The 132,519-nt window shown below is 43.4% G+C and overlaps 1 protein-coding gene and 1 long non-coding RNA gene across 4 annotated transcripts; one reads left to right on the top strand and one right to left on the bottom strand.

Moving 5' to 3' along the window:
- Positions 1-22,928: 22,928 nt before the first annotated feature.
- On the bottom strand, positions 22,929-123,102 carry LOC306917427. 3 transcript variants are annotated; one of them, XR_013789169.1, is made up of 4 exons: positions 122,819-123,102; positions 118,702-118,846; positions 44,936-45,025; positions 22,929-22,973 (listed from the first exon to the last, which is right to left on the bottom strand). It is a non-coding gene; the product is annotated as an uncharacterized lncRNA (long non-coding RNA). The 3 variants fall into 3 exon arrangements; XR_013789170.1 differs by lacking the exon at positions 22,929-22,973 and adding an exon at positions 40,400-40,556; XR_013789171.1 differs by lacking the exons at positions 22,929-22,973; positions 44,936-45,025 and adding an exon at positions 89,276-89,351.
- On the top strand, positions 34,435-34,800 carry LOC306917141 (mitochondrial pyruvate carrier 1-like; the record flags this gene model as incomplete). The annotated part of the gene is made up of 1 exon (XM_079495275.1): positions 34,435-34,800. One exon carries the CDS (start codon positions 34,435-34,437, stop codon positions 34,798-34,800), a length of 366 nt encoding a protein of 121 aa, XP_079351401.1.
- Positions 123,103-132,519: the final 9,417 nt, after the last annotated feature.

Genomic DNA, 132,519 nt, shown 5'->3' with positions numbered 1-132,519 from the left:
AAAACATTCAATGTATTGATGGTGTGTAGGCTATAGGAGTCCAGTTTGTTCTTGACAATTCCAGTCAGTAACATGACATACGATTTAGTAGATCATAATAACACTTGTAATGTTAGAGGTACAGTATAGGCATTGTTACTATTGCTGCTTTATTGTATGTTTATTTTTTATATTCAATTCAATTCAATTCCATACTAACCACTTACCATACTTTGTATTGTGTGACCACTTTGGATCCATTGAGTGAGTAAATCTGTGGGGAGGAGGGATGGTGGAGGACAGTATGTTAAACTGTGACTGGTGGAGAGATGGTTCTATTGTTCTCTTAGTCAATCATTCAAAGCAGTTAGTGGCTCTCTGGTATAAGAAGACTTGGTCTGTGTCATTTATCCACAACTCCTCCAGGATCAATTCGCATTGGATTTCACACAAACATGCAAGACATGTAAATTAATTAACACCTGTGACCACTTTGGATCCATTGAGTGAGTAAATCTGTGGGGAGGAGGGAGGGTGGAGGACAGTATGTTAAACTGTGACTGGTGGAGAGATGGTTCTATTGTTCTCTTAGTCAATCATTCAAAGAAGTTAGTGGCTCTCTGGTATAAGAAGACTTGGTCTGTGTCATTTCTCCACAACTCCTCCAGGATCATTTCTGATCACATCTGACTGTGGACTGCAGACTTCAGGTGAAGATGAACTCTCTCGAACCCACCAGGGACATTTCTGCTGAACAGGAGGAACCCAAAGACCTTGGTATGTTACTTAACCTCCCTTTTCACTCACATTGTTCTGTTTTTATTCCCTCAATATTCTCAATAGTAATTGTATTAATAGCCATTAGCTATTATCAGTAGCTTTGCTGTAGATCATTTGTGTTTTGCAGGATTAAGGATTAAGTAATCACTTAACTCCTATATTGTAGTCATGCTAAGGTTAAGGCCATTGTTAGTTAGCTACCTGGCAGGGATTTGTCGCACAACAATTACTTTTAGTCTACTTATCAACAATCTTTTGTATTTATTCCAATCCAGTGTTGCATTATCATTCTGACTGCCCAGAGGTGAATGAACAAAGACGCTTGACAAAGAAAAAACTCCATTGCTGTGATCAGTGTGGAAAACACTTCCCTAACATGTCCAGCCTTAAAAAACACCAGAGAATTCACACTGGAGAAAAACCCTATGGATGTGATCAATGTGGACAACACTTCTCTACAATGTCCAGCCTTAAAGCACACCAGAGAATTCATACTGGGGAGAAACCCTATGGATGTGATCAGTGTGGACAACACTTCTCTCATTTGACCAACCTTAAAACACACCAGAAAATTCACACTGGAGAGAAACCCTATGGATGTGATCAGTGTGGACAACACTTCTCTCTAATGTCCAGCCTTAAAAGCCACCAGAGAATTCACACTGGAGAGAAACCCTATGGATGTGATCAGTGTGGACAACACTTCTCTGAAATGTCCAGCCTTAAAAAACACCAGAGAATTCACACTGGAGAAAAACCCTATGGATGTGATCAATGTGGACAACACTTCTCTACAATGTCCATCCTTAAAAGACACCAAATAATTCACACTGGAGAGAAACCGTATGGATGTGATCAGTGTGGACAACACTTCTCTCTAATGTCCAGTCTTAAAAGACACCATAGAATCCACACTGGAGAGAAACCCTATGGATGTGATCAGTGTGGACAACACTTCTCTCAAATGTCCAGCCTTAAAACACACCAGAGAATTCACACTGGAGAGAAACCCTATGGATGTGATCAGTGTGGACAACACTTCTCTCAAATGTCCAGCCTTAAAACACACCAGAGAATTCACACTGGAGAGAAACCCTATGGATGTGATCAGTGTGGACAGCACTTCTCCCAATTGGCCCACCTTAAAACACACCAGAAAATTCACACTGGAGAGAAACCCTATGGATGTGATCAGTGTGGACAACACTTCTCTCTAATGTCCAGCCTTAAAATACACCATAGAATCCACACTGGAGAGAAACCCTATGGATGTGATCAGTGTGGACAACACTTCTCTCAAATGTCCAGCCTTAAAACACACCAGAAAATTCACACTGGAGAGAAACCCTAGTGTTTATATTATGACAAGAGCTTAGCGCATCCACTGTTGTAGTGTTGTACGATGATATTTTTTTGTTTTACATTTTTAATTACAAGTAAGCTGGTATACTGTTTAAACGACCTGTTCTTTTTTGTGATATTTCTTATTCACTGGGTCTTTCAGATATTTTTTTAGAGAAATTATTAACACCGAAAAGTATGGTGCAGTCGACTTTTTGTTAGAGCCTCTTTTTTTCACCCATTGCATCAATATATCTACATTATTTCTGACGGTCATGATTTATTTCTGCTTCATTACATCTGATGCTACATATTTCATTTTTATGATACTGCTGTTATACTGTATACTGAACATGTCACACCAACATTATGCTGTAGATAGAAATAAAAGTCTCGATATTCAATTTCATTCTCAATCTTATTCTTTGTTTTACATTTGACCTGCAGATCTTCTGTAAATTAGATTTAGATTAACTTTGTTTCATAGGTTGGTTCACACTTGTTCACACACACAAATTGTATTTTTAGACCACACTGACACTTGGTAGGTAATAATAAACTTTAGACCACTAGAGAACATAAGATTTGTAAAAGAAAAAACGAAACCAGAATTTCAAAAAGTGAAGATGGCTCGCCACAGAATTTCGAAAAGTGATGACGGCTCGCCCATAGTGTGGACAGCTCGCCCCACAGCGTGGATATCTCGCCCCAACGCACGGATATCTCGCCCGTGTTTATTTCATGTTTATTTTACCTTATTTATCATATTAGAACATTGTTTGTTAAAGGAGAACATTTAAAGTTATGCATGGATAATGAATGGCTTACTCCCCTCCATTGTTCTGGAAATTCCATTCCAAGTACAGTACTTGAAATTATATGCACTCATGTTTACATAAGTACAGTACTTGAAATTATATGCACTCATGTTTACATAATGTTATCCAGTAACATTCGTTTTTGCATGTCATGGTATGGAGTTGCTTATTTCATTGTTTAGCTGGGGACCTGGAGCCTGTGAAATCTTTCACAGACTTACAGTGCCACCAACAGGTGGATTTTTGAAAATGACTCAAATCATGAAGGCAATTTACGTGGAATATTTCACAGACTTTCATACTAGTCTACTACTACTAGCCATATGCACTCATGTTTATGTTGCATGTCATGGTAGGCCTACCTGCAATTTTGTTGTTGTACTAATATACATAATAATAATAACAACAACATAATAATATAGGCCTACCTGCAATTTTGCATTTATTTCAGCAGGTGGCACTAAAGTTATTGTTGCTTCCCACTTACATAGAATTGTATTATTTATTTCAGCAGGTGGCACTAAAGTTCTTGTTGCTTCCCACTTACATAAAATTGCCTGCCTGACACCTTTGATGATGGGCCATTTAGATTTACTATATCCCATAGCTGGCCCCTTTTAGACTTATAGCATAATGTACAGATAATAGCCTACAATACATTTCAATGTATTTCAATACATTTCAATGTATTTCAATGTATTTCAATGTATTTCAATGTATTTCAATGTATTTCAATGTATTTCAATGTATTTGTAATAGCCTACTCACAGTATTAAGGTGAAACAACAAGTTGTTTACAAGTTGAAATGTATTTCAAAGCTTAGTGTCTGCCTTTGTTTTGAGTGGAGGGTGGAGGGGCTCGTTAGCACGCCCGACTCATATAGGCCTACTGTTATCATGTCTCACCTGCACCTGAACGACAGTCGTTGAGGTAAAAAAGGGTGGAGCTTAGATTTTCTTTCCTTGGGCCCCCTCCACTCTCACTATAACTAGACACATACCCCCCCCCCCCTCTCTCTCTGTTTAAAAGTACAGGAAAAATCTCAAAGTACATGTACAAATATAGTACAGGTAAAAATCTCTCTCTCTCTCTGTTTAAAAGTAGGCTACTATTGTGAATCAGTGGACCATGACAGCTTAAACACAACTCTTCTTTACTTTCAAAACTCAGAGTCAATAATAAGGCAAAGCAACATCATCACACATCATGTTGTATGTCAAGACTGAAGTAGTCGATCCCAGACAATCCCCCCAATCAACGGCGTCAACTTTGGGAGTGCCTGAGGGCTTGGGCACCCACTGAAAAAAGAATAAGCCAAATAGCACCCGCTGAAGATCCCCTCCCCCTGGTCATTTTGTCACGTAGGCACACACCTTTACGGTGTTCACAGAACAGGTATTCAAATGCTAATATGGTGGCTTTGTTCCAGTGACCGCACGGTTCATTCACACTTCGTCTCCTGCAACAACACTAACACAGGAGGGGAGGGGAGGGGAGGGGAGGGCAGGGCAGCAACACCGCCGGCCAATCTCCACACTGACTTGAGACTTGACAAACAGAGCCATCTCAGCCAAAATATCCCCAAACAATGTCCGGGGAACAGAACTGTTCCTTTTCCTCAGACTACTTTTACTTTAATTAAAAGGTAAGATGCAGTGGCTGTAATTGGGTCAAGGATCTTGTTGTACGAGATTGGTAATACATTGGTCAAATCATGACATTGTTTGACCATCTGGGGGAAATAAATAAATAAATCTGCGTCGTCGTCGTCCCACCTAGCTAAAGGTAAAATCCACCCGCCGCTTATGGCTGAAACAATTTAATTATTTACTGTTGATCATGCTGAAATGTTGAAACAAGATGCTGAAACAATTTAATTTGTTCGTTAATTGGTGTGAACTCGCGCACCACTGTATTTATTAGCAAACTGTAAATAAAGTACGCTGCGACGGGGGGGGTGGCTGGGGGGCGGGGCAGGGGGCACCCACTGCCGTTATAAGAACCTGCCGCCCCTGCCCCCAATCATCACAAACAACACAGGAATATGCAAAAGCGCAGCACAATCAAACAGCTGTCAGTGAGACATAAAAGCTACATGTAAAAAATCTCTCTCTCTCTTTGTTGGGGCGACTTCTCCGGACTTTTGGGCGAATTCTCCGGACTTTTGGGGGCGAATTCTCCGCGCGTTGGGGCGACCGCTCTTCCCGTTGAGCCGACTGATCTTCGCCGCTTTGGGCGAGTTGGAAAAGGGGCGAGCCGTCTCGTATTCATCCTAACTGCATAATCAAATTCAAATTGCCTAGTGTTTAAGTGGTAAATGTGTTTTGTAACTAAGCTAAAAAATAAGAAAAAAAATAAAGACAAAAAGATGGTAGAAAGATATAGTATACTATAGTATGTATAGAAAACACAAATAATGAGATGGAAACCACATCATAATCTCAGTATATTTACCTGGAAGCTGACTTTCTATGAAGTCTTAAGAGTGATAAAAAACATGGACTAATTTAAGTTAATTAAATGGAAGTGAGATTTCTTAACCCCATAAAGATGTGTTATAATAAATAAATGTCCACACTGTCCTGCTATAAGAGGCATTGCATGAAAAGTGTCATATAATAAAGTAAGTACAGTGGCATAAAAAACAGCATACTGTGTGACCATCCCCCTTCATTTCAAACACTACATGCAAATTAACCTTGCCCATGTGCTTGCATTTGTCTCATAGCTACTGCTAGGACTCTTGACTGGAAGTTGAAACCAGACTCCTGTAGGCTACACTCTGAGATAAATGAGGATTCCATTGTGTAACTGTAACTCATTGATGGATTGACTACTTTATTTGCAAGAAACAGTCTGCAAGAAACACGCACATAAAGTACAGTATGATATAAAGTGCTTTGGATAAAAGTGCTATATAAAAGCACAATTTACCATTTACCAAAATATGGCCTGTTTCCATTGAGGTCCTGTGTATTCAATTAATCAAAACATACAGCCCAGGAGTTCTGTACGGTTAGGAAATGTAACTCAGTTTCCACTTCATTTTGTGTGCAGTGGATGCATACTGTAGTGTAGTCTTCTCTAGGGAGATAGGACTGCATATGACGGCCTCTCTCAATTGCAAGACTGTGCTCACTGAGTCTGTATCCAGTCAAGTTTTGTCTTTGTTTTGGGTCTGTTTAGGGCCAGTTTACTTTCCTTTTGCATTTGGGTTGCTTCTTTCAAAGTAAATGGAACATGAAAACTAATGATACATTCAAAACAAACATTGTGTTAGGGTTCATAGTTGATTGATTTAATCCTTTATGAACAGTGTGCAGGGGAAAAAAAACACAGGAGAGCACAGTTTGAAGTGAATAAAATTCACCCTGGCTCCATTGTTTGGGACACAGCTAAAGGTGTTGGATGCACCGTGGGGGGTGGGGTAATATGAAATGTCTTGCCAGGAAACTGTGAAGCATTTCAGCTCGCATCTGTATTAAACTCCTGAACATCATTAAATATGAATTAAAATACTCTATATTCTCTTGCATCCAAAGTATACCTAAAGTATTACCGATACCGCAAATATTGTAATTTTACAGGCAAGCAGGCAGGCATTGATTGATTGATTGAAATATGTATTAACAGTTTGCAGAATTACAGTACATTTCAAGCACAAACTCAATACAAAGACTGTTAACTGTGAGTGGACGACCCAATTAAGCATTACACTTGTTTAAAAGAGGGTCCACCATGTTCAATTCATCAAAAGATGAATTGAAAGAAAGGCAGGCAGGCAGGCAGGCAGGCCGGCCGGCAGGCAGGCAGGCAGGCAGGCTGGCTGCCCTGACTATCTGTGTCACTATTTGTTAAATAGAGTAAATTTAATTAAATATCTATAAGGGTCCATTTGGATAACAACTATCCATTTAACTGGGGACCACCTGGAGCCCCTCAAGGATTTTACATTATTAGATTCCAGCCTTTGTTTATATTTTAATATATTTAAAGATTATAGCCCATTCAATATACCAATGTAAATAACTTTAAAGAGCTAATAAAAGCCATGCATTATTTTGTATTATGTGCAATTCCTGGGTGTTATATTTCATAGATTGTCCCTGCCTCAAAATGTCTTGATTTAAAGCATTCCTGCCTCATACTGACACAAAATGCCTGTGTCTGACCATTAGTTGCTCTCTGCTGCCATCTCCTGGTGACAGCGTGGAATAAAGTGGTACCACCAAAGACGTGGTGCCACGCGGTGCCAGGGAGGCACCACCAGTGACACTTTGGAGTGCTCACCACTGTACTATATTTATAAATTACCCTTTTCTTTGCGGTCTTCAAATCCTTTTCTGGCACATAATAATCTTTTATTTGACTCGCCAGCATTCAAAAGATAGTCCTTTAGTACAGGATTCAGGGGACAAATATTGTGTTCTTAGGACCCAAGCTCTAAAAGCATTGAGAAAGCAGTGGCAGTAAACTACTTAATATTGTAATAATCTCTCCGTCTCCCTCCCATGTTGTGATAGAAATAATGTATAAAAGCATCCAGGAAGACGTTCATTAGTATGAGTGACTTCACTTTCCATTTACTGCCCCCTTCCTCTCCATCCAAGGGAGAAGCATTGAATAGCGTGAAAAATTAACATATCGGTATTCTTAAGCCAGCTAGGCTTTGCCTCAAACAACTTCAGTTGAGTAACAGTTTGTTGAATGGTAATAATTATTCTGCCTGCTCGCACACAGGCACAGACAGTCACGCATACATTCGCACGCACGCACGCACGTGACGTTTGTATTACAATACTGTACCTGTGAGGACGCCGCGCGGCATTGAAAATAGCCGAAATAGCAGATCTACATGCAAGCTTGAAATGCATGTGTGTGTGTGTGTGTGTGACACCGCTAAGCATAATAATAACTAACAAATCAGGCATAACATTAACCTAACCCCTGAACCAAACGTTTAAATGTCTAATCCTAACTCTAACCCCAACCTGAAACATTTCCTAATTGTAAACCCGACTGCCCTAATCTTTATTTAAGCATAAAACAACCATTAATCTTGTGAGGATCAGGAAAATGCTCCTAACAATATTAATTTCTCTAATTCTACTATAGCGGTATACTTACCGTATGGGGACGTTTGGCCCTCACAAGCATAGTAATGTGTAAACACACACACACGCGCGCGCACGCACGCACACACGCACGCACGCACACACATACACAATCCTATCCTCTTACAAATGCAGAGGCGCACAGACCGGAGCATTCACACAGCCACTCTCATCCAGGCAATTTGACTCAGACAAAAGCTGCACTAACTACTAGTAATCCCCGTCTTCACTTATTTCCTCGTGTGCCACAGGAGGCACTTTCTTCTCTATTCCAAGTAGCAGCCACTTTAACGTGACTGTGTTTACAATGAATCACCCGCACCGTACAGTACCGCCGCTGTGGAAACATACGCGCATTAGTCTATTTCAAGCTCTGAAGGTGACAAAAGTTAACCACCCAACTCGACTTCTAGGAGGACAAAAAAATAACCCCAAAAAAACAAACGGACAAACATTGATAAAAGCCGGTGTTTAACACATCCTGATAATTATCTCGGGGGAAAATGGTAATATCCAAAGTACACACTACACGATATGATAATATGCTTCTGCAACAGTTCATATTTTCACAACACCCATTATTATTATTATGCTGATATATATCGCCTCGGGCAAACTCTGTGCGACGCCAGGTTTACTTTGCAACCGACGACGTAACTCGTCCTTATCCAACCTCGGGCGTAGCGCTGCGCGATAAAGCCTGCCCTCGGTAGATGCAGAGGTGAAGATTTGTTTCTAACACAGCCTTATTTGTTCACAAAGACAGGCAGATAATGGCGTTTGATCGGTCCCGCTGGGACCTCCCGAGGCAGCTGCCTCGTCCTGCCTCGTCATGCATTCCTTCCTGAAACAGTCGAAGGTCACCATGGTTGTTTTCCCAGTGTGTTTTGGTTCCAGATATATTATTATTCAAGGCCAGTGTTGTTTTCGTCGACTAAAACTATGAAAAAAAAAAGTTTATCGACTACCCTTTTCCACTGAAAACTAAGCTATGATGACTAAAACTATAGGACTAAATATACTGACAATTTTGTCAACAAATACAAACTAGACTAAAATGTTAGGAGGGGACTATAGTGGACAAGAGATCCAGTATAAGTCATTTTACACTTGGTTGCATGCTGAAAATAGCCGATCTACAAGCTCACAACGCGTCGCGCTGCGGCGTGTTGTGAGCTTGTAGATCGGCTATTTTCAGCAAGTGTAAAATCAGTCATTATGACGGCATCAAGGCCCGCCAAAATACATTTTAGTCGACTACATCAACTGTAGATTTAGTCGACTACATCAACTGTAGATTTAGTCGACTAAAATCTTATGACATTTAGTCGACTAAAACTAGACTAAACACTAAAACATTCCAGGTGACAAATTAAATGAAAGCTATTCAGGAGACTATGACTAAAACTAAACAGCTGCCAAAAACAACACTGTTCAAGGCACATATAGAACTTGCACAATGTATATTGTTTCTTTTACCGCATAGTCTATGTGAGTGGCCTTGGGAATCAATGGTTCCTGAACCACATATGACCCCATAGGTCAGGGGTTCCTGAACCACATGACCCCATAGGTCAGGGGCAGCTGGATTAAACCCCAAAGCTCCCAGTCTCAGGCCAGGGCAGACAGTCTGACCAAGCCCACTGAACTGTAATAGCCTGGCATGGCGCAGACTATGTCACAGCAAAAAAAAAAGTCTCACTTTGAATGTAGTGGGCTCTGATTGGTCACCCACTACAATGGGGTGAGCGAAATGTAATTCAAACTGATGATATCCCCGGGGATTTTTTATTTATTTTGTCCTGTGGCAGATTCGTTGGGTTTCCAGGCTAACTGAGCTGGTCCTATTCTATATCCGGTTGCTAATTATCCCCCTTTCATGTTCTATACACACCCCATTTCTGATAAAATATATTTTTACTTGTGTTAACAACATGAACGAGCGTCCGCTTTCAGTGAAGGTATTTGTAGTACGAAGTATAAAGGGTTTAAGTACAGTAAACCGCACTGCTGCTAAATGGTTTTACCCATACTTGCCTTGTCTTAAACATGTGCTATTGTCTTTTTTTTGCCCCTCATATGTCCAGCTTTGAGGGTTTGTGTAGGCCTAAACACAAACATTGAAGTCAAAAGTGTGTAAACACAAACATTGAAGACAAAGGGTGAGGATGCAAATTGTGATTGGCCGGAATGAGATGATGTATGATGACGTATGATGATAAGCGCGCCCCTTACTTCACACGTGTGATTTGTTTTTGAGGGGCGGCGCTAGCCCCTCCTATACACAGGTTTAATGTTTGTCTTTTAGTTCCATGTTTGTTTCGTAAACGCCATTGACAATGAAGGGAAAATGTACGTCATAATGTAACTCATTGTTGCGAACGCAGTGATTGCGAACGCAGTGAGCATTTACTATGAGACCCAGCAGATCCTGTCTGTCTGTCTGTCTGTGTCTGTCACGCTGTAACACCACCCGCCCGCCACCAGAGGGTGCAGCTGTATCACACACATGCACACACACACACACACACACACACACACACACACACACACACCTTAACTTATTAAAAAAAAACTTAACTTAAAAAAAAACTTAAAAAAAACCTTAAAAAGAAAACTTGAAGAAAAAACTTTAAAAAAAAATCTTAAAAATAAATAAATAAAAGAACAAAAAAAAAACCTTAAAGTATGTAATTTATTCTAATTGTTGTTATTGCAATTTATGAGCTGCGTTCGCTTCCCGCGTTCGCGCGTCTTACTTGTCATATTGTCTCTTTATTGTTAATGGCGTTTAATGTTTATGTTGGCACCGTTTGTTTTACGTCAAATCACCTAATCAACATGAGTTAGACTTTAATATACTAGCGCCCCTCACTTCACACGGGAGTGTGAAGTGTGTTTACATCCAATATTATTATGATCACTGCTTGTGCTTGTATGAGCGAGTGACAAATAAACTCTCTTCAATCTCCTGCTTACCCGCCTGAAGCCGCCCCTACTCTGGGGATGTCATAGTATAGGCGAACACTCCGCATAAATAGCTGATCTATTCTTGCTCACAACACATCACAATGTTGTGAGCTAGATAGGCTTTAATTCTCTTAATGAGGGGGGGAAAGGGAGGCAGTAATTTTTTTACCCCAGGGGGGGTCAACAATGTAAAGGGTTTAAATGGTTATACTCCAGTGTCTCTAATAAGCCGAGAGTTCTATGTGAAGTGACCGTGTTTGCTGGCCAAGTGTCATCCATGTTTGGCATAGTGAATTCCATATGTAGTGAGGTCGCTGGCGGTGGAACTTTAACTGTGCCAGTCATATGACGTACACGATATTGGCTAATGCAGCCAGATTGGCTAATGCTGTCCTTTTACCATTCCCCTCACCCAGGGCAAATAAAAGCTATATATGTGATAAATATGTGACTATTATTATTAGTTCAGTTGCCAGTTAAGGCAACAAAGAGAACAATGCTGTTTTAACTAATTACTGTCACTGTCTGTGTATGGGAGAGCAGGAGACAGTCTTTGCATGCACATGCATGCCTGCGTGTGCGCGAGCGTGTTCCTTACATAGGTTACATTTGGGACAAATTAAGTCTTGCACAAACCAGGTGATTGCAGTGGCACTAGGTTAGGGTTAGACACTAGGGAGGTACTGGGGAGGCACTGGGGGGGGGGGGCACTGGGGAGGCACTGTGGCGTCACTGGGGAGTCACTAGGGAGGCCCTGGGCAGACACTGGGGAGGTACTGGGGAGGCACTCACTGGGGGGACACTGGGCAGACAGAGTTGGGACAGCGGCTGCTTCATCGGCCTGTAGGAAGGACCTGGCTGGACTGGCTATAGGTCAAGCGAAAATGGAATCAATGTAAGCCAATGCAATTGACCCCCAAAGAGTGATAAGCAAGTATACGTGCGTGCCTGCCTGCCTGCATCCGTGTGTGGGTGTACTTGTATTACTATGCTTGTGAAGACCTATAATGTCCCCACAAGTAAAGTATAGGATTTGAGAAATGCACATTGTAAGGACCATTTTCCTAGCTGGTCCTCACAAGATACATTTGTGAGTTTGAATGTATATGGGTTGGGGTTTAGTAGAGGACCAGGCTAAGATATGTATGCACTTCATTTAGGAGAGAATATCTCGACAGACAGACAGACAGACAGACAGACAGACAGACAGACAGACAGACAGACAGACAGACAGACAGACAGACAGACAGACAGACAGACAGACAGACAGACAGACAGACAGACAGACAGACAGACAGACAGACAGACAATTCTAAAAGTTTTAGGAGCAAATTCCAGACGGTATAGCAGAGTGTGAGTCCATTAACTGGGGTGACTAGGATGTCTCCTGGTCCTCTGGGTTTCGCATGCCACAGTCCTTGGGGTGTGTAGAGTTCAGTTCAGGTGCATCATGTTGTCCTGCTATTTTAACCACCCTCTGTAGAGCCTTGCGGTGGTGTTTTGAGCCTTTATTGCCCTACTATATATACCAAACAGTGATATACAGCCAGTCAGTATATACCCAGCTCTATATGGCAGTGGTCCTCAAACATTTTCATGTCAAGGACCCCAACCAACATTAATATGTATAGAGGGTATGCGCATGCATGAAGTGAATGGCAGATAGAGTGGCAAAGTGAGTGACAAAGTGAATTTAATGTTGTTTAAAGTCATTTAATGCAATCAAATAGGACTTTTCTGTTTGGATGTATGGGCTGTCAAGGCCAGAAAGTAGTTATTTCCGCATAACTTCCGCGTATGATGATGATGTCACGCGCATAGTGCCTACCCTCTATTAGGTCATGGAAAAATGTTTCTAAATTATTCAATTGTTTTCAAAGATTTTCTAGATTAAACAAATAATAAGCTAAAATAACCAATGTACTAGGGTTGAAGTGGTTCGGGCTGATTAAAATGTAATGTAAAAGTATAGCATTCGATAGGTGCTACTCAGTGGAGCAGCTGTGTCAAATTGAAAACAAATTTGAGGACATTTCAACCATAGAAAACCTAGATACCTGCTGCAGTTCATTGGAGCGACCTGTATCGCAGGGAAGGCAGAAGTCAAGCCGAAGTGCACTCAAAGTGACTATACTGGCCAACCACAGCGCGTCTTTTTCTGGGACTTATGATTGTCTATGACCTGTATCTGTAATTTAACTGCTGTGCTGCCTCTGGTGCCTGCATTTCCGGGACCCCCCTGTGAGATAAATAAATGTCTATTCTATTTTATTCTATGTCAGGGCAATCGGACCACTAAAAGTGTGGCTAAAAAGTGCTACGTGGGAAACACATGTAATTTGCAGTCATTTGAAGTAGCCTATACTAAGCTGTTTTACGTTTTTATTAATCAATATCCTCATTAGTTATCAGTGTACTAACAGTAGATCAGCTGTTGAAATCACAGAGGGAACATTAATACTGTGATGTTTGTGTTATACAGGAGTGTGAATAAACGCACCCACGTCATAATTATGTTTTTTCTTTTTTTTCTGCCCCTTATTTTCTCTTCTCTCTGTCGAGTTATTTCAGGCTCGGTTCAGTGAAAATTATTCATGACCAAGGACAGGCTGTATATCTCACCATGGAAACTACAAGACAGCTGGAAATTAACCCATTTTGAGCGGGAACACCCTTGTGTTTTAACTATGCATTATTTTATACTTTAGCTATTGAAAAATAGCAGATCTACAAGCTCATGGCGCGGAAAAATCGTGAAAATGTGCCTCAGATCTTTGAATATATTTAACTCAAATCTTTGCTTCTGGGGAGGTCCCTGGAACAACATATTTTCAGATGGTATTACATATCATTTTTGGGGTCCTTGACATTAATTATTAATATGGATTATTATGTTTTTTCTTTTGGCTTTGCACTGGTGTTTATTGAGCTTTTATATGACTGTTTGTTCTCATTTAACCACATGAGCGTACCTGTCACCTTAAGTGAGTGATGTCATTTCTTGGTTTGCCCCGATAGGCTTACCTTTAGGCCAGACAGCCTACAAAAAGGATGCTTTCCCATTTGTGTTCATAAAGATAGCCTGATGAAGGCCGCATAGGCCGAAACGTTGCAGTTTCCCTAAAAAAAAGTTGGTCACTGCATTTGAAGACAGTGTGCGGGTGTTTGTTCCTTTTCATTTTTGGGGGTCCTTGACATGAAATATTGAGCACTGCTGATACAGAAACATAAGGTTTTTCAGAAAACTGTCGGGATTTTGAAGACATTTTTTTTAAATTTCGACGTCAGGCCTAAAGGGGTTAAAAAATCATCCCTGCCAGTGAAGACAGAGACGAGACCATAATGTCTTTCACAAACGGCAGCACAGATATAAAGATGAACCACTCGACCTCGGTCAAAGATTGCCTCAGATTCCTACCGGCTAATTGTCCATTTTAAAAAAAGAACAAAGAAGAAAAGAGAAAGGGGCTGCGGCTCTTGAACCGCTACCCAATTTTGAAGCTCAGACCATTGTTTGACGTCATACAGACAGTCTCAATGGATCATAACCACGTTTGACCTTGCCTGCCCAAAACCTGCATCTGGCTGGCTGGCCCGTAGCACTTATGTAGACTTAGACAGCATTTTATACAATACAGACTTATAGCATGTTACGTAGACAGCACTAGAATTGCATTTTATGTAAGTCATAATAATAATAATACATTTTATTTATAAGGCGCCTTTCAGGGCACTCAAGGTCGCCGTACAACAAGTTAAAAACAGTTGACACAAAACACAGTTAAAAGCAAAAGCAGACAATAAAGTATAGCTTGCACTGCAGCAGAAAACACAGATCAGGTGGGTTTGAAATGAGGTGATTGAGTCCATGTTTCTTATATCAGGGGGGAGGGAGTTCCAGAGGTGAGGGGCAGAGCGGCTGAAAGCTCTTGATCACGTTATAGTATAGTATGTATAGTTTATAGTTTCATTATATAGATATTCCACTGTTACGTTCTTAGCTTACGCACCGTTACGTTCTTAGCTTACGAATGTTTCATGATAACTACTTTTATGTATGTGATGTATTGCCATGCTTTTTGTTCTTGCTTATTGTACAGTAAGTCGCTCTGGATGAAGAGCGTCTGCTAAATGCCTAAATTGTAAATTGTTCCACTCTGCCCTTGCCGTTTGCACAGCAATGCATCGTGGAGCCCCAACAGCAGATAGAAAAATGACCTTGTGACGACCTTGTGAGCCACAGTTGGCCAGCTCCAATTTATTCGGGAGGGAAGTGCATCAGTGGAAAAAAAGTGGAGATGCAATCTCACCTCCCTCAACAACTTGCTGTCAAGTTCAGCCGCCCTACCTGCTCCAGTGGAGCTGCTCAGAGCTACGACTCCCTCCCTTGTAACCACTTGTACACACTCCCCGAGCCTGTTGATAAGAAGCAAGTGTGTGTCCTCAGTGGAACAAAGTAAATGTGCGGCCCTCGGTAGAACAAAGCCTGTACGTGTCCCCTGAATTTGCCCAACACATTCTCACTCTCAGCAGTCTCAAGTTGTACTGTATAGTGACTTAAGCACCCGTCGCATCACCTGTATGGTTGACATGACACCACACCCTTGTTACGTTGTTTGACGTTCCCGGTAGTTCCGGCAACTACAATTTAGAAGTACCGTTCTCAAGTACCGACTTGTAATAACTAGTAGGTTGACATGTCGAGTAAATAACATTGAAAACAAGTCTGCAGCCACTGTGAAAAGCGGACTTGGTGCCGTTGGAGTTGCATATCGACAGGCTTGCAAGCGTAAATGACCCTCATCAACATGCAACGTGACAGGAAAGCCCAATAATTGTCGCGTCAAATGAGTGCTGCATGGTCACTTGCCACAATGTTTAATGGTGTATTCAGAATAGGCAGTTGCCATGGTTATAACTTGAACATAAGTGACTGGAAAGTGAGTCATGAAAGTACTATCCGCTATCAACAGCCATTACAGTCATCATCAGTGGATCGATTGCTCTCATGCGCTAGGATACTACAAAGTGATCTCGACACCCCCTTGTGCACGCTGCACTTAATCTCACACGCCTAGAGCATTTTGCTGGCTTTTAACAAAAGCCGCACTTGCATGTGTTGAGTGCACTCTTGGCCAAAAGTGGGTAAATTTGGGTCCAGAGGACTTATGCTGTAAAGAAGAAGAAAAAAAAAATCCAACAAGGTCAAGTCACGTACTGTGTCGGAGCAGGCGAGAGCTGCTGACTCTACACACAGACAGCCAGTTCACCCCGTGCTGCATAATATAGTCTCCTTCACAATGGAGGAGGGGAGGGGGGAGGGGGGGGCATTGAAGCTTACACCTTCTGACTTGTGGAACACGTCTTCGGAGCGGCGCTGCATGTTAACACCACCGAGTGTCAGGAGTTTTGCAACCCAACATTCTCTTATCCTCGAACCACCCTCCGTGCCCTCCCTCACCCTGAAATAAAAACACCGTACGGAAAAGAGGGGAAAAAAATGCATAAAAATCCCCACTCAGTGCCATGGTTTGAGTCCACAAGGAGAGTGTTTATCTAAGACGACAGGTTGAAACGCTCCTGACAGGTAATTATGATATGCCGTTATCAAGCGCAGGCCAAGAAAGGGGGGCCCTGTTTTCTCCTAACCTGGCAATTCAGTGTCCTTCATGTCATGTGCTTCAGAGAGCAGAATTACAATGCTATGAGTCCCTGGGCTGCTGTCACAAGAAGGGAAGAACCAAGACTGGGCATCGGCAATATACTGCGGCTAAGCCCCCCCAGGGAACCCAATGTTTTATTGGTGGTTTTGACATGGTGAAATTGTTTCCTTTGTTCATTTTTAATCTGTATCAACACAAAACAATTCCCAAAAATTGAATTGAAAGGTACATTTCTAGAAGTGCCATGGAAGCTATAAGCCTGGTTTAAAAGTGGCCTTAGTTGTGTGTGTTTGAATTATCTGCCCGCCGGGCTGTAATTGACTCTTTTTCACTTGATTGGCTGGGTCAACTTGGCATTAAATCAGTTATTTATGTGCCCCCCAAAAACCTTTAATTAAAGCTGCTATTGATTTGGGATCTGTTTTTTTGACTTCGGGGTATAGCATTTAACAAACAGAGAAATGACTTCCACAGCCTTGGGCTTTTCAGCGCAATCGGACAGCTTTGTCACTTTTCTTTGTCATTTGGCAAATCACTCCACTTTCCACTATCCACTTTCAAGATCAATAATGACATGGTTGTTATTCTCATATTATTTTCTTATTTTTAGATCAATCGACGCCGGTTCTGCGAGGCCATGTAATTAAAGCACTGTTGAATGTTGCTCGATAATCCTCCCCAGAAAATCTCTTCAATACGACAAGAACAAAGGCTAGACAAGACTTTTGTAGCACACACACAAAACAAACATGCCATTACGGCCTCATAGTGTCAGCGGAGTGCTTTGTGCATGGCAGATTAATACCACTCTCTGCAAAGCTAAAGCGTTCAAGCCCAAAACGCAGACGGGAGTCTGGGACACAAAATCAATATTTCCCTGTCAACTAATATGACATGCCCATAGCCGCCATTTCCGTGGCCACTCACAGCTTTAAGTGGCTTGCTGTTGGTGCTCATCTTAACTGGTATCAAAGTCAAAGGCCGTTTTTACAGTCTTTGGTATATGACCCCGGCTGGGGATCGATTTTTGCAGTGGGCTTTGGTAAATGCCCCAGTCTTGAGAACCATTCATCTGTACTTTTTAGCTCATGCCAAGTTCATCTTTTCTCTAAAAGAGAATGACCCAGTCTGTAAAAGAGGTCCGATAGTCACGCTGGTAAAAACACCGGCATGCCATTAGGAGTACAAATAAATAATCTGTATATGGGTCAAATGAAGGATCAAATATTATCCAAATAAACACACGGAAATACATAATCTCCTTCGTCACCGTCTTTTTTTGCATTAACATTAGCCCACCTCTACGGAAGAGCACCTTGCTGGATTTTTTTTTTTGTCGATCCAAGGACTTACATAACTTATTAAAGCCATTTAAGCACATGCTCATTTCTACAGCGATTTACAAGGCGGAGTGTTTGTCAAACAACAACAGGGCAAGTGTCCAAGGACTTAACATGGACGGGGTGCACTTGGAGAACAAGGAAATGAGTAAACACTCCAATCATTTATCTAAATAATTGAGCAGACAGTGCACAAAGGCAGTATCAGCCCTATAGCATCCAGCACTGTCTTCCTTATTAGTAGAGGACCTGCTAAGCTACAGTATATGTACAGTATGCACCTCATTTAGGAGAGAATATCTCAAATGTTCTTGGCTAATATGACCCCAGGGAACAACTTGGGAAATTGTCTATCCTGGGCGATACCTGAAAATGACCACTGAAAAAGAAAACCCAGTGGAAAGTTACCAGGCTCTCAGCCTCACACTGAACTCAAAACCAAAAAACCCCTTCAAAATAAAAGTATGACACATGTTGCATGCAAATAATTACAAAGACAAAATACAGTGCCTTGGGTCATTTACAACGCCCCTTTGAAAATAACTGCTACTTCTTGCCAAGTCCTATCTAATTGGATAATGACTTCTATAAACTCACCAACATTGCAGCTGTATGAAAAGCTTTCTCTCTGCAAAAAGTGTTTGTTTCATAAAAAGCCACTGTAGAAATGTTATAAGCTACTTTTGTCAAGAAATTGTGATTGTGTTGGAGTTTGGAAGCGCTCGCTTTCAGTAAAGCAACGTCCTGCTGCCTCCTGCATTATGTGCACATTCAAAACAGGTGGTACCTGCGCACTACGCAGGGCCGTTGAGTGACATGATATCCAACAAGCGCTTCCAAACTTCTGATCAGTGTCTATTGGTCCTCAATAATGCACATTATAAAAGTATATAAAATATATGGTAGGCAGGTTTCTGAACTGTCCACAGCCCTACTCTGAGACACAGACAGGGTAGACAAAAATGCTACCATATCATCACGTGCATATAGAGGGTATGCGCATGCTTAAAGGGCAAAGCAACATGCAAAGTGAGTTTAACATTGTTTAACGTTGTTCAATGCAATCAAATAGGACTTTTCAGTTTGGATGTATGGGCTGTCAAGGCCAGAAAGTCGTTTTTTGCCACTCAGTAGGCGTTCCTGCATAACTTCCGGGTTTGATGATGTCACGCGCATACCCTCTACTAGAGGGTATGCGCTATAGAGTCTATAGTGTGGTGTGTGGACCAATTATATGAAGATAGGTAGATGGTGAAAGTCGTCCTAATGGTAAGTGAAAAAATCACACCCGTGTGAACTGAGTGGTGCAACTCCGTGTGGGGGTCCCCGGTGGGTCCCCGGAACTTCCAGAGACACAGGAACGCGCCCAGGGTGCCAGCCCGGTTCCGACGAGCCGCCCCGTGTCCGAAACGGTTGAGAAATGAGTTGAGAGTTACTGTGTGGGGGAATTAGCATTTAGCAGACACCTCTCCCCCTCTCTCTCCCCCCTCTCTCTGTAATTAGCAGGCACCAGTGCAACACTATCTCTCTCTGTTTCTAGCACAACAGCGCCACTTTTGCCCATACTGGTACTCTAAACATAGGGACAGGTATGTAGACATAGGGACAGGTACGTGGACATAGGGACATTTCTGTGCCTTGGAGTGGTCGCACCACTCGAAAATAAATAGCTGCTTTCTACCCGGAGCTAACTGGGAAACAAAAATATTGACGATAAATAACACTGGCCTCAATTGGTCGTCACACTCCCGGCAAGTCTCCAAGAGGCGTGTTCAAATGCCTCTTCATTTTACATTTACAATCCAGAGCTCTGGCTGACGCGCTGCACCTGAGCCATTTACAGCAAGGAACAAGCTTAAATTCGTAGATCATCCATATTGCAAGAAATCAATACCAAGGACTCCATGGGTGCTTCAAAAATGATTCAGTGACCCCTGAATATCAGATAAAAGGAAATGGAGGCATAGGAATTGGGTAGTATAGGACTTATTAAAAACGACGATATATCGAGACAAAAATATTGCTCTACGAAGCCAAAGTGTATTAATACTTTCAGCGCCATTGCCGACAATTAAAGTCAATTGAAGCCTAATTTTGATACTGACGCTTAACGCCATTGGCGACGGCCTACGGCAATTGCGCTTTTATGGCGCGTTCGATTGCTCGAGCCATAATGCTACTCACGTTAGCCGGTTAGCTAGCTGTGTTGTTAGCACAGCACTGGATCGCCCATCTTAAATCGTCGTCGCCATAATAATCCATTCTATCCATTTCTTTCAATCGCCTGTATCTCCTATTCCTTGTCCCAGATGGCATTTTGGTCAAAACAGCGTTTCTTTGACGGCACAGATATGATCTGGAGCTCTGCAGAGCTCCGGTCTGGCTTCAGATGGTAAACAAGGCCTGTCCGCTCCATGTAGTTTCCTAGGTTAAGACATACTGCTCATGGACCGGAAATGGCGGCTTTTCAAAATAAGAGCTCAAATTAAAAAAATGCTGGCATGAATTAGATCCTAATTTTTCAATAAATGATAGCGGCCTAAGTTTAATCGTGCACAGAAAAAACAAAAAGATATACGTCATATTGCAGTAATTGCATGATGTGAGATAATTATCCCCCAAAATCATAATGGCCGATTTGAGAGGTAGTTACAGTATACTGCACCAGGTTAGCCACTTAACCTTTCCTGATTCTATGCCCCACTTCCATCTACCTCTTCACTGAGATTTGTTTAATATATTTAAATTTCTGGGTAAATGTAGTAACCTAAATAATATTGACATATTGTAACACAATGTAGGTATAGGCAATGGTAGAATAAAGGGTGCTCTTCTGTGCTTCTGTATTGTAATAAATATATTTTTTTTCCCGCCTAAGGGACCACATTCTGAATGATTTAATCTTTGAATCAATACTCAATTGTCACACTACGGTATACAGCTGTGCAATCCTATATGACTCTTCTGTCATCATGCCTAGAGAAACACAGGTTACGCACGCACACGTACACACACATACACGTACACGTACACACACGTACACACACACACACACACACGTACACACACACACACACACACACACACACACACACACACACACACACACACACACACACACACACACACACACACACACACACACACACACACACACACACACACACACACACACACACACACACACACACACACACACACACGTGCATGCCACAAGCACAACCAGTGATGGAAGAAGTACTACATTTTTAAGTTAAAAAAATCGTCAATATCTTATTAAGTCTGTTACAGGTACAAGTTCGGTATTCAAAATACTGCTGCTGCTGCTACTACTAGGCTGCTGCTGCTGCTGCTACTGCTGCTGCTACTGCTACTACTACTAATAATAATAGCATCAAAATATGCTTAAAAGTACCAAAAGTAAAAGTACTCATTATGCAGAATGTCCCGTTTCACAAGTTTTCAAATGTATATAAAATGTAATTTTGAAGTAGACAGATGACAGATCATTTGGAGAACCTGGCATTGTATATTAAAGAAGTATTTTTAAATTCTCATTTATTCGTTTATTATTCTGACGTTTTGGGGGGCGAGGGACATGAACCCCCCGTCCCGCCCCCCCGTCCCCCCGTCCCCGTCCCCGTCCCCGTCCCCCCACATGGCATGTCACTGTCGGTGACACGCGATGATGAACCATTCACCAATCGATGCAGAGTACGTGGTAGAGTGACGTGTGTGTGCCGTCCTTGGTTCGTCCATTGTATCGCGACTGGCAACCCGTTTTATTTCCGTGTCCTTGCTTGACCTGCGGCTCGGCTTGGCTCAATAAAGTGACAATTTGTGTTCTGATTTAATATCAGACGGGCCCCTTGAGAGTGCTTTGCCCGCTCTGTGTACGGCATTTGTGGTTTGGAAAAGTACACACCGTAGCCTACTGCAGTGGTTCATGGTGTAGTAATTGTGCATACTTCATCATCATCATCATAATCATCATTATCATCATCATCATCATAATCATCATCATCATAATTCTATATCAGTGATTTCAACCCTTTTCATACCAAGGCCCATTACTTATTCGGCATTTGAGCCAAGGACCACCATTTGATGAGAGTTATAGCCTTGCAGACTACAAACTAGAGAATATTTTGTCATGGTTAACATTGATCAAGATAACAATTCTTCTACATTCTCTAATTGTGTATAGACTTCTTGTAAATTAAGTAAGCTGTAATGCAGATGTTTAACTCTTGAGAGCGTAACATGAACCCGTAAGGGCCGATTTTACTCCTATTTTAGAGCCGAATAAAAGTCGGTTCGGCTCTGTAGATCCTACAATGTTACGTCATTTGAGGTTCGGGGGGGGGGGGGGGGGGGTGGACGAGCCGAAATCATTTCGGCAATACAGCGCCGAAACAGAGGTAAAATAGGAGTATGAATCGGCCCTAAGGCTCCATTTGGTTTCGCTCTCAAGAGTTAAAGCTCTAAAAGGGTCCATTTGGTTACAAACTCTAAACCAATTAGCTGGGGACCACCTGGGACCCCCTCAAGGACCACTGGTGGTCACCGGACCACTGGTTGAAAACCACTGTTCTATATTTATAAACCATTTCATCTTGAAAACCTTAAAGTGGTAACACTTATGGTGCAGTTCATATTTTTTGGTGCACGTGTGATTTTGTTAGCCTGCATGGTTAACCACTCCCCCTTGAAATCCCATTGCATTTGAATGAGATGTTTTCAAGGCTGAGTGGTTAACCAGGCTATGGTTTTGTGAGCCCCTATTTATTCCCTCCTATTTATTTGCTCTGGCCTGGCTGCAGCAGCGGTCACACTGACTGACACCTGAATGAAACACAGCAACAACAATTAATGTTATTACCTTCAGCTGTGTTTACCTGTCAAAACGTCTGCTGTGAAAAGAAAAGGCTGCATTGCTCCACTGCAGGGGCTCACATTAGAAGATGCTGAGAGAGAGAGAGAGAGAGAGAGAGAGAGAGAGAGAGAGAGAGAGAGAGATTTTTTTAATGCATTTCTTCAACATGCAAGCTTTGCACGGAAGTTGCAAAAATAGCCGATGCAGTTGTTGCTATTTTTATCTCCACCAAGCTGAAGAGGTGGCGGAGACAGTTTTTAGTTTTTTTTCTTGCCCCTGTCTGTGTGTGTGTGAGCAGCTATTATCCGTCACTGCCGCTCCCACACCCCCCCCCCCCCCATGTTAGTGTTAGGTGGGTGTGATAGCAGTAAGCGAAACGTCTGGAAATGTAAAGTTAATTGAGCAAAAGGTGGAGAGTGGGTTTGGCATCCCGGAGAGAGAAAAACAAATCTTCTTCATTGGTCAGTGACAGTTCTCTCTCTTTCTCTGCGTGTGCGTGTGTGTGCACACGTGCGTGCGTGTGGTTGGCTGGAGTCATGCTCCAGCACCCTTTCAAAGGAGGTACCCCTCTCTTTCTCTCTCTCTCTATCTCAATAACACAACAATGTGAAAATACTCTGTTACAAATAAAGAGCATATATTCCAAAATGTACTTCAGGGATGACTTTCTTCATGTACATTTTTGTAATAAGACAAATCTACAAAGTAATCGTAGTAACTTACAATGTCAAAGTAGGCTGTACTTGAAACATACAGTATGTAAGCAAAAAAAGTAGCATTAGCAGAGTAGTCAATACTTAGTTTTTATAGTTACTTTCCACCACTGCATTTCTCCCCCTTTATTCCCTGTCCTTTATCTCCCACACAGACATCCACATATCTATCTGTCTGTCTGTATTTATCCAATTATCTCTCTCCCCCCTCTCTCTCGTCTCTCCCCCTCTGCAGCCAAGGTGAGTTCAGCCCTTCACAGCCCAGCGGGCTGCTAACATTTCCTGCCTATTAGGATGGCTAGCGACACGCACGCTAGCGACACGCACGCGCATGCGCACGCACACGCACACGCACACACACACACACACACACACACACACACACACACACACACACACACACACACACACAAGAACTTCGAAACTGCACCCACTCACATAGACGCATCCGATCCAGCACGTAAATGCACATAGACATACACGTATTTCCTATGCACACACTGACACTTTCACATCATACCCACCCATGCACATTGTGCACATTCCGCGCACGCACGCACACACACACACACACAGCAAGAACAATGTGTGTGACCCAGTGGAGGTTTTATGGTACACGGCTCTCATCCTGCCACATGTCTTTCTCCATTCCGGTTAACGCCACCAAGATCAGAGGCTCCCTGACAGCCTCTGGGCGTGTGCATGTGTGTGTGTGTGTGTTCGCGTCTACGTGCATGTGTGTTTGTCCTAGTATTAGGCTACTATTCTATACTTGTGAGGTTGGCCCACACAAGTATAGTAGATTTAAGAAATACATTGTTGAGGACAATTTTCCTGGTCCTCACCAGAGCATATTTTTACAGTTATCATGCTTACAAGTAAAAGATAGTTCGGCCTGGGCCATGGCTCAGTGGTCCAGGCACCTTGGCTGGTAATCCAGTCTGGCAGTGTGCCGCGGGTTCGACTCCCGATCCCGACGCCCTTTACTGCATGTCTTCCCCCCCATCTCTCTCCCCATTTCCTGTCAGCCTACTGTCTGTCCCTCCATCTATTATACAATTGAAAACATGTACGCAACCCAATACCCAAAGACACCAGCTACTACGCCACTGACACGCTGGGTGCCGAAGCCGAAGCAGGAGCAACACACACTGCAACAACACACTAACACGTCACAGACTTACCCTCCGCGTCGATCCACGGCTATCTCCTCATGTCGCGCCGCACGCCCACACTCAACACCACCCGCGTAAAAATTGTCATTGCACTGCCACTAAAGCCGGCTCCCGTCCAGACTCACAAACAATATCAATATCAATAATAAACACAAACACGCCACAAGCACCGACACCCCCGCCTAATTTGTTGCCACGTCTATGAAAACAAGCACAGAAAAAATGCCATTCAACACGCTACTTACACACACTACCACTCGCTTACAATACGCGGACCTGGCAACACTACATTCCCTCTCCCATTTGCTCAAAGCCCACCACGTGACCCACACACATACCCAGAGCCTTAGAAAAGACATGGCTCTGCAGTCTGCACATACCAAAAGAAGAAGAAGAATTACACACCGCACACACTGACTCTAACTTGGACAGTTCAAATCATGCAAACACGACCGCGTCGACACCTGCCGTGCTACAAGCGGGACGACCCGAGGCGCATATATGGATACGAACAACAAACAACACCAAACGCACGCGCTGCAACAACAAACAGCTACGTACAGTGTGTGTGTGTGTGCGCGCGCGGGGGGGGAATTTGGATCGCCGCGCGATGCAGCGCAAATTGCACTACACTACACAGGGCTCGACAGTGCAACTACGTACTCGCATTTGCGACATAAAATATCACCGTGCAAGTTGTACAATTCACTTTGTAGCACCGGTGCGACTACAGAATCCGATCTTTAAAGCTAAAAGTTGCGCAGTTTACATCCAAAACAATGTGTCACTCTCTCGGTTCTGCACCGCTGCTGGAGAAGTATAGCACTGTCGAAGGCAGCGCAACTAATCCCCCCCCCCCCCCACCCCACCCCAGCGAGGGAGGAGAGAGAAGAGAGCGAGAGAGAGAGAGTGGCAGTGGCAGCCAGCAGCGACGTAAGATGAGCCTGTGCATTTCACGCTTTTCACCCTATATAACTTGAACGCATAGGCAATCAAGTCACGACCATTAATTAATGACAGCTGTGTAGGGGTGACGATTGCGTGATGCTTATATGTACAGGATTCTATAGGTCACCACTTTTGGTGTGACACACACACGGCTCCTGTCTCTGTTTACAATGCGTTGTCAAGATTTTGGAGAAGACTGATAGTTCATCCTTTAGTAATTAGGCTGTGGAAGTATTCACACTAGGCTACTTTTGGATTTATTGGGATTGGCAATTTGGGGAAAGGAGGAGGAGGAGGTGATCAAGCTCCACAAGACCACATTGGTGGCTCAAGGCTGCATTTCTTTTCCTTTTTTTTCCTCTCGAGGGTGCATGGGATGATGTGACCCCCTCCAGCAGGCTAGGGAGCCCCGCTCAGGTTAGCGGAAAATGACCGCGGGGTGCGGGTTGCCAGGTTTTTTTATAAGTAAATTATTCAAAACAAAACAAATTAAATTACAAAACATATATATATAATAATATATTTGAATTTACGTCATATTTTGCGGAATTTTGACCTAATTTCTCTGTTCATTGTCAATGGCAAATATTGAGACGTGTGGGGACTAAAGCTGTATATAGGATAGGAGGGCCCTCAAACACATTATTTCATAACTTTTCATCGTGCTCCTAAAATAATTTGCGTGCTACTTGGAAAAATGCTAAGCGTCGAGCCCTGCTCACACACACTACAACACGCTTAAAACTCGCGGACCTGGCAACACTGCATCCTTCTTTCCCATTGGCTACTGTTGCTAATTTGTTGCCACGTCTATGAAAACAAGCACAGAAAAAATCTACACCTGGCGTGGAACAAACGGGACGAACCGAGGCGCATATATGGATAAGAACAACACCAACAACACTACACGCACACGCGCTGCAACACAAAACAGCTGCATACAACGCGTGTCACTGTGGACTTCTGTATCTGTGTACTTCTGTATCGCAACGCGGGGCAACGCAACTCTGGGATGAGCGGGCCGAAGGCCTGCGAAATTCTAGTAAAATATATAAAATAAAGGCGAAAGCCACAAAAAAAAACATTAAAAAAAAAAAATAACTTAGGCTGGCGTTAAGGTTAGGCATTTAAATGCTGGGTTTTTAGGGCTGGATCGAGGGATGGAGTCATGCGAAGTCACGCACCAGTGTTGCAAAGAGCCAAAACACCAGAGCTACAAGCTCACAAGCTCATAGCACAACACATTGTGAGCTTGTATAGATCGCCTATGTTCGGTGAGTGCACACTGCACACCGAAACTCACTAAAAGTGTAACTCAGGTTTTATGGGTAGGATTAAAAATGGCACACAAAAAAGGTAAACATGGTAATTGTCACGCTAACACATTAGTATAGTAATACAGGTGTGTGTGTGTGTGTGTGTGTGTGTGTGTGTGTGTGTGTGTGTGTGTGTGTGTGTGTGTGTGTGTGTGTGTGTGCATGCGTCATTACGATCCTGTCAACAGAGTGTGAAACTGTATTTGTTGGGCTCCATGTTTATTTCACACACATTTTGGTTCAGTGGTTAAAAGCCTCTTTAAATTACCGGTACTTTTATTTTTGCTTTGTTTTGAAAACACAGAGATGAAAATAAACTTGGGAAGTCCCAATTAGAGTGCAGGATCTGAGCTTATAATTTAAACGAGGCAGCTAGAGCTTCTCTGCCAGAAGGTTCTTTCTGTGATCATCGTTATCATGTCTGTCCAAAACTAGTTATCGACAGGCACTTTCATCTCCTAATAGTCTCTATTCTCCATCTGTGTTTAGTTTGCAAGAGTTCTCAGACAATAACACAAAAATATGACTACTTGAGGCGATTTCACAAACAGTAGCCGATCTACAATGTGATGCTTTGTGAGCTTGCAAGATTGGCTATTTATGCGGTTTGTTTGTTGTTTTGTTTTGTGTTTTCCGTTTTTCACCTGTAACGACTCGTAATAGGGAGTCGAGTATTATGTTTAATGGTTGCAGAAAGAAAGCAGTGTCCATCTAAAACCAAGATGAATAAAAAAAAAACACATTCAGAGGTGCACACAATATGAACAAAAGACCCCAATGTCAGAAGCAGAACCAGGCAGGCAAACTGATGCAGTCCAATATATTTATTAACATAAAACTCACAGTAAGGTGTAGCAGGACATACACAGTAACATTGACTTATAATTAATCTGACAAGGGAACACTGAACACAGGGAGGTTTAAATAGACTAGACACACAACTACAATCAACACTGGGATTGGCTGGGAGACTAACAGGACACAGGTGGAGAAAACTAGTAATCACAAGGAGGTGAGACAAGACAGGCAAACACCACTAGGCAGAACAGGAAACACTAGGGCAACACTACATAATAAAAGTATACAAAAGTATACATCAGATATCGTGACACCCAAGGAACCCCAAATGACGCCCTGGCTGGGACTGGGTACCTTCCACATCCAATGTTGGCACTGAGGACCACAAAGTGTAGGAGGAGTGTACTGTGCGGAGGAGACAGCGGTGTGTGTGCAGAGTTAAAGGTGGTGGTGGTGAGGTGGGAGAACAGCAGGAGGAGTGCATGAAGGAGGAGGAGGAGGAGGAGGAAGAGTGTGTTTGATGGAGTGTAGAGAAAAGTATAAAAGGACATTGTGTTTGCGTGTGTGAGGGGGGAGGGGGGTTTGGCTCGCCGCTCGCCTCTCGTGCATTTACACGACCGACGCTGCTACAGCAATTATTTTCACAACAGTGAGCTGCGTGCGTGCGTGCGTGCGCATGTACGTGCACACACGCACGCACGCACGCGCACATGCAGACACAAATATTATTCAATTCAATTATTGCTGTTGTCAGAGCAGGTGCAAAATAGAAAACGGAGTTGTGCAACTCCCAAACCACACATAAATAGAAGAATTTAAATCTGAGATACTGTGAGAGACAAACTAAATTAATTCTAAAATCACAAACTGTGTGTGTGTGTGTGTGCGTGCGTGCGTGCCACTGGGTCTAGCTCTACCCGTGGGTATGCTTATGTCACACCAGACTAAGCTGAGCTGCTCAGCAGCAGTGCACGGCTGATGCCTCACAGTGTTAGTGTTTTGTGTGCGTGACATGTGCGTGCAGTGCGCGCATACGTGTGTGTGTGTGTGTGTGTGTGTGTGCGTTGAAGTACTGACAGGCTTCACGGAACAGTCCCTTTGGCCTGAGTGAGTCACTCGGCTCCTCCAAGGTTTTCCACCTGGTCACTGGAGCAAACTTCTGATAAGACCTGACACCTGTCTGCTTCGATGGCCAGCAACAGCCCTCAGCACGCACGGCACACTTTTTGGCTGCTGTCGGGCAGAGACCTTGTTGTATCTCCATATTTCAACGTTCGCATAACAGTGTCATGCAAAGGCAGCGGAAATAGCTGATCCACAAGCTCATAATGCAGCACATTGTGAGCTATACAGGCTACAAATGGAACCGGTTAAACTAGGATTTGACACTGTTGTGGTCCGTTTCCCCCCCCCTAACCACAATGGTTAGGGGGGGATGCGACATATGATGCAATGCGACATATGATAGCATGCACAGAATAGTGTTTGTGTGGTTATATATGTACTGTATACAGTAGGAGTTCTCAGTGAGCCTGATTTGGTCTTAGTTGCAAAATCTCCCATACTGTACGTTTATACTTACAGTACAGTAAATACACTTAAAGGACGATTTGGTTTGATTTCCAACTCAACAATATATACCATAATAGAACTATTTACTGTACTTAAAAGAAAAATTGACTAACCACAATAAATTGATCCAGGGACCAGTAGGGTCACCCGTCGGCACACCCATTATTTGCCAATATTTGTCACAGATAAATATTTTTAATTTTTATTAATTACACTTCATCAGGGCTACAAGGTTAATAATACTAATAATGGATTTTTATTTATAGTGCACTTTACATTTGTGAAAATCTCAAATGCATAAAATAAAAGAAGGATCCTTTATGAGGTTACAGAGACCATATAGCTATTAGCTATAGAAATCTATAAAATGTCCGGTTTTGCCGTCTGCTATATGGAGCCGGCAACCGTTTTCAATCCTCTTGTCAGGACGACATTTTCTTAAAGAGGCATCTGGCTGGAAGCATGCGTGGCGTACCAAGAGTCTGGTGCGTTGCCAGTCTCTCTTATCACCCACGACAGGCTAGGGCGCTTTTTTGGCACTCGGCTTGAAGGGGGGCTTTCGATGGATAAGATACTGAAACCCATGCTACTCCCTGGGGCCAAACGTTGGGCCTGGCCATGATTAACCCTATACTGGTTTCATGCATGAATCCTACGTGTGTGTGCGTGCGTGCGTGCGTGCGTGCGTGCCGGAGTTAGTTGGGGTCGGGGGGGGTTCACATGCGGCCTAACGCATACGAACCTCAAACACTTCCTGGTGAAGCCCCACAACGCATCGATCAATCAAGGAGTGAGTTGGCGTCTGCAGCGCGTCAGGGTTACAGCGGAGTTACATCGGAGTTCCCCCGCGCTTTCCTCTCCCACATCCCTCCGCGGTTGCCAGCTAGGAGAGATCAATCAAGGCCCCGCCGCGTCGCATCGCTTCGGAAAGGGAAGGGGAAGTTGTGACCCTGCGGGAGGATGACAGTAAGCCGAGCGGACAGGTTCCAGCCTGACTCCACGTACTCTCCAGGTGAGGTGTGTGTGTGTGTGTGTGTGTGTGTGTGACTGTGTGTGTGTGTGTGTGTATGTGTGTGTGTGTGTGTCAGGTATTGGAGTGGGACTTCTGTGTGCATGTGGCATGTGCACACCTGCATGGGAGTGATAGATAGAGTGCGGGGGCTGGTTATGGGTGTGTGTCCGTGAGTACTTTCCTGTATACGGCTGGACGATTGGCTGGCTGTGTTTAGGTGTGTGCAGAGCCATAGAGTATTAGACAGAGTTACGCAAACTCCGTTCACTTCATGGGGCTTCAGTCCAATGGCGCCGATCTTCTACATAGACCTCTATTGGTTTGTCCCTATTTGAAGGCTTCAAATGGGGACAACCGGAAGTTTACGGAATGCATTGGAGTCTATGGGGCTCGCGCGAGTACATGAACCACGTGACCGTGCTGTTTTCTGCCCCCTCAATATCGCAACTCTCTTTATTAGATGGGTTTGTGCAACAGCATGGTGTAGTTAAGTATAAGGACCGGTGTGCATGTTATGTTTCTCTAAAATGAAATAACGATTATGATTCGATACATTATTATAATAACAATACCAGCCATACCCCGGGGATACACGACACAAACCAATTCAGGATTTGAGCAATTTTAGACTATGTGACAACCAGGTGACCAGTCTGGTGACCACCGGAGAGACGGGTGAGACAGTGAGGAGAAAGCCCAAAAACCTTCGGTGAGGCCTTTAGGAAGGCCATTCGAGCCGCAAGTGGAGCCTGCAGTACTACCGTTGCCCAGAGGTGGAGCCTGCAGAACCATTGCATCTCAAGAATCCACCACTCCTGAATGAAGTGTCTGGTGCTGGGAGTCTGGTGCAACGCACAGGTCCTAGCTGTACTCCTGGTGAGAGCAGGAGTGGACCTGGTGAGACGTAGGAGGGGCCCGGACTGGAGTCAACCCACAGAGCCTAGTCCCTCCATATGCCAGAATAGAACCTCTCAGTCCCGTCATAGTAGTTCCGGAGTGGTTCCAACGGATTGTGTGGCCCTGGTCTTTCCCTAGTGGGTCTGATCGAGGGTAGCTACTGGGACGTAAGTCGGGACTTGATCACCCCGGCTGGGTCACCCGAGTGAGGGGTATGATGTTCGTGAGACCCGAAACCCTGATGACCTTGGGATACATCACTGAGGATACGTCCCAGTTGCATCCATGCGATGTATTTTCGTTTTGTTTCGTTCTACATTTAACAAACTTTTTTTCAAAAGTAATTTTCAAAGACAAGGTGCTTTGCAAGTTTACGGACCACAGTCCCCGATGGAAGCCGTCTTCTCTGCGAGACGTGACAGATGTCAGCGTGGAGAGGTGCTTCTCCTCTCTGGGAGACAAAGACCTTCGCCTCTGAACACCAAACACCACATCCCTGTGGCCACGGCCGTCACCGCAATACCTTCTGAAAAGAGCTCTTTTTCGTATTTTAAGTAGATATGGTGCTATACAAAATGTGAAGGTTATAATGAATTGCATTTTTATAGTGCTTTTCCAAGTGCTCAAAGCGTTTTACAATGGTTCATTCATTCACACATTGGGAGGTGAAGCGGCGAACAGCCAGCATCCTCACTTCCCACATTCACACACTAATGGTGGCGAGCTCACACTGACTGACTCATTGGAGGCAAATAGGCAATGTAGGGTTCAGTGTCTTGCACAAGGACACTTCGAAGGACATGTGGACAGGAGGAGCCGGGATTCGAACCGCCGACCCAGCGATCATTGGACGACCTGCTCTACCTCCTGAGCCACAGCCGCCCTAAAATTCACATGAACCTGTCTACGACGCATCAACCGGCCAAGAGCAACATCTGTCACAGTTAGAATATTCATGAGTAAAGAATTCCCATGAAACTGATGAGCATCTGTGAAGGACATCACAAATGCCAGTGACGAGGACATGTTAACACAATAGCATGGGAGAGCGAGCAGCTTACTTCAGACATAATGTACTGACGTGAGAACAGCCGCTGTTTGCAGATCTCCATGGTCCCTAACCGCACACCCAGTGGCTGTAATGTTTAAATATTCGAGCAGGACATCATCTCCTGTTCATATATTCTATCATCATGGACATGGTCAGTGTTGACTACGTGGAAACTAAATGAAAACTAAGCTATGATGACTAAAACTAAGACTAAATATATTGACAATTTCGTCAACAAATAAAAACTAGACTAAAATGTTAGGAAGGGACTAGTGGACAAGAGACCCAGTATAAGTCATTATACACTTGGTTGCATGCTGAAAATAGCCGATCTACAAGCTCACAACGCGTCGCGGTGTGTGCTTGTAGATCTGCTATTTTCAGCAAGTGTAAAATCATCATTAGGAAGGCATCAAGACCCGCCAAAACACATTTTAGTCGACTAAATCAGCCGTAGATTAAAACTAGACTAACACTAAGACATTCCTGGTGACTAAAATGTGACTAAAACTAAAGGAAAACTATTCAAAAGACTATGACTAAAACTAAAATAAAAAATTGCTGCCAAAAACATCACTGATCATATGGTCAAATGTCATGTCATCAATAAAAATAGCACATTGTAGTTTCTTAAAAAACTGTGTGACTCTGCCTCGGATTGAGATTAGCTGTTTTTTGTGTGTCGGTTGTCTAATGTAGTCCTGGGCGCTACACTCCCCCTGCCAACCCGGGGGGAGAAATGGACTGACCTGCATGCTTCCTTCAATACATGCAGAGTCCAAGCCGCTTCTTTTCATCTGACATGTGGGAGTTTTCCCCGGTTGGACGTAGCGCATGGAGGGGAACACGTTATTCCTTTCCCCTCCATCAGGCGCCCTGGCTAGCCAGGGGGAGGCAGTATAGAGGGTATGCGCATGCTTAAAGTGAATGGCACATCGAGTGGCAAAGCGAGTGGCAAAGCAACATGCAAAGTGAGTTTAACATTGTTTAACGTTGTTTAATGCAATCAGATAGGACTTTTCTGTTTGGATATATGGGCTATCAAGGCCAGCAAGTAGTTTTTTGCCACTTGGTAGGCATTCCTGCATAACTTCCGGGTTTGATGATGATGTCACGCGCATACTCTCTATTGAGACCAGGATTACTGCATGTTTTTGTAAGGGTAACCTAGGACACGGGGAGAACAAACTCCACACAGAAAGGCCCTTTCGCCAACCCCACCTAGGGTATATGCGGACACTAATGACGCAGAGGAGAGAACACTTCAAAAGCTGCATTTGAAGGCTGATTACATCACAGCAGCGTGCCGAGACCTTTTCTGTAAGCTCCTTCAAGAGCACCCTTCAAATGCGGTCTACTTTCCCCCAATTTGAAGGCTGCATGTAATGCACCCTTCAGACTACTTTAGCCTGCACTTCCTAGAACACTTTTCACATCAACCAAAGGAGCAGCTATAATGGTGGAGGAAAAACACTCACAGCTGTAAATTAGAAGTTTTGATTACTGTGCTATATATACAATGGGACACAACTACAGTAGTACTGAATTAAGTTTGATGGCAAACATGATCTCACTGCTTTATCGTCATTGTCTGTGAACATTTTGTACATCCAAAACAGTTACTTTTTAGAACATGAAAGGAAAAAATCACACCTGTGTGAAGTGAGCGATGCCTTTTATCGTCTGATGATGATGCAGCGTGTGTGTGCGTGCGTGCGTGTGTGTGTGGGCGGGAACCCCTTTTGGTGTTTTAAACATTGTTATAATTTAGCCATTGAAAAATTGCAGATCTACAAGCTCATCCAAATGAGCGATCCAAATATGGATGTATTCCATTGCAGGCCAGGGACCCAAATATGGACATCTACACATCAGCAAGAAATGTATAAAAGGAACGGATCTAACCCTCACAACACAGCAGAGACAAAGACATAAACGTCTGAGAAGATACATACTCACACATGCCAACAGTCTCAAGTGTTTCACACAATAGTGTTCTAAGCCAACGCGATCGCTGCCACGGATATTCATCTCAACTCACTACGTTGTTCAACAGCCTATATATAAAACATGGCGGGGACTCTCGCGCGGAGAGCCGTCGATCACCTGAAGAGCAAAACATTCAGGGAGTATTTGACGAGCACACATTTCTGGGGTCCGGTAGCCAACTGGGGTCTTCCCGTGGCAGCCTTGGCCGACATGAAGAAGAGCCCCGAAATCATCAGTGGCAGAATGACCTTTGCCCTGAGCGCTTATTCGCTGCTCTTCATGCGCTTTGCCTACATGGTGCAGCCCCGCAATTGGCTGTTGTTTGCCTGCCATCTCACCAATGAGGCGGCACAGCTCACGCAGGGGAGTCGGCTAATCAGATACAACATGGAGAAGAGGATGGCAGCGGGGGCTCCTGCGGCGTCCATCCCCAACATAGACACCTAAACAAGTGCACCTAAACACATTGCGTGATCATCTTCAATGCTGGCTGTCGGCATCGGGTCTGCGGAACCCCCCCAGCGGTCCTTGAGGAGAGTTACGTATATCTCTAACTCTGACGGTGTGCACCTAGCCTGGCTAATAAGCCAGACCGAATCAGCCGTTGGCAAAAAGAATTGCCTGCCGGCGGATTACGGTCTGGAGAGGCTCAATTGTACGCCCATTTCCTACACCAGAGAACTGGTGTGGCCAATCGGGACACGGTATGCAATATGGGCGGGCTTTGGTACAGTGACGTTCAATGCTTGAGACCTTTGACTGACAGTAGCTCTGACCAATTGCGTCAAAGAGAAAATGTTTGAACCAGCCCCCCGGGAAACAAGATCCATACACAGCATCTCCAGACTCAAATACCACACGACAGTGTGATTTGAGTCTGGCTTATTAGCCAGGCTAGTGTGCACCCTCAGAGTTAAGGATTGGCCTACAGTGTAGACCGGCCCCAGAGATACACAAAATCTAATGAAATGGGGCTCTGCCCACAGCGCTTTAATGCATATTTAACTGGGGGTCCTTTGAAATTAAAAGAGGTTGAGCGGAAAATCTGCGGTCTAGTGGGTAGAGGGGAAGCTGTCTGATAGTCATCGCTTGGCTTCACTGGCCCTCCCAGTAATGAGTGTTGAAGTGTCCCTGATTTAACTTTTAAATGACCTGTCCGTCCCCCCCGGGGCACTCATCATGACCGTCTGAGCAGCCATCTGCTAGGTGAAACTTAAACAGCACAGCAACATCCCTGCATCTCTGACGTCATGTCATCTATGACATAATTAATAGGCTAACAAGGTTTCACTCTGATCTCATTTCTAATCTCTATTCCATTACTGAAAATATATATAACCCTAACCCAAGTGTCTAATTGGCCTGTATTCAGGGGATGTTTGACAGGTGCCGACCTATCAGCAGGGAGTGTTGGGTGGAAGGAGTACAGTATACTGTAGGTCGAAGGCTCTGTGAACTCTCAATGGGGGCTCCTCACTGGCAGTGGAGTCAGTCAGTAGGATAAAACAGCAGTGACCACAAACAAATGTGTATCAACATGTCACAAGTTTGTAAATCTGCTATTTTGTTGGCGAGTGATCCCCCGAAATAGGGAATATTGGGGTCAATGGTATTGGTAAGAAGGGAAGGAGTGGGAAAGGAAAATGACTGGAATAATCCTACTATAAATGCGCCACGTCTGCGTGCGTGTGTACGGTTGTAATGCACGTAACTCGAGAACCGTTTTCCCCAACGACTTCACATTCGACACACACGTTCCACACCCCCACAGGGAGTGCAGTGCCCGGTATTGAGTCGGTCGTACCCACGGTTCTCCAGAACCACCACAAAAGGCTCTGCTCAGGCTCTGCCAGTGGGCCTAATCAGCCTAAGTCCCCTCACCTGTGCAATTCCCAGCCTCTGCCTCAGCCACACCTGCAAATTGATTACTTAACTAGTACACTTTTCACAGTCGGTATGCACTCTTCAGGCACAGGCAGACAGATACAGAGATCTCCATATACAGTACTAGAATTTCGCGGGCCTTCGGCCCGCTCATCCCAGAGTTGCGTTGCCCCGCGTTGCGATACAGAAGTCCACAGATACAGAAGTCCACAGTGACACGCGTTTTATGCAGCTGTTTTGTGTTGCAGCGCGTGCGCGCGCGCGCGCGCGCGTGTAGTGTTGTTGTTCTTATCCATATATGCGCCTCGGTTCGTCCCGTTTGTTCCACGCCAGGTGTCGATGCAGTCGTTTGCGCAATTTGCGTGTTTGCATTATTTTAAGTGTGTAGGCATACCATATTCTGAATGAGCAAAAAGAGGACACATGCGCGCGTGCATGTGGATGTGGACATGCGCGTGCACGTCGTGCATGTGCATGTGTCGTGCGTGGGCGGTTCTGTTAAATTCAGATGTCAAAATAATCTGTAGCCTAACATTAAATTGATCAAATATGCTCTATATTAGTTATGTATTTTTTGAAAGCAGTGGCTCTCAAAGGTGTGATCCAGGGACCCTCATGGTTCCTTGAGGGGGTTCCAAATGGACCCATTATAGGTCTGTAACTCTGAGAGTGTACAAATGGAACCAAGTGGACCCTACAGGTGTGTAACTCTGAGAGTGTACAAATGGACTGTTTTATAACTTTTAACTCTGATACTGTACAAATGGAATCAAATGGGACTCTTATGGGTCCATTTGGTTTTACTGTCAGAGTTATGGGGGTCCTTGAAATTAAAAAGGTTGAGAACCTGTAAGCAATGGCGTATGTCTTGTAAAAAGAGAGACCAGCCTATTCTCCAAACCATCATATGTTATGCTTTGCTAGGTTGTACAAAATAATATTGGGTCAGTGTAATTTGCAGGAGTCACCGCGCGCACAGCTGCCTTGTCTGTGTTGACATGACATGGGCTTGCTGGACAGAACTTTTATTTGTGACAGACACATAGTTGCTTTGCAGACAATACAATCTGCTTCTCATTGGTCAGTCACAAAGCTAAGAAAACAATGTGAGAGAAAAGGTAAGGACTGGAAAGCGCTGTCTTTGTCTATCTCTCTTCCTACGTGAAGACGTGTGTGCTCTGTCTCTCTCTCGCTCTCTTCTCTCTCCTCCCTCTCTGGGGTGTGTGTGTGTGTGTGTGGGGGGGGGGGGGGAGTAGTTGCGCTGCCTTCGACAGTGCTATACTTCTCCAGCAGCGGTGCAGAACCGAGAGAGTGACACATTGTTGTGGATGTAAACGGCGCAACTTGTAGCTGTAAAGAAGTTTGGATTGTGTAGTCGCAGCGGTGCTACAAAGTGAATGTTACAACTCGCACGGTGATATTGTAAGTCGCAAATGCGAGTACGTAGTGGCACTGTCGAGCCCTGTGTAGTGTAGTGCCATTGTCGCGGCATCGCGAGGCGATCCAAATTCCCCCCCCGCGCACGCACGCACGCACGCACACACACACTGTACGTAGCTGTTTGTTGTTGCAGCGCGCGCGTGTGCGTGTAGTGTTGTTGTTGGTATCCATATATGCGCCTGGGTTTGTCCCGCTTGTACCACGCCAGGTGTCGACGCGGTCGTGTTAGCATTATGGTAAGTGTCCAAGTTAGAATCAGAGTGTGCGCTGTGTAGTTCTTCTTCTTCTACTTGGTTTTGGTATGTGTGTGTGTGGGTCACGTGGTGGGCTGTGAGCAAATGGGAGAGGGAATGTAGTGTTGCCAGGTCCGCGTATTGTAAGCGAGTGGTAGTGTGTGTAAGTAGCGTGTTGAATGGCATTTTTTCTGTGCTTGTTGTCATAGACGTGGCAACAAATTAGGCGGGGGTGTCGGTGCTTGTGGCGTGTTTGTGTTTATTATTGATATTGATATTGTTTGCGCGTGTGGACGGGAGGCGGCTTTAGTGGCAGTGCAATGACAATTTTTAGGCGGCTGGTGTTGAGTGTGGGCGTGCGGCGCGACATGAGGAGATAGGGAACGAAAGACGCGGAGGGTAAGTCTGTGACGTGTTAGTGTGTTGTTGCAGTGTGTGTTGCAGCGTGTTGCAGCGTGTCAGTGACGTAGTAGCTGGTGACTTTATTTTCCTGGTTTGGGCACACCTTTTGGGCACACCTTTTCAAATGTATAATAGATGGGCACAAAAGGGACACAGACAGATAGTTAAAACGGGAGCTATGACAAGTTGACAACGGGTATTATTAGGTTCCCAAGTTAACGTTCTCAAGTAGGCCGGTGGCCGACAGGCACGTACAGGTCTAGTCTTTAGTTGTGCCCAAGTGACGTAAATGAGCTAACAGAGAAGAACAGTTTTCTCTCCCTATATACAGTAGCCCACAAACAAACATAAAGACTTGACTTGCACAATTCTTAGACTAATACTCAGAAGAAAAGTCAGAGGCAGACAGGCAGGCAGATGAAGGTTTCGGAGTCCAGATTTATTTGCACAGAGTACAAAACAGCAGATCAACACCATGGACCAGCCGTCCTTCAGCCTCACGGCTTCAGGAGACTAACGCACATACAGATAGTCCTGACAGTTTATAAAGAAGCCGAATACACATGGAATGGCTCAAACAGACCCCTGGCTAGTTGCTGCTATCAGCGAGCCAGATCTATTTAGCATACGGCCCCCTGCAGCTGCCCCAACTGGTGTTTGTCAGAGCAGAAGTTAAATCTCTCATTTTTAGGAGAGACAACTAAATGTTATATTTTAGTTATTTTAGTTCCATAATACACCACAAAAAGCAAATACATTTCATGACCTCTCGCTCTCAAACTACAGTAAAGCGTGGCTGCTGCCAACACTTGGCCAGAGCCGTAGAAGAGCGGGGTGCTATGGGCTATAGTTCCAAACATTGGAACTATGCCATTGAGATAGAATGAGCACTTCCGCATTCCATTGTTACAATGGGAGTCAACACTAGTGTTGTCACTCTCATACAGGGTTGTTTTCGCCGACTAAAACTAAGACGAAAAATGTTCGTCGACTACCTTTTTCACTGACGAAAACTAAATGAAAACTAAGCTATGATGACTAAAACTAAGACTAAATATATTGACAATTTATTTTCAGCAAGTGTAAAATCAGTCATTATGGCGGCATCAAGGCCCGCCAAAATACATTTTAGTCGACTAAATCAACTGTAGATTTAGTAGACTAAAATCTTATGACATTTAGCCAACTAAAACTAGACCAACACAAACATTCCAGGTGAAAAATGTGACTAAAAGTAAATTAAAACTATTCAAGAGACTATGACTAAAACTAAAATCTAAATGTGCTGCCAAAAACAACACTGCTCTCGTACTAGATCACGCTGACTTGGGCTATGGACCAGAACTAGCCAATCAGGCACAAGCTGTCCATCCAGCTCTCTACACCACTAACCAATTGCACCGTTATGATTATTATTTTCATTTAACCTTTATTTAACCAGTAACAACACATTGAGACGACGGAGTCTCTTTTGCAAGTGTGAACTGGCCAAGAGGCAGAATACATAATTACACTTCAATGCTACATCGTACATGTCAAATTTACACAACAGCCAAATAATACATCCATGAAATACCTCCAGAAACCTATACAAAGTATACAACAAATCTCCAACAATGGTACACTAACAATGACCAGGCGCAAGACATTTCCGAGTAAATACACAATGTACATTTGAATACACACTGTACATTAAACAGAAAGAAATAATATATATGGGCCTGTGCAAAGGCCAGTACACATCCGAACATCAGGGACAAATTAGCCATTGGGCCAGTGGCCCAGGGGCCCTTGGCTCTCAGTACAGTGCAGTACTGGGTTTGACACCCCAAAAAGGGTGTCTGGGGCCCTTCATTGGCCATTGATTTAGTTAAATTTAGGTAAAAAAATTTGATAAAAACACGAAAATGTCGGGCGCACGCGTGCTATGGGGGCCCTGCAAGAATTACCGGCCCAGGGGCCCTGGTGGGGGTTCATCGGTCCCTGCCGAACATGTGCAGTTGTTGGACTGCATGTGCCTCCAAGATGATCCTTTTGAAACTTCTCAAAAGGAACTTTCAAGGCCAATTTTAGTCTGAGCTGCAGCAGCATTCCACGACCAGGGGCCAAAGATTTGAAGGCTGGCAGCTATACACACCGTAGCCAGGCATGGCTCCCGTACCGCTATAGCTACTGGTCACTCAGTCGTGCGGAATTGCCAACCCCTCAGAGTATGCCAAACCACCCAGTATAAGGCATTTATGCCTGACGTCAAAATAAATAAAAAAGTCTTCTGAAAGAATATATAATCAAAGATTTGTGCCGTATTTTCACGATTTCTCAAAAATAGCAGACCTACAAGCTCGTAGCGCGGCACTCGGTGCCGCGCTATGAGCTTGTAGATCTGCTATTTTTCAATAGCTAAAGTATAACATAATGCTTAGTTAGAACACCACAAGGGGTTCCCGTCTAGAATGGGATAAGGCTGGGTGGTTTGGAAAGCTATCTTCCGCCACTAAATAATAATTGGCAGAAGCCTTGGAAGAACAAATAGATATAGAACACGGATATTTCAGCCAGGCTTTTTGAGAAACACAGCTTTCGTTATAGCTAACAAAATGTTATTATTTACCGTAATCTGCATGTTACCCAGGGGGCAAACCACCCTTTTTTTAGGAAACCTGCATTTGTCATAACATACAAAGTTGTCCACCAGAAATAATATCTATGACCCCATAGGATCACAACTTATATGGACAACTCGGTCAATTTTGTTGCGAAAGTCCAATATGGCCGCCCCCAATATTAGCCCCTATTAGTTATAATGGGGGGTGAATAGGGCAAAACTTTAAACTGAGAGATATTTCCACGAAACTTCTCAGGTTGATCAATGATATGAATACGAACATTTTTTGTATTGCAAGTTTCCATCAAATCCAATATGGCCGCCACAATATGGCCGCCACATTATTAGCACCAAAAAAATTGGTTTTGGCTCTAACTTCTGAACCAGATAAGCTAGAAATGCAAACTTGGTGTCTATTTCATGGTTTCTGACCATGAGAGACTCAATGGAATACCTATTTTCATTATTGGGTGTCTGGACCCTTATTGTGCATATTTACAAGATGGTGGCTACCCGAAATAGTGCTTTACCATGATTTCTACCATGATTGTTGACTGTTTTGACAAACACAAGCAATATTAATCCATTGGCTAAGATTCATGGCACAGAAGGAACATATTTTCTTGAGCTTGCATATTGTCAAAATGGCTGCAAACATGAAAAAGAAAATACTTTACATTTCCTGTCAGATCCTATTACCCTTTTATGGATACCTGCATTTGCCATAACATCAAAGGTTGTCCACCAGAAATATCTATGACCCAATAGAATCACAACCTATGTGGACACACCGGTCAATTTCTTTGCTGGAAATCCAATATGGCCACCACAATATTAGCCCCCATTAGCCTATAATGCGGGTGAATAGGGCAACATTTTTAACTGAGGGATATTTCCACAAAACTTCACAGGTTGATCAATGATATGAATACCATAATTTTTTGTATTGGAAGTTTCCATGATATCCAATATGGCCACCACAATACTAGCACCCAGAAAATAGGTTTGGCTCTAAATTCTGAACCAGATGAGCTAGAAATACAAACTCATGGTTTCTAACCACGAAAGATATTATTGTTCTGGGGTGTTTCTTTGCAGAAAGACATCCCTCTGGCTGTATTTTGTTTTGTTCTACTGTTTGTTGTGACAATCATCCCTGGCAGGGACGTGCATCGCCAAGCCGGACATCCCTTCCTTCACTGAGTCTGGATGGTCTCTCAGTGACGGGAATGCAGTCCCCTGTCCATCTACAGAGCCAGCCTGGCCTATGTCAATGAACAAGACAATATCATGTAGCTGTATCAAAGGCTGCCAGTAAATGTGCCAGGGACTGGAGACAAGATGCAGCAGGAGCTTCACTCCATTCCTGACTGGGAATGTCTCAGATGCATGCATCTTTCTGTGTGCTCTTTATGGGCCCAAAACCACTGGCTCAACTCCAGTCCGCTCCTCTGACAAGTGTCCTGCTCACTGACAAGAGTGACATCCTAGCACACTGGGAAGAGCACTTCAGTGAGGTCTTAAACAGAGAGTCCTCAATTTCCGAAGAGGATATTGCCACGATACCCCAGCTGCCAATCAAAGCTGATCTGGCTGACCCCCCCCACCAGTGCAGAGACAGTGAAAGCACTCCAACAAACCACTTCTGGAAAGGCACCAGGAGGTGATGGGTTGCCCGCAGACATCTACAAGAATGGAGGCTTGGCACCTGTACCAGGTCATCTGGAAGAGGGGGAAGTCCCTCAAGACTTCAAGGACGCATCCACAGTGCATGTTTACAAGAGGAAAGGGGACAGGGCATACTGCGATAACCATCATGGTATAGCCCTCCTGAGTCCTGAACATCACAGGAAAGATCTTAGCAAGAATCATCCTCAACCGGCTAATCAGCCATGCTGAGAATGTTGTCCCTGGATCCCAATGTGGTTTCCACGGAGGCAGAGGTACCTGTAACATGATCTTTTCCATTTGCCAGCTGCAAGAAAAGTGCAGAGAGCAGAAGGGTCTCTATATGGTGTTTGTCGACCTCACCAAGGCCTTTCACACAGTCAATCGTGAGGGCCTGTGGCAGATCCCTGGCAAGTTTGTCTGTCCAGGGACATTGATCTATCTCATCGCGTCCTTTCATGACAGGATGCCAGCCAGAGTCCAAGATAATGGTGATGCATCCCCAGTCAGGAATGGAGTGAAGCTCTTTCTGCATCTTGTCTCCAGTCCCTGGCACATGAACAGATTTTCTGGCATAGGCCAGGCTGGCTCTAGATGGACAGGGGACCATCACTGAGAGACCATCCACACTCAGTGAAGCGATGTCCGGCTTGGCGATGCACGCCCCTGCCAGGGATGATTGTCAACATAAACAGAGGAAATGCCAACAGAAACGGTAGAACAAACCAAAATACAGCCAGAGGGATGTCTTTCTGCAAAGAAACACCCCAGAACAATAATACTTAATAGAGGGAAATTATGGCTAAAATATTTATCTCTCGTGGTTAGAAACCATGAGTTTGTATTTATAGCTCATCTGGTTCAGAATTTAGAACCAAACCTATTTTCTGGGTGCTAGTATTGTGGTGGCCATATTGGATATCATGGAAACTTCCAATACAAACCATTTTGGTATTCATATCATTGATCAACCTGTGAAGTTTCGTGGAAATATCCCTCAGTTAAAAATGTTGCCCTATTCACCCGCATTATAGGCTAATGGGGGCTAATATTGTGGTGGCCATATTGGATTTCCAGCAAAGAAATTGACCGGTGTGTCCATATAGGTTGTGATTCTATTGGGTCATAGATATTTCTGGTGGACAACCTTTGATGTTATGGCAAATGCAGGTATCCAAAAAGGGGTGGTTTGCCAGGATCTGACAGGAAATGTAATGTCTCTTTTCTTTTTCATGTTTGCAGCCATTTTGACAATATGCAAGCTCAAGAAAATATGTTCCTTCTGTGCCATGAATCTTAGCCAATGGATTAATATTGCTTGTGTTTGCCAAAACAGTCAACAATCATGGTAGAAATCAGGGTAGCCACCATCTTGTAAATATGCACAATAAGGGTCCAGACACACCCAATAATAAAAATAGGTATTCCATTGAGTCTCTCATGGTCAGAAACCATGAAATAGACACCAAGTTTGCATTTCTAGCTCATCTGGTTCAGAAGTTAGAGCCAAAACCTATTTTCTTGGTGCTAATATTGTGGCGGCCATATTGTGGTGGCCATATTGGATTTCATGGAAACTTGCAATACAAAAAATGTTCGTATTCATATCATTGATCAACCTGAGAAGTTTCGTGGAAATATCTCTCAGTTTAAAATGTTGCCCTATTCACCCCCCATTATAACTAATAGGGGCTAATATTGGGGGCGGCCATATTGGACTTTCGCAACAAAATTGACCGAGTTGTCCATATAGGTTGTGATCCTATGGGGTCATAGATATTATTTCTGGTGGACAACTTTGTATGTTATGACAAATGCAGGTCAACCCCCTTTGCCCCCTGGGTATGTCAATTTCAACCATAATCAGTGAGAAGAAATGCATGTGGCTATAGATAATTAACCACGACATTAATAAGTTTGCAGTTGTGCTTCACAGTTACATAACTTGTGAAATAACGAGCAACATTGCAAGGCATGGAACGGTGCCGTGTCATTGTTTCGGCGGCGCGCTGGTCCGACTCGCCACATTACTAACCAGTGGTGGAAAGTAACTAAGTACTTTTACTTCTAATCCACTACATCTCCAAGCCAAAATTTTCACTTTAAAAAATGTACTCCATTACAATTATTTGAAAACTTTAGTTACTAGTTACTTTGGCGATTTAATTTTGATTAGAAAACATACATTAACCACTTCAACCCTATACATTTCGGCCATTTAAAAATAGCCGATCTACAAGCTCACAATGCGTCGCAACGCGTCGCATTGTGAGCTTGACAAAAAGGTCCAAATACACCTTCAATCTTAAACATTCGCGATATCACAAGGAATAATCTTGACGTAGCCTACCTGAATTAATCCATCATGAAAACGATGATTGACTTGCCAACGTTGAGGACCACTGAAGCACAAACATGACTGGGAAACACAGGTGTGGATCTGGAGTGTAACACAAAACAAAAAACAAAACAAAACAACCTCCTGGTCAATACTTGGAAAGCAAACAGCCTATAGATGTCCTCAAATCCTCTCTATTTTACTCAGGCGGCTCGTTATTTCTCTGCACTTTTGTTGTGTTTTCCCCGTGCGTTTCTCCCCGCTTGCCTCGTCAGCTGTTTGCCGTCACCGTTGCTTTCCTCCACATGTGCTTTTGTTTATAGCATGTGTCCCTCGGTTTCCCGCCAGTTTTTACCCCCTTGCGTCTCTCCTGCCAGTTTTTGTCGTGCGTCTCTCAGCTTTCCTTCCAGTTTTTGTCATGTGACCTTGTTTGCTACAGCTGTCAGGCATTTGCAATCATGGGCCTGTATTTAAGTCCTGCTGTTCCTTAATTGCCTCCAGTGCCAGATTGTCTAAACCCAAGCCTAGCATTCTCCAGAGCCGTTATCACAGTGTTTTGACCCATTTTTGTTACCAGACCTATAGCTTTCTCCCCGTTTCTGCCTTCTCTCTGTATTGTGCCTCCAGCCTATTGGAAGTTGTACTGTTGCCCGTCGTATTGACTTCAACCTAGCATTTCTGTTTTTCTTCCTTCCATCTTTGTACTTTTTCCCCGTTGAATTTACTATTCAGTTTTGTACCGTTGCCTGCCTCTATACCTGCTCTGTACCTAGTGTACCTTGACAATTATTTCCAAGTAAAGTCTGTTGACCTTCCGCTGCTCTACCGTGTCTGCATTTGGGTCCACACCGTCCTCAAATTGACACCTCATTATGATTTTTCTTTGCACGTTATAGCTCACTTGTTCCAGCACAAAGGAAGAAATGAATAAACTCAATTTACACAGAACACGCACACACGTGCGTGCGTGAGCGTGCCTTCACACGGGCGTCGTGCGCGCACACACCACACACAGGCCGACAGTCTAATCGGCAATACCGAACAAACAGGCCATTGATTTCCAAGTCATTGTCCACAGCACACACACACAGAATGTATCCCCCCCTTCTGCAGTTAAGTGTGTACGCAGGGACTCCCAGGCAGCCGTTATTGAAAAGCAGTAATTGGCTGGGTATTATAGAATGCTCCAGCTCACGCCTCCAATAATCTGCTAATTGGTCGGCATTGTGATGATATATTATAAGGCGAAAGTTCCATCGTGGATACGATACGGGAAGGGGGGAGTGGCAGAGGCCTTTTTGTGGCCGTCTCATTCCAGTGGTTCTCAGTGTTGTTTTCATCGACTAATACTATAGACTACCTTTTTTCACTGATGAAAACTAAATGGAAACTAAACGAAAATAGGCCATGGTGACTAAAACTATGACTAAACATATTGGCAATGTTGTCAACAAATAAAAACTAGACTAAAATGTTAGGAAGGAACTAGTGGACAAGAGATCTAGTATAAGTCATTTTACACTTTGGTTGCATGCTGAAATAGCAGATCTACAAGCTCACAACGCGTCACGCTGCGACGCATTGTGAGCTTGTAGATCGGCTATTTTCAGCAAGTGTAAAATCTGCCATTACGACGCGGCATCAATGCCCGCCAAAATACACTTTAGTCGACTAAATCACCTGTAGATTTAGTCGACGAAAATCTTATATTTAGTCGACTAAAACTAGACTAAACACTAAAACATTCTGGGTGACTAAAATGTGAAAACTAAAATAGAAATTTGTTTCCAAGAACACTGTTCTCAAACATTGTCATGTCAATGCTTCCCACATTGACATGTATTTGGCCCCACGCGGCGGACGCCCATCTGTTGAGGCAGAGACTACTAAAATAAAATCAGTACATTAAAAACGTAGCGTAAATACACCGGATTTAGCAGAGATGCTATTTTCCATCCGTAGTCCATATTGAACATTGATCACTAAACAAAACTGACATTACAAGACATGAGAGAGGACAGCATACAAACACATCATGCTTTTCAAAACACAGTAAAAGGAGAAAATACTATACATCATCTCATTCCGGGCCAATCACAATTTTGCCATCCTCACCTTCCGTCATCAATGTTCCTCAAATCTGTCCTTAAGAGTATATATATGAATAGAGACGGCACCCGGAGGAAACCCTGAGGCGAAATGGACATAGTGGCCGAATTTGGTATTGCAGCGTGGGCCAAACACATGAACGCGCTGGTCTGTTGACTATCATTGCGCACGTTCATGATGACACGTGAACGCGGTTTCAGTGCAATGGCAGCGCGTTCATGTGTTTGGCCCAATCAATCCCAGAATGCACTCTGTTCCTACAAGGAAGGAGGAGTGAAATCGCCTCATGCGCTTTTGAGCAACTTAATGCAAGTAAATGGGAGGAGGACTCGGGTGACGTCTCTATTCATATATACTCTAAGGTCCATTCATTGTCAATGGCATTTAATGTTTGCGTTGGGACAAAACATTGGATTACATACACCAAAAGCTATTGCTATTGCCCCTCAAAAAAATTATAAAATCGTTCCACATTTTTCAAAATAGCAGATCTACTGTAGAAACTCACAACATGCTGCGGTGCTAAGCGTTGTGAGCTGTTATTCAGTAGTAGTATAGCCCAATCCTAAAATAGGGTTAAAGTGATTAAACAGATTGTGATAAGTCCACAGACTGATGGTAAACTGTTATTAGGTGCAATAGTATCTGCTGTCTGTGTCTCTGAGTGTGTGTGTGTGTGTGTGTGTGTGTGTGTGTGTGTGTGTGTGTGTGTGTGTGTGTGTGTGTGTGTGTGTGTGTGTAGCTTGACAGACGGTGGCCGTGATCTGTGAGACAAATTAAAGAACATTGGTTCCAGATACATTCACATTCATCGTACCCAGTTTAGAACATTGCAGGGTGCATCATGCTGTGGTTAAATATTAACCCATTTTGACCTGAGATCAGATTCTAAAAATGTCTTCTACATCCTGACAGTTTTCTGAAAAAGCTATGTTTCTATGTCAGTCGTTCATAGACATCTATTTTTCAATAATAGCAGACCTACAAGCTCGTAGCGCGCCACTCGGTGGCGCGCTACGAGCTTGTAGATCTGCTATTTTTCAATAGCTAAAGCATAACATAATGCTAACACCAAAAGGGGTTCCCGCCCAAAATTGGTTAAAAGGGGGCAACAGTGGATTTGACAACCAGAGAGCTGGTAAATTAACATTCACTGCAGGGGCAAAAATCGTGCCAAAAACAGAGCGGTGGAAAATCCCATGCTAAAATTGCCAACATGCCAATACGAAGCAATGCCATAACTCGGGAAGCATTACATTTTCAATATTTAGCTGCTGGCTAGGCCGGCCGGCCAGCCAGTTCCGCTAGCATGGTCCAACCGTTTCATCTGGCAGAGCCCAAACAATGCTGACAGATTGACCAACATCAGGCGAACAAAAAGAAGCAGGCCAAGCACACAGCCCTGCTGGGACGCGCGGGTCAACAAAGCATATCGCTTTAACCCATGTAGGCCTGACGTCGAAATTTAAAAAAAAATCAGTTTTCTGAAAAACCTATGTTTCTATATCAGTGGTGTTAAAAATTTCATGTCAAGGACCCCAAAATTGGCCACAGACGCCCATTTGAAAATATGTTATTCCAGGAACCCCTCGGAAGCAAAGATTTTAGTTAAAAACGTTCGCTCTGAAAGAATACACATTCAAAGATTTGCGCCACATTTTCACGATTTTTCAAAAATAGCAGACCTACAAGCTCGTAGCGCGCCACTCGGTGGCGCGCTATGAGCTTGTAGATCTGCTATTTTTCAATAGCTAAAGTATAACAGAATGCTTGAAACACCAAAAGGGGTTCCCGCCCAGAATGGGTTAAGTGGTTAACAGTGAAAGACTCCGGGTGGGCGTTTTTTTTCCTGCTGCCAGCCGCGGGGTGAAGCGAGGACAGCCCCGAGTGCACAATTACCGCCGGGGAACCAAACATTTGCAGCTGTGCGAACCGTGCAATTATATGCAAATTACAAATTGCATCGATTTCCAAACGGAGCTGGCATTGGGAGCAAATTACTTTCGGCAATTAGAACTGTTGCGGAGTGCGCGGGGGCGGGGGGGGGGGTGGGGAAGGGTGACCTGGCCTCACACGATGTGTGTTTTGAGAGGAGTTGAAATGTTATGAGGGGGAAGGGAATGGATCACTGCTGTATACAGTATTGACCCATGCCTTGGGTTAGGTTCATAACTGGTCCTGCTATATCCAAAAGGGAGGCACCAAACTCATTGCTTGGGTATCCGAATATGCTTTTTAAGTAAGTAGGCTCTCTCTCTAGAGAGAGAGAGAGAGGGAGAGCAGGGTTAGGACAAGGACATAGGTCAGAATAGCCAGAATGGAACCATTGTAGTTGTACATCTTCAGCTACACAAAGCCAATATTAATGTTTGAGCTTTATTCCAAACTAAAAGGCCGAGAGCTGTGAGGGCAAAGATTGCCTTTAATCTGCAGCCTTCACTTTTGCACACACAAAAAAAAGATGGGCTTCATCCATGGATTTCTAAAGTTGGTCATTCTAATCAGAATCTGAATCAGGACTCAAGTCAACATTATTATTCGTCACACATCCCAGGTTTAAAGGGTTTTATTTTTGCAGTTTTCAGGGTAAAACGGCGAGAGGGACAGAGCGAGGGAGAGAGACAGGAAAGATATGTACATTCATACACAGCATAAAAACGAAGCGGGGATCTACAGTACATCAGTTAGTCAAGATTCAAAGACATTTTTTACGTCTGTCTACGACCAAATGGGGTTATACTAAACATGCTTCAATGAGGCCACTTCCTGGAAAAAGGGACACAATTGCACACTGGTGTATTTCTATCTCCAAAATATGCCACCGGGTTGACAAGTGGTAGGCTATACTATGGCCTGATTGCCGGTGAAGTGATGTGCATAGTGTGCGTGCGTGCGTGCGTGCGTGCGTGCGTGCGTGCGTGCGTGAGAAAGCGTGTGGAAAATCCTTCTATTATATCCCCCAGCAGGCCACCTATTTGCTTCACAGGAGTAGTCAGACTGTTAAAGGCTGGTGGTGTCCCACTGTCCTTAAATGAGCTGCCGTCAGTATTCTGAGCACTAGAGTGTTAGACTGTCTGCAGTACCATCAATTTATCCCCTTCAACATCCTCACATGTTTACAATGCAGAGGGTCTCGCAAACAATACTGAACGTACTGGATTCATGAAGCGATCTCGATCTGTGGCGGTCGGGCAGAAACCTTGTATGCGTTTGTTTCAACGTTTTATGTTTTTTTTTTTTTGTGAATTCAATTACTATACTTCATTGTACGAAGAAAAAGTGGAATGTCCGCACACGATATAGTTCTGCTCCCGTCTTTTTTATTTCAACCTAAATACAACAACGTTTCGCCCCTTTTCTAGAAACCCCCCCCAGAAGCAAAGGTTTGAGTTAGCTTTTCTATAAAGCCCGGAGGGGCGAAACGTTGTTGTATTTAGGTTGAAATAAAAAAGACGGGGAGCAGAACTATATCGTGTGCGGACATTCCACTTTTTTCTTCATTCAGTCATTTTTTGGGTCCAGCACCGTATTCTGAAACTGGGATATCGTTTTCCTTCTTTACATATACTTCATTGTACCCCAGTGTTCCACAAAGAAATAACTGATCCACAAGCTCAAAACAAATCGCGACGCGACGTTTTATGAGCTTGTAGATCTGCTATTTTCGAAAAGTGAGAGGGGTTATATGTGTCTGCAGGTTTTATAAGCAGTGAACCAATGAAAAGTATCGACACTAGCTTGTGAATAAATAACTACATTGGAAGACAGATTGTTGTTGTTCCAGGGACCCCCCCCCCCCCCCAGAAGCAAAGATTTGAGTTGGCTCTGAAAGAAAGATTTGTGCCACATTTTCACGATTTTTCAAAAATAGCAGACCTACAAGCTTGTAGATCTGCTATTCTTCAATAGCTAAAGCATAACATAATGCTTAAAACACCAAAAAAGGTTTCCGCCCCAAAATGGGTTAGATCAGTACAAGCGAACAGATAACCCGAAAATTATGATTATGACACAATGCACACATCAAAAGACTATCACGCTAAAAGCTACAGTACGACCTCTCATTGATGCCTTCTAACTGTGCTTTATAGTTACTCAGGATAGATGGTGAAGGTGAACAGACTCAAGATTTACAAGACAGATTTCCAAGCCCTTGACTACTACAGCCGAGCTACTGATGCACGTGGACTGGAAACGAATTGAATGTAATTCAAAGTCAGCACAGCCCGCTGCTTTCGGCACTTTAGGGTACAAACGACCAATCATGGCCTTCCCACTAAGGGGCCTTCGAGAGAGAGACCTGAGAGGCAAACAAATCGAGAGAGAGAGAGAGAGAGAGAGAGAGAGAGAGAGAGAGAGAGAGAGAGAGAGAGAGAGAGAGACCCGAGAGGCAAACAAATCGAGAGAGAGAGAGAGAGAGAGAGAGAGAGAGAGAGAGAGAGAGAGAGAGAGAGAGAGAGAGAGAGAGAGACCTGAGAGGCAAACAAATCGAGAGAGAGAGAGAGAGAGAGAGAGAGAGAGAGAGAGACCCGAGAGGCAAACAAATCGAGAGAGAGAGAGAGAGAGAGACCCGAGAGGCAAACAAATCGAGAGAGAGAGAGAGAGAGAGAGAGAGAGAGAGAGAGAGAGAGAGAGAGAGAGAGAGAGAGACCTGAGAGGCAAACAAATCGAGAGAGAGAGAGAGAGAGAGAGAGAGAGAGACCCGAGAGGCAAACAAATCGAGAGAGAGAGAGAGAGAGAGAGACCCGAGAGGCAAACAAATCGAGAGAGAGAGAGAGAGAGAGAGAGAGAGAGAGAGAGAGAGAGAGAGACCTGAGAGGCAAACAAATCGAGAGAGAAAGAGAGAGAGAGAGAGAGAGAGAGAGAGAGAGAGAGAGAGAGAGAGAGAGACTTGAGAGGCAAACAAATCGAGAGAGAGAGAGAGAGAGAGAGAGAGAGAGAGAGAGAGAGAGAGAGAGAGAGAGAGAGGGCAGATTTACAAGCCTGCAGCGTACGGATTGACTCAAGTCATCAGGAGTCGGAGACAGACAGACAGACAGACAGATTGCAAATAATGGAGGCCTATAAACACAGGTACTGAACGGTAGCATCAGTAGCTTGTTGTTCTACTCACTACCTTGAGTGGTGGATTTTGATAGAGCAGCGTTTCGCACTGGAATGGTGTGTTCTCACCCATGCAATGTACAATGTATTAAAGACTCATATTGGTGGTCTGTTGCGTTTAAAGGTTTCATGACATTCATTTTCCTTCCTTTTTTCTTTTGGGTTTCATGACCTCAATTACACCTAAAAAAAACCTGAACTTTGAACATTCAGTGGATTTTCTGTGGTTTTCTCTGGGGTTTGGAAGCCTTTTGAGCTGCAATGACAACAGGCAAAACAGTGAAACAGTGGCATCTGCTGGCAAATCCCATTGACATACAGGTATATGGGATTTGCAGGCTGTGACATCACAAACGGCAGGAAAATCAGAGCACTTGTTTGAGCCAGAAAACCCCAGACCACAGAGAATTTACTGAATGTTAAAAGTTCAGATGTTTTGGGTGCAATTGAGATCAGAAAATAAAAAATAAATAAAAAAATTGGATTCCTTTAATTTCAGTACGGTACATGAAAATCGACGTGCACTGTGGCGGCTTGAAACTTGCTTGAGATAGTAATCCAACAGACCAAGTTTAAACTTCATGGGTGCCTTTACTTTTGGCCGAAGTTGCATTATCGTTGGGATTTAACGCATTTTAAAAAAGCACAGAAAATAGTCTGCTACACAATGATTTATGAATTATATTAAAACGTCATGCCTTCTTAACTATGCAGTGGGGTTTATCCAAACATGAACTGAAGTAAGTTCGGGGACAGTTTAATGAATTTGGGTGAAAATGTACACGAATGCAACAACAAAGCTATTACTGTTGACGTGAATTGATGCAGGTATGGTCCTATAAGTCCTGGAACCCATGATTTATCCATGCTGGGGATTACGGTTTACCATTTTCTGTGTACCTACCCGTACAGAAATGCGTATAAAACAATTGCATTTCATTAAACAGTAAACAGTGCATGCATGCTCAATTTGACTCAATGTATTCCTCAGTGGGAATCCATAATGTTCCCCACAGTGGTTTCTACAAGGCTATAGGCGCATATATAACTTTTATTATATTTATATTTTGAGATAGTTTATTGGGGTCGTACTGTACAGAATAGACTGTAGAGAGAGACTGATCAATATTGCAGAATAGGCTGGAAAGACTGATCAATATGTTTGGTGCGGGAGTTGTAGGGCTCGCCGATTGGTTGGCTGGATTTGTAAGGAGGATTATGAAGGATGGGATGGACACAATGAACAACAGGAGCAAGACGTTGAGGTGATTAGCACCAAGTGTTATCAACCACAAGAATAGAACAAATCAGAGCATCAGAGTAAGTTGATTAATAACACATCAAAAGCAATACATCCATCCATCCATCCATCTTCAACCGCTTATCCGTAGTCGGGTCGCGGGGGCAACAGCTCCAGACTTCCCTCTCCAGAGCAACATTAGTGACTTCCTCCTGTGGGATTCCGAGACGTTCCAAGGCCAGTGAGTCGATGTGTTTCCTCCGACTGCGCCTTGGTCTGCCCCGGGGTCTCCTCCCAGTGGGACGTGCATCGAGGACCTCCCTCTGGAGACGCCCCAGAGAGGCATCCTAACCGGATGCCCGAACCACCTAAGCCGACTCCTTTCCAGGCGAAGGAGCAGCGGTTCTACTCTTAGTCTCTCTCGTGTGACTGAACTTCTCACCCTATCTCTGAAAAAATCACACCCGTGTGAACTGAGTGGTGCAACTACACATTTATTGTTATAGTTACTGTACATTAGAACCAGGAAAGCATCTGTGTCATAAGTACTCTCCGCATGAATTCAGTCTCAACAGTGTCACTCTGACGTGATGTCGGTGATGTCAGTGACGTCACATACTAATCATAGCAACCATGCTCACCCGTACAGGCACAAACACACACGGGTACTAACAAAGCCAGTTGTTGGAGTGGTTTGCACCACTCAAAAAGCAATACAATCACTTGAAAATAGACATTGAACACTGCATTGATAAATACAAAGGGGATTCACGAAATCATCCAACTGGGTCTTCAATATCTAGGTAAGTAAGAACACAAATAAAATCAGCACAACTAATTTCCAGAGAAACGGAATAAATGCAGAAATCCAACAGAAGGCTGCATTCACCAGTGTGTTCGCAGCACACATGTATTCAACGTTGAACATAAACGGGCCACAAGGAGTTGTTCTGTACGTTTACAACTTAAATTACTGATTATAATTCTGCCTCTAATTGTCCCTTTTCTCCCTCTCATTCTCGTTTGCCGCACGCTCTCTCCTGCGCTCAACGGCGTCCCTGGGAATACCCTGGCTGTTAGAGCCGAAATAAAACTAATGAGGGATGCAAAACAAGTCGGGTAGAGAGAACCTTTCGTTCTTGAGGCTACATGCCTCTCAAAGCATTTTGGACTGATGTCGAAAAGCCTTCTAAATCCTAACAGTTTTCTGAAAAACCTATGTTTCTATGTCAGTGGTGCCCAACCTTTTTCATGTCAAGGACCCCCAGAATTATCTGTATTTTGCTGCGGACCCCCATCTGAAAATATGTTGTTCCAGGGACCCCCCCCGTTATATTCAAAGATTTGAATATAACAGATCAAAAATAGCAGATCTACAAGCTCATAGCACTATGAGCTTGTAGATCTGCTATTTTTATATAACATAATGCTTAAAACACCAAAAGGGGTTCCCGTTCAGAATGGGTTAAAGCCGTGGTTCCCAAACCTTTTCATGTCAAGGACCCCCAAATTGACAGTAATTAGCCCGCGGACCCCCATTTGAAAAGATATGCCAAGGACCCCCATGAGAGAAGATTTGTATGGCTCTAGCAGTGATTTTCAACCATTTTCATTTCAAGGACACCCCTGGTTTGACCTGAATTACGATGGCATTTCTATCTCTGGGTCCCCAATGCATATTGTAAAATCACTGTTAATTTAACAGTAAATGGTAAATGGTGCATTTATATAGCGCCTTTATCCAAGGCGCTTTACATAGATTGTGCATCAATTCACCCATTCACACACACATTCATACACCGATGGTGGCAGAAACCATGCAAGGCACCAACCAGCACATCAGGAGCAATTTGGGGTTCAGTGTCTTGCTCAAGGACACTTCGACACTGACTCTGGGGGAGCCCGGGTTCGAACAGGCAACCTTGCGGTTACCATCCAGCCACTCTACCCCTGAGCTACTGCCGCCCCACAGTGATTTGCGTCGCGTTGTGAGCTTGTAGATCTGATATTTTCGGCCAAAACGTGCCCTCTTATGGAATTTCAGCCCCCGTCTCTCTAACACTATCTGCATGTGCCTGAATAGAATTGCAGGATGAACCCGGTCCAATATACAATATTGTGGACGCTTTACTTGCAGAATGGCAGGTTTACAGCAGCACTCTCATCAGGTTGCACGATGACATCCACAATAGCAGTACAGCTAGGCTGTTATACAACTCACGCATATACAAGGACACACTTAAAAAGACACCGTATACATACAGTCTCTGTGGCTGTGGACAAAGGAAGGATTGGAGGAATATCACTCGACGTCCATACTCTCTGGGATCCAGAACACAACTACTTCAAAACATACTCAGAACTCCCTGTCGTTTTTTTTGTTCAGCCTTACTAATGGGAGCCGGTAGCTCTCTACACATAATGTCACTCAGTTCAAAACCCCTTTATTTGGTCATGCTGGGTGTAAGGAGCCTCTAGTGGCGGGTAGTGGAGCGCAAGTAAGATGGCTTTCTTTTCTTTTCTTTTTTTGTTTGTGCTGCTGCCATGTACGTCTCCCTTGGCAACTGTGAGTTTTCTTAATTGCGACAGGACCAGTAAGAGCAGCAGTTTCAAGAATGTGCCTCGCAGTGTAACTCACCAGACTAGAGGAACCTCCCTCTCCCTCTCTCTCTCTCTCTCTCTCTCTCTCTCTGACATTTGTCCAGTGCTGTGGAGATATTAACAATATATGCACAAATGGACGAGGAACAGACAAAACACACAAAGTGCATCTTTATCCTCAACACCCACACACGTACAGTAAGGGCACGCACACACTGACACAAAACCAACAGTACAAATTGCGTTCGCACGTATACGTATGCACGCACGCACGCACACACATCATCATTTTTCTTCTATGCTTGCGTGGGTGGTGGGGGGTAGACATTTTGTCCTCACAAGTCACAAGTATAGCATACACCGTACTGTGGTATCAACACACAGCAGGGCACCGTTCAGCAGGGGGGGAGACACACGAGAAAGCGAGGCCCACTCACTCACTCACTGACTGGGGGGATAGTGATTGACTGACCGAGCCACAGTCTGATCTGCGTCAGACTGTGTACGAGACTCTGAACTGTGCTGCAGGCAATTACTTTGTTTTAGAGAGGAAGAAACAGTGAGGGGGAGGGTGGGGGAGAGGGAGAGAGAGGTGGAGAGAAAAGAAGGCATGGGGAGGAGGAGGCTGGGCTGTGCAGCGAAATAACAGTGGCATCTGGTGGTTGGAAGCGGTATGACATGAGAGGGAGAACTGATGATTCTCTCAAAAGTAAAATGAACACTTTTACAGTGTTGGAAATACTTTGATGTGTATGCAGACGCATGCACGCACGCACGGACGCACGCACGCACGCATGCACGCACACCGTTGCGTTTTGTGACAACCCTTACCCCACATTAATATCGCAATATATACAACTACACTGACATTTATGAATTATCCATTTCATTTTCCAGTATTTTTGTCTCATTTCCTTATCCAAGAGGCAAATTATAGGTGAAAATTAGTTAGTTTCACAAATTGAGATTTTGGACACAATACGTTTGAGGTCTTTCTATGCATGCGTGCGTGCACGTTTGTGTAGGTAGGTACTGTATGTGTGTGTGTGTGTTGGCATGCTTTGTTGTTTGGGTTAAATGCTTTGTGTCCAACTTTTTTGTTGTTTCTGCAGAGATGCAAAAATACTGTCCATTGTTTCTTTTCTTTTTTTTTCTGCAGACCTAGGTAAAATAAACTTGCATGTGGCATCAAATATTAATAAGCCGGCCTGGACTTACTTGACATCTTTGGACAACGTATACAGCCTCATCACTTCGACTCAGAATGTGTTGTTTGCCTTTGTATTCACCCAGAGAAGAATTGCCTTTGTCCAGCGATATTTATGGGAACAACTGCTGAGTTGTAAAGTTTATTAATGAAAAGCATGAAGAACATTCTGTTTGAAAACCTTAGTTCTCAAACATTTTCATGTCAAGGACCACAAAAGTATATTTGGCCACGGCAGGGACGGATGAACCCCCATGAGGGCCCCTGGGCCCTCTATTTTTTTGGGGGCCCCCCATAGCGCCTGCACGCGTGACATTTTCGGGGGTTTTCAAAAAATGTATGGTCTTATTTACCTAAATCTAACACAATCAACGGCCAATGAAGGGCCACAGGAGCCCTTGTCAGGGCCTCAAACAGTACTACAGTTTCCCCAAAGGGCCCCTGGGCCGGGGCCCCATCGGCCCAATGGCTAATTTGGCTCTGAGCCACGGACACCCATTTAGAAAGATTTTGTGCCAGGGACCCCTCCCCTGGGACCCCACTATGAGAACCAGTGGGATGGACTATATCTCCATGAGACCAGTTGGGATGCACACAATCCCAGCAAGCCAAATGACGTCATGATGACGTTACGATGACGTCCTGCGGTGACGTTCAGGACTATAGGCCAGATCACAGCCCATTTACGTCATTTCAAGGATGTCTTTGCCAGGTGAAATAATATAGTTTATTCTTTTTTATGCTTTTCTTTTTCTTTTCGTACTTCATCATACAACAGTGTCGCACAAAAGCAAAAATAGAAGAAAAGAAATTACTGCTACATCTGCTTATTTTGCTATAATGGCAAGACATCTATGTGAAAGTGGTTAAGTCATGGGTTTTAAATATTGAACCAATGGAAAGTTTTAACAAGAGGTTGTGGCTGAAAAAACATAACTATGTTCGATCCATTTGGAACTCAAGGGTTGTTTTTTTTCCCATTGTGCTGCAAAGTTATAGTTTTGGACATGAGGTTTCCGCCCGACAAGAACGATAGGCAGGCAGAGTTCTCGTTCATTTGTGTTAGTAATACCTCGTGACCCATATCATGACGTCTGTGTATACATCTGTCTGTCTCTAAGCCAACAACAAGATGCGTCATATGGCTCAAGGCCATTTATGACATATACAGTATACACATTATTTCAAAGAGCATTCATCCCTGAAAATTTGTGCAGGTCTGGTTGCCAAGCAACGTTCCATCTTAAGTCAAGCGCACATGAACATGCACGCCCCCACGTGCATGCGCGCGCGCGCGCGCACGCACGCACGCACGCACGCACGCACGCACGCACACACGCACACACGCACACACACACACACACACACACACACACACACACACACACACACACACACACACACACACACACACACACACACACACACACACACACACACACACACACACACACACACACACACACACACACACACACACACAAAAGTGTGGAGGTTATTGTTTATGACACTCCAATAAATTTTACTTGACACGCATACGTTTGCTCTCCCTCTCTTTATTACTACGCCGGCTCACAAACACACTGCCAAAAAAAGAGCATGCATGCCCAGTGACCATTCCTTGGAGTAGGGGTTCCCAAACCTTTTTGGCCCAGGTACCCCTTGGGGGGTCTTTTTCCAGGTACCCCCTCATCCTCGCAACACCAATAAGCATATTTGCAACCTTACATTTAGATGCCATTGGAACTATTTGTATTAAAACTTTTCAATCAAAGTCACAACACATTTTCACAACATTTATTTAAGATGCTATCTTAGAATAGACTAGAATACCTATTTGACAGTGCAGAAACATAATTGCCTTACTTGATGCATCAATTAAGCGTCAACGACCATCAGCTGCAGGTCACAGTCACTCAGCCTCTTAGGCCCCATTTACACTGGCAGACAAATCTAGCCTGAATCAGATCTGTGCCACATCAAGATTGAAATCCGATTGGTTTAAATGGTCACATGACTCATTTAGACAAATCAGATTCCAATCTGGATGTGGCTCAGATCTGATTCAGGCTGGATTTGGCTGCCAGTGTAAATGGGGCCTTTAGAGTGCCTTTGCAGTTACTCTGCAAGTGACTGCATGGAGTCCGTTTCATTTCTATCCAAAGGCCCTTGAATGATGGAATATGATTAAGGGTTACTGAGATTATGGTAAACTCGGAATTATTTCGCGGACCCCCTGGCTATGCGTCGCGGACCCCTGGACCCCACTTTGGGAACAACTGCCTTGGAGGAGAGAGAGAGAGAGAGAGAGAGAGGGAAAGAAAGGATGCATTTCATTCCCGCGCCGGGAGAGATCATTAATCACTTTAGCTAACAGCCTGGAGTAAACAAATAGTGCTCTTTTTTCCTGACCTGTTGTGTGCGGCTGAGGAGGCCCGTCTCCGCGCCGGGAAACATCGATACAATTTTAAGAAATCAAGTCCTCTTTAATCGAGTTGACCCTCCCTAGACCCATTTAGCCCCCCAATGATTCTGGTCTGCTCTGTCGCTTGGTTTCAGTCTTTTTTGTCTTTTTCGGAGTAGGAAAACTATTTATTATTTACAATTTAGGCATTTAACCCATTTTGACCTGAGATGAGTTTTCTGAAAAAGCTATGTTTCAGTGGTTCTTCGATTTTTTCAAAAATAGCAGACCTACAAGCTCGTAGCGCGCCACTCGGTGGCGCGCTATGAGCTTGTAGATCTGCTATTTTTCAATAGCTAAAGCATAACATAATGCTAACACCAAAAGGGGTTCCCGCTCAAAATGGGTTAACAGACGCTCGCACCTTACAAGTGCGAGGTTGTAATAAGCAGAGAAATCATTAACTCTAGTCTACAGTGCTAACAACAAGGCAAATAATGTAGAGTTCAGAGAGAACAATTGATGTACCGCTTCAAAGAGATCAGGATAGCAAACATCAAACCTAGCATTTGTCTAAACCAGTGGTTCCCAAACTTTTTCATGTCAAGGACCCCCAAATCGACACTAATTAGCCCACGGACCCCCATTAGAAAAGATATGCCATGGGACCCCCCCCCCCCCCCCCCCCCCATAAGAGAAGATTTTTACGGCTCTGATTCTCAACCCGTTTAATTTCAAGGACCATAGTTTGACATGCATATTAGTCTACCGACCCCGATTAAATGGCATTTCTATCTCTGAGACCCCAATTTATTATTGCAAAATCAATGTTAATTTAACTGAGAGAGTGTACGTACGGGTCCGTTTGGTTCCATTTGTACACTCTTTGATTTACAGACCCATAAGGGTCCATTTGGTTCCTAACTATCATTTAGCTGGGGACCCCCTGGAACTCCCTCAAGGACCCCTGGGGGTCCCCGGACCCCACTTTGGGAACCACTGGTCTAAACAACACGCTGCTAGTCAGAAGCTATAGTCTTCAGACTGCAGCGGGAAGCTGGGATGGAGTTCTGCAGTTCTGACTGCAATGGGGAATTCATTCCACAGTTTGGGAGACAGGAGGGAGAAGAGAGTCTATGTGATATCAATCTTTATGACAACCTGAACCTCTATGTCAGGGGTTCTCAACCCGTGGGTCGCGACCCCTCGGGGGGTCGCCAAATTATTTTAGGGGGTCCCCAAATTATTTTCAAAAAAAAAAAAAAAAAAAAAAGATTTATTTTTAAATTTTATTTTCACTTTTTTTCAAAAATAGCAGACCTACAAGCTCGTAGCGCGCCACTCGGTGGCGCGCTATGAGCTTGTAGATCTGCTATTTTTCAATAGCTAAATTATAACAATGCTTAAAACACCAAAAGGGGTTCCCGCCCACAATGGTTTAAGGTTATTGTAGCAGTCAATTTATATTGGGGGTCGGGAGGGGGCGGGGCGGGGGTCCCGAGACATTGCCAAAGCCAAAGGATGGAGCCTAGTAAAGATAGAGCCCTGGGGGACTTCGGTCAACAAAGTACATCGGGTTTATAACCACACAAACCTTTAGCATCTCTATATTGTTGGGTGAACATTCTTCAATAAACTAGCAGATTGCACAGCTTGTATACAGTATCAGTGATTTTCAGCAAAGAGATATTTGGTGTTGTGGGTGGAAAGGAGCAGACTTAGTATGGACCATTAGGTCATGTGAGTGATGTTACCCCTCTCATGGACAAAAACGGCGGAGGAATCCACCTACTCTAATCTCTTCTGCGTCATCGTCGAGCGCGGCATCCACAGATCACCGCTTGACAGCGTAAGCTAATGGGGCCTTGTACTTTCATTCCCCGAAGATTCGACAGACTACCATTTACCTATTCCACCCCGTGCTCCCCTGTCAGCTGCTATGAGGAGTCTATCTATGAGGAGTGCTATCTTTGTTGAAAGGAGAATTATTATTTGGCTTTGATCTGAAGGGAAAAAATGAATTAAAGTTACTCCCAGCACCTCAATCCTTTGTATAACCTCATCTGATGAAACCGGAGCCATGTCATTCTATTCTGTTTGGGCCTGTAGTCAGCTTCTACCTTATGTAGGCCTGTCTGTATGTGTGTTTGTGTATGTATTTATCTAACTATAAATGCATTAAAACTATGCCTGTGTCTGTCTGCATGAGTGTGTGCACCTGCCGACTCGGCCCACGCATGCATCGCCATATGCGGAGTCGTATGAACAGCATATCCCTCCCCAAAAAATCGCTGATAAAACCACAAATCCCCATATATGGATCCCAGCAAGCACAGTCAGGACCTGGAGGAATTAGTGACGTCTCTATTGGGGCCAAATCAAGTCAAACCAAGACTAGTCAGATCTGGTTTCCTGATTTCAACCAACATACATTCTGCCCACTAAGACGGACGTCCCTGGATGAATGAAAGAGAGAGTCCGATAGAGGCCAGATCAACTTAAGTCATATCATAACTATTCAGTCAGATCTGGCCCAGAATAAGCTATATTATTTCAACTGGTGAAGACGTCCTGGAAATTACGTAAAGATCATCCCCATATGGGCTGTGATCTGGCCTAGTCCTGAAGGCCCTGAACGTCGCCGGAGGACGTCGTCATGACGTCGTCATGACGTCATTTGGCTTGCTGGGGACAGAGTGTAGAGTAGCGGTGTAGAGTAGCGGCACACTTTGATGGGCTATAGTTCCAAACATTGCTCCTATGGCTGGAACTATCCCATTGAGATAGAATGAGCACTTCCGCATTCCATTGTTACAATGGAAGTCAACGCTAGTGTCGCCACTCTCTTACTATATTACACTGGCTGGGGAATACAGTAGTAAACTGATGTCATCCTCAACAGGATGCTCATATTTCTGCCTGAAACCAAACTCCATAAATAGTGACTTTATTGAGTTGTGCTTGAAATGTACTGAAAATTCTGCAAACTGTTAATAAATACTTCAATCAATCAATCAAACTTGCTGAGGAGCTCGAGCATACAGAATTTGTACGTGCGTGCGTATGAGTGAATGCGCGTTTTCCCGTGCACGCGCGTGCGTGTGTGTGTGTGTTGTGGGTATAAGTGACGCGAGAGAGAGGGGAGAGAAAGCGAGCGAAAGACAAGCAAAAAGAGATTGACTCGAGTTCACTCTGCCATCCCATGCGTGAGATGAGGCTTCTAATTTCACATTGTTTTGCTTGGCTGCATTAAATATTCCATTACAGTAATATTTCTTTTTTTGTTTGCTGCTTCTTTCCTCTCTCAATGAATGAACAGCTCAAGGAGAGAGAGAGAGAGAGAGAGAGAGAGAGAGAGAGAGAGAGAGAGAGAGAGAGAGAGAGAGAGAGAGAGAGAGAGAGTGCCTGCACTGGGAGTCAGTACGCAATGCAATGAGATTATGAGGGGAGAAGAGAGGGTTTGTGAAAGGGGAAGGTTTTGATGTGAACATTTTATTTCCGGGTGGGTTGTTTTAATTGACCTCACACCACCTCATCCCATCTGGGTCGCACACCATGGGCCTATAAGAGAAGACTACTACGGAGTGAGACATACAAAAGGAGAAGGACGAACAATGGATTGGAGGGGTGTGGAAGTGGTGTTTGGAGGAGTGGGTGCTGCTGAGTCTTATTCTTAATTCATGGCCTGGGCCGTGGCTCAGCGGTCCTAGGCACCTTGGCTGGTAATCCAGTTTGGCAGTGTGCCGCGGGTTTGACTCCCAATCCCGACGGCCTTTACTGCATGTCACCCCCCATCTCTCTCCCCATTTCCCGCCTATCTCTACTGTCTATCACTCCATAAAAAATGTAAAATAAAACGTAATTCATAAGCTTACATTTTTCTTAGTGCTTGGCGATATGACTTCAACTCAATATCATCACGATTATTTAAAACTTTGCCTCGATTATGATTAGTAATATATATATAGCAAAAAACAAATGTATAGCCTATATATTTATTAAATACTACATTGTGTAGTATGTAACTTTCCTGTTCTAGCCCGGATTTGAACCTTTGAGATTGACACCGATCTCCTGATGCAGACTCACTTAAACCCCAACACTATAACCTTTTTTTGGGATTAGCTTAATTCCCAGACCTCTGTTCACCTTTTGGAAGCTTCTTCAGATAGGGAAGGTTCCAGCTGGCTCTACCCTCTACTAATGAGCTATTTCCATTCCTCTGACCTCTCAGTGGCCGCATTTACATTGACGTGAAGAAGTAGAGATCGGGCCTGGGCCATGGCTCAGTGGTCCAGGCACCTTGGCTGGCTGGTAATCCAGTCTGGCAGTGTGCCGCGGGTTCGACTCCCGATCCCGACGGCCTTTACTGCATGTCTTCCCCCATCTCTCTCCCCATTTCCTGTCAGCCTACTGTCTGTCCCTCCATACAAAATATAAAATAAAGAAAAAAGAAGTACAGATCGAGCCGGTGGCCTATCATTCCTGTTGCCAACGTCCTCCGCCTCGTGTTCCGCCTCTTTGTATTGCCCTCGCTCACTCTCTTGACCACTTGCATTTGAGAATGACTGACACAGGCTATATACCTATTTGGCATTGTATAAGAATGTAATAAATAGAAGCTAACATTTAAAATGGCTTGTTTGCTTTTGGTGAATAAGTGCTGTGAACTTTAAGGATTGCTGTTTGGCAGCTCCCCTTTTTAAGTTATTCCGCTCGGCAAGGGTTTTGGTCCTTGAAAGGTTCTTGTATTCAATAAAAATGTTTCATAACAGTTGCACACATATTGCCAACTTGTGAAAGTGTGTCTGTGACGCATTTGTGCGTGCATGCGAGAGAGAGAGAGAGAGAGAGAGAGAGAGAGAGAGAGAGAGACAGAGAGAGACAGACAGAGACAGATTAGCACCCAGTGGCGTTTCCAGGAATTACATTTTGGGCAGGCACGATGTGTTAATTGTCGTCCCCCCGCGCGCAATCAGTAGCACTAAAGGTTTTCAAAGAGATATACCTGCCAGACAGTATAGGATACAAAAGGCTGAAAGGCGTGCATTTGCATTCGAACGGGTGATTGAGGGTCGCGATCTATACACGCAACGGCCAATCAGCTGTCCACTAATAGTTCTCAGGTCTTGTTTTTGTCCTAGTGTATGGATTTTGGCCAGGAAGAAAATGGATTTGGACAGGCACTGCCTGTCCTCGCCTTATTGTAGATACGCCTCCGTTAGCACCCTCTGTTCTCCACTTAAAAGTTTAGATTTTCCAGAAACTTGAATACTTAACAGTCACCCTCAACCCAATCCGAGAACCCATTGGCAAAACATAAAGGAAAGAGCACCCTCTTATCCTTGAATTTGATGGCGAGTCAACAGTCTGTCTCGAGAGACTATATACCCTCACCCTGGATCTGAAGCTCAGTGTACTTATACTGGCCATTGACACCAGTGAGCTTATAGCCAGACTGACAATGTCAACGTTTTCTCTCATCGTTTCAATTTGGCCTCAGGTTGTTGTCCATTTAAAACATTGTTTTGAGGTTATTCAGATGAAGCAAGGCTTTGTTAAACAAAGACCGGTCGACCTACAAACGTTGTCTTGTGCATCCACTGAAGAAGCTCTGGTGCACTTCAAGCACTTGCATCATCCTTTGATGCACTTGCATCCTTTCCATTGCCTGTGGCTGGGTCTGTAGCAGAGCCAGATTTTGGTTGACAGCGATTGCCTACATGCCATCTGGACCTTGGGGGAAACTCTTTCCATCTTCAAGCAAGCTCTGGACTGGAGGTTTCGAGAGATGCTCACATGCTGGAGCTAGCCTATGATGAATAAAGTAAAGCATATATATAAATAATCCTGGTGGTCCTACGTGGTGATATATATAGACCACATGCATGTAGCTCTTCAAGATTGTTTCTGCGTTAAAGCAGAAATCACTTTGCTCCAGCAAGTCCTTAACTTTAAAAGGTATCTTCAGTGAGTTCACTTAATTCAAACATCACTTTTCTTTTTTTGTGATAATCCTCCCTACTATAGAGTGTGCGTACCATATAAGGAGTTCCTCCCTGTCCCGAGTTCACCCCTGGGGTCATAAAAGCTTAGGTGTCATTTTTGGCTAGAGGCAGAGCCTTAGATATAGACAGAGTTACGCGAACTGCGTTCACTTCATGGGGCCAGTCCAATGGCGGCTCTCCGACTTCTATTGAGAATGGGGACAACCAACTGGGACAAGTCCTGGACCGGAAGTAGGCAGAAATGCATTGGACTCAGGCAACAGCCCAGCTTTAATGATCTTAAATCCCTTTATTTTAGATTGTTTTGTAGTAATAGCACAACATAAACATTAAAGAGACTTTAGTTGTTACTGTACAATACTTTAAAACAGTTGGCATGTTGCACACACGCTTAAATAGCTCTTATTTGCGTCGCCCTCGTTGAAAACAATGCATTTCCAACTCCAGCTTGTCTCAGTTCAGCGCTCTGTGTCGGCCCCCTCAATATCGTAACTCTTCTATTAGATGGCTCTGGCTAGAGGGCCTATCCTTCATCCAATCAGGATAGAGAGGGGCCTTCCTCCAATCATGATCGAGCGGGGGCGAGCCTTGGTGCGCGTGCTGTTGGCCTGTTGCACGTCCCCCCCACTGTAGAGTGTGTGCATGTGCACATCTTGTTACCGGGGCGGACCGGGGGGGGGGGTCTTGGGGGGATTCCAAATCACTGAATGCTTCTTTAAGGAAGTCAAAACTATATGTAGGTATATGTATATGTATATATACTGTATATTATAATAACTGCTCAATGCTTGTATAGCCTATAGTCTACTATTCATAATACTCCTGCTCCTACTGCGAGAAAAATATATCCTACCATTCAGTAAAATGCCTCCAGCGTTACATTAGAACGATAATGAATGGCAGCTATTGAAATGAACTATGCCAAAAATGTCAACTTGAAATGACGCGCGCACACACGCACAGGTGTGTATCACTTATAGCACCTTTTTTATCAACCGTCCCAGCAGCAGTCTTAATGCTTCTTTTGGCTTCTCCGACTCTTTTGTTTAAAAGCCTCAGCAGCTGCCAAGTCCACATTGCCCTCCAGTTCAACCAGGAGGCCCAGCTCGCGGTCGGCCATTTCCTCCTGTCCGTCCGAGGAGCCAATAGACAGATTGAAAGGCATTTATATGTCACGGTGTCTCTCACCTCTTCGGGTATTTGTTATATAAGCAGCCATGGAGGCCTTCATTGTCACGGTATGAGACAGGTGTTGGACCGATGTGCAGAACCACACAGGAAGGCAGGCAGATGAAGTTTATATGAAGATTTATTTACCAACACAGGACAGCATGGGCTGGACACACCATAACATAAACTATACACTAGCAGGGAACACAAGGAACTGAGGGTTTAAGTAGACACAGGGATAACAATCACAGGTGAACAGAACTAACAATCAACACAGGGATAGGCTGGGAGACTAACAGGACACAGGTGGAGAAAACTAGTAATCACATGGAGGTGAGACAACACAGGAAACAGTAACTAGGGAAAAAAGGAAACACTAGGACATGACTACATAATAAAAGTATACAACAGACAGATATCGTGACATCATTCTTCTTTCCATCTTTCTTTTGCAGAGAGTGCCTGTGTGCATACACAATGCACAGTTTTCTTTGATAGCGCTTTGTTTGAAATTGATGGAGGCTGACTGATTGAAAGTGTTCTTCTTTATTATACTACTCGCTAGATGAAATATGAACTCCGCACACCAGGGAGAACGCATTCCCTTTCTGTGTATTATTATAGTCCTGTATGTATTCTAACCCTGTATCTTCTGAAAACACAATGTTTTTTTGTATCTGTAAGACGGCCATGTTTAGATCTGGACTTTTCCTTTTCTCTTTGATTGGTATTGTTTTCTGCCACAGAGAGTTATATAAGAGCATGTAGCAGAACAGGTAACATGCTTTTTCATATCCTTCATATCCAAGTACAGTACATGACTGCAGTTGTCTCAGTCTGTCTCTCCCTTTTTCTGTGGCCCTCGTTGGTGTCTGTCTGTCTGTCTGTCTGTCTGTCTGTCTGACAGAATCAACTAAATCTACAGTTGATTTAGTCGACTAAATGTGTTTTTGCAGGCCTTGATGCCGTCGTAATGGCTAATTTTTTTCTTGCTGAAAATAGCCGATCTACAAGCTCACAACACGTCGCAGCGCTTGAGAGGGGCTTCTTGGTGCTCTTTTCCTTTTGTGCGACAGACAAAAGATAGGTGTTAATTAATGGCGTCTACATACATGTCTACCGGTCAACATCAATATGTGATGTTTGATTGGGACCATTATTATTATTATTCACACTCGTGATGAATCAACAGTGGCGTGCACAGACATTTAGAGGGGCAGGTGCTCAAGTGAAAAAAGGGCCCCTTGTGCAGCGCGTGGAACCGGCCGGTTGCCTTGATAGTGTGAGATTTATAGATTTTGGGGCATACATAATATATTGGAAGCTTTTTATCAATAATTGATCATTGTCACCATGGTCCACATACTGTACAGTACACTAACTGTACTAACCGTTTCCTTTTTTTTCAAAAGGGCACATTGCCAAAAGGGCAGGGGGTGCTCTAGCACCCCCTAGTGTCTATCTGTGCACGCCACTGCACTGTGAATCATGTGCCTATTTGGCCATTATTCTGTTGCAATACATGAAAGGTGATAGCCTTTGGCAGTGCCTTATTACGTCTGCAGTGTTTGTAACCATAGTGATCGTCTCTGACTAAAATGCCCCATGCTTTTATAATACCATTGCATTTGGTAAAGCTTGCACGCACAACAACCCAATGACCCAATGTCTTGAAAATGTATAACCAAAAATAACCCAAATAAATAAATATAGAACCAGTGTTGTTTTCGTCGACTAAAATCAAGATGAAAAATGTCCGTCGACTACCTTTTTCCACTGACAAAAACAAAATTGAAACTAAATGAAAACTAAGCTATGATGACTGAAACTAAGACTAAATATATACTGTCGATTTTGTCAACAAATAAAAACTAAACTAAAATGTTAAGAAGGGACTAGTGGACAAGAGATCCAGTATAAGTCATTTTACACTTGGTTGCATGCTGAAAGCTATTTTCAGCAAGTGTAAAATCAGTCATTACGACTCTATAAAATAGAAAATACATTTTAGTCTGTAGATTCAGTCGACTAAAATCTCATGATATTTAGTCGGCTGAAACTAGACTTAACACTAAAACATTCCAGGTGACTAAAATGTGACTGAAACTAAATGAAAACGTTTCAAGAGACTATAATGACTAAAACTAAAATAGAAATTTGCTGCCAAAAAAACTGTATAGAACAAGCGCCTCTCTCTGCAGATCTGTTCATCGATTCATACGGCATATATGTTTTGAGTTGAGGTTGTTGATGGCTTCCTATATACACTGTAAAATCACGAGTGTTCGTTTAACCATGAGCGCGTGCAAATGGAACCAAACGGACCCATAACAAAATAAATAAAAAAAAGGCAATGCTGTGATGAAGCCTTATTAAACTGTAAATCGATGAAGGGACCTGAACTCTAGTGTCAGGAGCCGGCCAATAAATTGGGCTGAGCAAGAAGAAGGGGGCACTGGATGAAGTCAAGCATCCCCTGCGGTGTCTCTAACACATCAAAGGAAGCCCGGCGCGCGCGCGCGCACACACACACACACACACACACACACACACACACACACACACACACACACACACACACACACACACACACACACACACACACACTCTCCGTAATCTCTTATAAAACTGCCAGCTTGTTAGCTTTAGAATTGATTTTAAGATTTCTATTGAGCGTCCTCAAAGGGCTGAGTTGCTCTTGGCCCCCTAGCAACATTCTCAGATCTTTTGAACCCAATGAGGCGGGCCACTGAGGGAACCATAGCTGTCATTTCCAAAGTGCAAGACTACAAAACAATATGTGACTTTGCCATGAGGCTCCGTACACTTGGCTTTTAAACATACTACGCACACACGCACACACACGCACGCACGCATGCACGATATACCCGTACTTCCATTTCAAGTTGATGTTTGGCATAGTTCGATAGCCGTCATTCATTCGCCATTCATTCCAATATTGGTAACACTTGTAAGTATTTCACGAATGGCATATTCTTGTTAAAGGGACACTTCACCCTTTTTGCAAAAAAATACATCTTAATGACGTTTAGAAGATTTAGAACACTTTCCTGGGGATCTTTATGTGTGTAATATGTGGTTTTAGATATTTTAGATTTTAGCAGTGAGCCCAGTGTCTCTGATGTCATGGCACTGGGCTCACTTACTTCCTGGACTACATGTTGTCTCAGTAAGACAGCCCTCCCTATCCACAAGGAGGAGCAGTGCACCAAAGCCTTATGGGAATTGTAGTCCAGGAAGGAAGTGAGCCCAGTGTCCATGACATCATGGACATTGCTACAATCTAAAATATCTAAAACCACATATTACACACACACACACAGACCTCAGGAAAGTGTTCTAGATCTTCTAAACATCATTAACATATATTATTTTGCAAAAAGGGTGAAGTGTCCCTTTAAGTAATGTCATTGCTATCACTAATACTAGTAGCAGCAGCAGCATAGTAGGCTAGCCTATACTAGCAGGTCATAGCAAGGAGTTATAGCAACATATAGTATCTGAGCTCCGAGACCTCTCACACCTCATGATAGGAATTTGAGATGCTCGTCACATCAGCCATTCCCCAACCCTTGCGGCAGCTGAATGGGTAGAGAGGCGCTGTCTGGGAATCAGAGGGGTCTCCAGTTCACCCCCCGGCGTGCCCAATCCGTGTGTCACAATGTCCCCCGAGCAAGACGCTTAAATAACCCGTAACTGCTCCCTCCCTGTGTGCTGTTATTAACAGCACACACTGCTCCTAAGTAGTTAGAATGGATACTAATATACATGCGGAGGACAATGTGCAAAATAATACCCCTAAGGAGTTGAGGACACAATTGTCATTATTATCAGCGTTGCAGAACACATGGAATATCTCTATAGGCGCTATGTTGTCTCCAAGGCAGAATGTCCATTCGGGCTGTCCATAAAAAGAGAAAACAAATTGCGATGGAAAGGATGAAGGGATTAGAAGGAAAATAGAAGGACCACCCCCCCCCCCCCTCCCTTTTTCCCTCACTGTATATCTGTTTCTTTTCCCTTTTTACCTCCATTATGATGAATTCCTGTTCTGTTCTTTGTCTATATAGAAGTGTCTATTTGTACGTCTCTAAATGTTTTGATGAATTGAACATGGTGGACCCTATTGTAAACAAGTGTAATGCTTAATTGGGTCGTCCACTCACAGTTAACAGGCTTTGTATTGAGTTTGTGCTTGAAATGTACTGTAATTCTGCAAACTGTTATATCAAAATATTTCAATCAATCAATCAAAAAAAACGATGAGGTGAGCAAACACAGGGGCAAGAAGGGGGTGGGCTGTGCTTAATTTATAGCCTAGTAGTAGTCCATTATACAATAAAGCTCAAACATGACGCATTGCGACGCATTGCCAGCTTGAAGATATCTGCCATGATGCGACACTGTCGGTTGACACATAAACCAGGCTATACATTACATTATGTGGGTGGATCCGGGACGCAACAGTGATTAAACACTTGCTTAATCACTGACGGACAGGAGAATTAATTATATTTAACCAGTGTTTAACTAGGCCGGATGACCGTATGCATGCTCTTTAATTGGCATTGTGGGGCCTCAGGGAGTAATTATAAGGCGAGGAGGTTACACACACAAAGCATAAGCCACGTCATCTCACTCGCAGCTTAGCACGTATTCGCACGCGGTCCTGCACTATTTGCCACCGCGAGCACCTCCGTGGAGGCATGGGTTGGGGTTAAGCACCTCGCTCAAGGGATCCATGCGATAATGATTGAAATGGAAAACAGACAAGACTTCCAACGGAGGATTATTTGACTTTCACACAAGGCCTCGCTCGCCGGCCCGGGCTACCTTCTCTAAAAACTTTCCGCGTACGTTACTTTCCGACCTCACTCTCGACCTCACTCCCATTCCGACACAACCTCCAGGCAGAGGTCTACAATAAGGCGAGGACAGGCGTCCGTCCGCCTGTCCAAATCCATTTTCTGCCTGGCCAAAATCCATACACCGAGGACAAAAACAAGACCTGATAACTATAGTGGACAGCGGATTGGCCGTTGCGGTAGAGCGCGACCCTCAATCGCCTTTGTATCCTACTCGTCTGGCAGGTATATCTCTTTGAAAACCTTTAGTGCTACGATTGTGCGCGGGGAGACGACAATTAACACATCTTGCCTGCCCAAAATGTAATTCCTGGAAAACGCCACTGATTGCACCCGCTTTCACCTGGCGGCTATACGTTACATGTAATGTGTGCCGTGGCCCCGCGCGCACAATCCTCTAGACCACGAATACTCAGAGGAGGGTCTGGGGTGTGTGTGTGTGTGTGTGTGTGTTGGGGGGGGGGGGGATATCCTCCGCTATTTAAATAGACAGAAAGCCGCCCTCAAAGGACAGAGTCTGCTATTGTGTCGTGCCATTGTGCCATGTCTCGGTGGACTATATGCACGCCTTTTAATTCCAGACCGTGAACATCTCTTTCCCGGGAAAACACAAAAAAGAAAAGATAAAGGGGTTGGGGGAATAAAAGGTGTAGTAGTGCCAGCCAGAGACCTCGCCACCGAATGATTTTGAATGATTTTTTTTGCCCGTAAGGAAAGCAATTATGCGAGTCTGATGTACCTCTGTGACTAATTTCCCAACCCCGAACAGACATTGGAACTCGGAAGGGCCCTGAGGGTGGAATCCACACAGCCACTCTGCTCTGCAATGGGCGGTGTGGTGGAGTGGTAGGGGGGAAGGGGGGGGGGGGTCTTCATCAGGGGGTGTGATGTGGGGGAGGACGGGGGGAAGGGGGTGGAAGGGTGCCGGGACATATTGAGCATTAATATTTTACATGCAAAAGGCCTCCATTTGTCTTTCTCTCACCCCCATTTTACTCCAATCTAATAATCTTCGCCAAAATGTGTGAGAGAGACAAAGTGGTGGCGAGGGAGAAAGAGACACGCACGCACGCACGCACGCACGCACGCACGCACGCAGAACAGGAAAGACAAAGCCAGCCATGGCAAGAATTTCTACGGCAGGTAAGACACTGGCGTTCCTTCAAAATGACGTTTGGCATCATGTGCACCCTCGCAGCTCTCTCTCTCTCTCTCCGCATGAGCCAAATCCATTCCTCAGCACATTTGCAGAGATCCTGCATACTGAGGAAGGCAGGGAGGGAGGGAGGGAGGGAGGCAGCCCAATGCCTTGTGCTGTAGAATTAACCCATTTTGACCTAGACCGATTCTGCAAATGTCTTCTAAATCCTGACAGTTTTCTGAAAAACCCTATGTTTCTATACTTTCTACGTCAGTCTTTCTCAAACATTTTCATGTCAAGGACCGCCAAAAATATATGCAATTGGCCGCCGACCCCCATCTGAAAATATGTTGTTCATGGTACCTCCCCCAGAAGCAAAGATTTGAGTTGAAATGTTCACTCTGAAATAGATATTCAAAGATTTGTGCCACATTTTCATGATTTTTCAAAAATAGCAGACCTACAAGCTCGTAGCGCGGCACTCGGTGCCGCGCTATGAGCTTGTAGATCTGCTATTTTTCAATAGCTAAAGTATATAACATAATGCTTAAAACACCAAAAGGGGTTCCCTGTTCGGAAAGGGTTAATGCAGTGTCCTACTCTATGTGTCACGAATGGTGAATTAAATGTATAGCTCAACCACTTCAACTATTATAATTCTGGGCATGTCATCATCTTTTGGCCAACATTTGTCAAGAAATAGTAGATCAGCTAGATTTAGAGATTTGGTGTAGAAAAAATATATATTGGGTGGCCTCGATCATTGAAGCACAAGGGTTTCAGTGGTAACCGTCCGTGATCTCAGCTGTGAACAAAAGGTGCCCGAGAGAGAGAGGTGTGGTCAGGGGTTTCTCAACGTTTTTGGCTGGGGGACCCCGGCCGGAAATGCTGACTGCAAAAAACAACCTAATAGAGAAAATGATATCCTAAATGAATACTGAAACCAGATGTAATCATTAAGGAAAGTTTGTGCATGTTTAGCACTATGGGCTCCATCTTGCGCCACCCCAATTATCCCTTATCCCTAAACTAATTTAGGGATAATTTAAACTTTTTTACCATTTAAAAAAAAAACTTTTGAAATAGTTCAACTAACTATCTACATCGAGACATTGTGAGCTTGTAGATCGGCTACTTGAACAATTTTAAAATAGTAAAAAATGGCAAATTAGTTTAGGGATAAGGGATAAGTCGTTCTCAAACCTTTTCATGTCAAGGACCCCCAATAATATATGTAATTGGCCGCCGACCACCCATCTGAAAATATGTTGTTCCAGGGACCCCCCCAGAAGCAAATATTTGAGTTAAAACGTTCACTCTGAAAGAATATATATTGAAAGATTTTCACCACATTTTCACGATTCTTCAAAAATATAGCAGACCTACAAGCTCGTAGCGCGGCACTCGGTGCCGCGCTATGAGCTTGTAGATCTGCTATTTTTGAATAGCTAAAGTATAACATAATGCTTCAAAACACCAAAAGGAGTTCCCGCCCCCCAAAACGTGTTAAATTTCTCTTTTGGGTCTCGAACTAAAACACTTGTCTTGGGAACAGTAGCAGTGAACACATGTGGTGCTGCTGCTCTCCCCCAGAGGATTGTTTTCTCTTTTGGACGGGAGAAAATTTACATTTTCTTCTCCTTTGATCTTTGAGGCAAGGAATGCCTCAGCAGCAACCAACGGGGAGGCATGACTTTATGCCACAATATAGGCCTTGCATGGTTCAGTTCTGTGTCGGAAGGGGGGGGGGGAAACGGTACATCACACGCGCGTGCAATTTTTCAGAGATTTGATCTGCACCACCGTCCGGCGTCCGCGCAAACTGTTGTATTTTTATCACCGTTCACTGGGAGAAAAGGAGGAGTTTGGGGGGGCTTGTCATTATAGGACATAAACAAGTCTAAGCATTTCTAAAATAAGCTCACAATGTAAAGTGTGGTAGAGTAGAGAGAAATAACGAGTTTTCATTAGGCCTGTATCAGAACATATTTGACTTATACTATCATAGTTTTGGTTGGTTGCAGTTGAAGTGAAACCAAGTGCAATGTCGTAGTGTTCCAAAACTCCTGAAACCAAAAACAAAGAAGTGACTTCAAAGCATATTTATGGTTCAATTGACATCCTTGAATTTCTTAGAAAACAAAAAAATGTCAACCCACTAACCCAGCATTCCACCAAAACCAGCATGAGTGTTACATTCTGTTTCTGTTGTTTGTACATAATGGCATGGTTGGACAGGACACACATACACAAGTACTCATTAACAGATATATTTTATTTTAAAAAATGTTCAGAGTTGAACTTTTCATGGCTTCCTATCTCTCTCGGGGGTTTTAATCAGAGCACTTGACAGTTTCAGGACAGCCGTGCAGCCGCGCTCATTGGCTTTGTTTGAGTGCCTATCAACACATTTTTTACAATTTGGACACTTCAAACTGAAATTGCGTAATGGCTTCAGAGCTATAGAGCTGTCCTTATTATTATTCAATGGTTTATTGTGGCAGCACGGTAGGAATACAAGTCCCACATGAAGGCAAACCAAGCGTATGAGAAACGCAAGGTTACCGTGGCCGTGTGGGATGTGTTGTGAACCTGTTTGTGAGTCTGACAATGTGTCGCCATTATCGTGATCTGGAATTCTTGGCAGTCGAGTGTGGAAATGTCATGTCAACTCTGACTTGACTCAAGAGGTTGAATTGTGAATAAATGGCTCATAGCAACGCAGTCTGTATGGCCACTTCAAACTAATACATGGTGGAATCATTGTCACCAGCTGACAATGTGCTTGAAACAAAAGTGATGACTGACACCTGGGAGTCTTAATTGTGATTTACAACTAAATGTAAGGGATGATGTTTCGGTTGATTGCAGTTGAGGAAGTGAAGAGTACTGTCATTACAAACCCGGTACTAAATACTCCTGAAACCAGAAACCAGCAGGAATTAATAAGAACAAAGCCCCGTCTTCGAGGGAGACGTGGCTTTCCTCAGAAACATGTCAGACAGCCTTCCAATTAAGTGTTGCTAATTAAAGTTACCTTTGAGTTCCTTACTGTGTCTCAATAATGTCGAGCATTAAAGGACCACTTCACCACTTTTCAACCTTATCTTCATATAATAGGTCCTCACTAATAATCATGATAAAATGGCACGATTTTTTTCTACTCAGTCTGTGTCTCATAGGAGGGCTGTGGGCAGTTTAGGAACCGTCCTCCAGGGACATCATTAGGCAGATTTGTTTTTATTAAAACAAGATTTTTTTACAAAAATGTTTAGATTTCCATTATCGTGAGAATGATGGCTTCCATTTTCGCATTGCAACTTTTCAGGACAAGAAAGCCTGCAGTTTTTATTAGCTTGTATTCCCCATTGATGATGTCACTGGAGGACGGTTTCTTAACTGCCCACAGCCCTCCTATAGACACAGACAGAGTAGAAAAAATTGGGGCCATTTTTTCATGATTATTAGTGAGGACCTATTATATGAAGATAGGTTGAAAAGTGGTGAAGTGGTCCTTTAAACAAAATGCTTTTAAGCACAGTGAATGTTTAGTGAATGTTCTGCCAGCTGTCCCTGTGTTGGCTGATCTGAGCGTGTGGGGAGGTTTGTAGGGTCCGATCTCAGACTTTGAAGATATGGGGGTGCCATACCATTGGATGCTTTGAAGGCCAGTATACCAGAGTTTTGTACTCTGTGCGGGCAGCAACCGGGAGCCAATAATGGTGGTTGGGAACCCCTGCTCTTAGAGTCCAGACCCCATTCCCTCCCCATCCTCCAGACCACTTCCATTTATTACCATCATCAACCACCTCCAACACCATAACCTCAGGCCGCAATCTGTCTTCCTCCAGCCCTTCATCCCCTCAGAGTTACTCTGAATTACAAGGAACTAAAAGACCGCTATCACTCTTTTCTCCCTCCTTTCCAAAGCTCTTGAGACAGTTCTCTCACAGGATAACCTTTTGGATCCCAAACACTGACGTTCTACTGAAACAGCACTTTTTACTCAAACTTTACTGGAGTATTTCCAAATATCTGTATTTTTTTTTACTTCTATTCCACTGCAGATCAGAGGCAAATATTATACTTTTACTCCACTACAATTATTTGAAAACTTTTAGTTACTGGTTACTTTGTAGATTTTGATTATTATTACAAAGCATACATTTTCTTTTTGATTGATTGAAATATTTATTAACAGTTTGCAGAATTACAGTACATTTCAAGCACAAACTCAATACAAAGACTGTTAACTGTGAGTGGACGACCCAATTAAGCATTACACTTGTTTACAAGAGGGTCCACCTTGTTCAATTAGGGTACCTACCCGAGTATTTCTACATTGCAGTATTGCTACTTTTACTTAAAGTAGCTATAAGCAATAATGTCAACATTTTAATGACCTTTTTCTTTAGTCTTTTTGGTATTCAGAGAGCCAGCAATGAGTAAAACGCTCCCAAAAAAATGTAGTCTACTGTGTCACCTCTAGGGGCCATTCAAAGATGTTCCTAGAAGCTTTGTCATTGGTCTGAAAAAAAACCCGGCCGAAAAGACTAACCAATCAGGAAGTAGACAGGCAAATCGACCAATGACAAAGCTTCTAGGAAAATCTTTGAATGCAGATTGCGGCCCCTAGATGTGTCACAGAGACTACATTATTTTTGGGAGCGCGTTTTACCCATTGCTGGCTGTCTGAATAATAATAAATAAATAAATAAGTCATTCAAAATGTTGACATATTATTGCTTATAGCAGCTTTAAGTAAAACATTTGACTAGGTTTACCACCACTGCAGTCCACTCTGCCCAGGTTTCCTCTCAGCTCCCACTCCGTAGTCACTTTGACCTGCAGTATTTGACACACTAACACAGCCAGAAAATAGCTTCTCTCTGGGATGACACTAAGGGGTGTCATCAGGGGTGGCCGAGAGGGACAAAAATGGGTATATAGCCTATGCAAATGAAAAGCATATTATAGTGTGAATGATAAGCCTTTGACAGACACCGTGCACCGTGCATACTTTGACCGCAGGTTTTATACTGAAGTTCAATGGAAAAAGGGGAATATCCGCACTCTTGTATAAAGTTTGAGTTTCTTTATTTCATGAAAGCGTTTCAAACTGAGAAGTTGACGCGTTCGTTTCTCTAGGTGGACTGCTGCTGCTGCATGTGTTTTCATGAAATACAGAAACTCAAACTTTATACAAGAGAGTGCGCATATTCCCTTTTTCTATTGATCTTCAAGAATCTGCACCCATGTCAGCTAGCGAGACTATCAACTTGACTCCCTGAGTAGAGCGCGCCTTCACATAACGTTTTTTTGTTGTTTTATACTGAAGTTCAAATCCACAAAGTCTCTCTCTCTCTCTCTCTCTCTCTCTCTCTCTCTCTCTCTCTCTCTCTCTCTCTCTCTCTCTCTCTCTCTCTCTCTCTCTCTCTCTCTCTCTCTCTCTCTCTCTCTCTCTCTCTCTCTCTCTCTCTCTCTCTCTCTCTCTCTCTCTCTCTCTCTCTCTCTCTCACCTGCCAGGTTTAATAGAAAGGTTTATTTTCTTCCCCCGTAAGCTCCAGTTGTTGTCCGTATCCAATTCAAAACACTGATGATGACCTACAGGGCAATCAAGGGCACAGCAGCCCTTGGTTGAGGAAAAACACCAGTTTGACGTTGTATCAATACGCAGTACGCAGCTACGCCGTTGTCCTGCGACGTCCCCTTTATCATTCACTAAACTCACCCCACACAGCTACTGCTGTTGTCCTGCGACGTCCCCTTATCATTCACTAAACTCACCCCACACAGCTACTGCCGTTGTCCTGCAACGTCCCCTTATCATTCACTAAACTCACCCCACACAGCTTCTGCTGTTGTCCTGCGACGTCCCCTTATCATTCACTAAACTCACCCCACACAGCTACTGCTGTTGCCCTGCGACGTCCCCTTATCATTCACTAAACTCACCCCACACAGCTACTGCTGTTGTCCTGCGACGTCCCCTTATCATTCACTAAACTCACCCCACACAGCTACTGCTGTTGTCCTGCGACGTCCCCTTTATCATTCACTAAACTCACCCCACACAGCTACTGCTGTTGTCCTGCGACGTCCCCTTATCATTCACTAAACTCACCCCACACAGCTACTGCCGTTGTCCTGCAACGTCCCCTTATCATTCACTAAACTCACCCCACACAGCTTCTGCTGTTGTCCTGCGACGTCCCCTTATCATTCACTAAACTCACCCCACACAGCTACTGCTGTTGCCCTGCGACGTCCCCTTATCATTCACTAAACTCACCCCACACAGCTACTGCTGTTGTCCTGCGACGTCCCCTTATCATTCACTAAACTCACCCCACACAGCTACTGCTGTTGTCCTGCGACGTCCCCTTTATCATTCACTAAACTCACCCCACACAGCTACTGCTGTTGTCCTGCGACGTCCCCTTTATCATTCACTAAACTCATCCCACACAGCTACTGCTGTTGTCCTGCGACGTCCCCTTATCGTTCACTAAACTCACCCCACACAGCTACTGCTGTTGTCCTGCGACGTCCCCTTATCGTTCACTAAACTCACCTCCCACAGCTACTGCTGTTGTCCTGCGACGTCCCCTTATCGTTCACTAAACTCACCCCACACAGCTACTGCTGTTGTCCTGCGACGTCCCCTTATCGTTCACTAAACTCACCCCACACACACAGCTACTGCTGTTGTCCTGCGACGTCCCCTTATCATTCACTAAACTCACCCCACACAGCTACTGCTGTTGTCCTGCTACGTCCCCTTATCGTTCACTAAACTCACCCCACACAGCTACTGCTGTTGTCCTGCGACGTCCCCTTATCATTCACTAAACTCACCCCACACAGCTACTGCTGTTGCCCTGCGACGTCCCCTTATCATTCACTAAACTCACCCCACACAGCTACTGCTGTTGTCCTGCGACGTCCCCTTATCATTCACTGGACAGAGTGGCGCTGGGCTGATGACGTATCAGCAACAACGTGGCTACGTATACGTTATGAAATGCGAGTCAAGCAGCCTCTGTCCAGACTGAGTAGCGAAGTGACAATTCAGAAGCACGGAACGCAGCGATTCAGGCTGGAGGAACCCAGGCTATAAGGACATCTGTCCCTGCGGTCACACCTATACGCCACCCTGGCCAATGATCCGAGCATCCTAGACTCTTCTCCCCTCCCCGCCGTTACGACTGAAGACTCCCCTCCCCATGTTCTGCCACAGTATTAAAACAGATCACTCCGCCTGACCCCCAACCACTCCTCATTAGGTAAGGTAAGGTAATTTTATTTATAAAGCGCCTTTCAAAACAGTTGTTACAAGGTGCTGTACAATAAAAATAATAGGAATAAAACAAGAACATCACAATCAAAGATAAACCAACAATGAAATAAGAAACAGAGCAGCAAAGACAGTACCTAGAAATAGATAAAACAGAACAGTACATAGAAATCAACAAAAGATTGAAACAATCACTGGAGCAAACCAACATTTTTGCGGTACAAATGAGTTTTAAGTAGCTTTTTAAAAATCTCAACAGACACTGCATTTCTCAAGTAGAGTGGTATGTCATTCCACAGCGTAGGAGCAACAAATGAGTAAGCTCGATCTCCTTTGGTTCGCAGCTTAGTGGCGGGGATAATGAGAAGACCTTTGTCTGAAGACCTAAGGTGTCTCATATTTACCTTAGGGTGCACCAGTTCACTTAAATAAATTGGGCCCAGCCCATGGAGAGATTTATAAGTAATTAATACAATTTTTAATTGAATTCTAGAGTCGATTGGTAACCAGTGCAAGGCCGCAAGCACAGTAATGTGTGACCTTCTTTGTGTATTGGTTAACAGTCTAGCAGCCGCATTCTGCACAAGTTGGAGGCGGTGTATAGAGGAGCGACTCAAAGTTGTAAACAAAGAATTACAATAGTCTAAGCGGGACGAAATTATGCCATGTATATGCCTTTTAGTTAGTATTTTGATTTTGACAGATGCTATACTGTAGGTTTGGTATCCTTGATACTTTGCAGGACTTAACTATTTTCTTGGCACTCGATTCTCTCGACCATTCACCCTGTCGTTTGGTATAGGGTTCGTGCCATTTAACTCTGATGTTGCACTTTGCGGGTCGCTGTGTGGAGGAAAGCTGCCTAAATAGTAAATTGTAATTGTTTTTCAGCCACACCAACCCGAGGACTTTGTGCTGTGTGTAATGTACTGAGGCAAAGAAAGTGAAAAAGTGGGATTTCCGGAGAGAAGCTGTGAGAATCAATGTGAGGTTGCCTCGTGTGTGTGTGTGTGTGTGTGTGTGTGTGTGTGTGTGTGTGTGTGTGTGTGTGTGTGTGTGTGTGTGTGTGTGTGTGTGTGTGTGTGGGCTGCAGAGTGGGAGCTAAGGAGAGTGTCTGGCCTTGGACAGCCAGTATCTGCCCACTGTAAGATTGTGTAAGTGTATATATCTGTCTGTGCAAGAGCATATCTTCTCCTTCAGACAGAAACCTCAAATCTCCGTAACTTTTTTAAAAAAAAACGTTTTTCCCCCCGTAAATTAGCGGCCTGCTTCGTCATACCACAGCATCAAAAGTAGCAGATCCACAAGCTTGAAGCGCGACACGAAGCGGCACGTTTTGAGCGCGCAGATCTGGATATCCTCGCCATAGTGTCAAGGCGTTGTGCGCTTGTAGATTGATCGGCTACTGTATTGTATTAGTATGACGAAGTAGGACATTCATTTACGTAAAAAACAAATGAAATTTGGAAATAAAGAAACTAAGAAAGTTTTAGGCGGCCTGGTCCATGGCTCAGTGGTCCTTGGCTGGTAATCCAGTCTGGCAGTGTGCCGCGGGTTCGACTCCCGATCCCGACAGTCTTTACTGCATGTCTTCCCCCCATCTCTCTCCCCATTTCCTGTCAGCCTACTGTCTGTCCCTCCATAAAATATATAAAATAAAGGCGAAAGCCACAAAAAAAACGTAAAAAATAAAGTTTTAGGTCCGACAGTGCCTATGTGTGTATTTATGTGGTGTGTCAGCTCTGTACCATATATATTATATAGTATACCATACTGTATTTCTACTGCAATCTTTTGTGAGAACCGAATGTCCTCACACTTCTGGAAAGATGAGGAGGAGCATTACGGAAAGTGGAAAGACATTTTGGTCCTCACTTTTCTAAAGGCTTTGAACTTTTGGGGGTTTGAACTTAAAGGGGAATACCCTTTTCAACATTTTACCATGTCATTCATTAATATGCCTTAGAGGTGTTGTGTGGAAACAATACAAAAGTCTGTGTTTCCTAGAAAAATCATTAACAAAAAAATCATTAACATGGTAAATCACATCTTGATGACATCATCAAGATGTGAATCACCATGTTAATGATTTTTTTTCAGACCTCCAGTTCTAGGAAACACAGAACAGGGGGACTTTTTAATTATTTCTACACAACAGGTATATCTAAGGTATATTAATGACATAGTAAAATGTTGAAAATGAGTGGAATGCCCCTTTAAGTGTTTGTTTTGGAATTAAGAGTTAGGTTAGGAATAATATTAAGGTTTAGGCATGTACTGTGTGTGTGTGTGTGTGTGTGTGTGTGTGTGTGTGTGTGTGTGTGTGTGTGTGTGTGTGTGTGTGTGTGTGTGTGTGTGTGTGTGTGTGTGTGTGTGTGTGTGTTGCTTACGGTTAGGGTTAGAAGTTAATAGGGAATGAGTGTTGTGTGCGTGTTTCTCCATTGGGGCCTCCACTACTCTTTTAATGTGTCTCAACAGTCCCAAGGCCATACTGGGTCTGAGCAAAGATTAAAGCACCACAGCCTGAGGACGTCCCTACAGGTTAGTCTCTGAAGCCACACGGACAGCTAGATGCTTCAATACATTTAACCCATTTTGACCTGGGAACGATTCTACAAATGTATTCTAAATCCTGACCGTTTCTTGAATAAAAATAATTTTCACGATTTTTCAAAAATAGCAGACCTACAAGCTCGTAGCGCGCCACTCGGTGGCGCGCTATGAGCTTGTAGATCTGCTATTTTTCAATAGCTAAATTATAACATGTTTAAAACACCAAAAGGGGTTAAAAGAGTGTGTAAGTTCAGGTCAGTTTACCATTAACCCAATACCGTAAGACCAGAGTTTTCTGAAAAACCTATGTTGCTATACAGTGCTGTAAGTGGTTCTCAACCTTTTTCATTTCAAGGACCCCCAACATTATATATATTTGGCCGTGCTATGAGCTTTTTGTTGAATAGCCAAAGTATAAAATTACGGAAAACGACACAGATGTTTGCTTGGCTTTAAAATGGGTCTTGGGTTAAAGGGCAAATGCACCTTTTCTGTTTCCAACCGGCAGGTGCATCCCGTAATGAAAGAACTGTGTGTCCTTTGCACTGACAAATGCCAGTGGGTATGCATGGAACCTTATAGACGTGTTGTGTGTTTGTTGCCAAGGAACCGTGTCACCTGCCAATACAGGTAACGTCAAATCAGGTTACAGTATCATCGGGTAGTCAGCTTATACAAATCTGTAGTGTAGAATGAGAAGAAACCACTGCTAATTCTGAACCTTGCAACAGTAAGCGTCAGGTTTGTCACCAGCCCAGGGGTTAAATGTGGTCATGTGGTTTCCAAGAAATGTCACTGTTTGTTTGTTTGTTTGTTTTTTCACTCAAAGGCTTTATAGTTTGTCTGCTCTTTGATATTATGTCCTTTGTCTACAAAGGACAATATGTCACATTGCAATGCATTATTGGTATCTGCCATTTTACTGAATGTTCACCCCAGTATTTCACTCCTGATATTTCTCAGATCTTGCTTGCTTTAAAGACACACATCCCAGTAGATCATGTTTCTTTGCTCCCGATCCGATTACGATCGTTTGATTTTGAGTATCTGCCGATACCGATTTTCCCCGATCCGATATTTATATTTTATAGAACACGTTTATGCCGTTTATCACAATAGTACAATATCCCAAATCACAGACAATGTCCAGTCCAATATCATGACATCCATAGTAATATAGGGATGTCCCCGATCACGTTTCTTTTGCTCCCGATCCGATTCCGATCATTTGAAAATGACGTGATCGGCCCCCGATTTCCGATCACCCCTATCCGATCGGGACAGCCCTAAATATAATCCTTAATTTCGGTGTAGAATAACTAAGGGATGGCAGGTGCAGTCAAGATACTAGCCATTTACCCTATAAACTGGTGTCGACTGTTCGAAAGAAACCACACTTGTGTGAAGTGAGGGGCGCCCGGCGGTAACGTTGGTTTAAAGTGCTCTAAACAAACATTACAAGTCCATAGACTTGGCTGCAACGCTATGTTTGTTTAAAGTAAATACAATGTAAAAGTTAATAGACTTGGCTGCTATATGACGTAGTTCCGAACGCCCCTCAAAAAGGTGGCCTGTCCGTTTTTTTCAAATGAGGTTGTCTAAGGCTATAGGCCTAATAATACTGTTCTATGGTGGTGGTGGTGGTGGTGGTGATGATGATGATGAGTTTTGAGCCATTGGCCACACTAATTGAACCGCCGATCGCTCGGGGAAGACGATCTCCGGCTGTCTATTAGCAGCACAAATGAGAGAGAGAGAGAGAGAGAGAGAGAGAGAGAGAGAGAGAGAGAGAGAGATGGGGAAGGGTACAAAAGTGGAGAGCAAAGAAGATGGGAAAGGAGAGAGCAAACAAGAGACCCATAGCTAGAACTGAGTGGGAGAGAGAGATAGCTAGAACTGAGTGGGAGAGAGAGAGAGAGAGAGAGAGAGAGAGAGAGAGAGATAGTCGAGAGGGAGAGAGCGAGAGATGCGAGAGAACTAATGTGGCATAAAAAGCCAATTTTCTGAAACCTCTGAGAGTCCCTCCTGGGTGCAGACAATTACGTTGCGGACAGAGACGACAGTTATGATTAAACAAGTGGACATTCTTGACAGCAGAGATAAACCTTTATAGAGAGAGTGGACGGGTCTGTCTGCACCGAGAGAGCTCCGTTTGTCTCGGGCCAGTCTGAGAACTCATTTCCACACTGTTGGTTGGTGCCTCCAGCAAGGACCGGGAGAATGGACACACACGCGCACGTGCACGCACACACACACACACACACACACCGCCGTGGAGCCATTGGCATGAAACACAAGGTCAAGTATACACATATACATGCGCACACACTCACAATCGCATGCACCCACACATGCATTCATCCACGCAGAAACACGCGCGCACACACTCACAATCGCATGCACCCACACATGCTTTCATCCACACACGCACGCACGCACGCACGCACACACCCTGATTAACAAAAAAATTGGGGTGGGATTTTGAAATATTCTGAGTTGAACTCATAGCGACTCCCCATCTCTCTTGAGGTTTTAATCAGAGCACTCGACAGTTTCATGACAACTGCGCTCATTGGGTTTGTTTGAGTGCCTATATAACACATTTTACTATGTTGGACCCTTCAAACTGAAATGGTACGTGAAACGGCTTCAGAGCCATAGCTGCGTTTTTCTATAGTCATCATGAAATAATTCAATAGGCTGCCTGTCCACAGCGTATACACAGTGTTTATAAAATGATTCAAACTACTCTACACAAGCTTTTGAGAAACACAATGATACGGTGACTGTGTGTGGGGCGTGTTGTGAACATTATTGTCGAGTCTGACAATGACATGTTGCCATTATTGTGAGTTGGAGTTCCTGTCAGTCATGGGAATGGCAGGAACTAGGTTGAATGTGAATGAATGCTCATGCCAATGTGGTCTGTACATACATATCTCTGCTGTCGGGAGGAAACCTCATAACTCCAAAATGTTCATTTCATTCAGGAAATGAAAAATATACATTTTTCAGGAAATACAGCCTCATCAAAGTTGGTGTTGGAACTTTATATATTGTCAATTACTTCCATGAGAGGGGGAGAGGTGGTGGAGTTAGTTGCTTTAGCAGACATTTTGAGGGTCCAATGGAGTTAAGAGGTTTTGTCCAAAGCACTTTTTACTACTTTCCATTGGTTCAATATTTTCGAAACAACACACAGACGTAAAGGGTGTTCAATAGCACTGATTTTATTTAAAAAACCTAAACAATGGAGTTATGAGGTTTCCTCCCGACAGCAACGATATGATATTGTCTCTGTCGGGTGGAAACCTCATACGTCCAAAACCGTTACTTTTCAGGATTTCAAATTAAAAAAAGATTAATTTACTTTAAAAAGTACATCTGCTAGCTCAAAACGTGGCGCTGCAGTTTGACCAAGTATAGGACATTCATTTACAAAAGAAACCCACAAAAGGTTCAAATATGTACAGTACAGTATATAGGAGGTTTCTGCCTGAACAGTGACAATATAATATTCGCCTCGTAATAATATTATGGGGGAGGCTTTGGCAGCAGCTCAACATTGCATGAATTAATACCCATTTTGGGCGGGAACCCCTGTTGGTGTTTCAAGCATTATGTTATACTTTAGCTATTGAAAAATAGCAGACGTACAAGCTATGAGCTTGTAGGTCTGCTATTCTTTTTAAATCGTGAAAATGTGGCGCAAATCTTTGAATATATTCTTTCAGAGCGAATGTTTTTACTCAAATCTTTGCTTCTGGGGGGGGGGGGGGGTCCCTGGAACTGTGCAGGAGGATGTTAAACGCACACCAGTCTTAGTAGTGGTGCCAGCTCACGGCAGAAACATCTAAAGAGTTAAGTCTTAAAAAGACAAAAGAGTGGCTGCACACACTGATAGCCAAAGAGCCGATTATTTATTAGGATGCAGAGTAAAAACCAACGTTTCGGCAGGTACAACTGCCTTCTTCAGGGTATATAAGGGGTCCCTGGAACAACATATTTTCAGATGGGAGTCGGCGGCCAAATACAGATATTTCTGAGGGTCCTTGACATTAATATATGAACGACTGACATAGAGACATGCGTTTTTCAGAAAACTGTCAAGATTTAGAAGGCATTTGTAGAATCGTCTTCAGATCTAAATGGGTTAAAAGCGATAATAACTGACATCTGAGAGTCATGCTCTGAAATGGCCTAAAATAGCAGAGCAACAAGCTCACAACGCGTCACCGCCACGATGCGTGGTGAGCTTGTAAGTCATCTATTTTTGCCGCACGATGCCGTCCTGCGACAAAGCATGAATCAGGCTCGAGGCTCAGGGATAACTCGCCGTAAATTACAGAGAACGATTCTACAAAATCTCTTCTAAATCATGACAGTTTTCTGAAAAACCCATGTTTCTATGTTAGCGGTGCTCAACCTTTTTCATGTCAAGGACCCCCAGAATTATCTGTATTTTGCCGCCGACCCCCATTTTGTGTCTCATTCCCATAACCTCTTCTTTTATTTTAGTAGACTTATATGGCTGTATTCCATAGACACCGTATGTTTTGCGCGGTGAAAAATCACGACCTAAAAATGTAATCTCTTCTTTAAAACACTGACGCTCTTTAAAAAGAGTTGTGTTTTTTTTTATCAGAGTGAGTGACTTAAACGACGTGCAGTCCTTTAAAACATTTAGACCCGACCTCGAAATTTAAAAAATGTCTTTTTGAAAAAAAAATCCCTGAAAAACCTCATGTTTCTATATCAGCGGTTCTCAATATTTCATGTCAAGGACCCCAAAAAATATATGCAATATGCCTCCGCCCCCCCCCCCCCCTCCCCCATCTGAAAATATGTTGTTCCATGGATCCTCCCGGCTCCAGAAGCAAAGATTTGAGTTAAAAACTGAACCTCTGAAAGAATATATATTAAAAGATTTGAGGCACATTTTCACGATTTTTCAAAAATAGCAGGTACGAGTTCATAGTGCGGCACTCAGTGCCACGCTATGAGCTTGTAGATCTGCTATTTTTCAATAGCTAAAGTATAACATAATGCTTAGTTAAAACACCAAAACGGGTTCCCGTCCAGAATGGGTTAAAACATTACCATAATGTGTTTCTGCAATCAATACGCTCTGAAGAGGAGCACCATTTTTCCCCACAAACGGTAGATACAACACTTATCTTGCAGCAATTGATTGTCTCGCGGCTCTCGCCAAAGAGATGGATCCTCCTAAAGCATGATTGCCCTTGCTCCTATATACGCACTGTATTCATTATGTCATTATGTGCACTTTATAATATTAAACATTGTGCTCACAATTCAAATAAATAAGTGATGCATTCGGTGGCATGTCTTTTTTCACATGCAAGAGCTTTCTTGGGTGACTTTCTTTGGTTTGACGTGCAACGTTGCAGAAGAAAGCATCAATTTGGTCTGGCATTTTGGATTTGCAGAGAGAGAAGGATGAGGCTGGCAGGGCACTGCGTCAGACACCCAGAACTTGAGGCAAGTAAATTGACCCTATGGGAGCCAACCCAGGGCAAAGCCAGGAGGGGAAAGAAGCGTACCACAGATGTAGACGTGCCGCAGCTTGGCTGACAACACTGCAGAGCTCAAGAACCTGATGTTGGATAGGAATTTGTGGAGGGCAGCGATCCAGGAATGCCGAGTTGGTGTTGGCTAGACCTCACTCTCGCAGCAACTAATTTTGGATTAAAGCATCGAGCGCTCTGTGTGATTCAGATGTATGGATTTACCCCCAAAATGAAATGCCAGCACCTATATTTTCACATCTAAGGCCTCAAAAATGTTGTTCCTTTCTTCCCCCGTTTACATGTAATAGAGGGTTTTTTATTATATTTAAGATTTATTTAACCAGCAAAAACCACATCGAGACTGAAGTCTCTTTTACAAGTGTGAACTGGCCAAGAGAAGAGGCAAATTAAGTAACACAGCTGTGTTACAAGTACAAATACAAGACAATAACAGGACAACATGAATGCAACGCTCATAAATACAGTATACCCGGCCACTACCGAAAGAACAGGAACATCTATGATCCTGCATTTATATTCAAGGTTCCAATCATTGCATTATTTCTAGCCCGAGGCACGTTGGTGACACTAGTTGCTATGATACATATCCTTTTTATCATCTTAAAACGCAGCACGATCTCTCTCTCTCTCTCTCTCTCTCTCTCTCTATCTATCAATCCCCAGGCCAGCTCCTTCCTTCCCCTAACTCTCTCTCCCAACACACACACAGACTTCAGACATCAGCTCAGTTCCTTTCCAAATACACTCAACGCACACCACGCACACACGCATGCACACAATATGGGGGCAGGAGGGGGGGTGGGTTTTGTGTGTGTGTGTGTGTGTGGGGGGGGGGGGGGATGGAATCGAGCTTTCGGCAACGAGCTCGCTTGGCGATATAGAATCGAAAAGAGCCTATGGAAGTTAGGAGACAAAAACTAATCTCTGTTCCCCAACCAAACAACCCAACCCACACACCCCTCCCCCAATCTCAGGAGATTTTTTTTCCGCAGCGTCACTGAACCGCCCCCCAACCCCCCCCCCCCAACCCCCAACCCCACCCTCCCCTCTCAGATTTTTCCTCTGCATCTCGCCCTCTTCTTTATGTTCAGAAGATGACAGGCAGCGAGATTCCACAGGGGGGCTGATGTCTCAAGTATGTATGTCTCGGTAATGATCTGAAATGAAGGGGAGGGGGAGAGAGTTCTATTTTTAAGATGTGCTCGATGATGCGTCGTAACAAGACAAAGAGGCCACAACTGTCACGGTTTGTTTGATGCACAATGTCATCATTATACGTTGCCTCGGGCCATGATGAGCCAAGGGGGGGGGGGGGGGGGGGGGGGGGGGGGGGGCGTGTCACCAACGGCTGACCCTCCAGGAGTGTCAGTGTGTGTCAGCAACACGTCGCATTTATCCAGTCACGCTTTCAGCCAGTGTCGTTTTCGTCGACTAAAACCCACGACTATACCTTTTTTCACCGACGAAGACTAAATGGAAACTAAATGAACGCTAAGCTACGACGACTAAAACGAAGACTAAATATACTGACGATTTCGTCGACAAATAAAAACTGGACTAAAATGGAAGGGACTAGTGGACAAGAGATCCAGTATAAGTCATTTTACACTTGGTTTGCATGGAGAAAATAGCAGATCTACAAGCTCACAACGCGTCGCGCTGCGACGCGTTGTGAGCTTGTAGATCAGCTATTTTCAGCAAGTGTATAAAATCAGCCATTACGACGGCATCAAGGCCCGCCAAAATACATTTTTGGTCGACTAAATCAACTGTAGATTTAGTCGACCAAAATCGCATGACATTTAGTCGACTAAAACTAGACTAACACTAAGACATTTCAGGTGACTAAAATGTGACTAAAACTAAATTAAGTTTCATTCCAAAGACTATGACAAAAACCAAAATAGAAATTTGCTGCCAAAAACAACACTGCTTTCAGCAAAGAATACTGATTACATGGAGTCTTTGAAAGACTCCATGTAATCAGTAAGTTAAGATCATTATCTGATTGCTCCTCATCTTCTGCTAATATTGTACAAAAGCATCATTCAACCTGTTGTGCATGTTTCTACACCATACTGTCCATGCCTAACAGGAACAAACTTTTCAGTATTACCCGTATTGCCCTCCAAGATCATCGGACTTCCTACACCCACACTTTCTGATATGAACAATAAGGCTAGCACTTTCAATATCAAATGACACTGATCATCCCCTTTAACATCATGCCATCTGAACAAAGATACAGAACCTTGCCATGGAAAAAAGCCTGTTTTAGTAGGAGTCTAGTTCCCTCAGCCATCGCTGCATTAAACAAACCTCGCCGATAGGATGGTTCTGTATACTGTGGGGACCTCATGTTTTTGTATTGTCTTGGTGTTATGTACTCTGTGTTGTTTTTTATGTGGGTGTTTGAACAGACTGTGAAGACGAATATCCTTCGGGATAATAAAGATTATTATTATTATTATCACGTGGCCCACTCAATTACACACGATTATAGCCCACATCTGTACAGCTCTGTGGATACAGACACACGTACCGTTATGTTCCAGACATATATGCATTAGCTCCCTCCGCTGTCAGGTTGGACGAAACAGAGTACTTCTACTTACAAATAAGACAAAAACGGGAAGTTTACTGTGAGAAAGTGAGGTTTGTTTTCCATCTCAAAACATAGTCTTATCGTGTACCAAAAAAAGAAAAAATCACACCCGTGTGAAGTAAGTGGTGCAACTCCGTGTGGGGGTCCCCGGGGGGGGGGGGTGGGGGGTTCCAGACCCACAGGAACGCACCCAGGCTGCCGGCCCGATTCCGGCGAGCCGCCCCGCATCCAAAACGGTTGAGAAATGACAGAGTTACCGTGTGGGGGTCCCTCTACTGTACCCTCTACTGTACTGTACTATACTGGCACACCCAAAATCACCATATATACGGTTAATATGTGCATGTGTGTTTGTGTGTGTGTTAGGTTGCGCACAGGTGGTGAAAAACAACCATGATGTTGTCGTGCTCAGACGCACCCACCCACCCAGCCAGCCAGCCACCCAGCCACCCACACACATAGTCACTTAAGGAAGTGGTTGCACCACTTAAAATTCCACAGACACATTTGTCCGTGTACGGACAAGTTGGTGACCCCTGACCCCTGGCCGTGTGTATAGCTGAACTTTTATCATCAAACTTAAGCTACGCTTATTTGCAGAACAGCCTTCACTTTGCAAGCAAACAAGATAAGTAGCATCCACATAATCGTGCAGTCAACATCTACCGCGTCCTCTGTGAGTTGACATACTGTAAGTAATCTCTTGACGGCTGTCTGCGATGGTGCAAGACTTTTGTTATACTTGGCTGGCAAAACTGTACCATAGTTTTGAATTGTTGCTTTTCTACCTGCACAAAATACTATAGGGCTGCTAGAGGCTCCACCCCGAATAATGTTACACTGCACGTGATCCTTTAGTGTTACCCATTTTGGGCGGGAACCCCTTTGTGTTTTTAAGCATTATGTTATACTTTAGCTATTGAAAAATAGCAGATCTACAAGCTCATAGCGTGCCACGCTACGAGCTTGTAGGTCTGCTATTTTTGAAAAATCGTGAAAATGTGCCTCAAATCTTTGAATATATTCTTTCAGAGCGAACGTTTTTAACTCAAATCTTTGCTTCTGAGGGGTCCCTGGAACAACATATTTTCAGATGGGGGTCGGTGGCCAAATACATATATGTTTTGGGGTCCTTGACATAAAATATTGAGCACCACTGATACAGCAACATAGGTATTTCAGAAAACTGTCAGAATTTAGAAGACATTTTTTAAATTTCGATGTCAGGCCTAAATGGGTTAAGACCTTCAAGACCACCTTCTTACTTTTGCTCTCCTATACTTTCCAAAGTTAACATCAAGTTTTCACCCAAACACCTGTGTACAAGCTCATGAGGGGTTAATAACTCAAAAAGGCAATTAGCCGCGAGGCCACGAAAAGTGCCTCAAAAGTAATTAGTAAAGTCTTAACAATCTATCCTCACACACACACACGCAACCAGTGAATTAAAATAGGAATAGTATGTGCTCTTCTCCTGGTTTCAGTTTAAAAAAAACAAGCAGTAACTATTGTCTAGTATTTTATTAATGCCAACATCTGAGAGTACACTGCCTCTCTCTCTCTCTCTCTCTCTCTCTCCCCAATACAAATATGCTTTATTGGCATGACAAGCATTCTTATATTGCCAAAGCATTACAGTATGAATGATACAAATACAGTATGAAACTAAATAATCTCTCTCTCTCTCTCTCTCTCTCTCTCTCTCTCTTTCTACGCTACAGTATAAAGTTCTCCTGCCAACACAATGTATCCCTCCTGCAGTTTACGAATGACTGGCATGTTTTGACAAACTCTTCTTGGGGGAATTGAAATAATGAGGACAAGCCTTCGTGAGAGAAAATCAGGGTTATTTAGCAAGGTTTCTTTGTGTTCCCCGAATCATAAAAACCTAAAAGGCTGTCCAAGAAACACAGTCAAATCCAGTGAGTGTCAATTTGGCTCTGGCAGTGCACGGAATTGAACCTAAGGGTCCATTTCGTATTTTGGTTCCATATGTGCATTCTTAGAGTCACGTGGACATCTTAGACTTTAAAGGTATATTCAGTGATTTGACTTAATTCAAATATCACTTATTTTTTTCTGGATAATCCTGCCTACTATAGAGTGTGCTGACCATATAAGGAGTTCCTCCCTGTCCCCAGTGAGCCCCTGGGGTCAAAAAACCCTAGTTTCAGTTTTGGTGGCGGGTGGCAAAGCCTTCATCCAATCAGGATGAGAGGGGCCTTCCTCCAATCATGATAGAGTGGGGGCGGGCCTTGGTGCACATGCTGTTGGCCTGTTGCACTTCCCCCCACTGTAGAGCGTGCATGTGCACATTTTGTTACCTGGGCGGACTGGGTGGTTTTCCAAATCACTGAATGCTCCTTTAACCGAAGCCATGACGTCACTCGCTCATCCCCTGGTCCACGGAAGTAATTTCTCTATGGAGAATAACATGGGCTCATCTTAAAATCGTTTCATATAAGCGTTGTGGTCCAAAAATAAACAAGCTGTCTCGGCGTTATTGTCAGGGAGGTGTCTCTGTATCGTTTGCGACCGTCAGTCACTCATATGATACAGTCCGTTTCTATAGCGAAAATGTCACTAATTCAGTAGCAGTAACAATAGCGTTTTCTCTCAGTCAGTTGATTCTTCCTATCCATATGAGTGAAACGGCCTGGATGACATGTTTATTTTTCAAACACAGTACTTATATGAGGCGATCTAAAATCCCCCTATGGGGATTACAATGCAAATAAAAAGTACATGAACCCGTGGATTTAGCACACTCTACCGATATTGGCGTCAGACTTCGTCAATGCTCAATTGGAACCTGCCTTGTCTCCTCTCGTATGGCTGTCACCCAAACCAGTCCACAGGTGCGCTGTGAATACGGGGGACGATCCCCGTGTTCACCTCTACCGGCTACTCATAAAGCCCGTCATCAACACGTAAGCCGCCTTCTGAGAGTCTCTGTCTGTCTGTGTCACCCCCCGGGGACCTTTGTCACTTAAGCAGGTCTTTGTCGCTCAGCTGCCTTCAAGGCTGATAAATCTGCGGCTTTAAGTCAATGGAACATCAAACGACAGTGAGAACTCACTGTTTATACCCCGGCCGCAACCCAGAAAAGAGCTGAGCCCAGAGGCCCGGGGGGACAAGGAGGGGGGGGGGACGAGTTCTTTAACCCATTTAGACCTGAGGACGCTTCAAAATAAATGTCTTCTAAATCCTAAAAGTTTTCTGAAAAACCTATGTTTCTATGATTTTAATATACTAGCCCTTACCCGTGAGATATTGCCCTTGTGGCCGCAGGGGGTACTGCGCCCTGGGTGCGTTTTTAATTCACTAATAAATTCATTATTAATCATTAATGTGTAAAGTCTAAAAAAGGGCTTCATTAAGACCTCCATATTATTATGGTCAATGCCTGTGTGAAAAGTGGGAGTGATTGGTGCAGGCAGTGAGGAGATACGGCGGTGTTTCTGACAGACAGACACACACATTCAGACATTGTCAGAATTATAGTATGATGATGATGATATTCAAATCGCCACATTTTCACGATTTTTCAAAAATAGCAGACCTACAAGTTCATAGCGCGGCACTCGGTGCCGCGCTATGAGCTTGTAGATCTGCTATTTTTCAACAGCTGCTAAAGCATAACATAATGCTTAAAACACCAAAAGGGGTTCCCGCCCAAAATGGTTTAAGGACAGTTTGACTGAGAGACTGTCTGCAGCGCGCCTCACTTTCCTCACCTATTAACCTGGTTCCTATAGCCCTAATTTGGCGCTGTATACCCGGGAGTTCAGGTGAGCTCATTGACCGTGCGAGTCCTTCATATGGACAACTTCGTCTTCGTTTCCTTGTTTTCCCAGTCTCACTTGTGCTTCTATACGTTTCAGGCCACGCACACACTGTGACTCAGACATGCACAGAATCCACAGACAGACACGGCTCACTATAGAGTTTGTTCTCGAATAAATGCTCAAGCGACTTTTTAAAGCTCGCCCATCACTCCCCAGGCCATCTTTGAACAAGCAGTGTTGAGACAAGCTCGGAATATTGTATCTGACCCCTTGCATGTGTTGTACCGAGAGTACGAGCTAATGCCATCCGGTAGGAGGTATAGAACTCCACAGTATGTGTATAATAGATTTAAACACTCTTTTGTTCCCCTGTCAATCAAAATGCTCAATCAGGGATTGCCAAAAGCACTTTATTGACTAGTTGCACTTTATCAAGGGAATGTGTGCAATATCTCTGTTTTGTGTATGTTGGGTGTTTCATGGTGTTTTTCCTTTTTGTATGTGAACGTGTCTGTTATTTGTATGCAGCTGTGACTCTGTCTCCAAGACAAATTTCTCCCAAGGGAGACAAATAAAGACAACCTTGAACCTTGAACCTTGAATATTCCTGGCCGATTAGTGGGTGGAGGCCACTCCCCCGGTGACCGGGGTAAAACTGTCACCTGCGGTTATCTGTCTGTTGCTAGAGATACATGCCAGCAGCACCAGTGTTGATTTCGTCGACTAAAACTAAGACGAAAAATGTTCGTCGACTACCTTTTTTTGCTGACGAATACTGAATGGAAACTAAATTAAAACTAAGCTATGATGACTAAAACTAAGACTAAATATACTGACAATTTCGTCAACAAAGACTAACTAGACTAAAATGTTAGGAAGGAACTAGTGGACAAGAGATCCAGTAAAAGTAATTTTACACTTGGTTGCATGCTGTAGATCGGTCATATACGACGGCATCAAGGCCCGCCAAAATACTTTTTTTTTAAAAAATCTTTACGATATTTAGTCGACTAAAACTAGACTAACACTAAAACATTCCAGGTGACTAAAATGTGACTGAAACTAAATTAAAACTATTGAAGAGACTATATGACTAAAATCAAAATTTGCTGCCAAAAACTACACTGGCCATCAGCCAGCTATAGCAACACAGAACAACAGAACCGCCTCGAATTGTCTGTACTCAGTCAACACTAGGTCTACTGCTATTGTGGACAGTTTTTTTTTGCTGCATTAGTTAAGAGTAGGACGTGGGTTGGCTTATTTCTCGAGAGTACAGATGCTGATTTTCAGCAGCTAGTGCGAGGCTGCACTAGCATACGGTGCTGTGCTTGCTGTCAAATAGTGTTGATATGCAACGCTACTGCTATCTTCGATATTTATATATAGGCCTATACTATCTCAGTTAATTAGGATTACTATGAAAGCCTGCAGTTTTAAGTCAGTCCGTCCGTCACGCCTCGTGACACGCTCCATATATGCCCGTCTCCATATATGAAGATCACGACACCTAAATCTGCATATATGGAGCCGGCCAGCAACTCTACATCCGACCTCAAACCATTAGATCTCCATATATGGAGCTGACCTGTTCTGACATTATGTACATCCGAGTCCTCACCCGTCCTTCCTCTTCGATTTTGACTGAGACCTGTCCATTCAAACTCTAGACGGGCCCGCCCCAAAGTTATTAGCGCAGAAGCGCCCGGCAGCCGGCGAAAATGACAGATCTCAACAGGCCCATGAAAAAACCTGCAAAAGTCAGGTCAGTCAGTCAGTCTGCTCCATATATGGCCGTCTCCATATTATGAAGATCACGACACTGACCTCATAAACCCTCGATAGCCATACATGGAGAAGACTGGATCATCACCTAGATCAGTAGATCTAACTCGGTCCTAACTGGGCTGACCCAAAAAGGCCCCACCTGGCCTTACTAATTACCATACATTTCATGACCTACCCGGCCCAAAAACGTAAAAAAAAAGTATAGATAGGCCTACCTACCATGCACCTCAGCAATGTTAACTGGTTTTGATTGATAGATTGATTGATTGAATACTTAATTGATTGATTACTTTATTAGCTCTTTGCACAGGAAAGTACAGTTCAGTACAGTACAAGGTCTGCTATGGATTTTAAAGCCAAGAAAGCATACATGGCTTGTTTCCATTGGGGTTCTTAGTACTCAAGTCATCGAGAACAGTTTGCAAATAGTACCGATTATAGAAAGGTGCTAAAAGGAGAACACGAAACACCCTGGGGCTTAATTTCCATTGTGGTCCCGTGCATTCAATTCATAGCTCCTGACTTCCAAGATAAGGATATAGAATAGCATCACGCATCAGCTTCGTTTGAGCTTTTTTCGACACATCTTATGTCATACAGTGTCTGTTCGTTCTACGTCTATATATCCCGGTGGTCTTCATAATAACTTCAAAAGCAGACATAGCATTATTATTATTATTTATTTATTTTATTTATGGACATTTCCTGATGTTTCTTCAAAGATTTTGTTTAGTATTTGTGCTGCCATGGGGTTGCGGGGGGAAAAATAAGTGAATAATTGCTTTGAAAATACTATGTTGTAAAAAATAAAAAATAAAAAAGCAGACTTAGAGGAACGGATCCCCCCCCCCCCACAACCCCCTGAGCAATTCCAGCCCCATATATATACTGCCATTGTCAGTCCTGCTGCCAACACTACTGCTTCTAATCAGTGACACTATACCAGACAGACCGAAGAAAGGAGTCCAGCCCCCAGAAAGGAGAGCTATTCTCCTCCATCAACGCCTCGAGGGCACCTGGTGACCACTGGCCATTGTGTCCTTTTACAGAGAGGTCAACGAGGACCACTCCACCGGGTCAAGCACCGACAACGGCCTCAAGTTTTGTACAAGCCCCTCGTGACCTTTGACTCCCCCATTAGTCTTCTGCTGCACCTTGCGCCGTGCTGATGGGCAGGACACAGTTGGGAGTGGGAGTGTGTGTGTGTGTGTGTGTGTGTGTGTGTGTGTGTGTGTGTGTGTGTGTGTGTGTGTGGGGGTAATCATTAATTGCATGTGGATTGGAACATGGGGGGGGGGGGGGGGGGGACTTCATAGCCTGTGGGTATTGCAGCTGCAGGGCATATCTTTTATACCAGGTCCCCACCCACACACTGTGGCCCTATTTGGATTTCAGTGCTAAATGGTAAACGTGCATTTATATAGCGCCTTTATCCAAGACGCTTTGCATAGATTGTGCATTACATTCACCCATTCACACACACATTCACCCACCGATGGCGGCGGAAACCATGCAAGGCACCAACCAGCACATCAATGAATTGCATTTTCATAGCGCTTTTCCAAGTGCTCAAAGCGCTTTACAATGGTTCATTCATTCATACATTGGGAGGTGAAGCGGCGAACAGTCGACGCCAGCGTCCTCACTTCCCACATTCACACACCAATGGTGGCGAGCTTACACCGACCGACTCATTGGAGGCAATGTAGGGTTCAGTGTCTTGCCCAAGGACACTTCGACATGTGGACAGGAGGAGCCGGGATTCGAACCGCCGACCCAGGGATCATTGGACGACCTGCTCTACCTCCTGAGCCACAGCCGCCCTAACATCAGGAGCAATTATAGGGGTTCAGTGTCTTGCTCAAGGACACTTCGACACTAACTCTGGGGGAGCCCACAGGGTTCGAACTGGCGACCTTGCGGTTGCCATCCAGCCACTCTACCCCTGATCCACCGCCGCCGCCTCCCAGTGCTGTTCCCTCACGTCTGCCTATAGGCGCAATACAGTTCATAGAGGAAAAAGTCTGTCTCACTCATCAAAACACTTATTTCATTTCATCTGAATTACCGGTATGTCTTTTCATAGAACATCACGTCAGCAGGAGGGGAAACAAAAACAGGATTTTTGCCTATAATGCCATGCCAGGGTTAATGTGGTAAAAAGACTAAACATTTGACCAATCCTGACCTCTAATTCAATTTGCCATCCTTGTGATGGGATAAAGTAGACCTTTTAAGCAGTTACCATTACTTATAAGAGTGTGCACCCTGGCTGTGCATAAGCAAGGTCACAGAGAGAGAAAGGTTTTCTACAGTATAGTGTCTGAAAAAATAGAGACATGTCAGAGCTCCCCAGGACAGACGACCCCTCTGGCCTGCGCTTCAAGGGGCGCCCCGACCAACGGACTGATATGATCCAATCCAATTTGTGATGTAACAGGTCGTTATTTGCTTTCATCTATGTCATTTTGCTGTTCATGTTCATATCACATGGACACATTCATTTTGGGATAGATACCTCGGGCAATCATTAAAAGATGCCATTTCTTGAGGTCCCATTGAGTTATGTTTACATGCCTGTTTATTGGACTTTATATAGCCTCGAACGATAACGACGCATCACTTACCATACCAACTTTATTTATATAGCACATTTAAAAACAACAACGTTGTACCAAAGTGCTTTACAGTAAAACATTAAAAAACACAACTTCATTGAAAAACCACAAACAACATGCACAGTGTCACATTAAACATCAAAACATCTCATACTGTGCTTGGAAATGCCAAGGAATAAAGGTAAGTCTTGAGGCGTGATTTAAACACCTGGAGGGTGGGGGCTTGTCTTCACTTGACATGAACACATTTGAGAACCACTGCGCAATACCTTAACGGCCAGCAGAAGAACTTTATGCTCATGGGGGACATTATCGTGAATATAATGACCTTGAGACCAATCCAAACGATTCAAAGCAGACATCGTTATATATATATATACAAAATGGTAAACAGGCCACCTGTTGTAATTGTGAGAAAAATGTTCAGGCTTTGAAGATGCAAAGTACATGCGGGCCACTTAGCATTGTCGAGAGTCTAGACATCAAGTCAGCAGAAACTAGGCAAGGGAAACGCATCTCCATACATACGACGGTCTCGGTCTCTCGTTTTCTTTAGCGCTCTTTGAAGCATCTGGCCTTGTTTACAGCAACAAAGGAACGGCAGATATTAAGAGGAACTCCCCCGCCGCCCCCTTCAAGGGTTGGAATATAACTTCCGACACTGCCAGCCCCGCAATCACCACCATGGCCTGAGCAGAGCATACCACGAAACAAGCCAAATACAGCGTGCAATTCATCACTCTGACTCAACGTCATATGAAAAATATAACAGCAACAACATGATGCAATACATCAATGCAGAGTGAAAAATGGAGATGATGATGGAACCAAACTAGGGCCGTGATTATAAATTATTTTCTTAGTGATTTTTACTTTATTACTTTTCCAATGAATCACATAATCTAGAAGCACATCTTGTATATGTCACAGTAAAATTGGCTTAAAGGAGGACTGCATGGCATCTGGTATTTTTGTAAAAGTAAAAACAAAAAAATATTATTGATTAAATGAAATCAAACAAGTCAGCCGTAGCATTTTAACGGCCACAGTTAAAAAAAAAAAAAAAAAACAGGAATGGACCGCTGCATTATTCATTGGCGACTCACACAAGAAGCGGCCTCTCTGTCTCCTTGTGTGCTGCTCTGGACACTGAGGCTAGTTTGCTGAGCCATGACGCTGCTGCTCTTAGGCCAACTGCTCGTGAGTCTACTCACGTTGGGCCCCAAACAGCGCACACACACACACATACACACACACACACACACACACACACACAGTCAGCAGCAGATTGCCTTGGCGTGCGCGGAGGCCGTACCCCCATTGCCTGCATGGTTTCACCGCAAACGGCACAGGGCATCATCCGTTTCCCCCGCGCCGTTAAGGTCTTTCCTAATGATGCACAAGGCAGACAGACTGCAGTATAAGCCCCCTTTTCTGTGTGCTTGCGTGCGTGTGCGCGCACGTGAGAAATAGATGTTTAATGGGTAAGAATACTTTATGGTTTATGGTGGAGTTTATAGGCTTACATTTAGGAAAAGATGCAGGTTGGGTTGAGGGTTTAGGGAGGATTAGGCACTTACAGGGCTCCATTTTCGTCACCGCTAAACCCCTTATCCCTAAACTTCTTTGCCTTTTTTTTACTATTTTGCTAAACATTTTTGAATAGTTAAAATGGCCAGTCGACAAGCTCACAACGTGTCAATGTAGATTGGCTGGTTGAAGTTTTGCAAAATAGTAAAAAAGGCAAAGAAGTTTAGGGATAAGGGGTTTAGCGCTGACGAAAATGGAGCCCACAGAGTATAGGTTTAGGGGTTTAGGGTTAAAGTTATGCCTGATTTGTAGTTACTTGAATGCCGTCATTCATTGGATCAAAAAGAGTTGATCTACAAGATCATCTATTTTCCGCTCAGGGTTTGGGTTAGAAAATGGCCAAAGAAAGGAGTTAAGAATGCCATTTATAAAACTGCCGTCCTAAAATGTTTATGTATGGTATTATAAACGTTAAGTGTCTGAGAGAGAGAGAGAGAGAGAGAGAGAGAGAGGAGAGAGAGAGAGAGAGAGAGAGAGAGAGAGAGATAGAGAGATCCAGGGTTAAGAGAGACGCGGGGAGGGAATTGAAAGGAAAGGAGAGGGGGAGGAAGGTGGAATGAGGACATCGCACTGATGGGCATATTGTCTGCCTTGAAAGCGCTGCTACGCACTTCGTTCCCGGCTTCTCCAGAGCGTTCACATTCAACCCACAAGCTTCTCCTGACAGAGAACAGATCACATTTGAGATGTTGTTCGTTTATTCTTCTTTTCTTCTCTTTTAATCCATTTCGACCTGAGAAAGATACTACAAATGTCTTCTAGATCCTGACAGTTTTCTGAAAAACCACATGTTTCTATGTCAGTGGTTCTCAAACTATTTCATGTCAAGGAGCCCCAGAATTATATGTATTTGGCCCGCCGAACCCCATCTGAAAATATGTAGTTCCATGGACACTCCAGACGCAAAGATTTTGAGTTAAAAACGTTCGCTCTGAAAGAATATATATTCAAAGATTTGCGCCACACATTTTCACGATTTCTCAAAAATAGCAGACCTACAAGTGCCGCGCTACGAGCTTGTAGATCTGCTATTTTTCAACAGCTAAAGCATAACATAATGCTTCAAACACCAAAAAAGGTTGCCGCCCAGAATGGATTAACTGGACTAACTCGATCCGCCCTGTATCCTCGCAGCCCAACCCGCAGCCACACGTTTCTTAAAAATCCTTTATTTACTGCTGCAAATGCTTGTGAAATCACGTCCTATATATCCGCAACCTTCCGTGACAAGTATGACAGCACATGATTTTTATTGAACAAAAGTGGTAGCACTCTATTGATAGGCATATCTACTTCCCAGTGTGAACCACGCTCTGAATTTAAAGTAAGTATAAAGTCACATAAACAACTCTTGATCGGCAGGCAGAAATCGCTGGTCGTTTGTACTTTTGTATCTTTGTCTACCGTCTGATTATGTGATGTGAATGTGTGTCTATTTGTATGTCTGTCAGCACTGAAACAAATTCCAATCAACTATGTTTTTTGTTTTTTTTATGTATTTTTTTTGTGGCTTTTGCCTTTATTTTATATATTTTATGGAGGGTCAGACAGTAGGCTGACAGGAAATGGGGAGAGAGATGGGGGGGGAAGACATGCAGTAAAGGCCGTCGGGATCGGGAGTCGAACCCGCGGCACACTGCCAGACTGGATTACCAGCCAAGGTGCCTGGACCGCTGAGCCATGGCCCAGGCCTCCAATCAACTATGTTGACGTGGCAAAAAAGTCTTGAATCTTGAATCTTGTTAGTGTCCTATTATTTGATCTCAAACATTTAACCACATTATTCCTGGTGTCCCGACTCCCTATTAGCTATAAGGATTAACACTAACGCTAAGCTAATAGATGATCTACAAGGGGTGCCCACTCTTTTTTGACTGTATTATAGAGCTACTTTCAAAATGACCAGCTGGACAAGATCTACCCACCGAAAAACAATATTATGCCATTGCTGAAAATAGTTTAAATATGTACCCGAGTGGGCTTTGGAATAGCAGAGCTGGCGTTACATATTAGACAAATGCACTTTGAATGGGAAATTGAGTAATGCTGTACTACAGACAGCAACACTCTTGAAAACAAAATACTTGCATTGTGGGTTTGAGCTGACAGGCCCTTTTGATGTCAATCAAGTCACCTTAATTCAAGTTTTTTTTTACATTTAAATTAAATATTATTTAGAGCCTGGTCATGTGATCTACCTGCACAGCCTTTGTGATCTACTGGTAGATTGCAATCTACGTTTTGGGCACCCCTGATCTACAAGCTCAACGTTGCGAGCTTGCACTATTTTCGCAATTTGTTGTGCAACAAAGTATATAGGCCTACAGGGGTTACACAGTTAATTTAAGTTTAATCTGTGAGGTTAAAGTGATTCCAATTTACAGCTGCTTGAGAACTGTTGGGAGAACGGGGCCTCAATTCAAAACTAAGTGGAAAAAGGTATATCTGCTGCTCAATCGAACGACTGCAACTTTAATTAGCCCATTTTGAGCGGGAACCCCTTTTGGTGGTTACATACATTATGTTATAATTTAGCTATTGAAAAATAGCAGATCTACAAGCTCATAGCGCGCCACCGAGTGGCGCGCTATGAACTTGTAGGTCTGCTATTTTAGAAAAATCGTTAAAAAGTGCCTCAAATCTTTCAGAAAATTGTCATGATTTAGAAAACGTTTTTTTTTATTTCGACGTCAGGCGTGAATGGGTTAGAACCATTTGACAGAGAAGGACCGAAATGTCCCTGGAATGCAATTAAATTACCCTGCAGCTAAATCCAAAGATTGGCTCAGAACTAGATAATTTCATCCAATTCATCCATCACTGACAGCTTCTACTCGCAGTTACTTTTGATTTGTGTTTCAACCAAATTAAACGGATAGCAAATCTGTCTCTTGGTGTTTCTCTCGGCCCATTTATTTCCCCCGCTATCTGGAGGCACAAATCGTGAACCTGGGAAGTGCAGACGTCTGTCAGACAAAACAAAGCACGGCGTATTAACCCATTTTGGACTGAGGTCGATTAAAAAAAAGGCTTCTGAAAAACCCATGTTTCTATATCAGTGGTGCTCAACCTTTTTCATGTCAAGGACCCCCAGAAGAATTATCTCTATTGGGCCACGGACCCCCATCTCAAAATATGTAGTTCCAGGGACCCCCCAGAAGCCAATATTTTAGTTAAAAATGTTCGCTCTGAAATATATATTCAAAGATTTGCGCCACATTTTCACGACTTTTCAAAAATAGCAGACCTACAAACTCGTAGCGCGCCACTCGCTATGAGCTTGTAGATCTGCTATTTTTCAATAGCTAAAGTATAACATAATGCTTAGAACACCAAAAGGCGTTCCCGCCCAAAATGGCTTAAAGACCAGTTTCCTTTTCTTTAGCTTTCAGTCCTATTTGAGCCGTTGCTCAAAGCAAGCAAGTATGCAATCTATTGACAGCTGATAGACATTATAATGATCAACTGCGATGAGAGAGAGAAAGAGAGAGAGAGAGACCATTTCTAGATTCATTCTGGTCCATGTCTTATGCAAAAGTGTTGCCATTATGGGCATTATGGGCATTATATCGACATATCGATATGAGACTGACTACATATCGTGTGGCATAATGGGTTGTATTTTGAAGTGAGTAGCGTGTGGACTGTCTCTGAATGTTAACCGTCACCGAGCCTTATGTACCCGCTTCGAAGGTAAATGGTAAATTTATATAGCACCTTTATGATTTTATCCAAGGCGCGATTGTGCATCAATTCACCCATTCACACACACACATTCAAACACTGATGGCGGCCGAAACCATGCAAGGCACCAACCTGCACATCAGGAGCAATTTGGGGTTCAGTGTCTTGCTCAAGGACACTTCCGACACCAACTCTGGGGGAGCCCGGGTTCGAACACGTCCCAAACTCGTCCCAAACTCTTCTCCCTTCTGGCTCCAAAACTATGGAATGCACTTCCCATCACAGTCAGAACTGCAGCCTCACTCCCAATCTTCCGCCGTAGTCTGAAAACCCACCTCTTCAGACTCCACCATGGCCCGTAGCACTTGCCCTAGCCTAGCCCCTTAGATAGCACACTATGTAGTCTTAGATAGTATTTTAAACAGACTTATAGCTTGTTACGTAGACAGCTCTAGAACTGCACTTTATGTAGTCATAGCACACATGTATAATATATTATATAGTATAGTATGTATAGTTTACATAGATACTCCACTGTTACGTTCTTAGTTTACGCATGATTCATGATAACTACTATTTATATATGTGATGTATGCCATGCTTTTGTTATTGCTTAATGTAAGTCGCTCTGGATTAAGAGCATCTGCTAAATGCCTAAATTGTAAATTGTAAATTGTGAACAGGCAACCTTGCGGTTACCATCCGGCCACTCTACCCCTGAGCCACCGGTTATCAACCGTTAAAATGTGGAAGTAAAATGATGATCGTGAAACTGCGCTATACAACAACTTAGTTTACTTACATGGCCAGTTAAGACTGAGGTTAGTGTAACGGGTTAGAGTTGGGGTTAGATTTCGTGATAAGATCAAAAACCGCTACTTTATCCTCGTGCGAAACACTGTAAAGGGAAAACCACGTGTAGCCTGTGTGTGTCAGTGTGGGAGATCACTCAGCCATGGAAAACTGACCTACTGTACAGTTCAGTTAGCTTGACATGCTTTCATTTTTTGATTCTCGCCTCCACATCGTAACTACTCACGGTCTACGCACACTTACAAAGGAAGAGCATGGACGCATGCAGCCATCTCTTCATGAGGTGTGCTGCTGCTGGAACAGTACTTCTGAATGATGCGTTTAACCTGTGTGCCCTGAACTTAATCGCTATCGAGAGCAGGACTGGAAAAAAACGTGAGTGCAACTGCGGTTGAGGCTTGACCGCTCTGTTACTGTCTCTTGCACCAAAGTACCTATAATGGATGTATGCTTGCCAAGTGTGCTTGATGAAATATTATGTATACTGTACCTGACCTCACCGTGAATCTATGAACGTACATTAAATTATACCCCCCCCCCACACACACACACACACACACATCACTCACAATTATGTACATCCCCCATTGCTACAAAGAGGTTGTTGATAAATGGTAAATGGTGCATTTATATAGCGCCTTTATCCAAGGCGCTTTACATAGATTGTGCATTACATTCACCCATTCACACACACATTCATACACCGATGGCAGCGGAAACCATGCAAGGCACCAACTAGCACATCGGGAGCAATTAGGGGTTCAGTGTCTTGCTCAAGGACACTTCGACAGTAACTCTGGGGGAGCCCGGGTTTGAGCTGGCAACCTTGCGGTTACCATCCAGGCACTCTACCCCTGAACCACCGCCGCCCCTGTTAGATGTTAACGTGTTTGACCTGTACCTTTTAAACTTATTCTTATCTAACCTTAACTTTTTTTTCTTCCATTTGATCATATTTTATTTCATCACAGTCCAGTATTAATCCTTATCATCGTGTTGTTTATTGCATTCATCCTCTTGTATACTGCATTCTATTCTGTTCTGCCACAGTACAGTATCTCCTACTAATGATATGAGCCTATATAGCCTGGGATCTGGGATTGTAAATATTACGGCACAAGTGTACATATGGGAATTGCACTGTCCTCGATCACAGATCGCTATACGGTGTGTGTGGACGACCCAGCACATCGCTGTGGGTACTAATAAACACAGAAGTTTGTTAAGCAGAATTGTAGTCAGTTAAACCAGTACGGTTCCCAAACTTTTTCATGTCAAGGACCCCCAAATTGACACTAATTAGCCCACGGACACCCATTTGAAAAGATATGCCTGCATAAGAGACGATATTTACGGCTCTAGCAGAGATTCTCAACCCGTTTAATTTCAAGGACCTCCAGTTTGACATGAATTAGACTATACGGATCCCCATTTAATGGCATTTCTATCTCTGAGACCCCAATTTATATTGTAACATCACTGTTAATTTAACTCCGAGAGTGTACAAATGGAACCAAATGGACCCGTTAGGGTCCATTTGGTTCCATTTGTACACTCTCAGAGTTACAAATGGAACAAATGGTTCCATTTGTACACTCAGAGTTACAAACCCATAAGGCTCCATTTGGTTCCAAACTATCATTTAGCTGGGGACCCCCTGGAACTCCCACTGAGTTAAACAATGGACATCTGGCTAGGGTAACTATATTTAGATCTAATCAAATATTTTCTAAAATAACTGGTGCATTGTGAGCTTGAAGATTGTCTGTTTCCGTTTAATCTAAAAGTATAAAACATATGGCTTAAATGGTTATTATCCCCCAATTGGTACAAGGGATGTTTGCACTAAAGTTGCTCAAAATGAGAGCATCCACTAAAACATATGAAATGTAAGATGACATATATATGACCGCAGTAGATCCTCCAGGTGGCATTTGATCTCGACAGAGACAGAGCCGTACGTCATCGGTGAGTCATTCCAACTGTATGCCACCCGCACAGTGCTTCTGTATTAGCCTGGCTAATAAGCCAGACCGAATCAGCCGTTGGCAAAGAAAAATTGCCTGCCGGCGGATTACGGTCTGGAGAGGCTCAATTGTACGCCCATTTCCTACACCAGAGAACTGGTGTGGCCAATCGGGACACGGTATGCAATATGGGCGGGCTTTGGTACAGTGACGTTCAATGCTTGAGACCTTTGACTGACAGTAGCTCTGACCAATTGCGTCAAAGAGAAAATGTTTGAACCCGCCCCCCGGGAAAAAAAGATCCATACACAGAATCTCCAGACTCAAATACCACACGACAGTGTGATTTGAGTCTGGCTTATTAGCCAGGCTACTTCTGTATGAGACTAGAGAGGCCATGAATTAACACGATTGTGTAGTGTAGTAGTAGAATTGAATGAACGTGTTTTATGAGGTCAAAGTTCCCTTGATCTTTGACCACCAACTTCCAATCAATAATAATAATAATCATCTTTATTGTCCCGAAGGATATTCGTCTTCACAGTCTGTTCAAACACCCACATCACAAACACCACAGAGTACATATAACACCAAGACAATATAAAAACATGAGGTCCCCACAGTATACAGAACCATCCTATCGGTGGGGCAGTTTGTTCAATGCTGCTACGCCTGAGGGAACTAGACTCCTACTAAAACGGACCTTTTTCCATGGCACGGTTCTGTATCTTTGTCCAGATGGCATGAGGTTAAAGAAGCGATAATTCATCCTTGAGACCTAGTATAGTAATGTTGGTCAAATTGACCTTGAATTCTACCAAAGAGTGTGTTTGAAAACTCGGAGAATAACCCACGAATCCGTGAGACCTTGGACATGGTAGTGTTATACATCTATTCCTAGGGCAAAGTAAACAAAGAGCTATTGAGAACACGCAGTCCTCCACCCACCCACACACACGTGGACACATGAAGGCCTGGTATAATGGGGTGCCAAGTGGATTGTGTGTGTGTGTGTGTGTGTGTGTGTGTGTGTGTGTGTGTGTGTGTGTGTGTGTGTGTGTGTGTGTGTGTGTGTGTGTGTGTGTGTGTGTGTGTGTGTGTGTGCGCGTATGCGTGTGCGTGTGGGTGCGTGTGTGTGTGTGCGGCTGGGGGCTTACAGCTGGAGGATCATTCGGATTCTCACTCCGTCCCGATTCTCCTCTCTCCCCTCTAAGCATTTTCCCCTCGCCCGCCTGGCACCCGCCCAAATGGCTCGGTGACGCCGCCGCCGCCGCCGCGACGTCCGTGGCCGTGCCCGAGGGAGAATATCCATTATCCCCTCGCTGCCTTGTTTTTTCTGGCCCCCAGTGCTTAGAGGAAAACCGCTCAATGACTCCTAGCGGGGAGGAGGGAGGGAGGAGGAGGGGCTTTCACCTCTACTCTGATAAAGGTTATCTTGGCAATTTAGTGCCGGCGATATCGCATTATGGAGAGAGTTATGAGGCGGAAATCAAATTTTTGCTACCAGTGACTCTCGAGGCAAAGCGAGGGAGCGGGGGGGGGGGGGGGGGGGGGGGGGGGATCTGTGTGGCTGCAAAGTGCATGATATGGTGCGAGGAGAACACGTGCACGGTGGTGGATAGTAACTAAGTACATTTACTCTAGTACTGCACTTAAGTACAATATTGAGGCTTGTATACTTTACTTGAGTATTACCATTTTTCAATACTTCTACTTCACCATATCAGAGGTAGATGTTGTACTTTTTACTTCACTACAATTATTTGACATCTTTATTACTTTAATTATTACTTTACATATTTATATATTTTTTAATAAAAATAAAACACGAAACAACCATTTCAGCACTATTTTATACAACCATTTCAGCACTATTGGTCTTCCGATCTACAAGCTCACAACCCGTCGATGTGTTGTGAGCTTGTAAATCTGCTATAAAACGTTGATAATGTAAATACATGTTGATGACAAGGGGACTAAATTAATTTCGCTCCTATGCCACCAAACTGTGGAACGCCCTACCAACAGTCATTAAGACATATGCGGATCCCTTGACTCCTTCAAAACTGCTCTCAAAGGGCACCTACGGACGGCTGCAATTCAAAACTGGCCCCCGTAAAATCAGAATTCCCCACCCACCCCCTTTTCCCCTCACTGTATACGTTTTCTTTTCCCTTTTTACCTCCTTTATGATGATGATTTCCAGTTTTTTGGGCTATATAGAAGTGTATATTTCTATGTCTAAGTGTTATGATGAATTAAACAACAAGGTGGACCCGCTTGTAAACAAGTGTATTGCTTTATTGGATCGTCCACTCACAGTTAACAGTTTTTTGCGTTGAGTTGTGCTTGAAATGTACTGTAATTCTGCAAACTGTTAATAAATACTTCAATCAATCAATCAATTATGGTATTGCTTCTTATCGGAGTAGGCTACTGGTACACAGCGCTTGTGTACGGGTGAATGTGAGGGTAACCCTTCATTTTACGGTACGGTAATTACCAGGTAACTACCAGGTAATTACCTGGTAATAATAGGTAAGTACCTGGTATTACCTGGTAACAACCAGGTAGTAGTTATAAGTATTTACCCATAATTACCTGGTAATTACATGGTAACTTCCAGATACATTACTCTCAGTAATTACTATGTAATTACCAAGTATTACCCAGTATGTATAACTATTTACTGTATAATCTCCTGGTAATTATATGGAACTTACCATGGTAAATGACACACTGGTTGCCAGGTAATTACCAAGTATGTTCCTGACAATTACCAGGTATTTATACGTTTTTACTATGTAATTACCAGCTAACTACCCGGTATTTATAAGTATTTACTCTGCAACCAGGCACGATACCCTGGTTGCAGGTACTATAGGTATGTAGGTACTATAGGTATACCAAGTATTTTCAACAACTACCAGGTATTTACTCTGCTACCAGGCAAGTTACCCAGTAGGTACTAGGTCATTACCAATTATTTCCTGACAACTACCAGGTAATAACATGGTAACTGTATTCACTGTGTTTACATGGGTACTACCCATGAAACACGTGGGCAGTAGCCTACCAGGGAATTACCAGTTGTTACTAGGTAATTTCCTGACAACTACCATGTAATTACCTGATAAGTACCCAGTAAGGAACAGTACAGTTCCTCCTTTCTTACTGGATACCTATCAGGTAATTACATGGTAGTTGTCAGGAAATTACCTAGTAACAACTGGTCATTTCCTGGTAGGCTACCCATGCGTTTACATGGGTAGTACCCATGTAAACACAGTGATTACAGTTACCATGTAATTACCTGGTAGTTGTCAGGAAAATTACCAGTTGTTACTAGGTAATTTCCTGACAACTACCATGTAATTACCTGATAGGTATCCAGTAAGAAAGGAGGAACTGTACTGTGAAAGGAAGTGTGCTCTATTTCCATGATATTACCATGTACCTACCTGGTAATTGTAGATTATAATCCTCCCCATTACCCATCAGGGTGTATTTTGAACTTTGAACTTTGAACTTTGAATTTTGAACTTGCAATAACTGTTAATTACCAGGTATTTACTGTGTAAATTAACAGGTAAAACCAAGCAAGTTACTGTGTAAGAAAGGTGGAATTGTACTGTGAAAGGAAGCGTGGTTTGTTACAGTGAAAGTACAGGGTAATATTATGGAAACAAACCACGCTTCCTTTCACAGTACAGTTCCACCTTTCTTACACGGTAACTTGCTTGGTTTTACCTGTTAATTTACACAGTAAATAATTGGTAATTAACAGTTATTGCCAGTTCAAAGTTCAAAATACAAAAATACGTTTACATGGGTACTACCCATGGCAATAACTGTTAATTACCAGGTATTTGCTGTGTAAATTAACAGGTAAAACCTTGCAAGTTACCGTGTAAGAAAGGTGGAACTGTACTGTGAAAGGAAGCGTGGGTTTGTTTCCATAATATTACCCTGTACTTTCACTGTAACAAACCACGCTTCCTTTCACAGTACAGTTCCACCTTTCTTACACGTTAACTTGCAAGGTTTTACCTGTTAATTTACACAGTAAATACCTGGTAATTAACAGTTATTGCCATGGGTAGTACCCATGTAAACGTATTTTTCGTATTTTGAACTTTGAACTTTGAATTTTGAACTGGCAATAACTGTTAATTACCAATTATATACTGTGTAAATTAACAGGTAAAACCAAGCAAGTTACCGTGTAAGAAAGGTGGAACTGTACTGTGAAAGGAAGCGTGGTTTGTTTCCATAATATTACCCTGTACTTTCACTGTAACAAACCACGCTTCCTTTCACAGTACAGTTCCACCTTTCTTACACAGTAACTTGCAAGATTTTACCTGTTAATTTACACAGTAAATACCTGGTAATTAACAGTTATTGCCATGGGTAGTACCCATGTAAACGTATTTTTTGTATTTTGAACTTTGAACTTTGAATTTTGAACTGGCAATAACTGTTAATTACCATTATTTACTGTGTAAATGAACAGGTAAAACCAAGCAAGTTACCGTGTAAGAAAGGTGGAACTGTACTGTGAAAGGAAGCGTGGTTTGTTTCCATAATATTACCCTGTACTTTCACTGTAACAAACCACGCTTCCTTTCACAGTACAGTTCCACCTTTCTTACACAGTAACTTGCAAGATTTTACCTGTTAATTTACACAGTAAATACCTGGTAATTAACAGTTATTGCCATGGGTAGTACCCATGTAAACGTATTTTTTGTATTTTGAACTTTGAACTTTGAATTTTGAACTGGCAATAACTGTTAATTACCAATTATTTACTGTGTAAATGAACAGGTAAAACCAAGCAAGTTACCGTGTAAGAAAGGTGGAACTGTACTGTGAAAGGAAGCGTGGTTTGTTTCCATAATATTACCCTGTACTTTCACTGTAACAAACCACGCTTCCTTTCACAGTACAATTCCACCTTTCTTACACGGTAACTTGCTTGGTTTTACCTGTTAATTTACACAGTAAATACCTGGTAATTAACAGTTATTGCCAGTTCAAAATTCAAAGTTCAAAGTTCAAAGTTCAAAATACACCCTGATGGGTAATGGGGAGGATTATAATCTACAATTACCAGTTAGGTACATGGTAATATCATGGAAATAGAGCACACTTCCTTTCACAGTACAGTTCCTCCTTTCTTACTGGATACCTATCAGGTAATTACATGGTAGTTGTCAGGAAATTACCTAGTAACAACTGGTAATTTTCCTGACAACTACCAGGTAATTACATGGTAACTGTAATCACTGTGTTTACATGGGTACTACCCATGTAAACGCATGGGTAGCCTACCAGGAAATGACCAGTTGTTACTAGGTAATTTCCTGACAACTACCATGTAATTACCTGATAGGTATCCAGTAAGAAAGGAGGAACTGTACTGTTCCTTACTGGGTACTTATCAGGTAATTACATGGTAGTTGTCAGGAAATTACCTAGTAACAACTGGTCATTCCCTGGTAGGCTACTACCCACGTGTTTCATGGGTAGTACCCATGTAAACACAGTGAATACAGTTACCATGTTATTACCTGGTAGTTTTCAGGAAAATACTTGGTAATGACCTAGTACCTACTGGGTAACTTGCCTGGTAGCAGAGTAAATACCTGGTAGTTGTTGAAAATACTTGGTATACCTATAGTACCTACATACCTATAGTACCTGCAACCAGGGTATCGTGCCTGGTTGCAGAGTAAATACTTATAAATACCGGGTAGTTAGCTGGTAATTACATAGTAAAAACGTATAAATACCTGGTAATTGTCAGGAACATACTTGGTAATTACCTGGCAACCAGTGTGTCATTTAGCATGGTAAGTTCCATATAATTACCAGGAGATTATACAGTAAATAGTTATACATACTGGGTAATACTTGGTAATTACATAGTAATTACTGAGTAATGTATCTGGAAGTTACCATGTAATTACCAGGTAATTAAAGGGTAAATACTTATAACTACTACCTGGTTGTTACCAGGTAATACCAGGTACTTACCTATTATTACCAGGTAATTACCTGGTAGTTACTTGGTAATTACCGTACCGTAAAATGAAGGGTTACCAATGTGAGTATATGTACACACACAAAAACCTAATTCAGCTCCATTTGTTCTGTATCACAGAGACTAAAATCACGACATTGGACTGCCTAGAAATTGCTTCAGCTCATTCCAGATTACATTACTGTAATCTAAAACGTGTGAAGAATCTCGCCAATTTGTATGCATACAGAAATGCCCCATCAAAGCTCACAGCTGGATAGAGAAAGACTGTACATATACATCCTATTAATATATAATGAATGTATAAATTGAATACGGGATACACTGCATGAGACTAGACCGCATGCAAGGCTAGCGCAAAGCTTTGAGATTATTATTCACTGTGGTGTGGCCTTGCATGACCACAAGTTCTATGCACATAGAACAACAATTAAATTACTGAAATAAAAGGAAAAGGGGGCGGCGGGCAGTAGCAGGAGCTGCAATAAAGTCCCATTTGGAAATATGACAGGGGCATATTTTAGCCACTTAAACCTAAATACTCGCCCAGAGTATGGTCACACAGAGGTCTGTACCTTCGACACAAATTCACCATATTCGCATAGGGGCCATCTTGCCATTAGGTTAATGAAATGCCACCCCGTTGCTGCCCCACTTTGGCCCCCACATGTCCGCCATGTGACTATGGTCCCCCAGAAAGGCTTGGCCAACGCTGAAGCCACGAGACGTACAGTGGTGAAAGCTGGAAGTGCAGGCGGGCCCCTGCATATATAGCCCGCGCCGCTGCATGGGGGTTTAACATAGAGCATAGAGCGTTCTTCCGGGTGCTTCAAAACGCCACTGAGCAACTTCCACTGAAATGAATAGCGGTGGCAGTCCGCCCTCTATCCTTTAGAACTCTATGGGCAGTATTATGTGTGTCTTAAGTACCAGGTCTTATTACTTAACTTAAGACCTGGAGGCATGGTCACCTCAGAATAGCCAAATGGTATTGACCATGCCTCCAGGTCTTAAGTTAAGTCATAAGACCTGGTACTTAAGACACGCATAATACTGCCATATGGGTCTATTCCCCTACAACAGTGTTTCTCAAACATGTTTGTCTCAGGTCAACCCTGGCTGTAAGTATCTTTTTCCATCCACAGTAGTGACGGCTGCACCCCTGAATTACATTGTTACTTCATAGCACCTTATAGGTCATATTAATGGTGCGTACATATGTCAATTCTTACCCCCAAGATACAGTATGTCACGAGGAAAACGCGAGAGAATATCAGTTTAGGACAGATTTTAAAGTAGACTGATATCGGCTAGTTTTGGTGAAGACACTTGTTAGGCTGAAAAGGATATTGCACCAAGTGCAGTGCAACTCGGTTCCGTTTGACTAAGTATTGAGGGTCTTAAGACGTGATTAAACTGAAGTGATATTATATATATATTGATACAAATATTATCAATGTATTCGGGGGCACCCCTGGACCTGCGTCAAGGCACCCTGTAGGGTGCCAGCCATGGCACCCACTTTAAGAACCCCTTTGTGAGCTTGTAGATCAGCTACTATTGCTATTTCTGTACGCCACAATTGTACACACAGTGATGGTTAAACATGGTTAAGTGGTTAATCACATGATCGATTTAGTCGATTAAAAAAAGACTAATCTATTTGATTTGTTGATAAACCTGCTTCTTTGATTATTCAATAAAAATATATATATGTGAACAAGATAAGTTGGTTATTGGCTGATACATTGCTGGTAAATTGCCCAGTCCTAGCATTCGACACAAAGCTCACCTCCTGTATTCGTCAAATGGATTTTCTCAGTATTAAATTCACATGTCACGCACAACCCTGGAGGTCTGTGAGTGTGTGTGTGTGTGTGTGTGTGTGTGTGTGTGTGTGTGTGTGTGTGTGTGTGTGTGTGTGTGTGTGTGTGCTAGCTGTTGCAAGGCTCATTCTGCCAAAAAAAAAAGGTTGCCATGGCAATGAGACATCTCGCTCGCACCCCCACTTCCCCAGTCAGCTGAATGAGCCAGAGTTTAAAAACCTTGAGAAAAACGCTCCTCTCTGTAATTATCAAAACCGTGCCTAACAATAATGCTTTCATCCCCCCCCCCCCCAGCGGCCCCTAACCAAAACCCCTCAAAATGTCTCATCTAAAACCCTGACCCCAACTTGAATCATTTTTCTAATTATAAAGCCTAACATTTTGTAACCACAAAACAACCATTTCTCTTCATGTGAGGGCCAGGGAACCTGTCTATTTCTCACTTTCTCTCATACATGTGGAGACATTTCGGTCCTCACAAGTATAGTAATACAAAGTACGGTGGTACAAACACACTTCCAAAAAGAAAATGACAAGTAGAAGGAGTATAAATTAAAGCGACTACAGGCTCCACTCAAGCCAACAGTCTCTTTCTGTTTCCACGGCCCACGAGTCTGAGCCTCGTGATGGATGATCCTCAGCTCCATTACTCCCTTTCCCTCACCCACCCAACCCACCCACGCACCCATCCACCTCTCCAGACTCACTGCACAACACTGACCCCCACTGGAGAGTTCCGGTCACACAAGAGAGACACAGCACAGTGGTGGTGGGTGGATGCCACCGAACGAGAGAACATAAGAACGTATTACTATGTGGGCCTATCAGTGTTGATAGCCGATGCGTATCGCGCCCATGTTTCGTGAAATCAGACTTTTGACACTGCAGCAGACAGAGAGCGTAGGAGAGAGAGAGAGGATAAGACAGTGGGAGACAGACAGACAGACAGACAGACAGACAGACAGACAGACAGACAGACAGACAGACAGACAGACAGACAGACAGACAGACAGACAGACAGACAGACAGAGACAGACGTTATTATGTATCCCACCGCAGTTCTAGAAAAGCCCTGCTGTGATTGGCCAGTAGTCGTTGTGATTGACAGTTCTCGTTTTTGCGACCAGTCATTAGTCCTACAACTACAACCTATCTCAAACCCTCACCCTAAACCTAAACCTCCCATGGGGCAGTACACCTAAACCTAACCTTAAACCATGTCTAACCAATGACTAGTCTAAACTAAGTATGCACCCCCCTAAACCTAACCTGAACGGCCTAACCTCAGTAAAACGATGCCTTCCCGGGAGCCAATCAGACACATGGTGAGGCGGGTCTACCCTAGAACGTTGGTGGGATTCATAATCACGCGACAGACAGACGGACAGACAGCAAGACAGCAAGAGAGAGGGACAGAGAGAGAGAGAGCTTTGTCACTCAGTTTCGCCTTCTCGAATCTGCATGAAGACTATGATATTCACAACAATAGACATTTTCCACAGAGGCCTGCTGCATGTCATTATTACGGTCACCACGCCTAAATGCTCTAATTGCATCCCATTATCCACTTCTCAAGTGGATAATATTATCTCACAAACGCCATAGACAGAGATGTCTGGCAGTGGCTGGTCTGCTTAATTCTTGAGTCTTTCATGGTCTCTTTCGTTCTTTTCTTCTGTCAACCCACACACACACACACACACACACACACACACACACACACACACACACACACACACACACACACACACACACACACACACACACACACACACACACACACACACACACACACACACACACACACACACACACACACACACACACACACACACACACACACACACACACACACACACACACACACACACAGAGCTGAAGCATATCGTCGCTGTCGTGTGGAACCAAAAACGACAAAGCGACCTTTTGGTGTGGTTAGGGCTTAAGATCTCCATATATGGAGCTGACCCGTTCTGACATTCCATACTGTATGTTGATCTGACCTCATCAAACCCTGTAGACTCAAGACACGGTCCATATTATGGCAAGTACAGAATTCATTCCATATGTTGATCTGACCCCCCCCCCCCCCCCCCCCCGTGCCAAAGCGCCAGCGCTCGCCCCAGCAGTCTGCCGTTACCGAGGCGGATGCGTGCACATGGGGCAAGGTCGCTTCTCGCCCTCAGAAGCTGATCTTACTGGTAACACATTTGAAATATGGGGGTTTGTGCCCGACAGGCAGCGCCGATTGGAATACGGTACTGTGTGTGAAGTACCGAGTGACATAATAGTATAATGCCTTTGCTCCAGTGGTGGAGGGATATCTGAAATCCAGTCTCTTGAGTGCATGCAACAGCACTCAGATCAGTCCACAGACACACCACACATTAGGCGGCGGTGGCTCAGAGGTAGAGTGGCCGGATGGTAACCGCACGGTTGCCAGTTCGAAACCGGGCTCCCCCCAGAGTTAGTGTCGAATTGTCCTTGAGCAAGACACTGGTGAATGTAATGCACAATCTATGTAAAGCGCCTTGGATAAAGGCGCTATATAAAAATGCACAATTTAAATGCACAATTTATGTGACCAAATCAGTATCATCATTGGGAGGGAGGACACAGAGTGAGTAGACAGTAGACATAGAAATAGTGCCATCTCCTAATGAGCATGCGAGGACGGTATCAAGTACGGTCGCCCCTAAACCATCTCGCCCCTCCATTTCTTTCCGCCGACCTCACGCCTGACGGCTTGGTGCGGCGGTTCTTGTATTCTTTATTTTGTTTTACTGAGAATAAGGTTAGAAATAAGTTTAGGGTCAGGCATAGTTTTACTGGGGTTAAGTTTACGGTATATGGTTAGGTTTAGGCATAGTTTTACTGGGGTTAAGTTTAGGTATAGGGTTAGGTTTAGGCATAGTTTTACTGGTGTTACGTTTAGGAATAGGGTTAGGTTTAGGCATAGTTTTACTGGTGTTACGTTTAGGAATAGGGTTAGGTTTAGGCATAGTTTTACTGAGGTTAAGGTTTAGGAATAAGGTTAGGTTTAACCGTTATTTACCGCATAATTTATTTAGGTTACTTTAGGAACACCAGCTGTACGCCCGGGGCGAGTTGGTAAAGGGGCGACTCGTTAGGTAATTGTGAGCACCTGTTAGCTGTTGTATGAAGACATTTTAAAATGGGTGAAGAAGTCCGAACCACAAATGAGCGGTAAGCTAGTACACAGCAGCAGTGGTGGAAAAAGTACTCAATTGTTTCACTTAAGTAAAAGTACCAATACTGCAATTTAGAACTACTTCGTTACAAGAAAAAGTACGGAATTGAAAATGTACCCGAGTAAAAGTACAAAAGTATCAGCATCAAAATGTACTTAAAGTACTAAAAGTAAAAGTACTCATATTCAAAAGTTCAAAATGTGTGCAAAATCATTTGAAAATAGCAGATCTACAAGCTCACAATGCGTCGTGACACATTGTGAGCTTGTAGATTGGCTATTTTCAAATGTATAGGGTTGAAGTGGTTAATGTATATGTTTTCTAATCAAAATCGCCAAAGTAACCAGTAACTAAAGTTTTCAAATAATTGTAGTGGAGTAAAAGTAAAAAGTGTGGCTCTGAGATGTAGTGGAGTAGAAGTAAAAGTACTGGAAATTGGAAATACTCAAGTAAAGTACAAATACCTCAAAATTGTACTTAAGCACAGTACTTAGGTAAAAGTACTTAGTTACGTTCCACCACCGTACACAGCAGGGGTCACTCTATTCTGTCCAAAGCGAGGCTCACCTCTGACACAGCAACTCCGAAAGCCCCGATGGAAAGATGGCCTATTATTGATTCCTTCATCTCCACTCCAATCTGTCCCGGGCCAGGCGTGCTCGCAGATCCCCTCTGCAGAGAGGTTCAATATGGAGGCAGTCTGGTGGGAAGTCTGTTTTATAGAGAGGAGTAGAGACAGACATGGGGTGCATACTTAGGCCTCACTCAGACCTTTGCAGCATTGCTGCATGCTTGTTGTATGAATGCTGTGAGTGTCATGTCCGCCCCAATGCATTTCCAATGGAAGTCACATGGTTTGAGGACTACATTTTGGACTACAAGCTGTTGTATGGCTTTCGGCTGTGTTTCGACTGCGCCCCTCCCCCTCATACAACACAAGTGTTGTGTCAGACCATGTGACTCCCATTGGAAATGCATTGGGGCAAGCTGTGTCACACCCTTTGTATACAGCAAGCATACAGCAATCTGTTGTAAAGGTCTGAGTGAGGCCTTAGTTTAGACTAGTCATTGGTTAGACATGGGTTAAGGTTAGGTTTAGGTGTGCTGCCCCGTGGGAGGTTAGGTTTAGGGTGAGGGTTTGAGATAGGTTGTAGTTGTAGGACTAATGACTGGTCTAACCAATGACTATATCTAAACCAACAGCTACATGCGGTACAAATGCAATGCTAGGTACTTCATTGTATATGAAATAGCAATAGCCAATCTACAAGCTCACAGCGCGATATGACGCATTGTGAGCTACTGTAGTCGTAAATGTTTAATTCAGTTCCATTTGTTCTTTAGGACCGAGATTTGACTGAGGGGAGAAAAAAAAGAAATTACAAAGAAACCCTCCAGCTCACTCCTTCATATTACTGTAAACAAAACATGTGAAGAGTCTTGTACTGCATACAGTGAAGCACCAATCAAAGCTCACAGCTGGATACAGAAACACTATAGCCTATACTTCATATTAATATATTAATTGAATACTGGCTACGCTGTGTGAAACAGACCGCATGCATGAACATATTATAAACATAGAGAATACATCAAGCTTTAAAAAGAAATTGAAGGCAGCAGTGATTATGAAAGAAATCATGTTTAGATTGGTGAGTGTTTGATTTCAATTATTAATAATAGGATATACAATATTTAGTTTGTAAACGTATGTATTTTCTAGAATGCATGAAGACTGAAAGCTTCAATTATTTTTGTTTTGTTTTGTTTTGAACTATGTAAAGACAGAATTACATTGCATTATGTTTTAATTTGATTGTATGAGTGTTTGGACCCCAGGAAGAGTAGTCTTCACTGTAGTGAGGACTAATGGGGATCCGTAATAAACAATAAACGCACTGCTTTAACCACTTAAATCTTCTGTTCTTTTTTTGACCGCCCAGGGGTCTATACTTGGTCCCCTCTCTACACACCAAACATCTTCGCCGAAAGTAGCCGCTCACAACAAGCTCATAATGCGGTACGTTAGCCAGTTGCTTGAATGTGGACTGGCTATTTTTGCCAATTTGTTTCGTCTATTTTTGCTAAATGTTTGCCTATGCATACAAATTAGGGATGTCCCGATACAATTTTCGTTCCCGGTCCAATCCCGATACCATCATTTGTGTTAGCCGATACCAGAGAATAATATTTATAATAAAAACAAATATATATATAGAAGCCAACGCTATGGACGGAGCAGATATTAGAGACAGATATCTCGTATGTGTTTATAGATATATCTCGTGTTGTGTTTATAGCCATCTATATATATCTCGTGTTGTGTTTATAGCAGCTTCCTCACTCAAATGTGCACTTGCAGTTTGGGCAACTCCAAAGCAAACTCCACATGTCCCAACATTTTATTTACCTGTATAGTGTCAACCCCTTACCCCTGTGTCGGAACGATGGTTAGACTGGCATATTCGCCGATACCGATATGACAAATAAGGGTCGATACCGATACAGTATCGGGACATCTCTAATACAAATACTCAACTAAAGTACCAATTCATTCAAATGTTTACCGGTATTTAAGTAAAGAACTCAAGTACAGTAAATGTACATTGTTGAGATGTATTTTCATTTCTAAATACAAAGGGACATATACATCATTGCACATAAAAACGACTCCAGGGTATCTAATGAAGTACTGTCACCTCAGAGTCATAGACATGAAAAATCACACCCATGTGAACTGAGTGGTGCAACTCCCCCCCTCTCTCTCTCGCTCTCATTAGCAGGCAACAGTGCAGCACTATTTCTCTCTCTCTGTTTCTGGCACGACAGCGCCCCTACTGGTACTCATGAGTCACACATGAGTCACACACAAACATAGGTTAACACGAGTCACATAGGTGTCACACGGACACGGACATTGCTGTTCCTTGGAGTGGTTGCACCACTCAAACTGGAAAAATACAAAAATTGTGGCACTCCATCTTTAACTCCATAGACACATTCAAAACAGAAAAAGTACAAAAATCACATCTTTAAGGAAATAAATGTGAGTACTTTTGCTGCCACTGGTGAGGCGGTGCCACTCATATAGAAGAGGTCAGGAAAGTGCACTTTCAACACGTTGCATCACATTATTACCGTTTGCCTGTGTCTCTTTGTGTTACAGCCGGAATGCAATTTATTGCCTGCCCAAAGAAATATCGTGGGCGGAGAATTAACGTGTTTGGAGACAGCGGACGACAAAACTGTGTGTGAGTGTGTGTGTGTGTGTGTGTGTGTGTGTGTGTGTGTGTGTGTGTGTGTGTGTGTGTGTGTGTGTGTGTGTGTGCACTCACGTCCGTCAAGTTGTCAAAAGAAGAAGTGCAATATAAACGTATCGTCATTGTTGTGTAAATAGACATCATAATTCATAATGAATTTCGTCATATTGCCTACATTATTATTATGTCACATAATTGTTATGTTGAATGAGTCCCCAGGGCTATCTTGTGTTATCCATTTAGCCTTAATGTACCTCATGCTGTTTACATTTCTGACTAATTCAATCAATCAATGAAATGGGCTATATAATATACATTGTATTGGTTTATTTATTATTTTAGAAAAATGCTTTCTCAAAAATATGTATAAAGGGGATAAAAGTCCTGAGTTTCCCCGACTAGTTTACTTTGCCCTGACCCCCTTCCTAAAACAATGCAAATCACTGGCATCCTTTAAAACAGGCCTGAAAATCCACCTTTCAGCAGGCCAAAGGGAGTTTGATTGATTGATTGATTGAAAATTGTATTAACAGTTTGCAGAATTACAGTACATTTGAAGCACAAACTCAATACAAAGGCTGTTAACTGTGAGTGGACGACCCAATTAAGCATTACACTTGTTTACAACAGGGTCCACCATGTTCAATTCATCAAAACATTTAGAGACGTACAAATAGACACTTCTATATAGACAAAGAACAGTACAGGAATTCATCATAATGGAGGTAAAAAGGGAAAAAGAAACATATACAGTGAGGGGAAAAAGGGGGGGGGCGGTGGGGGGGGATAAGTCAAGTGACTACCCCCCACCTTCTATAACCCCCCTTTTTCCCCCAACCCCAATGTCTTTTTTGAGTGGTGCAACCACTCCTTTAGACAGCTGTGTGTGTGGCCCTGTGTCCCTGTGTCCGAGCACGAAAATAGCGGTATAGCGCTTGTTCACCACCAAGTGTCACTGTGTGTGCAGCCTAACACACAGACACACACACACAGGCCAGGGAGGAAGGCTTGTACAGTACAGTACAGTACAGTACAGTACAGTACAGTACAGTACAGTACAGTACAGTACAGTACAGTACAGTACAGTACAGTACAGTACAGTACCACTCACTTCAGACGGGTCTGATTTTTAATTACTTTTTGTGATGATTTGAATTTGTGTTCTTTTTCATGTCATGATTAGGAATTGAATACCCAGGACCTGAATATAAACAAGCTCGCAAGGACTTGTTTCAGTGATATCCTTTCAGACTAAGTTTTTGACTGCACTGTTTACACACACACACACACACACACACACACGCACACACACACACTGTGCTACCGAGCCAATGACTGCCAGTGTCACATCACCACAACACATAGGGAAATAACTGTGCACTGCTAAACTTTACACAAGCCCACTAACAAATAAATCTACTAACCATCAAGGCAAGGGCAACCGGTCAAGTTTAGTCCACCCATTAAAAGACTCCCTCCTTGGCTGGCGCAGAAAGAACTGCAACCCTTGGCGTTTTCATCTGCCAGTGTTTTCCTGAGAAGTTGATCCAGTCCATCAGCCAATTCTTTGCAGTTTGCACTGAAAAGTAATTTAACTTTGAACTGATATAGGCCTATTAATACCACCATCTGGGCATATCATAATAGGAATTGAGAAATTCGTATTTCTTGGCCAAAGATAGTGCGTGTGGGGTAATCAACTCAGGGCTTGATTACAATCACTGAATCACCTCACCTGTTATTTGTATGTAGCCTAATTTGTAGGCTGCAGTTATGCTGAATACCTCTGTTTTTATTCCATCTGTGTCGCCCTCAAGTGGACAACATTCATGTTGCAGGCAGACAATGTGTCAGTGTCACTGTAAATCTAGTTTTAATATTTTTAATAGTGTTTCATTTGACACGAATCTGAAGTGAACTCGGATCAGAGTCAGACAAACCTACCAACACCATAAGATAACACAGACACAAGACAATTGCTAAAGAGATTGTTTAGATCAATTTCAATAAATACACAAGCAAAATACATAGAAATATCTGAAACAATCTTTTTTATATTATTACATCTTTTTTTACGGCATCCTGTGAATTGAAGAATGTAATTTTGCTTGTTTAAATCCTGGAGATGGATGGAGTAGAGCTTTTTTTAAATGTTGTTATTATAATGTTTTGCTAGCCACCATTTCCTCATTTCTGACTTCAATTAGGCCTACCCAATTTACCCGACTACAACATTTTGCCTTGAAAACGCAATTTAAGTACACACAACACACACACACACTGTACACGCACGCACGCACGCACGCACGCACGCACGCACGCACGCACGCACACACACACACACACACACACACACACACACACACAATGTTTTCATAATCCACCTATGCTGGCCAGAGAACTAAACCAGGACCTCCCAATATCAAGCAGACCACCAACCTAACGTCAACATTTAAAATATGTTTTCTGAAATACCTATGTTTCTGTATCAGTGGTGCTCAATATTTCATGTCAATGACCCCAAACATGATATGTAATTTGCCACCGACCCCCCATCTGAAAATATGTTATTCCAGGAACCCCTCAGAACTTCAGAAGCAAATATAGTTAAAAAACGTTCGCTCTGAAAGAACATATATTCAAAGATTTGCACCACATTTTCCAAGATTTTTCAAAAATAGCAGACCTACAAGCTCGTAGCGCGGCACCGAGTGCCGCGCTACGAGCTTGTAGATCTGCAATTTTTCTATAGCTAGAGTATAACATCATGCTTTAAACACCAAAAGGGATTCCCGCCCAGGCCAGAATGGGTTAAAGTGTTCTGAAATAATGTATTGAATTCATCACAATGTAGCTTGTGTAACAGGTGCAGGCATAGTACGGTAAATTGAACGGGACAGCTCAGTGTTGTAGCCTGTTGCTGTGAATATAAATCTGTATATATAATGTATACAGTGTGCTGCATGCGTATTAATATTGATGATGGACGTTTTACAGCTAGGCCCTTAAATTCAGGCCCATCTCACAATTACACTGTGGTTCTATTTTTGCTTGGTGGTGGTGTTGTGTTCTGTCATCATAGATGTGGCAGTGCTACCCCATTTGCATAATGACCATAAAGTCAGCCGTTTCTGACGACATCAGGGATCCCAGTATCTCCACATTTCTCTATCGGTCCTATGTTAGTTGGTACTGTGGAACGCACTTCTGTGGAACGCACTTCCCGTTGCAATCAGAACTGCAGCATCACTCCCGATCTTCCGCCGTAATTTGAAAACCCACCTTTTCAGACTCCACCATGGCCCATAGCACTTACCCTACCCCCTTAGACAGCACTTTTTTAGACTTAGATAGCATTTGAAACAAACTTATAGCATGCCATGTAGACAGCACAATAACAGTACAGCATAGTATAATATATATGTATAGCTTATATGTATAGTGTCATTATATATAGATATGTTCTAGTTACGTTCTTAGCTTACGCATGTTTCTTGATAAATGCTGTTTATATATGTGATGTATTCCCATGCTTTTTGTTCTTGCTTAATGTAAGTCGCTCTGGATTAAGAGCGTCTGCTAAATGCCTAAATTGTAAATTGTAAATTGGTACTGCACACAACAGGCACAACGACAAGAAGTACTGGTACAACAACATAAACGGGTGAGGCGTATATTCCCGACTTCCAAGTATTCTAAATGGTAAATGGTGCATTTATATAACGCCTTGGAAGGCGCTTTACATAGACTGTGCATTACATTCACACACACATTCATACACCGATGGCGGCGGAAACCATGCAAGGCACCAACCTGCATTCACATCAGGAGCAATTAGGGGTTCAGTGTCTTGCTCAAGGACACTTCGACACTACAGTAACTCTGGGGGAGCCTGGGTTCGAACTGGCAACCTTGCTGTTGCCATCCAGCCACTCTACCCCTGAGCCACCGCCGCCGCCACCATTCTCAACTTGCATGGCACCTGAGTAGGGTTAGGGTACGAGTCAAGTGTAAATTAAATGAAGATATATATCACATAACCACTTAAACCCTGATGAAGTAGGGTCTGCTATTGATGTACAATGTGTACATCAATAGCAGACCCTACACCTATAAGCTCATAATGAAACTGTTCTCTGCTGTTTATGAATAAACGTCCTCATATTTCAGGCAGAATATCATTCTACGTTTTGTCACATGTTCTTCTACTACTTCTGTCATGTCCAGGATAAGGTTACTAGCTTTCTTGCTGTTCATAAACAGCAAGGACATCTTTCCAGAGTGTTCATTTTCTTTTTCTTTAATAGAAACACTCAGTTGAGTGAAACACTCAGTGAAACACTCAGTTCTACGTTTTGTCAAATGTTCTTCTACTACTTCTGTCATGTCCAGGATAAGGTTACTAGCTTTCTTGCTGTTAATAAACAGCAAGGACATCTTTCCAGAGTGTTCATTTTCTTTTTCTTTAATAGAAACACTCAGTTGAGTGAAACACTCAGTGAAACACTCAGTTCTACGTTTTGTCAAATGTTCTTCTACTACTTCTGCCATGTCCAGGATAAGGTTACTAGCTTTCTTGCTGTTAATAAACAACAAGGACATCTTTCCAGAGTGTTCATTTTCTTTTTCTTTTTTTAATAGAAACACTCAGTTGAGTGCTCCCCCCCCCCCCCCCTCAATAACACTTCAGTGTGGCTGTTTTGAGTGGATTGAGGTAAATAAAAAAAGGGGGCGAAATACTAGAAATCGCTGCAACATGGTGTAGTAGGGTATGAACAGTCCCAAGGACACAAACAACATCAATATCAGTGATTCTTGCTGCCAGTGGGGATTGACTTATGCATCATTTAGTATAGTTCAATGTGCAGACAGGTCCAGAAAGGTGTCATGCCCTAGATTGTGGTAGACATATTTTCAAATCTCCACCATATAATATTGAGTTATCAGACATGAATTCACAATGTTGATCTCAACACACCTGACACATATAATTCACTTGGGTCAGATTCAATTTGGCTTTGACATCAAGAGTACACAGTGAAACTCGAAGCGTTAATCTAATTTACGGTGGCTCTCCAAAATAGACTACTTCAGACTATGTGTAAAGGGAAAAATCACACCCGTGTGAACTGAGTGGTGTAAGGTTTTATATAGCATGATCAGCTGTGGTCTGACGTAATGTCTGACGTAATGAAATCACACAAAATATGTTAAGTAAAAAAAGCTATCATTTTTGATAAATGTATGTATCACACCTGGATGTGATTTCACAACTGGCTGTTTTTGCGCAGAGAAAATGACCACGGTTGCTACGGTCATCCAGTTCACCCGGGTGTGATTTAATTACGTCAGAAATTATTTTGAACATAGCAACCATGCTCATTTTTTTCTGCACACAAAAGCCAGTTGTAGGAGTGGTTTACACCACTCAAAAAGCCAGTTGTAGGAGTGGTTTACACCACTCAAAAAAGGAGGGGACTTAACCCATTTTGACCTGAGATCAGATTCTAGAAATGTCTTCTACATCCTGACAGTTTTCTGAAAAAGCTATGTTTCTATGTCAGTCGTTCTTCGATTTTTCAAAAATAGCAGACCTACAAGCTCGTAGCGCGCCACTCGGTGGCGCGCTATGAGCTTGTAGATCTGCTATTTTTCAATAGCTAAAGCATAACATAATGCTAACACCAAAAGGGGTTCCCGCCCAAAATAGACCCCAGAGAACCCGGCTGGTCAGGGGGTCTTAATATAATCTGATCGACATTTGGATTTGACTTTAATCAGGACAATGCGCATTGTCCTTGAAGTCAAATCGTAATGTCGATCAGATTGTGCCAAAATATCAAGGACGGGTCCCAAAAATTGGAGCATTGTCCTGATTTCTTTTGTGGGCTAGAAAATTAGACAAATGAACCAATATTATGATATTTCTTCAGAAACAAACTGAAAAAAAACCCTGACCCCGGCCAACCATACGCATATAGGGTACGAAGCGTGAAACTCAGAGGGAGGTGAATTCAGTACAGCCAAGATCAAAGTTAATTTCTTTATCTTTTTTTATTACTTGCGCAAGCAGAGCGTGCAAGTATTGTGGTCGTGCTGGTACGAATGTGCGTATGCTCGGAGGTATAAATACTGATGTTGATGGTGACATAATGAAGATATGTTTCAATGTCGGGTTATAACTGGCTGTCGATGGTGACGTAATTGGGATATGTTTCCATGTCGGGTGAATTAAAGGTAATGCCTGTATGTATACATGTATGTAATTGTGGCAGCGGTGGCCGAACGGATTGCGGAGCGGTCTTGATACCGGAAGGTCGCCAGTTCGAATCAGCGGTCCGACATGTTAAAAATTACCACCACTGAAGTGCCCTTGAACAAGGCATTGAACCACTATATGAAATGTTCTATGAGCAGGGCCTGGCTGGAAACAAGTTCTTGAGCTTAGCCCAGATACCCTGGGTAAATATAGTAATCATTTCATCTGAAACCTATCTTTATTGATACATATCTTAATTACTTATTAATTATCAGTATACTCCGAGCATACGCATAAAAAAGCCAGCCGACCACAGTATGGTACTTTCAACTCACAATTCACTAGGAAAGACCAAGCATCAGACATAAGAACCTTTTAGATGGTTTATTGAATAGACGTGGAGTATGGTCGTTTATGGGCACGTCGCATGCAAAGCATGGAACGTGCGGCATAAACGGCCACGGCATGGAAAGACATGGGGAAGCCAGCCTGGCCTGGCAAGCGTGCGGCGTGCGGCTTAGATGGCCAGAGGCGGGGGATGCCATTAACAGTGCCGGTATGATCATCTATAAGGTCATCACCTCACGCAAGTGTGGAGTGTGCAGCTTAGGTGGTCAGGGCACGTATGGCGTGTGGGGCGCCGGCGTGATAATTCAAGGGGGCATCACTACACACGAACGCGTAGCATGCAGCTTGGATTGTCAGGTCGGGGGGGGAGGATGCAATTAGAGGTGCCGGCATGAACATCTAAGGTCATCACTACACGCGAGCGTGTAGCGTGCGGCTTAGATGGTCAGGGGCACGAATGACACCAGAGGTGCGGGCTTGGTCATCTAAGGTCATCACCACACGCAAGCGTGCGGTGTGTGGCTTAGATGGTCAAGAGCACGGACGTGGGCGACAGTGGGATTGGGGGTCCGAGGGGGTGTGGACCCAGATACTTTGGCTTAGGGGTCAAGGCGAGAGCCTGTGCGACAGTGTAGAAACCCCCTCTGGAACCTGCAGAGAAGATTGAGGTAGAAGAGAAAAGGGAGGGAGGGAGGGTTACTGAAAACTAGCATGCTGCCATTTTTTTAACTTGCATTTAAATACCCCCAGTGATCGATGAGGTAGGAGTGGTCAGCCTGGTTGGAGGTGGGTGAGTGGTTGGCACGGGATGGCACAGGGTGGAGTTGGCAGTGGCAGGTGGAGTTGTGCTTGGTTGTCTTTTGCTTGGTCAAACCTCCCGAACCTCCCGAACCTCAGTTGTTCCAACTCCATCTTACATACATGTATGTATACATACATACATACATACATACATACATACATACATACATACATACATACATACATACATACATACATACATACATACATACATACATACATACATACATACATACGTTACCTGTTACCCAACCAATATTTAAACATATCGTAATTACGTCACCATTGACAGTCAGTTATAACCCGACTTAAGTATTTAATTTCAATGTTTTACAGAGAGGCTGAGATTTGAGAGTTTGTAGCGGTCGACAGTACTTGCACGCTCTGCTTGCGCACTAGTAGGCCATGTATGGCCTACTAGTGTGCAACGCGCAAGTAGGCACTCGACAGAGTGCAGTTCTATTTTTTGTGTGGTTCATTTCTTTTTTCCCCCTTTTTTTTTTAATGTTATTTTTTGTGTCTTTCGCCTTTATTTTATATATTTTATGGAGGGACAGACAGTAGGCTGACAGGAAATGGGGAGAGAGATGGGGGGAAGACATGCAGTAAAGGCTGTCGGGATCGGGAGTCGAACCCGCGGCACACTGCCAGACTGGATTACCAGCCAAGGTGCCTGCACCACTGAGCCATGGCCCAGGCCGTGAGGTTCATTTCTGGACTGACGGTGGTGGTGACCGCTCTGTGAGGTCATTGGCCAGACAGCCATAATTGCTCTGTCTGGGATTGATTGATCAGACCCTCTATTACCACAATTAAAGAGAGAGAGAGTGAAGGAGACCATCAGAGAGACGGGGTGAATGATGAACGGGGGGGCAGAGGAGAGAGAAAGAGTTATCTGACTTGATATGGCATGGCACGGCCGTGCTTTCATCACAGAACGCCCATAGCTCTTCCAAAATCTGAGATGAAAAGATCCTTTATTGTTGTATCCTTTGTGTGTGTGTGTGTGTGTGTGTGTGTGTGTGTGTGTGTGTGTGTGTGTGTGTGTGTGTGTGTGTGTGTGTGTGTGTGTGTGTGTGTGTGTGTGTGTGTGTGTGTGTGTGTGTGTGTGTGTGTGTGTGTGTGTGTGTGTGTGTGTGTGTGTGTGTGTGTGTGTGTGTGTGTGTGTGTGTGTGTGTGTGTGTGTGTGTGTGTGTGTGTGTGCGTGTGCGTGTCTGTTCAGAGTTCTACAAAGCGTACTCTTCTCACGTAGTCACTCACTAATTACTTTTGCTTTTTAAAAAGCTTAAACTTGGCGTAGGCTTTCCATAATCTCATTCCCTATCTCCCTCATCTCTTCATGAAAGGTTTTGAGGCTCTATTCCCCTCGCTATATCACACACAAATACACGCTTGCCTTTGCAAATAAGGCCAAACACAAGCACACACCTCTTTAAGAGTGAAGTTCTGGGACATACAATGAGGAGAAGTTATCTCAGTACACGGAAGCTGAAAAAGTTCCACATTCCAAAAATCGCATACAGCTTTTCAGGGTTTTATGGGAGGTTTTAAGTTAATAAAACGGGCCGACCTGGCCTGGAATAAACTTCCGCTGCACCTTAGACTGGCACCCTCCCTAGATGTTTTTAAAACACAGCTTAAGACCCACTTTTTACTCTAGCATTTGGCTGAGTCCTTTGATTTAATTTTCTTTTTTGACTCACTGTTCTACCTATTTTACCTATTGCATTGTCTTTTTTATGCATTTTTTCATCACGCCTTGACTCACGTCCTATATGCTTTCACTGATCTTGCTCTGATTGTGACCCTGATTGTGATGTTGGTTGATGTTTTAGATTTTTTTCTGTGATGTTGTTTGGTGTTTTTGGCATTTTTTGATTGTGCCTTGATTGTTATGTTGTTGTCTCCACCAGGCCGAAGGCATGGGGAGAGAGTATGTTTTGCACTCCGTCCGTCCGTCCGTCCGTCCGTGTGTGTGTGTGTCCGTCTGTGAACAGCTAATCTCCGGCACCGTTAACCCGGTCGATGCCAAATTTTGCACACACACTCCCTGGATGCCAACGATGAACCTCTGCCCCAAAATTTCCAGAACGGCCTGTTATAGCGACACCAGGAGGCCGCTTTGTGCAAAACAAGTTTTTGGACAGTACACCTACAGATCTTGTCCAAACATCATGCAAATTGGTACACAGTCTCTCTAGAGCCATTCAACGAAACAGGTCTTTCAGATTTCTCAGACTCCATCCTGATTAGCTAAAATTGGCTTCCAAATTTCGCAGGAGTACTCAGTTTCAAACAAAATGCTGCAAATCATGAACACATTGTGTGATTTCCGTGAAATTGTGCACGCACATTCCCACTAGGCCGAGGAAGAAATGCCACATGAACATTTTCAACTCAGCCTCATGGTGGCGCTATAACTGGCCGAAAAGGGTTTTTACCTCTAACTGCACGGATCTGTTGATAACTTTGTATGCCAACTCCCTAGAGGCCAAGGAAAAACCTTTGCCTGGAATTTTTCACATCTGCTCTTTATAGCACCACCAGGAGGCCGACCTAACACATTTTCTAATATGACTCCTTCAGATTTTATCCAAATTTCACGCAAATCGGTACACATGCTCTTCATAGTCATGTGATCAAGACGGGTTTGTTTGATTTCTCATAATCCACCCTCATTGGCTACGATTGGCTTCTAAACTTTTCAGGAGTAGCCCGCTTTGTACCCGTTTTGTACAAATCGCCACAACTACTCAACGCAGCATCCGATTGTGGTGAAACTGTGCATGCATATTCCCACTAGGCTTTGGAAGAAATGCCACTTGACAGTTTTCAAATCAGCCTCATGGTGGCGCTACAACAGGCCAAGCCGCGTCACACACACACACACGTTTATATTGCTCCTAAACATTTTGCCAAACATCACACACACACACACTCCTATCCTCCTGGTGGAGACCTGTGCCCAGAAGGGCACTTTTTCTAGTTTGATATGTTTTAGTTTTATATACTTTGTCTTGTAAAGCACTTTGCGCTGCACTCGTGTCATGAAAGGTGCTCTATAAATAAAGTGTATTATTATTAACTGTTGTTGTTTTGTTTGTTTTTCTTTGCTCCCCAATTCCCCCCATGGCTGTAAATTCCCTGTAAGTCATTGCAGTGCTATAGTCTCTCAGTGCTATAGTCTCTCAGTGCTATAGTCTCTCAGTGCTATAGTCTCTCAGTGCTATAGTCTCTCAGTGCTATAGTCTCTCAGTGCTATAGTCTCTCAGTGCTATAGTCTCTCAGTGCTATAGTCTCTCAGTTCTATACTCTCTCAGTGCTATAGTCTCTCAGTGCTATAGTCTCTCAGTGCTATAGTCTCAGTGCTATAGTCTCTCAGTGCTATAGTCTCTCAGTGCTATAGTCTCTCAGTGCTATAGTCTCTCAGTGCTATAGTCTCTCAGTGCTATAGTCTCTCAGTGCTATAGTCTCAGTGCTATAGTCTCTCAGTGCTATAGTCTCTCAGTGCTATAGTCTCTCAGTAGTCTCTCAGTGCTATAGTCTCAGTGCTATAGTCTCTCAGTGCTATAGTCTCTCAGTGCTATAGTCTCTCAGTGCTATAGTCTCTCAGTGCTATAGTCTCTCAGTGCTATAGTCTCTCAGTGCTATAGTCTCTCAGTGCTATAGTCTCTCAGTGCTATAGTCTCTCAGTGCTATAGTCTCTCAGTGCTATAG

The sequence above is a fragment of the Electrona antarctica genome (assembly GCF_951216825.1).
Source record: "Electrona antarctica genome assembly, chromosome: 24".
In the NCBI taxonomy this organism is placed as follows: domain Eukaryota; kingdom Metazoa; phylum Chordata; class Actinopteri; order Myctophiformes; family Myctophidae; genus Electrona; species Electrona antarctica.
This window is presented reverse-complemented; position numbering and strand designations above follow the sequence as displayed.